The sequence below is a fragment of the Staurois parvus genome, unplaced genomic scaffold, assembly GCF_062004578.1.
Source record: "Staurois parvus isolate SC_StPar_1 unplaced genomic scaffold, SC_StPar_1.0 ptg001352l, whole genome shotgun sequence".
Lineage (NCBI taxonomy): Eukaryota > Metazoa > Chordata > Amphibia > Anura > Ranidae > Staurois > Staurois parvus.
Genome location: NW_028319148.1, coordinates 2127815 through 2237695, shown reverse-complemented (window position 1 = coordinate 2237695; position 109881 = coordinate 2127815). Strand labels below are relative to the sequence as shown.

The 109881-nt window shown below is 44.2% G+C and overlaps 1 protein-coding gene and 1 long non-coding RNA gene across 2 annotated transcripts; both read right to left on the bottom strand.

Annotated features, from left to right (window-relative positions):
• Positions 1–26170: 26170 nt before the first annotated feature.
• On the bottom strand, positions 26171–36396 carry LOC149436685 (uncharacterized). Its single transcript, XR_016308287.1, has 3 exons — positions 36333–36396; positions 35978–36024; positions 26171–28593 (listed from the first exon to the last, which is right to left on the bottom strand). It is a non-coding gene; the product is annotated as an uncharacterized LOC149436685 (long non-coding RNA).
• Positions 36397–37596: 1200 nt separating this feature from the next.
• LOC149436684 (uncharacterized) lies at positions 37597–94899 on the bottom strand. The gene is made up of 8 exons (XM_089661590.1): positions 94822–94899; positions 66624–67019; positions 62570–62914; positions 54995–55375; positions 47589–47672; positions 42068–42142; positions 37743–37767; positions 37597–37642 (listed from the first exon to the last, which is right to left on the bottom strand). The coding sequence occupies exons 1-8, from the start codon at positions 94862–94864 to the stop codon at positions 37597–37599; spliced, it is 1395 nt and encodes a 464-aa protein (XP_089517716.1). The 5' UTR covers positions 94865–94899.
• Between the last annotated feature and the right edge of the window lie 14982 nt (positions 94900–109881).

Genomic DNA, 109881 nt, shown 5'->3' with positions numbered 1-109881 from the left:
ATATCCTTTATCAGTAGTAAGAAAGCAATGAAAAAATAAAAAAAAAACAGTAATGGTAGTTCAACCTAAAGGTGGACACTACTACCTCCAAGCTGCAGTGTCCCCACACAAGGCCATCTGTTTAATATAGTAACTGTCAAATACAGTTGCATTATTTTAAAAAAAAAGACATTAGAAGAGGAATTCCAGGCTATACCTAACTAATTTTAAAAATGCCCCTCCTCTCCCCTTCATAACAGCTATGATGACTAAACTTTGTTAGAAAGATTTGTATACTTACCTATTTTTAAGCCACCCTAGTCCAACCATGTGATCCATCTCCCCTATGTCAGTCAGCAGTGGCTGCAGGGGAGAGGAGAGAGTGCTCCACAATGGCTAGGAATGCCTGGGAGTGGTGACATCACCCATACCCACATGGAAGAAAAATATATTTGAATTATATTTTAAAAATATTCTTCCCAAATATATTGACATATATTTGAAATACTAAAATTTTGGCCGTATTCAATATATTTCAAAATATATTTCAATAAATAAATAAATATATGTTTTTATATATATATATATATATATATATATATATATACACACTGTATGCTGAAATGCATTTTTACTACAAAATATATGTATATATATATATATTTTCAAATATACTGTATGTTATTAAAAATACTTTTAATCTACATTTTTGGAAAGCATTTACAAATATATGTTAAAAAATTGTTAAAATGACTTTTTTATGTTAAAAAAATCTGAAGAATATATTTTAAAAAATATATTTTTAAAAATATTTTTTATATATTTTGTAATATAAAAAAATCACATTTCAACATGCATTTCAACTGGGCCATTAATATTCCTGCTATGTTCTCTTTCGGAGAGACGGGGGAAATAGGAAAGCTGGTGGTGTCTGTCTCTTTGTGAGAAGTGATCTCAGAGTGAGTGTGAAAGAAGACCTAGTTGATGGAGAGTGTGATGAGGCTGAAGTATTATGGGTGGAACAGCACATGGGGGGCGCACTACAAAGGTAATCATTGGAGTTTGTTATAGGCCTCGCAGTGTTAATGAGGAGGTGGAGACTCAGCTCCTTGCACAGATCGAAAGGGCTGCAAGGGCTGGGACAGTGATAATAATGGGGGATTTTAACTACCCGGAAATTGACTGGAGTAATGGCACTGCAGGAACAGTTAAAGGGCAAACATTTATAAACCTACTACAGGACAATTTTATGGTACAGTTCATAGAGGCCCCAACTAGGAATGATGCTCTGCTGGACCTAGTCATCTCAAACCATGCAGAGCTTATTACGAATGTCCATATAAAAGAACATCTGGGTAGCAGTGACCATAACATGATTTCATTTATCGTTAGCTGTAAACAGCGAGCACATACGGGAAAAATAAAAACGCTTAATTTCGAGAGAGCTAATTTCCAAGGCTGAGAGCTGCTCTCCAAGACTTAGACTGGGAGAAAATATTGGCATCGATGAACACAACACAGAAATGGGAGTTCTTCAAAAAGACTGTATGTGACCACACTGCAATATATATTCCCATGGGCAACAAGTATAAAACGCTAAAGATCAAACCTATGTGGCTTACGGACAAAGTTACAAAAGCTATAGATAATAAGAAAAGAGCTTTTATTAAATATAAAAATGAAGGAACGCGATCATTGTTTAAACATTACAAAGAATATAACAGAATATGCAAAAAGGAAATAAAGGCCGCAAAAATTGAAAACAAACGACAGATTGCAAAAGATAGCAGGACCAACCCCCAAAAATTCTTCAAATATATTAATAGTAGAAAGGTTCAGTCCGAGCATGTAGGCCCTTTACAGAATAATCTAGAGGGGGTGACTGGGGACAAAGAGAAGACACATTTATGAAATCCCTTCTTCAGCTCTGTGTATACAAAGGAGCATGGGGGAGCTCTTGTCCATAATGGGCGTGGTACTGACACAGCTCCAGATGATCCACATTGGCTCACAACTGATATGATCCAGAAATATTTAGACAGAATAAAGGTGAATAAAGCACCTGGACCGGATGGCAGACACCCACGGGCCTTAAAGAACTGAGCTCTGTCATTTCAAAGCCATTGTTTCTAATTTTCAGGGACTCTTTAATGACTGGCATAGTACTGCTGGATTGGCTTAAGGCCAATGTGGTGCCAATATTTAAAAAAGGGGTCAAAATCTTTACCAAGTAATTATAGACCTGATAGTGTAACTTCTATAGTTGGGAAGATATTGTTGAAATGTGTCTAAACCCAGAGTGTCAGAGGTATCAGAAGGCTTGCAAAGTCAGGGCAACCACTGGGGACAAGCATTATCAAGCGGCCCCTTTGGGGGTAGCGCTACGTCTGAGCGTTAGCTTTAGATTTAAAGAAGAGCTCCGGGACTAAAGTAGTTTAAAAATATGATCTATTTTGTTTAAAGGTAAGAAGCAAAGGATATAATGTGTTATAGCCACTGCAATGCCATTTACAAAATTGTTAACATCATCTTTCCAGCGTTATAGCATGGATTAAAGTAGAATTCCAGTTTACACCGAATTAAAAACTGACATCAAAACTGTACCCTCCCCCCTCCTAACATATATGCTAACTAACCTGTGTAAGAAAGATGTGTATACTGGACTTACCTATGTTCAGCCCGCTCTGGTCCGGTCACATTCTTTGGCTCCCTTCCCCCATGGAAAAAAATATATTATACCCTCTTCCCTTCCGGCCCATGTAGATAAACGGCCAGACGAGAGCATTGCCAGATCGGGTGGACGTTTCTAAATAACCTCCCGCATCCATTGCCTGTGCGCACTCCCTGGGACCACGCGGCACCACGATCGGTGCCCACTGTGTCCTCTGAGCACAGATAGCTGAATCGCGGAATCTGTGTGAGGTCCCGATTCATGTGATCCCTGATTGGCCGATGTACCACTTGGCCTTTTTCTGCCACCACTCTTCTATGTTTCTTTTCTTAACCACTTCCCGTCCAGCCCATGTATATAAACGGCCGGACTGGAGCAGTGCAGGGGCAGGTTGCCGTTCATAAATGGGGCCAGCTATTTTAGCCTGTGCGCGCTCCCTGGAAACACTGATCGCTGTACGGGACCTCTGTGTGAGGTCCCAATCCTGTGATCACTGATTGGCCAATCAGTGATCAAATGAACAGTAGTAATCAAGATGTCACTTTCTGACATCATTGCTCACTACCAGGGGCGGACTGACCATTTGGAAACTCGGGCACTGCCCGAGGGCCCGGGGTCAGTAGGGGGCACCATGAGATGCCCCTGGTACCTTTTTCATAGGCTTTTTGGGCAAGGACACAGGGGCCCCATGATCCCCTATTGCCCGGGGGCCCCATGAGTTGTCAGTCCACCCCTGCTTACTACGTGTGAAATCTGTGGATGATCACAGAGGTCACATTGTACAGGGCTATTCACAACAGTCTTGTACCATGTGACAAGCTGGGACTAATCACAGCAAACACAGTTTTTCTCAATGGCTGCAAGAATGCAGCCAGAGAAGGAGAAATGATTGCTTTTTCAGTCTTTATGGGTGTAAAAGCAACCAGTGTAAAAAAAGATAAAACAAATCTTCATCACCACCACAAGTAGTACAGTACTGTACTGCTAGGGTGACAGTATGTTAAAAAAAAAAAAAAAAAAAAAACATAAATAATAATCTAAAAAAAAGATAAAAAACTAAAAAACATTTTTTGAAAAATTATAAATTTTGGTTATAAACTAACTTGGGTTATTTTTTTTTTTTTTACTAAAAAGATAGCTGAATACATTTTTGCCAAGATTTATGAAGAAAGATTATTTATTTGCAAAATTTTACTTTTTTTCAAAACACTTTTTTTCAAAATTTTTGAACTTTTTCTTTTTTATAGCAAAAAAAAAAAATCCCAGTGGTGAATAAATACCACCAAAATAAAGTTTTATCCGTTTCAAAAAAATGCTAAAAAATTCATATGGGTACAGTGTTGCATGACCGCGCAATTGTCATTCAAAGTGTTATAGCACTGAAAGCTGAAAATTGGCCTGGACAGGAAGGGGGGGGGGGGAAGTGTCCGGACTGGACGTGGTTAAATATATTTTAAAAATATTCTTCCCAAATATATTGACATATATTTGAAATACTACAATTTTGGTCGTATTATATATATATATACACTGTATTTTGACATGCATTTTTTATATATTACAAAATATATGAAAAATATTTAAAAAAATAAATTTTCAAATGTACTGTACAACTTTAAAAATAAATTTAATCTACATTTTTGTAGACGCCGCCCCCCCCCCCCTTCCAACGGAAGGGACACTAAGTACAGGGGCAGGCAGGGGGCTGCTGTTTCTTACCTGACTCCGGTCCCACGACGATCCAGTCCAGGAAGCGCGGCTGCTCCTTCATTCAATTCGGCCGCTTACTCACTCGATGTTCGTGCGGCCGCTCGGCTCCGCATCCTCACCTGCGAGGAGCGGAGCTGAGCGGCCCCGCGAACATCGAGTGAAGGAGCGGCCGGTAAGTGTGCCGTGTAGATGGTGCTGCTGCAACCACGTATGCTGACTGCAGCAGCAACATGCTGGAACAGGGGCCAGCAGGTGTCATTGGTGTCAGTGGGAGGAATAGTGCCCCATCATTGGTGTCACTAATACTAATGATGGGGCATTATTCCTCCCACTGACACCGACGATGGGGCACTATTCCTCCCACTGACACCAATGATGGGACACTATTCCTCCCACTGACACCAATGATGGGGCACTATTCCTACCACTGATACTAATGATGGGGCACTATTCCTCCCACTGACACCAATGATGGGGCACTATTCCTTCCACTGACACCAATGATGGGGCACTATTCCTCCCACTGATACCAATGATGGGACACTATTCCTCCCACTGATACCAATGATGGGGCACTATTCTTCCCACTGACACCAATGATGGGGTGCTATTCCTCCCACTGACACCAATGATGGGGCACTATTCCTCCCACTGATACCAATGATGGGGCACTATTCCTCCCACTGATACCAATGATGGGGCACTATTCTTCCCACTGACACCAATGATGGGGCACTATTCCCCCCACTGATACCAATGATGGGGCACTATTTCTCCCACTGACACTGATGGAGTACTATTCCTCCCACTGATATCAATGATGGGGCACTATTCCTCCCACTGACACTGATGATGGGACACTATTCCTCACACACTGATAATAATGATGGTGCCCCATCATTGGTGTCAATGGGAGGAATAGTGTCCCATCATTGGTGTCAGTGGGAGGAATAGTGCCCCATCATTGATATCAATGGGAGGAATAGTGCTCCATCATTGGTGTCAGTAGGAGGAATAGTGTCCCATCATTGGTATCAGTGGGAGGAATAGTGTCTCATCATTGGTGTCAGTGGGAGGAATAGTGTCCCATCATTGGTGTCAGTGGGAGGAATAGTGCCCCATCATTGGTATCAGTGGGGGGAATAGTGCCCCGTCATTGGTTTCAATGGGAGGAATAGTGTCCCATCATTGGTGTCAGTGGAAGGAATAGTGTCCCATCATTGGTATCAGTGGGGGGAATAGTGCCCCATCATTGGTGTCAGTGGGAGGAATAGTGCCCCGTCATTGGTTTCAATGGGAGGAATAGTGCCCCATCATTGGTGTCAGTGGGAGGAATAGTGTCCCATCATTGGTATCAGTGGGAGGAATAGTGCCCCATCATTGGAATACCATACTGAAATACCATATTGAAATCAAATCTGAGGTTTTTTGATTTTTATTTGGTGTACGTTGGAAGAGGGGTAGTCTTATACGGCGAGTATAGCCCAAACCCTATATTTTAACAGGAAAAGTAGGGGGTCGTCTTATACGCTGGAAAATAAGGTAAATAAAAGTCGATGTGATGGAAAAAAAAAAAGAAGCAGAAATTTCATCACTTTAGGATTCTGTATGGGGCTGTGTGTATCTGAAATTTACACATGTGGGAAGGAAAGAGGAAGTGTCCCCACAGTGAAAGAATACGAGAAAATAAATATAATCAGCTTAATATTTACCGGTTTAAATTTACGTTGGATTTAAAAAGAGTTTATTTTTAGATTGAGAAGCAGCCAGCTTTGCCCTGCTACATAGTAAGCAATGGTACTTCTTTTATTCTGTTCTCCTTTTTTTTTATTATTATTCAATTTCGACATCTAAAACAAAAAAAAAAAAATACATCCAAAAATATTACAAGTATAATTAAATATATGCCAAATAAATAGTTTCACTTCAAATCAACACCCCAGATCCCAGATACGCCCTCCCCCCCCCCAAAAAAAAAACCCAGGAAAAAAAAAGATAGAAACCCCGCTCCCTTGTGTCTTGCTTCCATCTACACAGTTATTCCTTGTTTTAAAGGAACATAAGTGTAAAACCACCATAAACAACGCTCACTAATGAGATGCAATTAAATCCCCAAATATGTGTAAGATATAAAACAATAAAAAAATTCATACATAAATATAAATCATACATTTAGCAAATGAACAATAAAAATAAATAATAAATAACACTTCCACCAAAATAGTGCAAAAGTGGAAAAAAATTAGTTCATATCATAAAGTAAAGTCCAAATCATTCTTTCAAGGAGTATCCACCAAAAACGTGATCTCTGATGTGCTCCACACCCCATCAAAGTGCAAATACCCACTAATCATGTATACTTGTTCCTGCTTATTATCTTTCATATTATGTCCATCCTGAATACGGCTGCCAGACTCATTCACCTTTCCAACCGCTCCATCTCCGCCACCCCCCTCTGCCAATCCCTCCACTGGCTTCCAATTGCGCAACGGATCAAATTCAAAATCCTAACATTGATGTACAAAGCTGTCCACCATACTGCCCTGAACTACATTACTGACCTAATATCCAAGTACCGCACAGCACGCACACTCCGCTCCTCACAAGACCTCCTTCTCTCTAGTTCCCTGGTCTCCACCTCCCATGCCCGCCTCCAGGACTTCTCCAGGGTGTCACCCATCCTCTGGAACTCCCTGCCCCAACCCATCAGATTATCACCTACTCTCCTCTCCTTTAGGCGCACCCTGAAAACCCACCTCTTCAGGGAAGCCTACCCCCTGCTAACTTGCCGACCTCCTTCACTCTTCCTACCACTCCATCCCCCACAGCTATCTCCTCCTGTGCCACCATCCCCTCCCTCCTAGATTGTAAGTTCGAAAGAGCAGGGCCCTCAATCCCCTCATGTTTTGCATTGTATTGGTATTGTTCTGTCACATGTTCTGCCCCACTTTGTAATGTACAGCGCTGAGCGAACTATTGGCGCTTTATAAATACTGTATAATAATATTATTATCTTTCCTTGGCCTGGGGATCAGACAGGTCCTGTCTGGAGAGCTGAAAGATTGTAATTAGTCCTTTATAAATGAGGACGGTCTCAGCCTTTGCCCCTTTAGCTTGACAAAGGAGCGTGCTTCCACCCTCAGAGGTTAGCGCATGCTCTGAAACGCGTCGCTATGCATGCTGGTCCTTGACGTCATCACGCCGACGTTACACCTCAACATGCGTTCCATACACCATCTTTAGGAGATGCTACGTGCCTGCCGGCTTTTCTTCTCCTGTTACCACAATTCCTAAGCGCAGATGCGGCTGTCATAGCCAGGACACAGCCGTTCCTCTACCTCTATGAGACTGTACCCTATAAGTCTGTTTTATCACAAAGAAATGTGAGTTGTTCTACATTTGACTCCTAATAAATAGTGGTTTATACTACACTTAGAGGCGCTTCTTTTCTTTTCTTCTTCATTCATACAGAGTTCTGCTACTACTATAGGAAGCTTGCCCTAGTGCCCCATGGACCTTTTTGCAGTCCTATTTATTGGACTTTATGGACAATTCTTTAACCAATTTGAATGGTGGCAGTTTTTGCGCTGATTGTTCTTCTTTTATCTTGCTTGTCTGCACAGGTACTTCAGTGCAATGGAACAAAACTCTCCAGGGCTACACGAGTAACTCCCGCCCCATTATGTCCTAGATAACTAAAGCTAGTCTTTCCCAAAAACTTTTATTCTACGGCAGGTCCACCACATGTGTGCAAAGGTTCCAGGAGCATCGCACCCCCTCCAAGAAACAGTCGACGCATCTGCTCCGAATCTCCTCGCTGTCACCGGAGTCACATACCATCTCACCAGAAGCTTCAGAAACATTTTTGTCATTTTCAAGTCAACTGCAGAGGAACGCGGCAATTAGAACCACTTGCTGATCGCGCTATAGTCGAAAGATGGTTACAGCGTGGTTGTCCAGTTCTGGGAGGACGGCTATCAACACCACCTTCCATGTACCCACTGTGGCGCATATTGGATGCTCTGTGACCAGAGGTGGACTGACCATTTGGAAACTTGGTAAGTAGGGGGCCCCATGAGATGCCGCTGGTACCTTTTTCATAGGCTTTTTTGAGTTTGGGCAAGGACACAGGAGCCCCATGATCCCCTATTGCCCGGGGGCCCCATGAGTTGTCAGTCCGCCCCTGTCTGTGACCACTGTGTCTTTTGGACACAGCTGATCAGAGATTGGGGTAAAGGGCCAATTACAGCAGCCCTTTACCATGTGATCAGCTGTGCCCAATAACAGCTGATCGCATGTAAACAGGCTTGCCGGTCATCGGCATTTCCTTTCCTCCCACACTGTGTCTGTGAGCAAAAAAGAGAGACGTTAATGGCAAGCCTTTCAGGACATTGTTTTTATTGATAATCAGTGCACTGATTATCAGTGCTCTGGCTGACAGTGCAAGCCCCATCAGTGCCCGTCAGTGCAGCCTATCCAAGCCCATCAGTGCAGCCTGTTAGTGTCCATCAGTGCTGCCTATCAGTACCACCTATCATTGCTCACCAGTGCCTCATCAGTGCCCATCAGTGCCACTTGGCAGTGCCCATCAGTGCTGCATATCAGTGCCACCTATCAGAGCTCACCAGTGCCTCATCAATGCCCATCAGTGCTGCTTATCAGTACCACCTATCATTGCTCATCAGTGCCACCTTGCAATGCCCATCAATGCTGCCTATCAGTGCTCACCAGTGCCCATCAGTGCCACTTGGCAGTGCCCATTTGTGCTGCCTATTAGTGTCCATCAGTTCCACCTCATCAGTGCCCATCAGTGCTGCCTATCAGTGCTCACCAGTGCTTCATCAGTGTCCATCAGTGCCACTTGGCAGTGCCCATCAGTGCTGCCTATTAGTGTCCATCATAAGAATATATGTAGAGGTAGTAGGTGAGAGCACAGTAATAGTAAAACAAATCTAAAAGCTGCTCACATAAAAGGATAGAACCCCTGAATCCTTCAATCAAAATCATAAAACAATTATGCAGCACTAGTCAGAAATACGGGCTAATGATGCTAGAGATAATGCACCAATAGAGTATTGCACTAATAAAATAGATGAAATGAATGCACCGATGTTGCGTAAATGAAAGTATTGCACCAATAGAATATTGCACTAATAAAATAGATGAAATTATTGCACCAATAGATACAATTCATAAACTACTGAAAATATTGCACCAATAGAATATTGCACTCATATAATAGATAGAATACTAAAAATATTGTACCAATAAATAATTGCACTAATAAAAAAATATATATAGAAAGTGCCTATATAGTGCCAACAATGAAGTGATCCAGTAATGCTGGATAAATAGTGAGCTGTGAACAGGAATGGGTACAATGGATAGCGCACCTAAAGATGTATCCGTATAAATAAGGTGTTCAATAGTCTATAATCAAATGCAATCGTGACTGAATGAAAACGAGTTCAAATTTCAAAAACCCAATAGTGGTAGGAATGGCTCCAGTGCTCGTGACGTCAGGTGGTAAACGGTGAGTATGTGCTTGCTCTTACCAGGAGCGCAAGTAATCTGCGCATGAAGTATTCACTTCCAAGCAATACCCTGGTGGTCATCATGGATCTGGTCAGGACAGGAAGGGGCTCCACTGGTACACTCATAACAGGGGAATCACTCCACCAGGGGCAGACTGACCATTTGGAAACTCGGGCACTGCCCGAGGGCCCGGGGACATTAGGGGGCCCCATGAGATGCCCCTGGTACCTTTTTCATAGGATTTTTTGAGTTTGGGCAAGGACACAGGGGCCCCATGATCCCCTATTGCCCGGGGGCCCCATGAGTTGTCAGTCCGCCCCTGCACTCCACACATGTCCAGCAAACCAATCCAGCACAGCGGATGGGGAAGGAACTGCTCCTTACACCTGATTTCAGCTCAGCCACGGCACTAATGGATGTCACTCAGTGAACAGATCAGCAAACAACGATAATATATTACTGCACTATATTATCCTTGTTTGCTGATCTGTTCACTGAGCCATTTTAAGGAGGAAGAGTGACATCCATTAGTGCCGTGGCTGAGCCGTAAAGAAGGGAACACACAACTGTAGTCATATTACCCTAAGCAATCCCTTGAAAATGTTTTATATATTCCCAACACAATCTCCGGCCATTTTCTTTTAAAAGGACCTGCAGCCAGTGTTGGAAACAAAAATCAGCCTTGGTTGAAGTACTTACCTCCTTTCCAGTACTGTCCCCCATATTGATCACATTCTGTCACTAGAGGTCAGGGTTGAATGACACCAAGTGTGAAGTGAACAAATTAGAGGTCCATTAGACCTGAGAGATAAAGCCTAGCTAGACTGCAGGAGCGTAAAAAGAAACTGAGTTCTGGAACCTATACCAGAAGATAAAGAACTGAATATTACCTATGGTCTCCATGTAACTGAACTTTTCCCATTACCGATTTACCACGACTTGTTCTGCACGGTATCTAAATTGAGGCGACAATCTTGGTAAAGGCAAGGGTTTGCTTCCTCACATCAGAACCTCCAGCAAGGAGAAAAGTGATCAGTACATTAGTGACATCCCCAAATCTGAGAAAAAAAACTATATTTTGGACTTTTTGCTATTAAACATGTCCAGTAAAAAAATTTTAAAAATCTAATTTTTTGATTGACACCCCAGTAACACCAATACAGTGATCTGTGCTTAAAAAAAAGCACTGACACTGTACTAATGGCACTGGGCAGGAAGGGGTTAATGTGAGTGGCAATCAAAGGGTTAACTGTGTGCAGGGAGTGTTTTACTAGGGGGCGGGGGGGTGTGCTTCACTGTAAGCACACTGATCAGGATGACTGTACTGTGCACGGCCATCCAGAGCAGTGTGCCTGAGCTGACAGGGAAGACGATTGTTTGTAAACAAAAACAGTCCTCCTCCCCATCGGAGATGCTCGGTAATCACCGGGTGCCGGTAGGTAATTACTGGCCAGGACCCGGTGATTGACATCCACTGCCACAAATGGCGGCGCGGTTAGGGCGCGTGCGCGCCTAAGGCACGCCCCCTACCCAAAAATGCAAAATCACGTATATATACGTGATTCTGCGTACAGGTGTCGCCGTGTAGTAGGAGGCAAAGAAAAACAAACAGAGGGCACACCAGCCTAGTGCATTATTGTAAAAAATGTATTGGAAGGATAAAAAGTAAGTATTGTACTCACAATAGGCATGCAGGTCAAAGGCACATCTCACTAAACAGTTGTGTTCAATTCACATTGCATATAAATCCAAAAAAATGGAACCCTGGACTTCTAACAGGCTAACGCATTTTGTGGTCTCGATCTCTTCCTAAGAGCCACCCGGGACCCGGTGATTGACATCCACAGCCGCGAATGGCGGCATGGGTAAGGCGCGTCCATGGCTCGCGCACGCCCCCTATCCAGAAATACAAAATCACATATATATACATGATTCTGTGCACAGGTGCTGCCCTGTAGCAGTATATCTGCTATAGGGTGGTCCTTAAGCGGTTAAAGGGTATGTCAAGTCAACCATGATATTTTAGAAAATAAAAAAGCACACTGGATTTTGATGATCACACAATTAGCAGAGAGATTTTCCAGCACATGGGAAAATGATCTAAGTAGCCACCACCCCGTGTTTTAGCTGGGGTGGTGCACCTCCAACAGAATCTGCTGTTGCAATTCCATCTATCAATCTCTGCCACACCAAGAAAGGATTGTTAACAGAAATTTCATCATGGTAGCTTCTTGAAAGAGCAAAGTTCTTAATTTCTAGTTGGAGCATTCGGAGGATCAGGATAACCATTTTTAAATATCATTTTAATAAAAAGCAAAGAAAAATAGCAAATACATTTTTACAGAAATATACATTAAACAGACATATGTCAAATCAAAATGAAAGGATCTTAAATGTGAAAATATTACTTAAGTGGAGTTGGTCTGGTCTTCGGTGTAGAGTTTGGATCACTTTAGGGGTACGTCAAATCTGTTGTTTGCATGAGTCCCCGATCCTCAAAAAGTGACTCCTGGTATTTTTAGTAGTTTCAGTTATAAAACAAGAGCTCCAACTGCCACACACAGCAGCTTTTCTTGTCTGTTGATGAACTATCTCCACCCAAAAAAATCAGTGCAAGAAATATTTAGAGAATATATATAAAAAAAAACAAAATATAAGCAACATCCAAATAAAAGAATTTTAACGGTGAAAATGGTACAGTGAAGGAAATGCGTATTTGATCTCCTGCTGATTTTGAACGTTTGCCCACCCACAAAGAAATGATCAGTCTAAAAATCGACTGGTTAGGTGTATTGTAACACAGAGAAAGACTAGCAACAAAAAAAATCAAAAGAAATGCATGTCTAACAAATGATGCACTGATATGCATGTTCATGAGGGAAATAAGTATTTGATCCCCTATCATTCAGCAGGATTTCTGGCTACTAGGTGTCTTTCATACAGATAACAAGCTGAGATTAGAAGCAGTCTCTTAAAGGGAGTGCTGCAATCTAATTTTGTTACCTGTATAAAAGACACCTGTCCACAGGAGCAACCAAACCATCAGATTCCAAACTCTCCACCATGGCAAAGACCAAAGAGCTGTCCAAGGATGTCAGGGACAAGATTGTAGACCTACACAAGGCTGGCTATCGCCAAGCAGCTTGGTGAGAAGGTGACAACAGTTGGTGCAATCATTCACAAATGGGAGAAACACAAAACAACTGTCAGTCTCCCTAGGTCTGGTGCACCATGCAAGATCTCACCTCGTGGAGTGTCAATGGTCATGAGAACAGTGAGGAATCATCCCAGAACTACACGTGAGGATCTTGTCAATGATCTCCAGGCAGCCGGGACCACAGTCACCAAGAAAACAATTGGTAACACACTACACCGACAAGGACTGAAATCCTGCAGTGCCCGCAAGGTCCCTCTGCTCAAGAAAGCACATGTCCAGGCCCGTCTGAAGTTTGCCACTGAACATCTAAATGATGCAGAGGAGGACTGGTTGAAAGTGTTGTGGTCAGAGGAGACCAAAATCCAGCTCTTTGGCATCAACTCAACTGTTAGGAGGAGGAGGAATGCTGCCTATGACCCCAAGAACACCATCCCAACTGTCAAACATGGTGGTGGAAACATTCTGTTTTGTGGGTGTTTTTCTGCTAAGGGGACAGGACAACTGCACCACATCAAAGGAATGATGGACGGGGTAATTTACCATCATATCTTAAGTGAAAACATTCTTCCGTCAGCCGGGGCATTGAATATGAGTCGTGGATGGGTGTTCTAGCATGACAATGACCCAAAACACATGGCCGAGGCAACAAAGGGGTGGCTCAAGAAGAAGCACATTAAGGTCCTGGAGTGGCCTAGCCAGTCTCCAGACCTACAACCGGTTGAAAATCTGTGGAGGGAGCTGAAAGTTCGAGTTGTCAAATGTCGGCCACCAAACTTTAATGACTTGGAGAGGATCTGCCAAGAGGAGTGGGCCAAAATCCCTCCTGAGATGTGTGCAAACCTGGCGGCCAACTACAGGAAATACTTAATTCCCTCATGAACATGCAAATCAGTCATCATTTGTTAGACATGCATTTCTGCTGAATTTTCTGTTTCTATTCTGTCTCTCAGTGTTACAATACACCGAACATTCGATTTTTAGACCGATCATTTCTTTGTGAGTGGGCAAACATTCAAAATCAACAGGGGAGCAAATACCTATTTTCTTCACTGCATCTAAGTGGAGCCCACCGGGTGTAGAATTATAATCACTTTTAGAGTAAGGCTCCATGTACACGGGACACTTCTGAACGATGGAAAGTGACTGCTGGAAAACGTAGGTTAAAAATGTCTGTTTAGCTGCATTTGCATAACGCGTTTATGTGCGTTTGTGTTTAGAAGCGTTTTTAAAGATAAGCACAGGAGAACCTCCCAAATGCCCAGAATGCACTGAAAAGTGGTAAATTATTAACTGTTTCAGACTGTTTCAGAGAAATACAGAGAGTAGAAGCAGAGACATCAGTATGTGTTGAGATAATTAGGCGTGAGTTGCTCATTAACATATCTTTTGTTTCCAAGGGTGGGAAAGGTGTCTGGTGGGGGGAGCCAATAAGGCCACCTGGCAGGGGGTCTTCATGAGGAATTTGAGGTGTGGTTGGTCTTTAACATATCTTTTGTTTCCAAGGGTGGGAGAGGTCTGAGGAGTGAATTGGTCATTACAATGTGTGACAAGCTTGGTAGGAACATCCTGTGTTCAGTGTTTTCTCCATCTGAGTACCTTGAAAACACTTTGCATGCATTTTTCATGATGAAAAAAGGCTCTAGGCAGCATCGGAAACTGGAAGAGTTAAAAAAAATTCAGACAGCAACGCTTATAAACGCAATTTGCCGCGTTTAGACGCATTTGCAAGCATTTTGCGTTTGAAACGCTGATAAAATCGACTGCTGAATGCAAGTTTTCTGCGTTAAAAAAAACGACTGTAAACTCAAATGCCTGTAAATGCCTGTAAACGACGATGTGTACATGGACACATAGGAAAACATTAGGGAGAGTTCAGGGGCTGCTGAAAAAAAGCAGAACAGCTCCTAAACGTGAGTTTATCAGCTGCAGTGTACATGAGCCCTGAATCCAATCTGATGTTTGTAAGAGTCTCTGGTCCTCACAAAGTGACTAATATTCTTAGCAGCCAAAATCGTAAAACAAGAGCTCCAAATGTCACATTCAATAGATTTTTCTTGTCTTCTGAAAGAGTGGTGCAGAGCTACCTCAACACAACCGAAGGACATTTTATAATCCCCCAGCAAACATGCCCTTACATTCACTGCATGCTTAAAAAAATACCAAAATCCAACTTAGTTTCACCTTCCTTGTTGGTGTCATTGCATGTCCCCAAAAAAAGACAAATTTTGCCAACTCTCCCAAAGTTAAATGAAATTTTGGAGAAAAGAAAACTCTCGGTGTTGCTTTTCTGAAGGCAATATATCTGAAAATGGCATCAAGGGATTTCTCTTGTGAGGACATACAGTTATGACCAAAAATTTTGGCACCCCTGCACAGGGGCATCCCTAGGGTTGGTGTCACCCGGTGCGATAACACTTGGTGACACCCCCTCCGATGATCCCGCAGAATGGATCGGATCTGCGGATTGAGCATAATGGATCAGACTCTGTAACGGAACCGGACCCCGACTGCACTAAGGTATTTCCGTTAGACTCCCGTTTCCATGTCCAAACACCGTCCACAGACCCCACCGCTGGCCATAGAAGACTAGACAAACAGACTTGAAGGAAACCAGGAAATAGACGGTTTTATTTTAACACAGACACAAGATATAGACATTCAAGGGAACAATTCTCCCCTTCCTGCATAAGGACACAGGGCGGGGCAAACCACATCTAGCAACAAGAAACACATCAGCAGACACCCCCCACCAAGCCAATACACAAACATACATCCCATAATAGTTTGCTCCCAAGCAAGACAAACAATAGAACAATGGGATGCAACCACATAACACCAAACAATGACCAACCCCCCACCCCACCTATACATATCTATACAATATGAGAACATCTCACCCTGCACCCCTAACAGGCAAAGTGTGACTTACACATAAGAGGGATATGGGGAGCTGAGACAGGGATTTCCCCACCTCTCCAAAGTGAGCTGTGTTCCATGGGCCCCCCACCCAAAGTCACTCCCGTCACAGACTCCGATCCATTATGCTCCCCAATCCGCAGATCCGATCCATCCTGCGGGAATCATCGGCATGCAACCTATACGGGGTGACACCGCTCCCGCTCCATGAAAAGGTAAGTTGTAAAGAAAGCCGACAATAACCTCAGGATAGATCGGATCGTCAGCTTGCTTTACAACTTACCTTTTCATGGAGCAGGTCCGGTGTCACCCCGTGAGGTAGGTGTCAGACGGTGCGGCGCACACCCCCCGCACCTGCCTCAGGATGCCATTGCACCACTTCTCTCTGAAAATTTTTGCAATTACAAATGTTTCGGCATTCTCACGTTTATTTCTTTTGTTTGTATTGGCATGACAAAAAACGTGGAGAAACAAAAAGCCAAATCTGGCACATTCCACGCAAAACCCCAAATATGAACTGAACAAAATTATGGGCACCTACTCAAAATTGTAAGAAATAATTGCATTCCAAGTTTGTGACACTCCTGTAATTTGTAATTAAACTCACCTGAATCCATTACCAGGTGCTGACAATACAGAAATCACACCAGCAACCAGTTAAAATGGTACGCTACAAGGGGCGGACTGACAACTCATGGGGCCCCCGGGCAATAGGGGATCATAGGGCCCCTGTGTCCTTGCCCAAACTCAAAATAGCCTATGAAAAAGGTACCAGGGGCATCTCATGGGCCCTGGGCCCTCGGGCACTGCCCGAGTTTCCAAATGGTCAGTCCGCCCCTGTACGCTACGCTCAGATGTGAATGGAGCCTAAGTGGACTGATCCTTTAATTTTCAGAATGATCCTTTAATGATCAAGAATATGTGTTATCAGAAGCTTTCTTCTGGAGTAGGATCCTTCACTTAACTACTTGCCGACCGCAGATAGACGAATGATGGCTGCACTGCGGCCGGCCAGTTCTGGGTGGACGTCATATGGCGTCCTCCCAGAACGCGCTCTCCTGCGCGCCCCGGGGGAGCGCACCCAGCGATCTCCGTGATCGCTGTGTCCTACGGACACAGCTGATCATGTGATGTGGTAAAAGGCCGCTGTGATTGGCCTTTTACCACGTCACGTGATCAGCCGCGTCCAATGACACGCTGATCTCCGGGAAATGCAAATGCCGGTTCTCGGCTGCACTTTCCTCACGCTGTCAGATCGTTAGGAAAGTACTGCCGAGAACCAGCAGTTGTCAGAGCGGGGATCGGCACCGATCATCAGGGTCACTGATCATCAGTGCCCTGATGATCGGTGCCCAGCAGTGCCACACACAAGTTCCGCCCACCTGTGCCCAGCAGTGCGCCCACCTGTGCCCAGCAATGCACCCACCTGTGCCCAGCACTGCGCCCACCTGTGCCACCCAGCAGTGTCACCACCTGTGCCCAGAGGTGCCACCTACCTGTGCCCAGAAGTGCCACCCACCTGTGCCCACCCACCTGTGCCCACCAGTGCCCATCAGTGCAGCCCAGCAGTGCTGCCAGTCAGTGCCCAGCGGTTGTGCCAGTCAGTGCCCAGCAGTGCCGCCAGTCAGTGCCCAGCAGTGATGTCAGTCAGTGCCACCTATCAGTGCTGTCTATCAGTACCCATTATCAGTGTCGCCTATCAGTGCCACCAATCAGTGCCGCATATCAGTGCCACCTATCCGTGACACCTCATTAGTGCTGCCTATCAGTGCCGCCTATCCGTGCCGCCTATCAGTGCTCTTCAGTGCTGCCTATTAGTGCCGCCTATCAGTGCCCTTCAGTGCTGCCTATCAGTGCCCATCAGTGCCGCCTATCAGTGCCCATCAGTGCTGCCTCATCAACGCACATCAGTGAAGGAGAAAAGTTACCTGTTTGAAAAATTTTATAATAGAAACAGGAAACTTTTTTTTTTTTTTTGCACTTTTTTTGCTTATAGCACAAAAAGTAAAGTGCCCAGCAGCGATTAAATACCACCAAAAGAAAGCTCTATTTGTGAGAAAAAAATGATAAAAATTTCATATGGGTACAATCTTGCATGACCGCGCAATTGTCAAAGTGCGACAGCACTAAAAGCTGAAAATTGGCCTGGTAAAGAAGGGGGTATAAGTGCCCTGTAGGCAAGGGGTTAATATCTGATGTTCTGCTCATCTTTACGGCCATTTCTGCACTTTGAAGAATACTCCCCAAGTTCTGCATAATTTGAGCTCTTCCATAATAAAGCAATTATATTGACTAAACCGTTTTTCTTGTGTTCCGAAGAACAAACCGATATCAGCCAACTTCCTGTAGAACATTTCTCTACATTTTAAAAATGTCTGATTCCTAATTTTTCGTTTCGTAAAAACCTTGACTTTCTAATTCTGATACTAGAAAGCTTAACCACATAGGATATAGTGAGGTGGACAAAGAGGAACCTAAACTGAAATGATTTACACAAACAAATAGTTTATTCCTCATAATGACAAATAGGAAAGAAAAAGAAGTGCCTCTAAGTGCAACAGAACCACCGTTTAGTGACGTACTGGCAGTCGTGTGAGCAGGGGCGGACTGACAACTCATGGGGCCCCCGGGCAATAGGGGATCATGGGGCCCTTGTGTCCTCACCCACACTCAAACCACACCCAAAAAAGCCTATGAAAAGGTACCAGGGGCATCTCATGGGGCCCCCTACTGACCCCGGGCCCTCGGGCAGTGCCTGAGTTCCCAAATGGTCAATCTGCCCCTGCATGTGAGGGAGGTTTCTCCTTAGTGTGGTTGTCATGGACGCAGAGATCCTTATCACTTCTGATACATGAGCACGTATGAGAACCTGAGAGAAAAGTACTGCGACTTGACAAAAGGAGCGCGCGTCCACCAATAGAGGTTAGCGCATGCTTTGAAATGGATCGTTATGTTCCTGACGTCATCACGCCAATGCCGACTTCATGCCTCAATGCCATCTTAGTGAGGTTACACATGCCGCCTTCTTCCTCCTGTTACCACGCTACTCCTGGGCGCAGACGCGGATGTCCAGTACTGGAACACAGCTGTTCCTCATATTTTCTTTTATACTTACCCAATATATGCCTGTTTTACTACTGCTACATATGAACAGGGGCGGACTGACAACTCATGGGGCCCCCGGGCAATAGGGGATCATGGGGCCCCTGTGTCCTTGCCCAAACTCAAAAAAGCCTATGAAAAAAGTACCAGGGTCATTTCATGGGGCCCCCTACTGACCCCAGGCTCTCGGGCAGTGCCTGAGTTTCCAAATGGTCAGTCCACCCCTGCATGTGAGTGTTCCTACATTTGAGATTTATTAACCACTTGCCGTCCGCCTGCTGTTTATAAACGGCAGGGCGGCGGCACTCCAGGGGCGGGTTGCCGTTCATAAACGGCACCCGCCTTTTCTAGCTGTGCGCGCTCCCTGGGACACAGTGAAACACCAATCGTCGGACGGGACCTCTGTACGAGGTCCCGATCATGTGATCACTGATTGGCCAATCAGTGATCACATGCAAAGTAGTAAGCAAGATGTCACTTCTGACATCATTGCTTACTACGTGTGAAATCTGTGAATGATCACAGAGTTCACATGGTGCAAGGCTATTCACAACAGCCTTGTACCATGTGACAAGCTGTGACCAATCACAGCTCACTCAGTATTTCTCAATGGCTGCAAGAATGCAGCCAGAGAGAAGGAGAAATGATTGCTTTTACATTCTATATGGGTGTAAAAGCAATCACTGTAAAAAAAAAAAAAAAAAATCTTCATCACCCCCCACAAGTAGTACAGTGTCACCATGGTGACACTGTACTACTAGGGTGACAGTATGTAAAAAAAACCAAAAAAACCCCCCATAAATAATAATATAAAAAAATAAAATAAAAATGTAAAAAAAGTTTAAAAATTATAATTTTTGGTTATAAACTAATTTGGCTTATTTTTTTTTTACTAAAAATATAACGGAATACATTTTGGTCAAGATTTATTATGAAAGATTATTTATTTGCAAAATTTTATAAGAAAAACACTTTTTTTCAAAATTTTTGGACTTTTTCATTTACATAGCAAAAAAAATAAAACTCCCAGCGGTGAATAAATACCACCAAAATAAAGCTTTATCTGTGTCAAAAAAATGGTAAAAAATTCATATGAGTGCAGTGTTGCATGACCGCGCAATTGTCATTCAAAGTGTGATAGCGCTGAAAGCTGAAAATTGCCCTGGACAGGAAGGGGGTAAAAGTGTCCGGACTGGAAGGGGTTAAAGTGGTTCTGCTGCACTTAGAGGTGATTCTTTTTCTTTCTTATTGCACAGAGTCCTGATACAGTATTTTATGAAGCTTGCCCAAAGTGCCCCATGGACCTTCCTATTTTAATCTATTTGGACTTTATGGACTTTTATTATCAGTTTGGTCATCTGGTGTTAGTGTTTGCGCTGATTATCTTTTCTCTTTTATTCCTCATGATGACACTTGGGCTATTTGAGTTTAATTTGTGAAAACAGTTTAGGAATTTCCTATTCAATTGATATTCCTTATGGACCAGATCGTTTTTGAAGACAAAAAGACATAAACAGGGATTTTTTTTTTTTGCCAGTGTTAGTTTTGAAAAAAAATTGTTTTACCGTAAATGATGAGTATAGATACATACAGTTGTGCTCAAAAGTTTGCATTTATATTGAAAATATGATTGATTATGACAAAAAAACTCTTTAATTTAAAGATAGTGATCACATTATTATTATACAGTGTTTATATAGTGCCAAAAGGTTTGCTCAGCGCTGTACATTATAGTGGGGGACAGGACATGAGACAATACAGTAACAATACAATACATGAGGGGATCGAGGGCCCTGCTCTTTCAAGCTTACAATCTAGGAGGGAGGGGATAGTGGTACAGGAGGAAGTGGCTGTGGGGGATGGAGTGGTAGGAGGAGTGGAGGAGATCGGCTGTTAGGTGAGGGTGGGGTAGGCTTCCCTGAAGAGATGGGTTTTCAGGGTGCGCCTAAAGGTGAGGAGGGTGACAGTCTGGTGGATTGGGGTAGTGAATTCCAGAGGATGGGGGAAGTCCTGGAGAAGTCCTGCAGTTGGGCGTGGGAGGAGGAGACCAGGGAGCTAGAGAGTAGGAGGTCTTGTGAGGAGCGAAGAGTAAAGGGTTGGGTGGTATTTGGGTATCAGGTCGGTGAGGTAGTTTGGGGCAGCGTTATGAATGGCTTTGTATGTCTGTGTTAGTATTTTTAATTTAATGCGTTGGGCAATCGGGAGCCAGTGGAGGGAATGACAGAGGGGGGTGGCAGAAGAGGAGCGGTTGGTAATATGGATGAGTCTGGCCGCTGAGTTCAGGATAGACTGAAGCGGGGAGAGTCTGTGATGAGGAAGGCCGGTGAGGAGGGAGTTGCAGTAGTCCAGTCGTGATATAATAAGGGATTGAACAAGTTGTTTAGTAGTGTCTGAGTTTAGGAACGGACGTATTTTGGAGATGTTGCAGAGGTGGAGCCTGCATGAGTTTGCCAACAATTGGACATGGGGTTGAAAGGACAGGTTTGAGTCCAGAGTGACACTTAGGACTTTGGCTTGGGGGGTGGGACTGATGGTGGCGTTGTTGGTCGTGATGGAGAGGATGAGGGGGGGGCACGGGCTGGAGGGAAAATTAGGAGCTCGGTTTTGGAAAGGTTCAATATGAGGAAATGGAGCGACATCCAGTCTGATATGTTGTTCAGTAGGTGGGTAATACGGGCAGAGAGTGAAGGGGTGAGGTGGGGGGTGGAGAGGTAAATTTGTGTGTCATCGGCTTAGAGGTGATAGTTGAAGCCGTGGGAGTATATCAGTTTGCCGAGGGAGGAGGTGTAGATGGAGAAGAGAAGGGGCCCGAGGACCGAGCCTTGGGAGACCCCAACAGAGAGGGGGAGAGAGGGGGAGGTGGTAGCATTATGAAGCCATTTATTATCCCATAGTTGCTTGTCTTCTTTTTAAATCAGAAATCACCTAAATGGCCCAGATCAAAAGTTCCCAGCACCTGGAATGTTTGGCCTTGGTACAGACACACAAAGGGACCCACACAGGTAAAAATGGCATTTAAAGGTTAATTTCCTACATCTGTGGCTTTTTAAATTGCAATTAGTGTCAGTGTATAGTCAATGAGTTTGTTAGTTCTAACATCGATGCACTGAGTTAGCTAGATACTGAGCCATGGGGAGCAGAAAAGAACTGAAAAAAAGACCTGTGTAACAATGTAATGGAACTTCATAAAGATAGAAAAGGATATAAAAAGATGTCCAAAGCCTTGAATATGCCAATCAGTACTGTTCAATCACTTATTAAGATTTGGAAAATTTGGGGATCTCTTGATACCAAGCAAAAGACAGGTAGACCAAGAAAGATTGCAGCCACAACTGCCAGAAGAATTGGTTGGGATACAAAGAAAAACCCCACAGGTAACGTCAGGAAAAATACAATCTGCTCTGGAAAAAGATAGCGTGGTTGTTTCAAGGAACACAATATGACAATACTTGAACAAAACTGAGCTTCACCGTTGAGTTGTAAAGAAGTCTTTACTGTTCCAATGCCACAAAAAAGCCCGGTTACAATATGCCAGACAACACCTTGGCATGCCTCACTTCTTGTACTTCTGGCACACTGTAATCTGGAATGATGAGACCAAAATAGAGTTTTATGATCACAACCTTAAGCGCTATGTTTGGATAGGGATCATCAAGGCCTATAGTGACAAAAATACCATCCCCACTGTGAAGCATGATGGTGGCTCACTGATGTTTGGGGGTGTGTGAGTTCTAAAGCCACAGGGAATTTTGTGAAAACTGATGGCAAGATGATGCAGCGTGTTATCAGAAAATACTGGCAGACAATTTGCATTCTTCATGAAAGCCACGCATGGGATCCTGTTGGACGTTCCAGCATGACAATGATCCTAAGCACAAGGCCAAGTTGCCCCTCCAGTGGTTAGAGTAGAAAAATGAAGGTTCTGGAGTGGCCATCACAGTCTCCTGACCTTAATATCATGGAGCCACTCTGGGGAGATCCCAAATGTGCGGTTAATGCAAGACGACCAAAGACTGCTTGGCCTGGAGGCATTTTTACCAAAAGGAATGGCAACTATACCACCTGCAAGAATTCGGGGGCCTCACGGACAACTCTTACCAAAGACTGCATGCTGTGATTGAGCAAGGGGAAGCAAGGGGGCAATACACAGTTTTAAGAACTAAAACTAGACAATATATCGAAAGGTTTTCCAAATCATAGTGTGTCTAAACACTATGCCCTGTGTCATGGGACGAATCCTAATGGCACACTCATCATGGCAATAGATAGGTTTACTCCTAACTGGTGTGGCAGTCATACCAGATGGGAAATTTCTAAATTAGAGACCTGGTGGATTTAGATTTTAAAACCATATGCCCCTTTGGGTTTAACTATTGAATGGGAAGTAAATGCTTTCATTAACAATAGCTGAACATTTTATTTTATTATGGGCTCTCAGTGTTGTTTTATTGTTTAGAATCAAGGACAATGAATGATGTTGTCTTTAGAAGGGATAATACATGGGAGATATACATGTATGACTTGTTAGGATGTGTTATGTATCATTTGGATTAGATGTTATACGTTTTTTAACCACAAGATGGCGCTGAACAAGTTTTTTGTATAAATTGCTTTATCATTATGATTATTATTTTTACTTTATTGATGTTTTTCAACCTTTTTATTTATCCTATTTGTTTTGATGGTCAATGTTAGTTTATTTATTTATATATTTTTGTTTTGCCCGGTTGTCTCTTCAATGTATGTTTTTTCCAGGTTCCAATATATATTGTTTCTGCTCTGTGGTGTTGCTAATGCATCCTGTTTAGTGTTGAGGGTTTGGTTTCCAGTTATTGGCGCACAAGTAGTTGATGCGTGACTGCGCTTCCGCCTGATGGGTATATAAAGCCTGTTGGAAGTCCACGCACCTGATGATGTCTTTGTATGACGAAACGTGTAGGGTTGAGCTACGGCTTATGACATCATGCCACACATCGCGGCCATCTTGTTGGCTGGAAACATCTTTGGATTTTACATGATGAACTTCATTCATTGTTTGTAAGTGAGGTATTCTTATTAAACCTTCGATTTCACTAAATACTACGTAATGAAGAGATTTAGTTTTTTTTCACATATATACATTTGGGAGCTTTTGATCTTCCTCTTAATTTAATATTGTATTTATGCTGTACGGTAAGTTGCAGTGGAAAAGCTTCGGTGAAGAGATCTGTTGGGACCCCTAGCTATCAATACACTTCCCATGCGCTGTTTTGAGTGCTTGATTTGTGGTCATTCCTTTCCGGTAAAGGGCTGTGCGTGTTGACGGTAAAGGGTTTCTTTTTCTTCTGTGGCACTGTTGTCTCTATGGATATGGGGTTTCCACAGGAGCGGATTGACAACTCATGGGGCCCCCGGGCAATAGGGGATCATGGGGCCCCTGTGCCCTTGCCTAAACTCAAAAAAGCCTATGAAAAAGGTACCAGGGGCATCTCTTGGGGCCCCCTACTGACCCCGGGCCCTCGGGCAGTGCCCGAGTTTCCAAATGGTCAGTCCGCCCCTGGGTTTACATGATTTCCCGCTGCACATCACTGACTTACTTTGAGGACCGTACCTTATTATCTGTTTTATTTTATTTTATTTTTATATGTTTATGGTATATATTACAAAGGGTAAATCAGTGCTGCATATTGTTTCTTAATATTAATTGTTTGTTGCCAGCATTTTTGACAGCTGCTGTTTTACCATTTACGTCACACCTAGTGCAGGTTGTTATTGGTTATTTTTTTACATACTGTATACAGTGCCTTGAAAAAGTATTCATACCCCTTGAAATTGTTTACATTTTGTCATGTTACAAACAAAAAATGTCAATGTATTTTATTGGGATTTTATGTAATAGACCAACACAAAGTGGTACATAATCAAATATCTGAAAGGTGTGGCGTGCATTTGTATTCAGCCCCCTTTACCCCTAACTAAAATCTAGTGGAACCAATTGGAGGAGTGGAGAGGTTTAAAGCAGGGTTAGGTTATAAAAAAATATCCCAAGCTTTGAACATCTCATGGAGCACTGTTCAATCCATCATCCGAAAATGGAAAGAGAATAGCACAACTGTAAACCTACCAAGACATGGCCGTCCACCTAAACTGACAGGCTGGGCAAGGAGAGCATTCAACAGAGAAGCAGCCAAGAGGCCCATGGGAACTCTGGAGGAGCTGCAGAGATCCACAGCTCAGGTGGGAGAATCTCTCCACAAGACAATGATTAGTCGTGCGCTCCACAAATCTGACCTTTATGGAAGAGTGGCAAGAAGAAAGCCATTGCAGAAAGAAAGCCATAAGAAGTCCCGTTTGCAGTTTGTGAGAAGCCATGTGGGGGACACAGCTAACATGTGGAAGAAGGGGCTCTGGTCAGAGGAGACCAAAATTTAACTTTTTGGCCTAAAAGCAAAACACTATGTGTGGGGGAAAACTAACGCTGCACATCAACCTGAACACACCATCCCCACTGTGAAACATGGTGGTGGCAGCATCATGTTGTGGGGATGCTTTTCTTCAGCATGGACAAGGATGCTGGTTAGAGTTGATGGGAAGGTGGATGGAGCCAAATACAGGGCAATCTTAGAAGAAAACCTGTTAGAGTCTGCAAAAGACTTGAGACCGGTAAGGAGGTTCACCTTCCAGCAGGACAACAACCCAAAACATCCAGCCAGAACTACAATGGGATGGTTCAGATCAAAGCATCTTCATGTGTTAGAATGGCCCAGTCACAGTCCAGACCTAAATCCAATGGAGAATCTGTGGCAAGATTTGAAAATTGCTGTTCACAGATGCCCTCAATCCAATCTGACAGAGCTTGAGCGATTCTGCAAAGAATAGGCAGAAATGTCCCTCTCTAGATGTGCAAAGCTGGGAAAGACATCCCCAAGAAGACTTGCAGCTGGAATTGCAGCAAAAGGGGGTCCTACAAAGTATTGACTCCGGGGGGCTGAATACAAATTCCGCCACACTTTTCACAGATTTATTTGTAAAACAATTTGAAATCCATTTCTCATATTCCTTCCACTTCACAATTAAGTACCACTTTGTGTTGGTCTATCACATCCAATCCCAATAAAATACATTGTAACATGACAACATGGTGGACATTTCAAGGGGTAGGAAGACTTTTTCAAAGCAATGTATTACCAATTATCCGAGGCTCTGCAAACTTTTTTGCACAAATGTAGGCTGAAAAAAAACCACAAGTCCAGTCAATTAAAAAAAATAATAGATAATATAGAATATAGAAATAATATACACTATTCTACACCCACAGTCGATCCAAAGGAAGGAAAAAAATGCAGTTAGCTTTTTTTTAGGCTTATTGGCCATCATAAATGCAATGTATGTAAACTGCACAGGCATATCTCCCATATTTGTGGAATTTGTGATATAATTGAAACATGTAGATATCTTCTGTTTTAAGAAGGCGCAACTGTAATTCATAAATAATAAAGGAGAAGTTCAGTCAAAGCTTGTTTGGCTGTACTTCTCCTGTGGATGACAGGAGTGCAGTTCATTCTGCACTTCTGTGACCTCTTTTCAGCTGACAGCAGGCTAACATCTGCTGTTGACTGACGTCCCTCAGCTGGTCCAGGTTGGGGAAAAATCATGACCATATGGTTTGGATCCACCTAGGAGCCTAGAACAGCACCCAGCTCAGCCTCTCAGTGATCTGCTGAGAGCCTGAGCTAGGCACTCCTGCTCCCTCCACAGCCCAGCACTCCAGTGAGCACTGGGGGGGGAGGGGGGGTACAGTAGACAGAGCGGCAGGGAGAACTGAGCGATCAATGGTGTCTGATTACTCAGTTCTCACTCATAGAGCCAGCGGGGAACAGATGCAGCATCCGATCAATGCTGCATCCACCTTGGTAAGTATGATTTAAAAAAAAAAAATAATCTTTTAAACAATATTAGACAGAATATAACTGGATATAACATTTATAGGTAAAGTTGATCCAGGGAATATCCGATTGCCTCTCGGGGGATCAGGAAGGAATTTTTTCCCTGCAGGAGCAAATTGCTTCATGCCTTGCTGGGTTTTTTTGTCTTCCTCTGGATCAACTGTGGGTGTAGGATTATAACTTTTTTTTATTTTTTTAATGGTTGAACTGGATGGACTTTTGTCTTTTTGAGCCAGACTAACTATGTAATATAGTTAGATAGGCTGAAAGAGGCCAACGTCTCCCTAAAAAAAAATAAAATTGTATCCCCTGCAGCAACAAATTGGATCATGGTTTGCTGGGTTCTTTGCCTTCCTCTGGATCAACTGTGGGTATAGGATTATAACTTTTTTTTTCTTTTTTTAATGGTTGAACTGGATGGACTTTTGTCTTTTTGAGCCAGACTAACTATGTAATATAGTTAGATAGGTTGAAGGAGGCATATGTTGGTCAACGTCACCCTAAAAAAAAAAAAAAATTGTATCCTTTTGTTTTTCGCGAAGGTGTTAGGGGCTCAATAATTTGGGATGCTTACATACCGTACATAACATAAAAATGACCAAGCCCTTGTACCCTATGACTACGTGCATCGCACGAAACGCGTCAGGGGGGGCTACAGCAACCGGACGTCTGACCACCGTTGGTGGCCACTTTCAACATATGGTCAGTACTTTTTTGATTATCTTGTAACACTCATTTACTGGAATAAAGGTACTATATATAGTATCACACTATGTGGTCTCTTATTGGGCACTCTGTGTGAGTGTCTTCATTCGCAGTGCCCATTTTAAAAGAGATGACCCAAGATGGCGATACGCACCAAAGGATCGTGATACCTCTATGCTGATGTCCAGATGGTTATCTGATGTATGACCTGACCTGGGAACAGATGATCCACTAATTGTCTGGAGGCACAGGATTTCACATTGCGTGTTGTAAACGCACTTCTGGTGAGTGCGTATTTCATTCATTTGAAGCACGCCATCTATCACTCCCGGATCAGGATATCCACACACTTGGCATTGTGATCCCTCAGGATCCGCACGATTTTACCATACCCTATTGAACTATTTAGTCACTGAGAATCACCATTCGGTGACATCATCTGTTTGCACCAGTTGTTATTGCATGAAAGCGTGTATATGATAACAGTTTATTATTACTCAGTGCTGCACCTGTCTATTTTAATTCATAAAAATTACCATTGCATGGGTTAAAAGAGATATATGTCGATCAACTTCACCTTAAAAAGGAAAAAATGTTTGTATCTTGGTGCTTTCCTCGAAGGTGTAAGGAACACATGAATTGGGGATATTTGTATCCAATCTGCAACACTCCGCTGTCGATTCTTCAGTCTTCCTCTTTAATGTAGTTTCTGAAGAATCCCCATGTCTAAGATGTTAGCGAGCAGTTGAATATATCACTTGATCGGACGCAGGCTTGACAGCGGCATAAACAACCTGATCATCGGTATTTGAAGGGTTATCTTTATTTCTTTTCCCATCACCATGTTGGAGTGCTTCCATATTTAAATAAGCGTACACAGTGCCCCCGAATTCCTAGAACAGAAAAACAGTGCTACTTAGAATTTATCACAGCTCAGTAAAATAGAATAAGAAGTCCCTCCCGTTTATTTATTTAGAATCCCAACTTTCAGAAGTTTTATTGCGATTGGTGGCTGCAGTTGCAAATTTCACCTTTAGCTACATCTGCCGTTGCTAATTTAATTACAAAAGCGCGGCAGAGTCCATGGCCCAGGATCAGGTTCATTCCATTCAGAAGTGTAAACCAAGGGGCTGGGGTTCCAATGATACCTGTGAGTGGGTTGAGTTATGCAGCCCACAGAAGATTTGATTTTCTTTCCTTCCACCATGGGTGGAAGGAAAGAAAATAGCTTGATTGAATGTGTTGATGGGGGAACAGGGGCGGACTGACAACTCATGGGTCCCCTGGGCAATAGGAAATCATGGGGCCCCTGTGTCCTTGCCCACACTCAAACCACACCCAAAAAAGCCTATGAAAGGTAATAGGGGCATCTCATCGGGCCCCCGGGCAATAGGAAATCATGGGGCCCCTGTGTCCTCACCCACACTCAAACCACACGCAAAAAAGCCTATGAAAGGTACCTGGGGCATCTCCTGAGCCCCCTACTGACCCCGGGCCCTCGGGCAGTGCCCGAGTGCCTAAATGGTCAGTCCGGACCTGTGGAGGAATCCCTCCTGCAGTGCTAATATGAAAAAATATATGGTTTAGCGCTTCACCATATATTTTTCATATTGTATATACACCTATTAGGTCAGGTTGGGTGAGAGCAGCTTGAGTTGAGGGATCATCCATATAAGCGCAGGAGGATTTATCATTACCTCCAGCAGTGCTATTTATGTTCTTCTAATGGGGGAGGGGGAGCACAGAAAGCCTTCCTGGCTGGCATAACACAATGATTACTGCTAGAGGCTTAAGCTGCCGGCAGTAATCGTAGTAACCCACATGGAAGAAAAATATATTTGAAATATATTTTAAAAATATTCTTCCCAAATATAATGACATAGATTTGAAATGTTACAATTTTGGCCGTATTAAATATATTTAGAAAAAAAAAAATTATATATATATATATATATATACATATACATACACACACACTGTATGTTGAAATGCGTATTTATTTCAAAATAGATGAAAAATATTTTTAAAAATAAATTTTCAAATATGCTGTATGTCTTTAAAAATGCAAATCTACATTTTTGGAATACAAATATATGTAAAATTATATGTTAAAATGACATATATATATACACACATATATATATATATATATATATATATATATATATATATATATATATATACACACACACACACACACTGTATGTTAAAATGCGTTTTTATTATACAATATATGAAAAATATTTTTTTAAATACATTTACATAAAAAACAAATCCAAAGAATATATTTTAAAAACATATATTTTTAAAAAAATATATATATATTTTTTAAATATATTCTTCAGATTTTTTTTAACATATAAAAAAGTCATGTTTACATATATTTTTGGAAATGCATTCCAAAAATGTAGATTTGTATTTTTAAAGACATATAGTGTATTTGAGACGTATTTTCAAAAACATTTTTTCACATATTTTGTAATAAAAACACATTTCAACATACAGTATATATATATATGGAAATATATTGAATATGGCCAAAATTGTGGCATTTCAAATATGTATCAATATATTTGGGAAGAATATTTTTCAAATATATTTCAAATATATTTTTTTCCGTGTGGGAATCAAATGCAAAAAAATCAATGGATTGACCTGGGTATAATCAGCCGGTCCATAGATGGATCGAATCTTGGCTGGTCCCTGCTGAACCCACCAAATTTTTATCCATGTACTTTACAATGCCTACTTGGGTTTACTTTGTGAAAATGATTTGGGATTTCCGATTTAACTGATACCAGAACAATTTTAATTTTTCCACTATGAATCTGTTGATCTGGCAATAACCTTGTCATTACTTAAAGTGTTACCTAACCCAGGACCCTTCATCCCCTATATCTGGTCTCCCACAGTACATGGACATGCAAATATAAGCTGCTTAAATACCTTTTTCTCATCTTGTGATTTCTATCAGTGTCCAGCAGAGCACTGGTTAAAGCTTTTTAGGAGAAGTTTTCTTTCTGCTCTAGGAGGATGCAGGACCCCTGTCCTCTGTCTGGACAGTACTGATTGTCCCTGTGCTGATCACATGCACTCTCCCAAGAAAAAAAAAAACCCTTTCTAGCAATACACACTAAACTGAGCATGAGCATAATGGCTACGGTTCAGTCTGTCTTATCAGGTGATAACATGTGAACATTTGAACAAGAGGAGAAGCAGAGAAGACAGGATCAAACAGCATTTTTAAACAATGCAGAAGATTAACCCCTTAGGTTCCACAGTGAGTATAACAAGCATGCTTTACTGCATATACAGACCGATTTTACTGTTGTGGGTTTAGTAACACTTTAAGATAACAAAGTAATACATTAATTTTTGGGGTTAAACTAGACTTTCTTTTACAGTATATATCATATACCACATCCCTTCAATTACAAACAAGATGGGGTTGTAATTGTAAGAATGGGGTGTTTAAGGTGCAATAGATATATTAAAACCAAAGTAAGCAGTTAAAAGATGTATTTTATTAAAAAATTATATATATATATATATATATATATATATATATATATAAAAGGACATATACATTGACAATTCTGCAAGAATGCGTTGTACACAATATATTGTTGGAGATATCCCCAACATGTTTCGCCTTCATGGCTTCTTCAGTGTATAGATATTTTCCAATACATTTTCTGTGGTCTATATATCTCCTCTGCGGTTTGCTGTGCAAAGTACTGAATTGTTCCCACAATTCCCATTGATCCATCTTGACACGGTTTGTGGTGATGTGAGTCATGGACTGTGGGATCTGGGTGAATTGGTGGGTGGGGGCATCTTTGTCTGTGGTTGTACATGCTCTATCACACCTTCTGCTGTTTTTTTTTTTTTTTTTATTTTACATGAATGTTTTTTGTATCTTCCCTAGTATCCTTCATATGTGAATGCCTCCCGAGGAAGCCAAACATGTTAAGGATCATACATAGAGGATATCTCCAACAATATATTGTTTACAATGCATTCTTGCAGTACTGTCCATATAGTTTTCCTTTGTATTATCTATATATATAGTTTAATTATTTTGTAATAAAATATATCTTTTAATTGCTCGCTTTGATTTGATATATCAATTGAACCTTAAAAATCCCTTTCTTACATTTTCAGCCCTTGTAAATGGATTTGACTTTCCTTGGAAATTATAGAAAAAAAGAGATTTTTTTTCTACCAGTGTTCGTTTTGAAAACGTAATTTCACTGCAAATAAAAACTATGCATTTTAATTCACATATTGTCCTGTTTAAGATTTCGCTAAAATTATTAGGTTTCTTTAACTGATGTCATATGCTGAATAAAAGCCACACCTTTGTTCAACATTTGAATGACAGAGCCTTGGCCAAAAGTTTTGAGAATGACACAAAAATAAAGTCTGCTGCTTTAATGTTTTTAGATCTTTTTGTCAGATGTTACTATGATATACTGAATTATAATTACAAGCATTTCAAAGTGTCTTTTATTCACAACAACATTAGGTTTATGCGAAGAGACAATATTTGCAGTGTTGACCCTTCTTTTATGGTAGCACTCACTTTTTCTTCTCCGGACAAGGTTTTTTCCGGATGCCCTAAACACTCCCCAAAGGAGATTCATCAAAGAAAATGACGTTACCCCAGTCCTGAGCCTTCTTTACTGTTGGCATGACACTGAGCCTTTACTGTTGGCATGACACGGGATTTATGGTAGCACTCACTTTTTCTTCTCCGGACAAGATTTTTTCCTGATGCCCCAAACACTCCCCAAAGGAGATTCATCAAAGAAAATGACTTTAGCCAAGTCCTGAGCTTTCTTTTTCAAGACCTCTACAATTCAGCCTGGCATGCTGTCTATCAAATTCTGCGCCACATTCTGACTGATGGCCACCCATTCTTGCGTGATCAGTGCTTGAAATTTGTCAGAATTTGTTGGGTTATTTTGTTCACCCGCCTCTTGAGGAGTAACCACAAGTTCTCAATGGGATGAAGGTCTGAGGAGTTTCCTGGCCATGGACCCAAGATGTTGATGTTTTATTCCCCAAGCCACTTAGTTATCACATTTGCCTAATGGCAAGGTGCTCCATCATGCTGGAAAAGGCATTATTCATCAACAAACTGTACTTGGATGGTTGGGAGAAGTTGCCCTCAGAAGATGTTTTTGTACCATTTTTTCATGGCTGTGTTCTTAAGCAAAATTGTGAGTCAATTCTTAGCCACTCCCTTGGCTGAGAAGCAACCCCACGCATGAACGGTCTCAGGATGCTTTACTGTTGGCATGACACGGGATTTATGGTAGCACTCACTTTTTCTTCTCCGGACAAGGTTTTTTTTCAGATGCCCCATACACTCCCCAAAGGGGATTCATCAAAGATAATGACTTTACCCCAGTCCTGAGCCTTCTTTTTCAAGACCTCTACAATCCAGCCTGGCATGCTGTCTATCAACTTCTGGGCCACATCCTGACTGATGGCTGCCCATTCTTGCATACTCAGCGCTTGGAATTTTTCAGAATTTGTTGGGTTATTTTGATTGCCCACCTCTTGAAGACTGATCACAAGTTCTTATTGGGATTAAGGTTTGAGGAGTTTCCTGGCCATGGACCCAAGATGTTGATGTTTTATTCCCCAAGCCACTTAGTTATCACATTTGCCTTACGGCAAGGTGCTCCATCATGCTGGAAAAGGCATTATTCGTCACCAAACTGTTCTTGGATGGTTGGGAGAAGTTGCCCTCAGAAGATGTTTTTGTACCATTTTTTCATGTTCTTAAGCAAAATTGTGAGTCAATTCTCAGCCACTCCCTTGGCTGAGATGCAACCCCACGCATGAACGGTCTCAGGATGCTTTACTGTTGGCATGACACGGGATTTATGGTAGCACTCACTTTTTCTTCTCTGGACAAGGTTTTTTCCGGATGCCCTAAACACTCCCCAAAGGAGAATCATCAAAGAAAATGACTTTACCCCATTCCTGAGCCTTCTTTTTCAAGACCTCTACAATTCAGCCTGGCATGCTGTTTATCAATTTCTGGGCCACATCCTGACTGATGGCTGCCCATTCTTGCATAATCAGCGCTTGGAATTTGTCAGAATTTGTTGGGTTATTTTGATTGCCCACCTCTTGAAGACTGATCACAAGTTCTTATTGGGATTAAGGTTCGAGGAGTTTCCTGGCCATGGACCCAAAATGTCGATGTTTTGTTCCCCAAGCCACTTAGTTATCACATTTGCCTTACAGAAAGGTGCTCCATCATGCTGGAAAAGGCATTGTTCATCACCAAACTGTTCTCGTATGGTTGGGAGAAGTTGCCCTCAGACGATGTTTTTGTACCATTTTTTCATGGCTGTGTACTTAAGCAAAATTATGAGTCAATTCTCAGCCACTCCCTTGGCTGAGAAGGAACCCCACACATAAACGGTCTCAGGATGCTTTACTGTTGGCATGACACAGGACTGAGGGTAGCACTCACTTTTTCTTCTCCGGACAAGGTTTTTTCCATATGCCCCAAACACTCCCCAAAGGGGATTCATGAGAGAAAATTACTTTATCCCAGTCCTTAGCAGTCCAATGCCTGTACCTTTTGCAGAATATCAATCTGTCCCTGATGTTTTTCCTGGAAATAAGTGGTTTCTTTGCTGCCCTTCCTGACACTAGGCCATCCTCCAAAGGTTTTTGCCTCATTGTGCATGCAGATACACTCACACCTGCCTACTGCCATTCCTGAGCAAGCTCTGTCCTGGTGGTGCCCTGATCCCGCAGCTGAATTAACTTTAGGAGATGTTCCTGGAGCTTGGTGGACTTCCTTGGGCTGAAGCCTTCTTCACAACAATTGAACCTCTTTTCTATAAGTTCTTGATGATAAATGGTTGACTTAGGTGCAATCTTAGTAGCAGCAATATCCTTGCCTATGAATCCCTTTTTGTGCAAAGCAATGATGACTATACATGTTTCCTTGCAGGTAAATTAATATTTGTGTCATTCTCAAAACTTTTGGCCAAGGCTGTAGTGTAACCATACATTGTTACACTGTATTAAGTGAATGACACTTGCAGACTCGCCACCACTGTTATTCTTCAAAGGAGCAGTAGCATTTTTATATCCACCCCTGATATGCAATGCAATTCCTGGCTATCATTTTGACAACTGGTATTTGCCAGTAATAGCGGTGGAAAGAATGGTGGCATGGAGTAGTTAGCAGTAGGAAAGTTGAAGATACACCCTACAAACTTTGTTGCAGTTTTTTTACGCTATCATAATTCCTAGGCTTAAAATTCTGAAGTGACATATATTAAAATATATGGTGAAACCATGTTTCCTTCTCCAGAAATAGCATTATTTTCTATCCTCTCTGGCTCAGAAGGAGTCCAGAAAAAACAAGTATTAAGACATTTGCTGATGGCATAGGCAGCAGTTATAAAAGATTCCACTGTTTCTATCAACTGGAGAATAAGTATTGAAGCATTGGTGCTGTTCTTTCAAACTGAACTGCAGCCAAACATACATAACCAACATAGGTGTCCTTTTATCATGCATCAGTAAATGACCACTGCTCAGTTCTCCGGCATTCTCAGAGAGAGTTCTCCTCTGAATGTCTTTTTATGAAGCGGTGTAGATTGCTTCTCTGAATGAGGAGAAGCTGCTTAGTTTGCGGTTCCCCCGATTCTCCAGCTCCGGGCTGAAAAATCTGGAGGGAGAACACAGATCGCCAGTGAAGGGCTGACATCGCTCCTTCATATACTGGCCATCTGTGTGCTGAGATGATCAGCGGAGAACATGTTCTCCGCTGATCATCTCTGTTTCCTAAACCACTAATGATCTGAGATCAGCAACGATCCTTAGGATCTCCTTAAGATCTCTGTTTCATAAAAGGACACCATAGATAGAAAATATTTCACCTGTGAAAATACAACATATTTGTAATTCTGTTCGCCACACTCCATAGCCAAGATGGTCACAATGGTTTCTCCTGCACACAGTGTGCTGAATGGACAATGAAGAATTAGCAGCAAACTGATGGGAAGGGGAACTTCTGCATCCAGTGTTAGAAAGGAAGCACTGAGCTATATAATGGAGTCTGACTGCCTGACACTGATAGAACTCCCTCTCCCACTATGATGGGACCCCTGGAAGCTAATAAAAATACAGATTTAGGGTGCTGATACTAGATGGCCAGTAGGTATTTCAACAAAACAGACAGCTGGTAGGTGTTGATGGTGGAGAAGGTGGTCAATGGATGTTTTTGATTCTCACCTCTTGACTAGTAGCTATATTGCTGGATTCGATATTCCACATTTCCACTTAAAGAGAAAGAAAATTAATTACTGACAGAATGACACAAAAGCAAGGTGAAGGAAAATATTAAGGGAAGAAAGTGAGGGAAAGGGAAGTGAATCACAAAAATGGAAAGATAGGAAAAGGGAGGGAACAAAATGGAAAGGGAAGGACAGAGAAGAGCAGGACAGAGAAGAGCAAGAAAGAAGAAGTTAAGAAAGGAGAGAACAGAAAGGAATAGGTAGAAGAAAAAGGAAGAGAAGAGAAAAGAAGATTTTTTAAAAATCAAAGATTAGATTAAAAACAAATGATCAAATCTATACTCTCCCCCTACCGTTGCCATCATTGTTCGGAGCCCTTGAAGCATGGTTCACAGGTGAAGGTGCAGACTTTACTCTGAAAAAAGTAAATGTATGAGATTAAAAGAAAATTCCTGTGTAGCACTAACCCCCTTAAGGGCCACTGAGCTTGACGGGTCCCCCTAAGCTTTGTATGGCCAGGCAAAATACATTTTCCACATTTTCTCTCAGTCAGTAAAACAGTCCTTGAGCTTGTTTTTATTAAGAGATTAACAACTTGGATGAGGTCTAGGGGTATATGGGATGTCCAAGGAACTGTAAAACGTGAGGACAACTTCGTAGAAAAAAAACAAAAAGTAGCAACTGTCTCTTTAATGAGCACTGATGTCCCCTTAGGTGTACCTCCTCAGACCCCAGATGAAGCTTTCCTCTCTCAAGCAGGTGTCCCAAGGGTATCCCTGAGCAAGAGATTCCAAGATTTGCAGTTAAGCAGTTCCAGATGGGAACTAGTTGGGTACTGCACCTGACCATCAACTACCTTTGTCTGGTCCATAGTTTGTAGAAGTACTCACACTGTCCTGTCCTGTCAGCATGGTGAGTTGCAGCTGCTTTCAAGCCTTAAGCTTGGCTGGCTCCTTCCCGGCTGGCAGGTTGTCCTCCCTAGGAGACTTGTGGCACAGTAGAGCTCCTTCCATCCAGCAATCAGCCTGTAGGTAGGCTCCCCTCCCTGACTCCACACTCCAGAACCTTCCTTCAGTCAATCTTCCACTCAAGTCCAACACTACACCTTCTGCTTAGACTCTGCCACAATTAAGGGTTGCCCTTAGCTACTATGCCTGGCCTCCTGCCTAGGGATTGGCCAAGTTCTCTTAAGCATTCAAACCTAGGTCTCTTGCCCTTCTCCACTCCTCTTCCAGAAAGTTCCAGCAGTTTCCAGAAGGGTGGGAGGACTCCAGAAGCCCTGACCTGTAGAACCTCCCAGCCTGTGCTGAGGTGACCTCTCTACCTCGCTCCCAGGTTGACTCAACCCAGGCACAAGCCTTTGACTCACAAAAATCATATCTAGCTAACCTAGAGGGCGCTACTCCTGCATAAGCTGTCATTGTTGACTTTCCTTGAGAAATACTATTTGCTTGGCTGATTCTATAGCTTCAACACATTGTAAGACTTTGCCCCTGAGCTAACTCAATACATCAGTCAGAACTGAGGTAGGCACTCTGATCTGCAACTTCAGAGTTAATTCAGAAGTCACAATCTATATATTTGTTCTGAGTCAATACTCCAGAATATACCGATGGCTCAACTGTCAGGCAACTGGCATTTCCAGTAGGTCAGAAATGTCATCCTACAGTAAAAGGGACAATTGCATAATTAACAGGGTATCAGAATCGGAAGATCTGTATTGATATGCAAAAACAAGATGTCATTAACACAGAAACACCCACCTCTCTTTCTCTTTACAAATCACACCTGAAAATATCATAAAAAAGAAAATTATTACCCCGGTGACAATTTCACTGTTAGAAAAGTACAGTACAGTACATAAGTCCTTATATACATTCTTACTAAATTAAACTTTAAGTTGTCTATGATGCCGAAGTTAAAGTTCTAAAAAAAAAAAAGTTCCCCGAAAATAGTTGATACTTCTCCAGCAACATTGATCTCCACTGTGAGGGAAACAACTGCACAGAGAATGTAGAAAATCCAGTACTTCCTTGGTGTTGAATCGCTGATCCTGCTGCTGCCCTAGTGGTTTGATCCACCAGCCCCTATGTTACTGCTGTGACCTGTAGTGATGTAGAGGTTGGCAGGAGAAATCAAAGAGGATAGCAGGGGATCATCGATCAAGCTGTAGGCTTCTATTATCTACAGGGCTTGGTGGACTTTACAACATCATTATAAATAGCATTGTTCCTTCAGAGCAATGGTTTGATCCATCAGCCCCTATGTTACTGCTGTGCCCTGTAGTGATGTAGAGGTTGGCAGGACAAACCAAAGAGGACGGCAGGGGATCAAGGATCAAGATGTAGGCTTCTATTATCTACAGGGCTTGGTGGACTTTACAGCATCATTATAAATGGCATTGTTCCTGTAGAGCAGTGGTTTGATCCATCAGCCCCTATGTTACTGCTGTGCCCTGTAGTGATGTAGAGGTTGGCAGGAGAAACCACAGAGGATAGTAGGGGATCAACGATCAAGCTGTAGGCTTCTATTATCTACAGGGCTTGGTGGACTTTATAGCATCGCTATAAATGGCATTGTTCCTGCAGAGCAGTGGTTTGATCCATCAGCCCCTATGTTACTACTATGCCCTATAGTGATCTAACGATCAACCAGGAGGAACCACAGAGGACAGCAGAAATCAGGAATCCCACACTTTAAGTCATTTTGGATTTTGAACATTCTTTATGTGGTTGTTTATTCTACAGCAAAGATCAGCAGTGAAAGATAGGTAAGCATTTGCAAGGGATCTTTTTTTGGAACTTTTATTTAATGTCTAAATTGAGTTTACTGATTTTCAAGTTTTAACAAGGAAAAACACAGTGGCTGAGCATCTAACATACAATCCAATGAAGAATACATATCTAATATAGTAGCTGTATACAGGGCTTTTTTTCAGCGGGAACGCAGGGGACTGCAGTTCCGACATCCCCAGCACCGAATATATGTAATGGTAAGGGGTGCTGGGGTGTGCTGGAGGGTCTATTAATACTGGCTGCTGGGTGGTATATTGTTGCTGGAGGGGATCTAGTTTTGCATGGTAGTCTATTGTTGCAGGGGGAATTATGTTGCTAGGCAGTCAATTGTGGCTGGAAGGGATCTACTGTTAAAAGGGGGTCTACTGCTGCTGGCTAATGGGGGTCTATTGTTGCTAGAAGGCATCGATTTTGTGTGGCTGGCTATTGTTGCTGGGGAGATCTATTGTTGCTGATGGTGATTTAGTTGAGTTAGGGGTCTATTGTTGCAGGCTGATGGAGAGTCTATTGATGCTGGCAGCTGGGAAATCTATTCTTGCTGCCGGGAATCTATTTTTTCTGGGGGTGGAATCTATTGTTCCTGGGAGAATCTATTCTATGTTGCTGAGGAGGGTCTATTGCTGCTGGCTGTGGGGATCTATTTTACTGCTTTTCTAGTTATCATTGCAAATTACATGCAAATTACTTAGCACCACAAAATGATGCTTGGCTTTGTATTCTCTAAAAGGAGCTGTAGTGGAACGTGGGTAGGAGTGGAACCAAGGGATGGTGCTCGGAGGTGGGTAGGGGGTGGAAACAAGAAGTGATTCAGAAGGGAGGAGTTCCTGCACCTATTCTCTGAGAAAAAACCCCCAGGTTGTATATGTTCAGTGGACATATTGAAACCTATATCTCTGCTAACATTACTGTACTACTACCTATGTGCGTTTGCATTGTCAATAAAGTCACACAATCCATCTGGATCACATTTTTGGGTCACTTTCTACAGTTTTCCAGTTAAAGAAGATCTAAAACAGTAGCAGATCTCTGACATGGAGGGCTGACCATTTCCAGGAAAGGAAAGGAGCCCACTCAGGGTATGTTTGGGAATCGATCTCCTGCATCACAATCAGGGATCTGTCCATGCAAGTTCCTCCTCAAACCATGTCTTTATGTGGGACAGTCATGGTGGACCAGAGAAGGACATTCCCCAAACTGTTACCGCAAGACTAAAAAAGAACAACTGTCTAACATGTCTGTGTATATTCACAGTAGTCTTCAGTGTACAATCCTAAACTCAAATAAATAAATAAATAAATAAATTATATATATATATATATATATATATATACATATACATATATACACACACGTTTTGGACACGTCACCAGTTTTCCTGGTAAATATAATTCTAACGGTGCTATTGACATGAAATTTCCACTACATGCCGGTAACAACCCATGATATCCATACATACAAAGAAACCAAAACAAATAAGTTCAGAAATTAAGTTATTTATAATAAAATGGAATGACACAGGGAAAAAGTATTGAACACACTAACTGAAATGTATTTAGTCCTTCGTACAAAATCCTTTGTTGGTAATGACAGCTTCAAAACGCCTCCTGTATGGAGAAACTAATCACTTGCATTGCTCAGGTGTGATTTTGGTTGATTCTTCCACACAAATAGTCTTCAAATTTTGAAGGTTCTGTGGGCCTCTTTTATGAACTCTGATCTTTAATTATTTCCATAGGTTTTCTATTTTATTATACTGTACATACAAAGAAACCAAAACAAATAAGTTCAGAAATTAAGTTATGTGTAAGAAAATGGAATGACGCAGGGAAAAAGTATTGAACACATGAAGAAAGGGAGGTGCAAAAAGGCATGGAAAGCCAAGACACAATCGGAACTTTATCAGTAATTAGAAAGCAATCCTGCCCCTTGTCAGTGCAAATTAATATCAGCTGGTTCAGTCTCAACTGATGGCCTATAAAAAGGTGTTTCATTACCAAGGTGTCACACAAGAAACATCTCATGATGGGTAAAACCAAAGAGCTCTCTAAAGACCTTTGCAATCTTATTGTTGCAAAACATACTGATGGCATTGGTTACAGAAGAATTTCAAAACTCTTGAATGTCTCAGTGAGCACTGTTGTGGCCATAATCCAGAAGTGGAAAGAACATCATTTCACCATAAACCAGCCACGACCAGGTGATCCTCACAAGATTTCTGAAAGAGGACTGAAAAGAATTATCAGAAGAGTTGGCAAAGAGCCAATGACCACTTGTGGAGAGCTGCAGAAAGACCTGGAATTAGCAGGTGCAATTGTTTCAAAGAAAACAATAAGTAATGCACCGCCATGGCCTGTATGCACGTCACCACGCAAGACTCCATTGCTGAAGAAAAAGCATGTTGAAGCTCGTTTAAAGTTTTCTGCACAATATTTAGACAAGCCTGTGAAATACTGGGAGAATATAGTCTGGTCAGATGAGAGCAAAATTGAACTCTTTGGATGCCATAATACACACCATGTTTGGAGGTCAAATGGCACTGCACACCACCCCAAAATCACCATCCCAACAGTGAAGCATGGAGGTGGGAACATCGTGGTGTGGGGCTGTTTTTCAGCATACGGTACTGGCAAATTTCATTTCGTTGAAGGAAGGATGAATGGAAATATTTACCAAGATGTTCTTGATAAAAATCTGCTGCCATCTACCAGGATAATGAAGATGAAACGAGGGCGGACATTTCAGCAAGACAATGATCCCAAACACAAAGCCAAGGTTTCAAAAAAAGACAATAAAGCTGCTAGAATGGCCCAGCCAATCACCTGACTTGAATCCAATAGAAAATCTATGGAAAGAACTAAAGATCAGAGTTCATAGAAGAGGCCCATGGAACCTTCAATATTTGAAGACTGTTTCTGTGGAAGAATGGGACAAAATCACACCTGAGCAATGCATGTCACTAGTTTCTCCATACAGGAGGCATCTTGAAGCTGTCATTAATTACAGAGGATTTTGTACGAAGTATTAAATAAATTCCAGTTAGCGTGTTCAATACTTTTTCCCCGTGTCATTCCATTTTATTACACATACCCTAATTACTGAATCTATTTGTTTTGGTTTCTTTGTATGTATGGATTGCATGGGTTGTTACCGACATGTGGTGAAAATTTCATGCCAATAGCATCTTTAGCAATATATTTACCTATAAAATGGTGTTCAAAAGTTATTTTACCTACTGTATATATATTTTATATATTTATTGATATGTTTTTGTTTTAATCTCCAGATTTGCCTACCTCTCTTTTTCAGGACGATCAATATGACACACAGAATAATCAAGACGAGCAGGACCCCTACTACTGCTAGAATCACTGTAAGGAAATGGGAGAAAAAAAACAGGTTAACTATATTTAATTAAGCATACTTTGTTGTGTTACACTATTTTATTTATTATTATTTCTCTGTGACCATCACTTGTTTATTATTGCTCTGTTCCTTTAAGCTGTCTCCTGTCTAAGCTGAGCTCTTTCTCTCACGGTACTTGAGTATATCCACTCCCCCTGCCTCTCTATGGTAATCATTCCATTGTATCCTGTCTTCCTGAATGCATCTTTCCGTGAGGCTTACAACATTAACGCTTTTCTACCTATGATTATTCTCCATTAAACGGAACATTCAAATGGGTTTCTTCATAAGACATCCTCAACATGTGAGTTTACTCATTGAGTTAAACTGTCTGACCCGATGCAAGAGATAAATTCAACACCATATCGTATAGATCACTGTAGATAAAGTTTATGGCCTCATAGATGAGTCAGAACCAGCAACGGACTGACAACTCATGGGGCCCTGGGCAATAGGAAATCATGTGACCCCTGTGTCCTTGCCCACACTGCTGAAAGGTACCAGGGGCATCTCATGGGGCCCCCTACTGACCCGGAGCCCTCGGGCAGTGCCCAAGTGCCTAAATGGTTAGTCCGCCCCTGGTCAGAACAAATTTCCTTTCTGTGGTCATCATGTGTCATCTCACAACCTTTTTCATTTTATAAAGTGCCTTGTAAACTAAAGAGGAGTAGATGGTCCCTCCACTGACTCATTCATGTTTGTGAGCAGACTGAAGAATAACTGATCCAATTCCCCTCTCTTTGCAACACAGAAGTAAATAACTGCAGAAAACCAGCATTCAGACTCTAGAGCGCCACCTGCTGATTGCATATGGTATATATGAATTATTTGTAAGCTTTTTACCACCAGCCCAAATTGGCTCTATTGTGCAGTAGAAACATTTGATTATAAGCTCTTCTGGATAAGGGGACTGGTGTGATTGGTTTAGCGATCTTTTTAAAGGCAACCTATACTAAAAAAAATTGAGTTTGACATTGTTGATCTATTTCTTTTAAATTCTGGTTTCCCTTCGGTTGTGATGATGCAGTGGCTTTACTGAAACCAAGCCTAAGGCTGTATTTATCATAGAACCATTGCCTATAGTGGCAGGATTAGAGAGGGCAGCACTGATATTTGCACATTTAGTTTTTTTTTCATGATTTTATTTCTCTCTTGAGACATGGGACATACAGAATGCGGTTAAAGTCTATGTAAAGTCAAATAATAAAGTTGTGTAAATGAATCCATTGTTTGCTTTGTACATTTAATTGTGCAAGGTTTTTGTTTTTATATTGATGTATGGAAATATGTTATATTCCCGTTGATCCTGCCAGTTTCTGCTCTCCCTCTCTCTGATGTCCTTCTTTAATTGGGTGACTACCAGCTCCCAAAATCGGTAGGGTGGTGGTCACCCTGTGCTTTTATCAAATCTGCTGCCCCCTACTGGTTGATTGACAGCTTTTTGACAGCAGAGACTGCAACTTCCTATACCTGGAAATGGCAATTTTGCAGTATAGCTTGGCCTGAAATAGGAAATGGAATAATAAAAGATCTACTGGCAGGATCAACATGCGGTTTAATTTTGTTACAGGCTGAATTCGGAAAAAAATATTCTGCTGTGGTAATGCTACTGGCAGACTATATCATGCATGTCATTTTTATATTGCTCATAGTTCCACTTTAACTCCTTCATGTTGAGCGCACACAAATATATGGCCCTGCTGAACTGGGCTGGGCTTTTTTCCATGGGGCAGCTAATTTGTGTAACTGTCTTTGTGCTGGGAACGCGCCGCACAGCGTACGCACACTTCTCACTGAAAGCCATGGGTCCCGTTCTAACGATCAAGACCCAGAAGTCCTGATCCCGGGTCACCTGATTGCTGTGATAGCCTCTGATTGGCTACCACAGTGATCAGTCACTGTGAAGCCCAACCCCGTGTTTTCTGTCTGTGAATGGAGGAGAGAGATACATTGTATCTCTCTCCCTCCTTGGAGAGAGAAAAAAAAACAAGTGTAAAAATAAATACATACAAATAATAATAATAATAAAAAAAAAAAATAATAATTAAAAAAATAACTAGATCAAGGTTTGATCTAGGTTAGTGCCAGGGATTAGTGTTTGGGTCAAGGTCAAGGTCAAAAGTCAAAAGTTAGGGTCAGTATTTTTTTTTTTGGTCAGAATTTTTTTTTTAAATTTTTAAATTAGTATCAGTGTCAGTTAGTGGCAGGATTAAAAAAAAAATTAAAAAATTAAAATGCGCACTATTGTTTCTGGGCCGTACTATGGGTACAAACAACAAATAACATACACATATGTGGTATTACTCTGATCGTCAGGAGCTGGAGAAATTATTTTGAATTGTTCTGTGGTGGTAGGTTATGGTAGTAGCAAGAAATATACAGCTAAATGAAAAAAATGATTTATTTTTTACTATTTTGGTCCAGTTTTCCCTTGATAATAAAAAAAACAAACTGGAGATATCATTACCATTTACCACCAAATGAAAGTTCAATTTGTCCTGAAAAAAACAAGTTATAATCCACCTGGATGTACAAAAGTAGCTGTGATTATATAAATGGTTTTGCTAACACATGTCAACGTTGCAAAATTGTGCTTAGGCTTTAAGATTCGTTTTACCCCTAGGCACATGGAGTAAAAAACAGAACTGTGACCCCACTCATGCTCCAGGGGGGCCCCGTGCTGTCTCCCAATCGCTATGATAGGCAAATGGAATCCAGAGCAAAGCAGAAGCTCTGAGCTCTGAGCTTTTGACTCCATTTTCAAGTCCTGAGCCTGAGAGTAGCGGGGTGAGGTCAGCCCTGCTGGACAGGTACTCTGTCATTACCTGGTGGGAGAGGGGGTATCTGTCATTAACTAGTGGGGGAGGGGGGGCACCTGTCATTACCTGGGGGGGGGTCATCTGTCATTACCTGGTGGGGGAGGAGGTAATCTGTCATTACCTGGTGGAGGAGGGGGTATCTGTCATTACCTGGTGGGGAAAGGGGGGGGGTCATCTGTCATTACCTGATGGGTGGGGGAAGGGTCATCTGTCATTACCTGGTGGGGGGGGTGGTCATCTGTCATTACCTGGTGGGGAGGGTATCTGTCATTACCTGGTGGGGAAAGGGGGGGGGGGTCATCTGTCATTACCTGGTGTGTGTGTGGGGGGGAGGTCATCTGTCATTATCTAGTGGGGGGGAGGGTCATCTGTCATTACCTGGTGGGGGGGAGGGTCATCTGTCATTACCTGGTGGGGGGAGGAGGTAATCTGTCATTACCTGGTGGGGGAGGGGGTATCTGTCATTACCTGGTGGGGAAAGGGGGGTTCATCTGTCATTACCTGATCGGTGGGGGAAGGGTCATCTGTCATTACCTGGTGGGGGGGAGGAGGTCATCTGTCATTACCTGATGGGTGGTGGAAGGGTCATCTGTCATTACCTGGTGTGTGTGTGTGTGTGTGTGTGTGGGGGGGGGTCATCTGTCATTACCTGCTGAGGAAAGGGGGGTCATCTGTCATTACCTTATGGGGGAGGGTCATCTGTCATTACCTGGTGTGGTAAGGGTGTCATCTGTGATTACGAAGTGGGGGTACATGTGCCATTACCAGGAGGGGGGGGTCATCTGTCTTCAAAGGAGGAGGGGGTCATCTATGATTAGCTGAAGTGGGGGGGGGGCTCTTGAAGGAGGGGTCATCTGTCAATACCAAGACGAGGCAGGAGGGCATGTGTCATTACCAGGAAGGGGGGTGTTACTTTTCCCTTATACCCTGCACCTCCATATCACTTCAGCCTGGCCATGAGAGAGCTAACTGGGTTCTATTTAATAATGTTTAAAAAAAAGATATCTGCAGTGGCACACTCTCTGATCAGACCCCCACCCAACCCAGTATAGTACCCCCCTCTCTCTCGCTCAACCCTGCACGTGCACACAAGGTAGGGGCTTCGCTGTAAATGTACGTGATTTTGCATTACCAGGTAGGGGGCATGCGCGTGCCGCCCAACCTGTGCTGCTGTTGGCTCCTGAGAATGTCAATCACCAGATCCCGACTGGCAATTCCCCACCAGGACTTGGTGATCGGAGGATGACTGCTGGATGACACACTAACCAAGTCTACAGTAATGACTGCTGGATGACACACTAACCAAGTCTACAGTAATGACTGCTGGATGACGCACTAACCCAAGACTACAGTAATGACCGATGGATGACGCACTAACCCAAGTCTACAGTAATGACTGCTGGATGACACACTAACCAAGTCTACAGTAATGACTGCTGGATGGCGCAGTAACTCAAGTCTACAGTAATGACTGCTGGATGGCGCACTAACCCAAGTCTACAGTAATGACTGCTGGATGACACACTAACCCAAGTCTACAGTAATGGCGGCTGGATGACACACTAACCCAAGTCTACAGTAATGACTGCTGGATGGCGCACTAACCCAAGTCTACAGTAATGGCGGCTGGATGACACACTAACCCAAGTCTACAGTAATGACTGCTGGATGACACACTAACCCAAGTCTACAGTAATGACTGCTGGATGACATACTAACCCAAGTCTACAGTAATGGCTGCTGGATGACACACTAACCCAAGTCTATAGTAATGACTGCTGGATGACGCACTAACCCAAGTCTACAGTAATGACTGCTGGATGGCGCACTAACCCAAGACTACAGTAATGACTGCTGGATGACACACTAACCCAAGTCTATAGTAATGGCTGCTGGATGACACACTAACCCAAGTCTACAGTAATGGCTGCTGGATGACACACTAACCCAAATCTACAGTAATGGCTGCTGGATGACATACTAACCCAAGTCTACAGTAAAGACTGCTGGATGACACATTAACCCAAGTCTACAGTAATGGCGGCTGGATGGTGAACTAACCCAAGTCTACAGTAATGGCTGCTGAATGACACACTAACCCAAATCTACAGTAATGGCTGCTGGATGGTGAACTAACCCAAGTCTATAGTAATGGCTGCTGGATGACACACTAACCCAAGTCTACAGTAATGACTGCTGGATGAAGCACTAACCCAAGACTACAGTAATGACCGATGGATGACGCACTAACCCAAGACTACAGTAATGACTAATGGATGACACACTAACCCAAGTCTACAGTAATGGTGGCTGGATGGTGAACTAACCCAAGTCTACAGTAATGACTGCTGGATGACACACTAACCCAAGTCTACAGTAATGACTGCTGGATGGGGAACTAACCCAAGTCTACAGTAATGACTGCTGAATGACACACTAACCCAAGTCTACAGTAAAGACTGCTGGATGACACATTAACCCAAGTCTACAGTAATGGCGGCTGGATGGTGAACTAACCCAAGTCTACAGTAATGGCGGCTGGATGACACACTAACCCAAGTCTACAGTAATGACTGCTGGATGGCACACTAACCTGATAGCTGCTGCTGTCCATGGGTAGTGCTGCTCACAATCTGGGTGCTGGCGTGCGTTTCTGTGGTGTGTGTTGTAGAGAAACCTGAAAAGGTTTTCTTATGTTAAGTCCAACTCATTTCACACCAGAATCAAAGAGAGTCAGAGACAGTAACATAGTTTACAAATAATGTATCCACATCGATTATAAGAGAACACAGGAACCTTTTTTTCTTGCGATGATAAATCATCAACTCCCATTTCAGCTGTGGACTTAAAAGAGAAGTAGGACCCCCCCCCCCCCCCAGTATACTTACCTAGGTGGATGCAGCATTGGTCCGAAGCTGCATCGGTCCCCCGCCGGCTCTAAGTGTGAGAACTCAGTGGTCACTGAGATCTCACCGCTGCTCTGAGCAGAGATCACTGAGATCTCACCGCTGTCTGCTCCCCCCACGCCCCCAACACTCAACGGAGTGCTGGGCTTGAACCCCTTCACGCTCGCGCCTCCTGGCCCTTTCAGAGTTTCAGAAGCCAGGAGGCAGGGCGGGGTTTAGTGTCATGTGACCGCTATGACGCATTGTCACGGCGGTCACATGATCGGGAAATGTCCTGATCGAAAGAAGAGATTGGGACCTTTCCGTGAGTACTGGAAATATGTGCTGGGAGCGTGCAGGGTGCGCGCTCTCGGCACATATGTCGTTTTTTAACAGAACGCAAATGTGCGGCCGCTCCACGTCTAGACCCAGATGCCGGGAGGCTGCACATTTGCGTTCAGCCGGCGTGAAGAGGTTAAAGGAGGAGGGAGCGGCTGGCTCAGGCTCTAATCGCTGAAAGGCTGTGCCAGGTACCGCACCAGACTCGGAGGTGGATCCCGACTTTGAAATTGGGATCTTTCCCCAGCCTGGCCAGGCTGAAGCTGAGTGACTTCAGCCAACTATCAGCTGAAAATGGGTCACAGGAGTGCAGAACAAACTGCACTCCTGTGATCCACAGGAGAAGTACAGCCAAAAGAGCTTTGCCTGTACTTCTCCTTTAATCATTTATATTAAAAATATAAAAAAAGAATAAAAATTTAAATAAAAAATCTTCCAATTGGGACATTTTTTCTGGTAATATCTGTCTAAGATTTCCTTTTTGCGTGTCTAGAACAGTAAGTGAAGTGAATATATAAGGATCCAACTCTATCCAAAACAATAAAAGCAATGGCTTTATATATAATTGGACATAAAAATACTGTATATAACTCCTTTGCTGGATAACCCCCCCCCCATCAACCAGAGAACCCTAAGAATGCACAATTTCAGCACCATAGTCAGGGCCACTGCATTTGTTTCCTTGAATAAGTCAGGATTTCTGATTTCACTTAGGTTTCTCTTCCTACAAATGTGGTCTGGTTCAAAACATTACTTTTTATTAGGACATATAAAACAGGACATGGTGGTAGGTCTCTGTTATGTTGTCTATCGGTCTTTGTGTTGAAGAACTCCTCCCCTTAAGCACTACAGTACAAAATAACAAGATATAGTGAAAATGAATAGCCTCTTAAATATAAAAAAACAAAACTAGCTTTTAGCTGCAATATTGGCCTTCATTTCATAGATTTCCACCACAGTACTTATATTGCCACTAGATGCCCTCAGTCTGATGGCCAGCATCATTCAAACCACTTTCTGTGAGCCCAAGTCATTCTGGACCGCTCTTTTACTCTGCTCTATTACTCTGCTCTCTCCTCCTATCAGTAAGCTTCTTGTCAGAATATGAACTTATTGGCTACTTGTGCTGCTTCTTCCTCTCACACTCCAGCCAGGGCCGTGGATAAGGGGGTACCACCAATCCTCCAGTACAGGACCCAGGCCAGCAGGGGGGCCAAGGCATCTAGGTGAATCAGAGGTGGGCAGGGAGGGAGTTCGGCATGGCGAGGGGGGGGGGGCAGTTACTGGAATTGATCTCCTGTATGGCTCTCTCTGCAGCAGCTGAAAGTTGGCTTCTTCTCTTCCTCTTGCTGGCTTTTAGCTGCTGCAGAGAGCCATACAGGAGATAATTTCCAGTAATTGCACCCCCCTCCCCCGCACCCATCACCTCCCTGTGCACCTTATGTTTCCCTCTGCTGCCCAGGTCCCCCTGTGTGACTCCACCCCTGCAGAACTGTCGGCTTCCCTCCACTCCTTCCCACCGGCAGCACACAGTAGGATCCTTTAGGATAAAGAGTGGGGGAAGGGTCTGGTGAACAAGTCACATTTACCAGGCCCTTCCTTTCCTAAATGAACACAATGAGTGATCCCTGGTCTCTTCCTCCCACGCACGACTGCAAGACTTCTCTAGGTCCTCCCCATCCTCTGGAACTCACTACCCCAATCCATCAGATTGTCGCTTTCCCTCCTCACCTGCAGGCGCTCCGTGAAAACCCACCTCTTCAGGGAAGCTTACCCCACCCTTACCTAACAGCCGTCCTCCTTCATTCCTCCTACCACTCCATTCCCCACAGCCACTTCCTCCTGTACCACTACCCCCTCCCTCCTAGATTGTAAGCTCGAAAGAGTAGGGCCCTCTAACCCCTCGTGTGCTGTTTGTTGTTACTGTGCTGTTTCATGTATTGTGTCCCCCCCCCCCTCTATTGTACAGCGCTGAGCAAACCCTTTGGCGCTATATAAACTCAATGTAATAATAATAATCATTACTGATCACTCATTGTGTTCATTCATACATGAAGCATAGTAAACTGTGTTTTTTGTGGGGTGAAGCTCTGTCAGGTTGGCTGTATGGGGCCCTGTGGTTTCTAACAGCAGCCCTGACTTCACCCCTGTTGTACAGGCACTGCAAGAGACTGATACCAAGTCACATTCAGGTACTTACATTTAAATAATACATTTAACGGAAAAGTTTATAATTATAACAAAAATAAACATACATACTCACCTCCTTGTTGCAGAATCCACGTGACTCTGCAGCAATTACATGATTGCTGATTGCTCAGTTCTTGGTCTGTTCCAAGTGGAGAACACTGAATGTCAGTCACTGCTCTTCACTCTGCTCCTCCAGCACTCACTGGAGTGCCGGGCTGGGGAGGGGGTGGGCATGGCTGGCTCCAGCTCTCAGTAGTGGGTTGAAAGATGGTTGCCACCCCATCCCTTTAAAACCAAACACATATTAATTACACAGGATCTGAGGCTAATTTAAGGCAGAGAAGGCACTAAGTGACTTTAATTACCACCTTAATCAGCCACAGAATCTGTGTAATTAATATGTCTTCGGTTTTAAAGGGATGAGGTGGCAACCCTAAGTTGGGTAGATCCTGAAAATATTCTCAGGGTGTGACTCCACGATGACCGTTGTGTGGAAATGCCTTGGGTGAAGCTTGTGGCCAGTGATCGCGCACGCTGGCAAAAATTCCTATGGCGCCATCTTTGTTTCTGTCAATGTGAGTTACTGATATCTACATGTAAGTGCATTGGGAAATACATTTTCTCTTGCTCTTATTGGTTACACTATGAGGTCTTGTTCTTCCTCATTTATATAAATATTTACCATTTGTGGTTCTGACGTGGAGTAAAAAAAGGAATCAGTTCGGAGGAGCCATAGAACAAATGTGTTGACAGCATAGAAGCCCCAGAGATTGAAGGGATATCTCATGGTGCATGGCTGTGTGTCAGCTGAGCTCATTTAATCTCATGAGCAGGAGATCCAATCTTTCTGATAAGAAGTCTGTGTATCCTGGTGGTGTGTTGTTTCACAATACTGGCTCCTCTTGGGATGTGTATAGAATTATGATTATTTACAATTTATTTGAACATCACTTTTCAAGATTATACACTGCTCAAAAAAAATTAAAGGAAGACTTTTTAATCAGAGTATATCATCAAGTCAATTAAACTCCTGGGATATTGATCTGGTCAGTTGAGTAGCTAAGGTACAGTATTTTTTATTCAGCTGCTTTGGTGTTAATTAAATTAACAACAGGTGCACTAGATGGGCAACAATGAGAGGACCCCCAAAACAGGGATGGTTTTACAGAGGAGGCCACTGATATTTTTTTCCCTACTCTCCTTTTCTGACTGTTTTTCACTAGTTTTGCATTTGGCTAGGGTCAGTGTTACTACTGGTAGCATGAGGCCATACCTGGACCCTACAGAGGTAGCACAGGCAGTCCAACTCCTCCAGGATGGCACATCAATACGTGCCATTGCCAGAAGGTTTGCTGTGTCTAACAGCACAGTCTCAAGAGCATGGAGGAGATTCCAGGAGACAGTTACTCTAGGAGAGCTGGAAAGGGCCGTAGAAGGCCCTTAACTCATCAGCAGGACCGGTATCTGCTCCTTTGCGCAAGGAGGAATAGGATGAGCCCTGCCAGAGCCAACTGGTGTGAATTTCTCTGACCAATCAGAAACAGACTTCATGAGGGTGGACTGAGGGCCCGACGTACTCTAGTGGGCCCTGTACTCACTGCCTGGCACCATAGAGCTCAATTGGCATTTGCCATTGAACACCAGAATTGGCAGGTCCACCACTGGCGCCCTGTGCTTTTCACAGATGAGAGCACGTTCCCCCTGAGCACATGTGACAGACGTGAAAGGGTCTGAAAAGCCGTGGAGAATGTTCTGCTGCCTGTAACATTGTTCAGCATGACCGTTTCGGTGGTGGGTCAGTGATGGTCTGGGGAGGCATATCCATGGAGGGACGCACAGACCTCTATAGGCTAGAAAATGGCACCCCGACTGCCATTAGATATCGGGATGAAATCCTTGGACCCATAGTCAGACCCGACGCAGAGTGTCCTGGGTTCCTAGTGCATGACAATGCTTGGCCTCATGTGGTGAGAGTATGCAGACAGTTCCTAAAGGATGAAGGAATTGATACCATTGAATGGCCCCCATGCTCGCCTGACCTAAGTGCAATAGAAAACCTGTAGGGGATATCATGTTTCAAACCATCCGATGTCGCCAGGTTGCACCTCAGACTGTCCAGGAGCTCAGTGATGCCCTGGCCCAGATCTAGGAGGAAATCCCCCAGGACACCATCCGTGGTCTCATTAGGAGCCTCCACCGATGTTGTCAGGCATGCATACAAGCACATGGGGGCCATACAAACTACTGAGCACCATTTTGAACTAAAAATGGACTAGCCTGATGCATCGTTTTTTTCACTTTGATTTTTGGGGTGTCTGAATTTGGTCCTCTGTAGGTCGATCATTTTCATTTCCATCAAACGATGGGACATCCTTACGTTCCTAACACATCACCCCGTCCATATCAGTATAGAGATCCAGCAGGAGATTTTTCCCCATTGAGATCCGATGGGTTTTCAAAGTATTCCTTTAATTCTTTTGAGCCGTGTATTTCACTATGCTATGCTTGCTATGAGGAGCCAGGAGCGCCGGTGGGGATTAGAAAAGAGGAAAATCAGGGCAGCTCTGTGCAAAACCATTACACGCAGCAGGTAAGTATGAGATGTTTGTTATTTTTTTTTTTTTTAATTTTAACCTTTAATAAAACTTTAAATGACCTTCGCTCTCTTAGTTAAAGTGGAACTATGGGCAAAGTAAAACATGACATATATGATACAGGCTGTTGCTAGCATCCCAAAAGAAACATATTAAAAAATTAAAAGCTGGCGTCCAGCTTTAATTAGTACAAAAGCTTGTAAAATAAATAAATAAATAAAAAAAAGAAAACTAAAGTAGCCACCATGTCTAAGGATTAGTAAGCTGCAATATATTACATTTTGAAAGATGGGTAAATATGGGGGGTAGATATGCTTTAAGGATAGGTGGTAAAATATTTACCGTCAGCTTTACTCTTGAGATCCTCATTCTGCAGCCCTGCCCAAAGCCAGAGCAGTAAATATTTCTGCAGCAAGTGGCTTGCATGCGCAGCAGGGTTACCTTCCTAAACTTCACTGACGGGGGTGGGATAAAACATTAACCACTTCCCTTCCAGCCGTTGTATATAGACGGTGGCAGTGCAGGGGTGGGTTGCAGTTCATAAACTGCGCCCACCATTTTGGATTGTGCGCGCTCCTCCGGACACAGTGGAACACCGATCGTCCCTGGGAGCATGCAGCACTGCGAACCGGTGCCCACTGTGTCCGGAGGACACAGCGGAACACCGATCGCTCTACGGGGCCTCTGTGTGAGGTCCCGATCATGTGATCACTGATTGGCCAATCAGTGATCACATGAATAGGTGTAAGCAAGATGTTACTTCTGACATCATTGCTTACTACGTGTGAAATCTGTGAATGATCACAGAGATCACATGGTACAGGGCTATTCACAACAGCCTTGTACCATGTGACAAGCTGTGACCAATCACAGCTCTCACAGTATTTCTCAATAGCTGCAAGAATGCAGCCAGAGAGAAGGAGAAATGATTGCTTTTACAGCCTTTATGGGTGTAAAAGCAATCAGTGTAAAAAATAAAAAAAAAATCTTCATCACCCCCCACAAGTAGTACAGTGTCACCATGGTAACACTGTACTGCTAGGGTGACGGTATGTAAAAAAAACCCATAAAAAATAATATAAAAAAATAAAATAAAAATGTAAAAACATTTTTTTGAAAAATTATAACTTTTGGTTATAAACTAATCTGAGTTATTTTTTTTTTTACTAAAAAGATAACTGAATACATTTTGGCCAAGATTTAGGAAGAAAGATTATTTATTTGCAAAATTTTATAAGAAAAGCACTTTTTTTCTACATTTTTGGACCTTTTCATTTATATAGCAAAAAATATAAAAATCCCAGTGGTGAATAAATACCACCAAAATAACGTTTTATCTGTCTCAAAAAATGCTAAAAATTCATATGGGTACAGTGTTGCATGACCGCGCAATTGTCATTCAAAGAGCGACAGCGCTGAAAGCTGAAAATTGGCCTGGGCAGGAAGGGGGTAAAAGTGTCCGGACTGGAAGGGGGTGAAAGTGTCCGGACTGGAAGGGGGTGAAAGTGTCTGGACTGGAAAGGGGTGAAAGTGTCCGGACTGGAAGGGGGTGAAACTGTCCGGACTGGAAGGGGGTGAAAGTGTCTGGACTGGAAGGAGGTGAAAGTGTCCAGACTGGAAGGGGGTGAAAGTGTCTGGACTGGAAGGAGGTGAAAGTGTCCGGACTGGAAGGGGGTGAAAGTGTCTGGACTGGAAGGAGGTGAAAGTGTCCATACTTGAAGTAGTTAAAGGTCAACTTCATGTTCAGCCAAATTTTTGCTGCGTCCGTTATGCACATTATCCCTCTCTTCCAATCTGGAGAAAAGGTAAATCTCCCTCATGAAACTCCAGATAGCAATAAAAACCCAAAAAGGGTTCTAGTTCTTCTCCACTCCACCCTCAACTAGAAAAAAAGTGTGCATGGTTTTTAGTCCTACAATGCAGAAAAATGCCAAATTATTTCTCCTCCTTGTACATACAGTATATTGAAAATGGAAGAAATAAAAGAATACCTGGGCCGGTCTCATCTTTATCTTTTATATTTAGTTGTGTTCCATATCTGAGCTTTGAGTTGGCCTTGTTTGTCCCACTGCAGAATTTCAGCATCACAAAGCAGTAATAGGTGGTGTTATCTTTATCTTGGAACCTGTTTATCTGGAGATCAGCCAATCCGTTCAGGTGAGTTCTTCCTCTGTAATTGGGATCAATCATCAGATCAGAGGGGTGATAGGCGTAGGGTCCTGTTGGGCTGCCCACTCTCCAGAAAACACCACTCCACAGAAAGTTGTCATCTGGTGGGATGGTGTATGAGCAGTTGATGGTGACAGAATTTCCTTCAGACAATATTATTCCAGACTGAGTGACAGTGAACTCGGGATCGTTCTGAGTCAGATCTGAAAAAGAAAGGAAATATGTAATGAGCTGCATTGCAGAAAAATATTTATATAATTATCTTTTGGCATTCACATTATAGGAAAATTTGAGCTTCTAATCTAGTAGTCTTCTAGTTTCTTGTCTTCCCCCCAGCCCGGACCCCACCCCCCATTGACTTCTCCATCATGTCCAACAACGCCACCATCAAACCCGCCCCGCAGGCCAGAGTACTTGGTGTCATTCTGGACTCCAACCTATCCTTCCAGCCCCAAGTCCAATCTTTAACAAACTCATGCAGACTCCACCTCTGCAACATCACCAAAATCCGCACGTTCCTAACCCCAGAAACCACTAAACAGCTCATCCACTCCCTCATCATATCACGACTCGATTACTGCAACTCCCTCCTCACTGGCCTGCCTCGCCGCTGGCTATCCCCGCTTCAGTCCATCCTGAATACGGCTGCCAGACTCATTCACCTTTCCAACCGCTCCATCTCCTCCACCCCCCTCTGCCAATCCCTCCACTGGCTTCTGATTGCGCAACGGATCAAATTCAAAATCCTAACACTGACGTACAAAGCTGTCCACCATACTGCCCCGAACTACATCACTGACCTAATATCCAAGTACCACCCAACATGCACACTCCGCTCCTCACAAGACCTCCTTCTCTCTAGTTCCCTGGTCTCCTCCTCCCATGCCCACCTCCAGGACTTCTCCAGGGTGTCACCCATCCTCTGGAACTCCCTGCCCCAACCCATCAGATTATCACCTACTCTCCTCTCCATCAGGCGCACCCTGAAAACCCACCTCTTCAGGGAAGCCTACCCCACCCCCTGCTAACTTGCCGACCTCCTCCACTCTTCCTACCACTCCATCCCCCACAGCTTTCTCCTCCTGTGCCACCATCCCCTCCCTCCTAGATTGTAAGCTCGAAAGAGCAGGGCCCTTGAACCCCTCATGTTTTGCATTGTATTGTTATTGTTCTGTCCCCCTTTGTAATGTACAGCGCTGAGCGAACTATTGGCGCTTTATAAATACTGTATAATAATATTAATAATAATAATAGTGGTCAAACCACACAAAAGTAGAAAAACTGCCATGCTGTACATGACTAGTGCACAAGAGATAGGCTAGCCAAGACCCCCTACACCACCGTCTCACTGTCTCACATACCCTTTAACATATCATTAAAGAAAAACATAACACCGATTGGAGTAAAATGGCCAACACGGCGTGTTATTAACACTTCAACTTCAATACACAAAACATTCCTTAAAACAGAAACATACAGGAGAAGTTGTTGGTCTTCGAAGGCACCAAACCAGAACCTATATACTCCTGAGGAACATATATTATAACTAGGCCTCCAGCCTCAACACACCGGCTCCGAGCCAAAATATACCATCTGCAGTGCAGAACCACCACCTTCCAGTTAGCCCTTTGAGGACCATAAGATTTTGAAACGCCAAAAGAATCAATTTTTTTGTTTTTAAAGTTCGTACACTTCAGTTCCTGTAACTAAGCCATTTCATGTTCTTGATAAGAACTAATATTTTGACTGAAACCAAAAAAAAAAAAAAAAAGAGTTTTAAGTTCTTAATCAGATGATACACGCAATTAAAAACATGGGACAAATACGTCCCTTGGTCCTCAAAGGGTTAAACCTCGGTTAACCGGAATGCACCCGGGCACACCATACCTCCGATGGGTCCCAACTAGAGATGAGCGAATTATTCAAAAATTTGATTCGGCTGATTCGCCGAATTTGCGGGAGAAATTCGATTCGATGCAAATTTATTCGCCACAAATTTAACCTATTTAAAGGGTTTCTAGGCTTCAGAGAGCCTTTATATTAGTGCAGAACACTGTACCTTTAATTTAAATGCCCTTGGAGTCTGCTGGGGAAGAGAAATAATACTGTCAGTCAGTATGACATGCAGATGAGTGCCGTCGATCTTAGAATCACCGCACACTTCACTCATTTGGGCAGTCACGGGGCACGACGAAGAAGAAGAAGAAGAATGAAAAGAAGAATGAAAAGAAGAAGAAGAAGAATGAAAAGAAGAAGAAGAAGAATGAAAAGAAGAAGAAGAAGAATGAAAAGAAGAATGAAAAGAAGAAGAAGAAGAATGAAAAGAAGAAGAAGAAGAATGAAACGAAGAAGAAGAAGAATGAAAAGAAGAAGAAGAAGAATGAAAAGAAGAATGAGAAGAAGAATGAAAAGAAGAATGAAAAGAAGAATGAGAAGAATGAAAAGAAGAATGAAAAGAAGAAGAAGAAGAATGAAAAGAAGAAGAATGAAAAGAAGAATGAGAAGAAGAATGAAAAGAAGAATGAGAAGAATGAAAAGAAGAAGAAGAAGAATGAAAAGAAGAAGAAGAAGAATGAAAAGAAGAAGAAGAAGAATGAAAAGAAGAATGAAAAGAAGAAGAAGAAGAATGAAAAGAAGAAGAAGAATGAAAAGAAGAATGAAAAGAAGAAGAAGAAGAATTAAAAGAAGAATGAAAAGAAGAAGAAGAATGAAAAGAAGAATAAAAAGAAGAAGAAGAATGAAAAGAAGAAGAAGAATGAAAAGAAGAAGAAGAATGAAAAGAAGAAGAAGAAGAATGAAAAGAAGAATGAAAAGAAGAAGAAGAAGAATGAAAAGAAGAAGAAGAAGAATGAAAAGAAGAATGAAAAGAAGAAGAAGAAGAAGAAGAAGAAGAAGAATGAAAAGAAGAAGAAGAATGAAAAGAAGAAGAATTCCAGTACAGCAAAAAGTGTATCTGCAGAGAGCTCCGCTATTTCTGACAGTTCTCTGACAGTTCTGACAGTTCATTTACAGCAGTTGAAACATTGTATCTATTTATTTCCGAATAAAAACATCTGTATCCTAAATGGAAACAAATAGATACAATGTTTCAACCGCTGTAAATGAACTGTCAGAACTGTCAGAGAACTGTCAGAAATAGCGGAGCTCTCTGCAGTGACACTTTTGCCGGCTGATCGGGGAAAATTCGATTCGTGCATCCGAAGTTGGCTAAAATTCGGATTCGATGCGAATCGAATTTTTCCTGATATTCGAAACGAATTCCACTTCGCCAAGTTCGATTCGCTCATCTCTAGTCCCAACCATTAGCTTTAGCTTCAAAATGAGTGCCGCCTCCAAAGACCAACAGCCGCCCCCGGAACCTGAACAAAAAACCCCAGGGGAGTGACAAAACACCCACACAACCCCAAGGGAGAGCGGGAGGGAAGCTCGCTCACCGCTGTCTCCTCCTGCACTGAACTGGGCGACCCTCCCCATCCACACCCAAAGGTGTCGAAGACCCCACCCTGCACCCCCCATCACAAATCAGGTAACTTGCCCATATCCTAACTCCCACCTTTTCCTTTTTTAACCCTTTCCAGTCTTTACTAACCCCCCTCTTAACCTAGTCATGTCTGCCCTGCGCTATTTTCTTTTCCTTCCTTTCGCTACGGGCATCTCTTTTTGTTTGGCAAATTAAAGTAGAAGTCTATCCAAAATGTTTTAGTTTTGTACTGAGCATGGAATAATAAGGAGCAGGGCATTTTTCAGTGGGAAATCATTGGGAATGCACTTCCACCACTGAATGGGGTGCTGAAGGGTCCATTAATGCTGGCTACTAGGGGATCTATTGTAACTGGGGGGACATTTGTTGCTGGAGAGGTCTATTGTTGCTGGTGGGGTATGATATAATTTTGTTGGCGGAATCTTATGTTGCTAGGGGGTCAATAGTTGATGGGAGAGATCTACTGTTGAGGGAGCAATCTATTGTAGCTGACTGCTGGAGTGTCTATCGATGCTGGCTGCTGGGAGATCCACTGTATTGTTACATAGGTGTCTAGTGTTGCTGGGGAGTATTTTTTTTTGGGGGGGGGGCAATTGCTGCGTTGACGATCTATTGTCGATGGGTAGAATTTATTGTTGTTGGATGAGATCTTTTGTTGCTGGGGGTTCTATTGTTGCTGGGGTCTATTGGTGCTAGGGTGGTCTACTGTTGCTGGAGGGGATCTATTGTTACTGTGGGATCCATTGTTGCTGGTAGAGACCTATTGTTGCTGGATGGGGGTCTAGTGTTGCTGAAGAGATCTTTTGTTACTGAGGAATCTATTGTTGCTGGGGTCTGTTGTTGCTGTTGGAGATCTATTGTTGCTGGGGGGATCTGTAGTTGCTGGGGGATCTATTATTGCTGGCTGCAAAGAATCTTGCTTGAAGGTGGGTAGGGAATGGAAACAAGAGGATACTTGGAAGATGGGAGTACTTGCACCTATTGCCTGAGAAAAAAAGCCCTGATAAGGAGTAAGGTTGAGTGAACATGCCTGGTGCTACTGATGGCAGGATATTAAATCTTGTGCAAAGTCTGCAGATCCTGACTTAAAGCCGAACCCTATTTATTTTTTGGGGGTTGACCCTTGATATGCTACATTTTGGCCATCTTCAGACAAGGGTCTGAAAATGGCCAGGAGTGCACAAAGGTCAAAGAGGTCAGTGGGGGTACAGGTGTCACAGAAGTCACTAGAGACAATGGGATCACAGGAGTGCACAGGAGCACTTTGTAGGTATAGGCAGACGGACACTGGGGACACAGGAGGGTAAAAGGAGTATTCAGGGGGTCACGGTGTCTCTGGAGGCACAGGAGACCAGGGGTCTGGAAGGGGGTTGGAAGCAGAGGAGTGCAGATGATGCAGGGGTGCACATAGGTCACAGTCACTAGTATGGGGAAAACTAGAGCAGACACTGGAGAAGCAGCTTAGGCATAGCAATGAATTGCATTTCAATGCACATTTTAGCAATGCATTGCCCAGTTCTTTAGCATGTTGCTCAAAAGCTGATTGACTGTGGTGCCAGCAGTCCAAATGGAACATAGCCGCACTGGCAGCCATTTGTGAGATGGGGAAACAGCTCTCATTGTTTGAACACTGTGTGGAAGTAAATTAATGTTTTGACTGACATTCTGCGGTTTAGCCACAAGATGTCACTGTTTTTCTAACACAGCCTTAGACTGCATAGATATTTGTATATTCATGAAGAGGTGGGGTTTTGCACGCAGAGTTGTAGAGACCTGAAGGAGAGAGAGAAGCCATGTTTTGGAGCATGGTGAATAGGGGGCCATGTGAGCTGAGAATCTTATGACATCCAGATGTGAAAGCGTCCCTCAGTAAGCAGAGAATGCTGCCAGGAATACTGATGAGATTGCTGCCAGGAAGCTGATGCGATTGCTGCCAGGAGTGCTGATGAGATTGCTGCCAGGAATGCTGATGAGATTGCTGCCAGGAAGGCTGATGAGAGCAGAGCAACTAAGCAACATATACGGCAAGACCGCATGCTTGTTGGAGAGACATTTGTTCAATTCAGAGTCACCAGCGGATGAAAAGCAGATCCGGGTCGGTAAGATCGTGCACGCACCTCATTTCAGTGTTGGCGCCTTGAGACTGAGTCCAGGCCTATAGTTAGTTAGGGTGTCTGTTTGTGTCAGGCCACAAGTGTTGTTACTGATTATTGGAAGGACTACACAACGTAAAGTGACATTTCACATTGGAGAACTGATAAAATCCCACAAACTCAAGCCAGACTGGAGTTTTGCTCAGAAGGAATACTCAGGCACGTGCTACAAGACCAGTTATGGGAGGGGGAATACTGTAGATTTGTGTAAGATTGTAAGCTGTTGTGCTGCACCGCAGGCTAGCCCATACCATACACCCATACACTGATTCCTGCTCTTTTAGGGTAATAACAGGTAAGGTGTGGCAGCTTAGTTGTGCCCCCCAGTAGGTAAATTACTTCACTTTCTACCTTCATCCATCAGAAGGCGCCGTGCTGTGCAGCACAAGGGTCTCAGCCTTTGGGCTGGGTGTATGTAAATTTATTGTATGTTCCCAGCATTTGTGGTTGTGTTTATTTGCCACATCTAAGTAAAATTCTGTTGTGGCAAAAGCTGGTGTTGGGGTTGCTTTCCTCGTTCGTGACTTCACTGTATCCTGGGGAGCCCACCCCGGTACACAGCTTACACATACACTAGAGAAAAGACCTGGGAATGATGTGACGGTGATATTAGCTCTCCATATTGGATGCCTCCCCACTCCTAGTCCTGGTTTCTATTGAAAGTGGAAATGGAATCTTTTTACTAAAGTAGGGATCAACGGAGAGATGACAGGTCCCCGTCTGTTCCGCTGCTGCAGAGCGGACACAGACACAGCCCGCTGTCCTCTATGGGCGGTTGGATGGAAACGGACCTCCTGTCCATTTCCATCTGACTGCCATCCCATCCGACAGATGGAAGGGGAATGGATCGCCATCCGTCTCTTTAAGGTGGATCGGATTGGATGTTGGCAGGTTTAAATGGACACGTCTGTTTACACCCGCCACTCCATAGAGGAGAGGAGAGGTCTGCCTGATCAGGTCTGACGGACATGTAGACCCAGGGGCAGACTGACAACTCATGGGGCCCCCCGGGCAATAGAGGATCATGGGGCCCCTGTGTCCTCGCCCACACTCAAAAAATCCTATGAAAAAGCCAATGAAAGGTACCAGGGGCATCTCATGGGGCCCCCTACTGACCACGGGCCCTCGGGCAGTGCCCAAGTCCTCAAATGGTCAGTCCGCCCCTGGGTGGAATGTCCCTGTGAAAGGGGCCATAAGTACTGTGTTGTCCTGAGCAGGGGTGGACTGACAACTCATGGGGCCCCCGGGCAATAGAGGATCATGGGGCCCCTGTGTCCTTACCCACACTCAAAAAAGCCTATGAAAAAGGTACCAGGGGCATCTCATGGGGCCCCCTACTGACCACGGGCCCTCGGGCAGTGCCCAAGTGCTCGAATGGTCAGTCCGCCCCTGGGTGGACCCGATTGGAATGTCCATGTGAAAGGAGCCATAAGTACTGTGTTGTCCTGAGCAGGGGCGTACTGACAACTCATGGGGCCCCTGGGTAATAGGGGATCATGGGGCCCCTGTGTCCTTGCCCAAACTCAAAAAAGCCTATGAAAAAGGTACCAGGGGCATCTCATGGGGCCTCCTACTGACCCCGGGCCTAGTTTCCAAATGGTCAGTCTGCACATGGTCCTGAGTTGTCCAATCTCTAAGCAAATAAGATAAAGGAAATCAGGTCACTAAATAATAGCTGAAGATCATTTAAAATCACCCAGAACATGTTTTGGGATTTCTAGAATTGATGTGTATTTCAAAGCTCAAACCTAAAATGATCTTACCTGCTACCACTACCTGGGTGCCGTGTGCAGATGATTCTCTGCTTTCCCTTGTTCTCATCTTCACCTCACAGCAGTATTGCCGGCTGTCATCACCTGTAACTTTCTTGATGTGTAAGAAGAAGCCGTCCTCAGATTTCTGCACCGTCCATCGTCCATTCTTATGTCTCGTATTTTCTATTTTCCATTTTAAAAATTCAGGATTGTCAGAACACAGGTCGCTTGTTCCTCGCTTCCAGATGATCTCATCAACAAAATCAGGTGATTTATAATGAACAACACACGGTATAGAGATATCTTCTCCCATCACAGCAGGGACCACATCCGGCTGTTCTACGAAGTACTGGCCTTTAAATAAAAGGAAAAAATAAACAACAAAATCATCCATTACAGCGAAATGCCAGGAAAACATAAAAGATGTAAATGAATTGTAGCTCTCTATATATTAATGCATGGTAAGAAGTATTTATTTTTTTAGATGCAACAATGTAAGGGTGCACTTAAAGTGTTACCAAACCCACAACAGTACAATCAGTCTGTATATGACGTAAAGCATGCTTGTTATACTCACTGTGGGACCTGAGGGGTTAATCCTCTGCATTGTGTAAAAATGCTGTTTGATCCTGTCTTCTCTGATCCTCCCCTTCTTCCAGTGTCCTCCCCTTATCTCCTGATAAGACATATCATGTGGAGTCATTCTGCACATGCTCAGTTTGGAGGCTAGAGAGGTTTTTTTTTTGTCTTGGGAGAGTGCATGTGATCAACACAGAGCCAATCAGCACTGTCCAGACAGAGGTCAGGGGTTCTGCATCCTCCTAGAGCAGAATGAAAACTCCTCCTACAAGCTTTAACCAGTACTCAGCTGGACACTGATAGAAGTCACAAGACTGCTATATACTGCTGATGAGAAAAGATATTTAGCAGTTTATAGTTACTAAAATAATTGCATTTCCATGTTGTGTGTACTGTGGGAGACTGGATATAGTGAATGCAGGATCCGGGGAGACCAGATATAGTGAATGCAGGATCCGGGGAGAGCAGATATAGTGAATGCAGGGTCCGGAGAGACTGGATATAATGAATGCAGGATCCGGGGAGAGCAGATATAGTGAATGCAGGGTCCGGGGAGAGCGGATATAGTGAATGCAGGGTCCGGGGAGAGCGGATATAGTGAATGCAGGGTCCGGGGAGACTGGATATAGTGAATGCAGGGTCCGGGGAGAGCGGATATAGTGAATGCAGGGTCCGGGGAGACTGGATATAGTGAATGCAGGGTCCGGGGAGACCGGATATAGTGAATGCAGGGTCCGGGGAGACTGGATATAGTGAATGCAGGGTCCGGGGAGAGCGGATATAGTGAATGCAGGGTCCGGGGAGACCAGATATAGTGAATGCGGGGTCCGGGGAGAGCGGATATAGTGAATGCAGGGTCCGGGGAGAGCGGATATAGTGAATGCAGGGTCCGGGGAGACCGGGTATAGTGAATGCAGGGTCTGGGGAGAGCGGATACAGTGAATGCAGGGTCCGGGGAGAGTGGATATAGTGAATGCAGGGTCCGAGGAGAGTGGATATAGTGAATGCAGGGTACGGGGAGAGCAGATATAGTGGATGCAGGGTCCAGGGAGAGTGAATATAGTGAATGCAGGGTCCAGGGAGAGCGGATATAGTGAATGCAGGGTCCAGGGAGAGCGGATATAGTGAATGCAGGGTCCAGGGAGAGCGGATATAGTGAATGCAGGGTCCAGGGAGAGCGGATATAGTGAATGCAGGGTCCGGGGAGAGCGGATATAGTGAATGCAGGGTCCAGGGAGAGCGGATATAGTGAATGCAGGGTCCGGGGAGAGCGGATATAGTGAATGCAGGGTCCAGGGAGAGCGGATATAGTGAATGCAGGGTCCAGGAGAGCGGATATAGTGAATGAAGGGTCCAGGGAGAGCGGATATAGTGAATGCAGGGTCCGGGGAGACCGGATATAGTGAATGCAGGGTTCGGGGTTTAGAAACACTTTAGACTGGCAGCTTTAACTGAGCCCAGGTACATTTGTATAGTGTGAATATTCAGAGAGTGGTTAGGCATGCCGTGTCTGGAACCACTTGGAAGAGGTGGTCCCAAGCACGGTTCACTTGTGGTCCTGTTTCCCATCTCTGAACCATACCAAGAGGAGGAGTCAATCTCTTCTGGTGAGTGTCAAAGCAAGTTGGGATTGGCTGGCTCAGGCTCTCAGCACAACACTGAGAGGCTGAGCCAGGTGCGAGTCCAGACTCTAGGTGGATCCCAACTTTGCAGTCAGGGTCTTTCCCCAATTTGGACAGGTTGAATGACGTCAGCCAATAGCGGACTCCAGCCTGCTGTCAGCTATAAACGGGTCACAGGAGTGCAGAACGAACTTTAGCTGTACTTCCCCTTTAATTATAGGGTAAATAGCGCTGCAACTCCTGGGGGGGGGGGGGTGTTCATTCAGTTTTTCAAGGTGTGGAGGACACCATGTGGGAGCAGCTGGGTACACTTGGTAAGTGTTGTATGTTTTCTAGTTTTACACGTGCCTTTAACATCGGGAGAGTACAGTGCTGGGGAGGACACAAAGCCTTCCCACCATTGGACACCTAATCTCCAAGGTAAATGTGGACGTGGCCCAGTGGATATGGGAGTCTTCAATGGAATTATCAGAAACTGAGAGCCTACTTTAAAGGTGATACAAGATATCTGGCCTTCCTCCTACATGAATGAGCAAGGGATATTTGATACACCTTATTACGTATGAAAAACAGATTGAATAGTAAAAATAAAAACACCCACATTGTGAAAAAAATGCCCTTATAAAAAAAATAAAAAATAAAAGTCCAAATCCAATGACACCCATGTTATCAACCTGCAGACAGGATGACCTGCACCATAATGTCCAGAACAGACATCATGCTGGAATGTAGCCATAGTACCAGGGAACCTGGGGGACAACAAAGACCAAATATGGGAATGAGCTTGGTTTCGGGCTAGGGTTCACTCTGAACCCAAGTTTGTCTGAACCCCAAAATTAGCTGTCTTTGCTAGACCAACGAGTCTGTCCTCCTCCTGCAGGGTGATACTTACATAAGGGGGCTATGAGTCTGTCCTCCTCCTGCAGGACGATACAGACAGAAGAGGGCTATGTCCTCCTCCTACAGGGTGATACAGACAGAAGGGGGCTATGGGTCTGTCCTCCTCCTGCAGGGTGATACAGACAAGAGATCTATGAGTCTGTCCTCCTCCTGCAGGGTGATACAGACAAGAGATCTATGAGTCTGTCCTCCTCCTGCAGGGTGATACAGACAAGAGATCTATGAGTCTGTCCTCCTCCTGCAGGGTGATACAGACAAGAGATCTATGAGTCTGTCCTCCTCCTGCAGGGTGATACAGACAAGAGATCTATGAGTCTGTCCTCCTCCTGCAGGGTGATACAGACAAGAGATCTATGAGTCTGTCCTCCTCCTGCAGGGTGATACAGACAGAAAGGGGCTATGAGTCTGTCCTCCTCCTGCAGGGCGATACAGACAGAAGGGGGCTATGAGTCTGTCCTCCTCCTGCAGGGTGATACAGACAGAAGGGGCTATGAGTCTGTCCTCCTCCTGCAGGGTGATACAGACAGAAGGGGCTATGAGTCTGTCCTCCTCCTGCAGGGTGATACAGACAGAAGGGGGGCTATGAGTCTGTCCTCCTCCTGCAGGGTGATACAGACAGAAGGGGGCTATGAGTCTGTCCTCCTCCTGCAGAGTGATACAGACAGAAGGGGGCTATGAGTCTGTCCTCCTCCTGCAGGGTGATACAGACAGAAGGGGGCTATGAGTCTGTCCTCCTCCTGCAGGGTGATACAGACAGAAGGGGGCTATGAGTCTGTCCTCCTCCTGCAGGGTGATACAGACAGAAGGGGGCTATGAGTCTGTCCTCCTCCTGCAGGGCGATACAGACAGAAGGGAGTTATGAGTCTGTCCTCCTCCTGCAGGGTGATACAGACAGAAGGGGGCTTTGAGTCTGTCCTCCTGCAGGATGACGTATATAAAATATACTTAATTTAACATTTTACCTTTGAATCTTATGTAGGTTCCATGTGTGTTCTGCCATGATTCATTTAGTTTCCCGTCATAGAGAAGTGAGATCCTACAGCAGAACATGGGTCCATCCTCTTCCTTCAGATTCTGGATTCTGATTGTCACTGTTCTCTCCAGCTGAGGGTTTCCCTCCATGCTGATCCGTCCTGTATAGTCTCTATGTGTCCATTTCTCCGTGTGATTGTAAATAAATGCATTACTTCCACATTTACCTCCTTTTCCTTGTCTCCAGTACACTCTCACCTCAGCTGGTTTATCATCCTTCGGATAAGAGAAGTGACAGGGGATGGTCACCGATCCCCCCTTATCTACCATTATGGAGTCAAGCTGCTCTGTACAGTACGGATCATCTGGTTTCCCATAGACATCTCCTAAGGAGGAATCAATCATATTCATATGTCACTTTTATATCATAGTTAGTCTGGCTGAAAAAAGACAAAAGTCCATCCATATCGCCATTTGACAACATTTTTCATATATTTTCCTTTATGATGTTCTGAATTATCCACTTCACACTTAAAGTTTTCTAGTCACTCTTTGGCCACCTTTCATTTTTTTGTCATTTCCTTATGCTACTTTTTATCGCCATTGGCAGTGTTTTTGGTTCTCTTATATATTATTTTTATGTTACTTATCCACTGATATTTGATGTTTTTGCATTCACTTTTTGACCACTTTTTTTTTCTCCTTATTGCCACTTGTTACACATATTGTGGATTCACTGCTGCGAATATTATTGTGCACACTAGTTACATGGTTTATGTGATTGTTCACTCATGTTCTGTTTTATGTGATTGTTCACTCGTGTTCTGTTTTGTGTGATTGTTCACTCGTGTTCTGTTTTATGTGGATTGTTCACTCGTGTTCTGTTTTATGTGGATTGTTCACTCGTGTTCTGTTTTATGTGGATTGTTCACTCGTGTTCTGTTTTGTGTGATTGTTCACTCGTGTTCTGTTTTGTGTGATTGTTCACTCGTGTTCTGTTTTGTGTGATTGTTCACTCGTGTTCTGTTTTGTGCGATTGTTCACTCGTGTTCTGTTTTGTGCGATTGTTCACTCGTGTTCTGTTTTATGCGATTGTTCACTCGTGTTCTGGTTTATGCGATTGTTCACTCGTGTTCTGTTTTATGCGATTGTTCACTCGTGTTCTGTTTTATGCGATTGTTCACTCGTGTTCTGTTTTATGCGATTGTTCACTCCTGTTCTGTTTTATGTGGATTGTTCACTCATGTTCTGTTTTATGTGGATTGTTCACTCATGTTCTGTTTTGTGTGATTGTTCACTCATGTTCTGTTTTATGTGGTTGTTCACTCATGTTCTGTTTTGTGTGATTGTTCACTCATGTTCTGTTTTGTGTGATTGTTCACTCATGTTCTGTTTTATGTGGTTGTTCACTCATGTTCTGGTTTATGTGATTGTTCACTCATGTTCTGTTTTATGTGGATTGTTCACTCATGTTCTGTTTTATGTGGATTGTTCACTCATGTTCTGTTTTGTGTGATTGTTCACTCATGTTCTGTTTTGTGTGATTGTTCACTCATGTTCTGTTTTGTGTGATTGTTCACTCATGTTCTGTTTTATGTGGATTGTTCACTCATGTTCTGTTTTATGTGATTGTTCACTCATGTTCTGTTTTGTGTGATTGTTCACTCATGTTCTGTTTTATGTGATTGTTCACTCATTCGTTCATCAGTAGTTTTATGTGTCATTGGTTATTGAGGTTCATTCATTCTTAGGGCACGTAGCGCAGCGCCATTTTTTCACCCACAATCATATTTTTTTCTCTGTAGTGTATTACTGTAACAATACTACAGGAAAACCTTTCATTTTTGTATTTATTTTTTTGTTTTCATAGTATAAATAATGTGAATTATTTTAATATAAAGTAAATAAAACAATAGAAACACACATCCAGTATACCAAACCTCATGAACCAAAACCAGTGAATCTGAGTGAAGGTGATAACAGCGAAAAAACTACCTAAGTCAATGAATAACTATTGACAGGCAGGAGGATATGGCTGAGAAGCACGGACAATTTCAAAGACAGGGTCGTGCACAAGAGATCAGGCAGACGAAGCAAGGTGCAATCCAGGACAGGGAGAGGGTACACAGGAACAGGAACAAGCAAGCAGGCGGAGGATCAGGAACAAGCAAGCAGGCGGAGGATCAGGAACAGGAACAAGCAAGCAGGCGGAGGAACAGGAACAAGCAAGCAGGTGGAGGATCAGGAACAGGAACAAGCAAGCAGGTGGAGGATCAGGAACAGGAGCATGCAAGTGGGTGGAGGTTCAGGAACAGGATCAAGCAAGCAGGTGGAGGATCAGGAACAGGAACAAGCATGCAGGCGGAGGATCAGGAACAAGCAAGCAGGTGGAGGAACAGGAACAAGCAAGCAGGCGGAGGATCAGGAACAGGAACAAGCAAGCAGGCGGAGGATCAGGAACAGGAACAAGCAAGCAGGTGGAGGAACAGGATCAAGCAAGCAGGCGGAGGAACAGGAACAGGATCAAACAAGCAGGCGGAGGAACAGGAACAAGCAAGCAGGCAGGAAGATCAGGAACAGGAACAAGCATGCAGGCGGAGGATCAGAAACAGGAACAAGCAAGCAGGCGGAGGATCAGGAACAAGCAAGCAGGCGGAGGATCAGGAACAGGAACAAGCAAGCAGGTGGAGGATCAGGAACAGGAACATGCAAGTGGGCGGAGGTTCAGGTACAGGATCAAGCAAGCAGGCGGAGGATCAGGAACAGGAACAAGCATGCAGGCAGAGGATCAGGAACAGGAACAAGCAAGCAGGCGGAGGAACAGGAACAAGCAAGCAGGGGAGGATCGGGAACAGGAACAAGCAAGCAGGTGGAGGTTCAGGAACAGGATCAAGCAAGCACGTGGAGGATCAGGAACAGGAACAAGCATGCAGGCTGACGATCAGGAACAAGCAAGCAGGCGAGGGAACAGGAACAAGCAAGCAGGCGGAGGATCAGGAACAGGAACAAGCAAGCAGGTGGAGGTTCAGGAACAGGATCAAGCAAGCAGGTGGAGGATCAGGAACAGGAACAAGCATGCAGGCGGAGGATCAGGAACAGGAACAAGCAAGCAGGCAGAGGAACAGGAACAAGCAAGCAGGCGGAGGATCAGGAACAGGAACAAGCAAGCAGGCGGAGGATCAGGAACAGGAACAAGCATGCAGGCAGAGGATCAGGAACAAGGAAGCAGGCGGAGGATCAGGAACAGGATCAAGCAAGCAGGCGGAGGAACAAGAACAGGATCAAACAAGCAGGCGGAGGAACAGGAACAAGAAAGCAGGCGGAGGATCAGGAACAGGAACAAGAAAGCAGGCAGAGGATCAGGAACAGGAACAAGAAAGCAGGCGGAGGATCGGGAACAGGAACAAGCAAGCAGGCGGAGGATCGGGAACAGGAACAAGCAAGCAGGGGGAGGATCAGAAACAGGAACAAGCAAGCAGGTGGAGGATCGGGGACAGAAACAAGCAAGCAGGGGGAGGATTGGGAACAGGAACAAGCAAGCCGGTGGAGGATCAGGAACAGGAACAAGCAAGTAAGCGTAGGATCAGGAACAAGAACAAGCAAGCGGAGGATCAGGAACAGGAACAAGCAAGCAGGCGGAGGATCAGGAACAAGCAAGCAGGCGGAGGATCAGGAACAAGCAAGCAGGTAGAGGAACAGGAACAAGCAAGCAGGTGGAGGATCAGGAACAGGAACAAGCAAGCAGGCGGAGGATCAGGAACAGGAACAAGCAAGCAGGCGGAGGATCAGGAACAAGAACAAGCAAGCAGGAGGAGGATCAGGAACAAGCAAGCAGGTGGAGGATCAGGAACAGGAACAAGCAAGCAGGAGGAGCATCAGGAACAGGAGCAGAGTACAGGAACAGAGTACAGGTACAAGGATTAGGGGCACATGGGAAAAACAGCAAGGCAAGGGAGAGTAGCACAGGATTAGCTAAATATCCTCCCAGCAATCCACGTCAGGTGATGACTAATTAGTAAGAGCTGCTGGCTACTGAAAGACACCTGCTGGTGGACACCGGAACTACAACCTAAGTTCTGGGAGCCACAGTGCCACCGGCAGCTGAACCCATTCCTACCAACTTTTTTTTTTGTAATTAATTTTTTATTGATTTTCAAACATTTACAACAGACAGGGCTGCATCGAAATATGGTGTGTCCAACACAAAACAATGGGAGAGAAAAAAACAAAAGAGCAAGCTGATGGATGAGAGGCACATCGATACTTACAATGTCAATACATAACAGTGAACCTTTCATTGTTAGAAACATTATTCCTTAATTCATTTAAATCATTTGTAAATGGCTTAGAGCTTGGCAAAAATATCTATTTTTCAGATTCATGTATTTAAAACATAAACAGGGGCGGACTGACAACTCATGGGGCCCCTGGGCAATAGGCGATCATGGGGCCCCTGTGTCCTTGCCCAAACTAATTAATATTAGATTTGATCAAACATAGTCATCATGGTTTCTTCTCAGCCCCCCCAATATTTTAATCTGTGTGACCAGAGGTGCCCCATGTCTAATAGGCTCCTAGAAATGCTCCTGGTGGCAACACAGTGGATAAGTGGTTAGCACTCCCGCCTAGCAGTACTAGCGTCGTTGGCAGGGCAGACTGACAACTCATGGGGCCCCCGGGCAATAGGGGATCATGGGGCCCCTGTGTCCTTGCCCAAACTCAAAAAAGCCTATGAAAAAGGTACCAGGGGCATCTCATGGGGCCCCTACTGACCCCGGGCCCTCGTGCAGTGCCCCGAGTTTCCAAATGGTCAGTCTGCCCTTGGTCGTCTGTTCAAATCCCAACCATGGCACCACCTGCCTGGAGTTTGCATGTTCTCCCTGTGCCTGCATGGGTTTCCTCTGGGTACTCCGGTTTCTTCCCACACTCCAAAGACATGCTGGTAGGTGAATTGGCTCCTGTCTAAATTGGCCCTAGTATGTGTATGTATGAATGTGAGTTAGGGAACTTAGATTGTACGCCCCTTGAGGGTTAGGGACCTTAGATTGTACCCCCCTTGAGGGTTAGGGACCTTAGATTGTACGCCCCTTGAGGGTTAGGGACCTTAGATTGTACACCCCTTGAGGGTTAGGGACCTTAGATTGTACGCCCCTTGAGGGTTAGGGACCTTAGATTGTACACCCATTGAGGGCTAGGGACCTTAGATTGTACGCCCCTTGAGAGTTAGGGACCTTAGATTGTACACCCCTTGAGGGTTAGGGACCTTAGATTGTACGCCCATTGAGGGTTAGGGACCTTAGATTGTACGCCCCTTGAGAGTTAGGGACCTTAGATTGTACGCCCCTTGAGGGTTAGGGACCTTAGATTGTACGCCCCTTGAGGGTTAGGGACCTTAGATTGTACGTCCCTTGAGGGTTAGGGACCTTAGATTGTACGCCCCTTGAGGGTTAGGGACCTTAGATTGTACGCCCCTTGAGGGTTAGGGACCTTAGATTGTACTCCCCTTGAGGGTTAGGGACCTTAGATTGTACGCCCCTTGAGGGTTAGGGACCTTAGATTGTACGTCCCTTGAGGGTTAGGGACCTTAGATTGTATGCCCCTTGAGGGTTAGGGACCTTAGATTGTACACCCCTTGAGGGTCAGGGACCTTAGATTGTACACCCCCTGAGGGTCAGGGACCTTAGATTGTACGCCCCTTGAGGGTCAGGGACCTTAGATTGTACACCCCTTGAGGGTCAGGGACCTTAGATTGTACACCCCTTGAGGGTTAGGGACCTTAGATTGTACGCCCCTTGACGGTTAGGGACCTTAGATTGTACGCCCCTTGAGGGTTAGGGACCTTAGATTGTACACCCCTTGAGGGTTAGGGACCTTAGATTGTACACCCCTTGAGGGTTAGGGACCTTAGATTGTACGCCCCTTGAGGGTTAGGGACCTTAGATTGTACACCCCTTGAAGGTTAGGGACCTTAGATTGTACACCCCTTGAAGGTTAGGGACCTTAGATTGTATGCCCCTTGAGGGTTAGGGACTGAAGTGAATGTACAATATATATGTAAAGTGCTGTGTAAATTGATGGCGCTATATAAGTACCTGAAATAAATAAATAAATAATGTGTGGTCTGCTAACCCCGTGCAGTGCTAATAATATAACATGGTGCATGTTGACCAATTCCATCTAGAAATCCTTCTTCCTGTTTTTGACTGACCTTTTAAAAAACCTCAGACCTCAGAAACCTTTCTCACAGGAAGACCAGAAAGTACAGTGTCAGAAGATCTATCAGAGAAATGATATTTTATCTTCTCTGCAGCTCAACCTATATTGGTTTTAAACCTAAGAGGCAAAAGAAAAAAAAAATCCAGAGAAACTGTCAGGTCTCCGTTCGAGCAAGATACAATCTCATTCCCAACTGAGATAGTTTGTTTTTTGCAGACAAAGCTATTTTACAGAGCTCTTCTTGTTGAACTATGGATCTGTCCCCACATGAAGTCTAGGAGAGATTCCTCTGATTGTCATGCATATCGAACAGGTGCGGACTGACCATTTGGAAACTCGGGCACTGCCCGAGGGCCCGGGGTCAGTAGGGGGCCCCATGAGATGCCCCTGGTACCTTTTTCATAGGCTTTTTGAGTTTGGGCGAGGACACAGGGGCCCCATGATCCCCTATTGCCCCGGGGGCCCCATGAGTTGTCAGTCCGCCCCTGATATCGAATCTATTTGACAAGTACAGAATTAAGAAAAGCAAGGATACCTGGCAACTATGGGTTTCTGTCCTTTTCACTGCACCTGGAGCAAATGAACAATATTTACCAGCCTTTCCAGCAGCGGTGTATTTAGCTTTTGTGCTGCCCTAGGCAACACAAAAATCGGTGACCCCCCCTTCCTGCAGAGAGAGCCTGATATTGACCAACACCCCTGCCCCCCACCCAAGAGAGCCTTCCACTACCACTGTCCCTTCCATACACCAGCCACCATTGCCCATGGCGAGAGAGAGAAAGACACTCACCTTCACTGCTCCGGACATCTCCAGGAACGAAAGTCGGGCTGTGCATACACCGTCATGAAACCTGCAGCCTCTCTCGGAAACCAACAGGTCCCCATGCTGTGTGTGTCCCTTTTTTTGTCCCTTCTTCCGAGGGGCACTGCTGCCCCCCCCCCCCTGAAAAATGTCGCCCTAGGCAAATGCCTTGTTTGCCTTGTGGTAAATACACCCCTGCTTTCCAGGCCCCATAAATGTAAACTGTGAAGACATCTTGCATATAGACTCAACATCTTACAATAGACTCCTATTGGATTCAACAAACTAGCATTCTGGCCATTCAGTAAGTACCATTGTTCAGCTCTGGGAGGGTAAACAGACATCTCTCATGAAAAAGAGCTCTGGGAGGTAAACCGATGAATCGTTGAACTACATATACAGTGGGGCAAAAAAGTATTTAGTCAGCCACCAATTGTGCAAGTTCTCCCACTTAAAAAGATGAGAGAGGTCTGTAATTGGCACCATAGGTAGACCTCAACTATGAGAGACAAAATGAGAAAACAAATCCAGACAATCACATTGGCTGATTTGGAAAGAATTTATTTGCAAATTATGGTGGAAAATAAGTATTTGGTCACCTACAAACAAGTAAGATTTCTGGCTCTCACAGACCTGTACCTTCTTCTTTAAGAGGCTCCTCTGTCCTGCACTCATTACCTGTATCAATGGCACCTGTTTGAACTTGTTATCAGTATAAAAGACACCTGTCCACAACCTCAAACAGTCACACTCCAAACTCCACTATGGTGAAGACCAAAGAGCTGTCGAAGGTCACCAGAAACAAAATTGTAGACCTGCACCAGACTGGGAAGACTGAATCTGCAATAGGCAAGCAGCTTGGTGTGAACAAATCAACTGTGGGAGCAATAATTAGAAAAATGGAAGACATACAAGACCACTGATAATCTCCCTCGATCTGGGGCTCCATGCAAGATCTCACCCTGTGGGGTCAAAATGATCACAAGAACGGTGAGCAAAAATCCCAGGACCACACAGGGGGACCTAGTGAATGACCTGCAGAGAGCTGGGACCAACGTAACAAAGGCTACCATCAGTAACACACTACGCCGCCAGGGAATCAGATCCTGCAGTGACAGACGTGTCCCCCTGCTTAAGCCAGTACATGTCCGGGCCCGTCTGAAGTTTGCTAGAGAGCATTTGGATGATCCAGAAGAGGATTGGGAGAATGTCATATGGTCAGATGAAACCAAAATAGAACTGTTTGGTAGAAACACAACTCGTCGTGTTTGGAGGAGATAAAATGCTGAGCTGCATCCAAAGAACACCATCCCTACTGTGCAGCATGGGGGTAGCAACATCATGTTTTGGGGCTGTTTCTCCGCAAAGCGACCAGGACAACTGATCCATGTACAGGACAGAATGAATGGGGCCATGTATCGTGAGATTTTTTGAGTGCAAACCTCCTTCCATCAGCAAGGGCATTGAAGATGAAACATGGCTGGGTCTTCCAACATGACAATGATCCCAAACATACCGCCCAGGCAACGAAGGAGTGGCTTCGTAAGAAGCATTTCAAGGTCCTGGAGTGGCCTAGCCAGTCTCCAGATCTCAGTCCCATAGAAAACCTTTGGAGGGAGTTGAAAGTCTGTGTTGCCCAGCGACAGCCCCAAAACATCACTTCTCTAGAGGAGATCTGCATGGAGGATGGGCCAACATACCAGCAACAGTGTGTGCCAACCTTGTGAAGACTTACAGGAAACGTTTGACCTCTGTCATTGCCAACAAAGGATATATAACAAAGTATTGACATGAACTTTTGATATTGACCAAATACTTATTTTCCACCATAATTTGCAAATACATTCTTTCCAAATCAGCCAATGTGATTGTCTGGATTTTTTTTCTCATTTTGTCTCTCATAGTTGAGGTCTACCTATGATGCCAATTACAGGCCTCTCTCATCTTTGTAAGTGGGAGAACTTGCACAATTGGTGGCTGACTAAATACTTTTTTGCCCCACTGTATGTTTAAAACTAGAGATGAGCGAATTATTCAAAAATTCGATTCGGCTGATTTGCCGAATTCGCGGAATAAATTCGATTCGAGGCGAATATATTCGCTGCAAATTTAACGTGTAAAAAGGGTGTTTCTAGGCTTCAGAGAGCCTTTATATTAGTGCAGAACACTGTACCTTTAAATTAAATGCCCTTGGAGTCTGCTGGGGAAGAGAAATAATACTGTCAGTCAGTATGACATGCAGATGAGTGCCGTCGATCTTAGAATCACCGCACACTTCACTCATTTGGGCAGTCACGGGGCCAAAACCAGAGTGTGGAGCCACAGTGTGGCGGTGGAGGCAGCAGCAATGGGAGGCCATACAGCACCCTATGACAAAATGGAACCCACCAGCAGTGTGAGGAGACCTGAAAGTGGCACATGGCAGAGTGTGGCGATGGAGACAGCAGCAATGGGTGGCCGTACAGGGACCCATGACACACTCTGGACCTGGCAGCAGCATGAGGAGGCGGTACAGGGGCCCATGACAGATTACGGGCCTGGCAGCAGCATGAGGAGTCGGTACGGGGGCCCATGGCAGATTACGGGCCTGGCAGCAGCAATGGGAGGCCATACAGCACCCTATGACAAAATGAAACCCACCAGCAGTGTGAGGAGACCTGAAAGTGGCACATGGCAGAGTGTGGCGATGGAAACAGCAGCAATGGGAGGCCGTACAGGGACCCATGACACACTCTGGACCTGGCAGCAGCATGAGGAGGTGGTACAGGGGCCCATGACAGATTACGGGCCTGGCAGCAGCATGAGGAGTCGGTACGGGGGCCCATGGCAGATTACGGGCCTGGCAGCAGCAATGGAAGGCCATACAGCACCCTATGACAAAATGGAACCCACCAGCAGTGTGAGGAGACCTGAAAGTGGCACATGGCAGAGTGTGGCGATGGAGACAGCAGCAATGGGTGGCCGTACAGGGACCCATGACACACTCTGGACCTGGCAGCAGCATGAGGAGGCGGTACAGGGGCCCATGACAGATTACGGGCCTGGCAGCAGCATGAGGAGTCGGTACGGGGGCCCATGGCAGATTACGGGCCTGGCAGCAGCAATGGGAGGCCATACAGCACCCTATGACAAAATGGAACCCACCAGCAGTGTGAGGAGACCTGAAAGTGGCACATGGCAGAGTGTGGCGATGGAAACAGCAGCAATGGGAGGCCGTACAGGGACCCATGACACACTCTGGACCTGGCAGCAGCATGAGGAGGCGGTACAGTCGTCGACTATCAAGAGTCCAATGGCAGAGTGGCGGAGCAGAAGCAGCTTCAATTGAAGGCCATACACAGGCCTAGGTTTAAAAGTCCCTCACAGTTAATTCCAATAACGAACTCTACTCCTCCGTGCAATCTACTTACGAGACCCTGGGCAGGTCTGGGTCCAATTTGTGGTAGAGACTGGTTTTGTTCAGCCATGCTTGAGCGAGTAATAACAGGTCTGTGCTGCCCTTTGGTGTCTGGCTTAATGCGCACAACACTGAACGTCCCAGCGTTTGTCAACGATTTGCCGTTAAGTGATGCAAACCCGCTGAACCACGTTCATGAGGAGTCGGTACAGGGGGCCATGAATCAGTATGGACCTGGCAGCAGCGTGAGCAGACGACAGAGGCACATGGCGCAGGGTGGCGGTGTAGGCAGCATTATTCTGAAGCCATACACAGGCCTAGGTTAAAAAGCAGAAGCCGTCAGCAGCGTGAGCAGACCACAGAGACACATGGCGCAGGGTGGCGGTGGATGCAGCAGTATTCGGAAGCCAAACACAGGCCTCGGTTAAAAAGCGGAAGCCGTCAGCAGCGTGAGCAGACGACAGAGGCACATGGCGCAGGGTGGCGGTGGAGGCAGCAGCAATGGAAGGCCATACAGCACCCTATCACAAAATGGAACCCACCAACAGTGTAAGGAGACCTGAAAGTGGCACATGGCAGAGTCTTGCAATGAAGTCAGCAGCAATGGGAGGCCGTACAGGGATTCATGACACACTCTGGACCTGGCAGCAGCAAGAGGAGGTGGTACAGGGGCCCATGGCAGAGTGGCGAAGTGTAAGCAGCTTAAATTGAAGGCCATACAGAGGCCTATGTTAAAAATAATAACATGTTTGGGGCATGATTCATGGCGGATTTAGCCAGTTGTGTCAGGAACTGGTGGTTTGAAATCCAGACTAATCCACGCCTGATTCATTTTCACAAACGTGAGTCTCTCCACACTTTGGGTGGACAGTCGTGTCCTCCGCGGAGTTACAATACCTCCTGCCGCACTAAACACGCGCTCCGATGCCACGCTACTGGCCGGGCATGACAGCCTTTCAAGGGCAAATTCAGCTAGTTGGGGCCAAAGGTCAAGTTTCGTTGCCCAGTAGTCAAGGGGATTGTCTACCTCGGTTGGCAGGGTGCTGTCCAAGTAGGCCCAAGCCTGTTGTTTGAGGTCCTGCTCCAGGTCCACCTGATGCTGCTGCTGCTGCGGCTGGTTAGTAGTTTCCTCACTGCGCTGGTGAAGAAAGCTACTCATCATCGACTGCAGACTGAGGCAGCCGCTGCTGGTGGAGCTGCCACTGCTCCTACCACCCCACCCCTCCCCTGCTGCCATGGCAGCGGAATGCGAGCGCACAGGGCCCACAGTGTCTGAGGATGGACGTTGGCGCAGAAAGGCAGAGACCAACTGACTACATAGGTGGTTTTTATAGTACTTTATTTTGGCCTCCCTCTCAGCAGGTGTGAAAAAGGCCACCATTTTTGAACGGTAGCGAGGGTCCAACAAGGTGGACAGCCAAAAGTCATCCCTCTGTCTGATGGTTATTATTCAGCTGTCGCTACGCAAGCAACCGAGCATGCTATGGGCCATTTGTGCCAAGGAATGCGAGGGACTCCCTGCCTCCATCTCCACAGCATACTGCCACGGTGCGTCTGGGTCCTCTGTCTCCTCCTCCTTCTCCTCTACCAGATGCTCCTGCTCCTCCACTCCTGTCCGCTGAGTGGAAAAACCACCCATTTCACTCAATAATTCCTGAGCACCAATGTCCTCCTCTACCTCCTCCTCTTCTTCCTGTCCTGCCCCCACAGGGGTCATGTGGCATTGAGATCTGTGCGCCACGTCTACTGCACCCTGACCAGCCATTGTTAACAGCATTTGTTCCAGGACGTGCAACAGAGGAATGACGTCGTTCATCCCATAGTCCTGCCGACTCACGAATAGCGTGGCCTCCTCAAAGGGCCTCAGCAAGCGGCAGGTGTCACGCATGAGCTGCCAATGGCTGACATCTAAGTTACACAGGAGAGTACCTTTATCCGCTTGTAACATCAGGAAATCGGTGATGGCCTGTCGCTGTTCGTAAAGGCGGTCTAACATATGTAGGGTTGAATTCCACCTTGTTGCAACGTCGCAGATCAGGCGATGCTGTGGAATTCCATTCTGCCGCTGCAGCTCAAGGAGGGTGTGCTTTGCGGTGTAGGAATGGCTGAAATGCATGCAAAGTTTACGTAACATTTTAAGGATGTCTTGCAGTGGGATGGTGGATTTTAGGAACCGCTTGACAACCAGATTGAACACGTGAGCCATGCATGGCGCATGGCACAACCTTCCTTGACGCAGAGCAGACACCATGTTCTTTCCGTTGTCGGTCAACATGGTTCCGATTTTCAGTTTGCGCAGAGACAGCCATCTGTCAATTTCTCTGTTCATTACACTCAGAAGTTCCTCCCCTGTGTGACTACGTTCGCCAAGGCATACCAGGTGCAGCACAGCGTGACACCGTTGCGCCCTGCACATGTGATATGCCGGTCGGGTAATGGGACTTGGCACGGGGGTGGCGGCTGAGGACACGGCGGAAGAAGAGGTGGTAGAGGCGGACATCTTTGCTGGACCAAGGACGTGCAAACGTGGAGGCAAAAGCGGCGTGACCTGTCCAAGTTGCTGGTGCGGCTGTGCCGGCACCACGTTCACCCAGTGGGCCGTAAATGACATGTACTGTCCCTGACCGTAGTTACAGCTCCACACGTCGGCGCTGCCGTGCACTTTGGCAGAGACCGACATGCTCAAAGACTGGCCCACCATCTCTTCTACATGTGAATGCAGGGCTGGCACTGCCTTTTTGGCGAAGAAATGCCGGCTTGGCACTCTCCACCGCGGCTCGGCACAAGCCATCATTTCTCGGAAAGGTGCTGAGTCCACCACTTGGAAAGGGAGGGACTGCAGCACCAGCAACTTGGACAGGAGGACGTTCAGCTTCTGCACCGTCGGGTGCGTGCTCGCAAACTGTTGTCTCTTGGAAACGGATTCCAAGAAAGACTGCTGACGGAATCCGTGAAGAGGAGTAGCAGGAAAAGGAGCATCTGAACGAGCGGAAGATGCCAACGAGCGACAACTCCCCTCAGCAGAGGTGTTGGAGCCTTGACTGGCTGATAGAGGGCGATTGACGTCGGGTGACGGAGCAAGTAACGGAGCGGGTGATGGAGCGGGGGCTGGGGCAGGCAGAACCGCCGTATCTTTATCACGGTTTTCCCAGGCCACCGAATGGTGACGCTGCATATGCTGACGCAACGCTGTAGTCCCAACATGGGCCCCCTGGCCACGCTTGACTTTCTGGCCACATAGTCGACATACGGCTACGTTTACTTCCTCGGGCGGCTTGACGAAAAATTGCCACACCGCCGAGTAGGAAACTTTGCCCCCGCTACTCCTCACTGGCTGACTGCTACTTCCTCCGTGCACACCGGCACCACTACTGGCCGTGGTGGTAGGCTGCAGTGGAGCTGGTGCTCTACTCCGTGGCCGTTTGCCTCCACTGACATTGCTGCGACCCTGCTGCCTCCTGGGCAACCCACCGACTGTTTTGCTCGCTGGCAAGCTGGCACCCTCTTCTCCTGATGATGCGGAAGCAATAGCCTGATGACGACGAGGCTGCCAAGTGCGATCAGCCTCATCATCATCAATTAGGGTCTCCGCGTCACTACTAGCCCCCTCGGCTGCGTGTGGGTCAGGAGACAGACCTGTCTCTAGACCGGCTACCGAGCCACTCTCCTCGCCAGTACTTCTTCGCCTGGCTGCTGAAGAGGCGGATGTCTCCCCCCGTTCCTGACCACCCTCTGTTAGCTCTTCCTCACTGTACAGTGGGGCTGAGCCCACAGCATGCGATACTTCGCTTGGTGAGGGAACACCAAAGGACAGGGGCAGGTCGAGGACACGTGATTTCAGTGGGCTTGCTCCCGGGCCATGCCAACTAACGGTTGTGTCTGACGTACCCACCAACCGTTGGCTGTAGGTGTCAGAGGTGACCTGGGAAGAGGAAGACGACCGAGTCAACCAATCGATGACGGCAGGGTTGTCAGTGGAGACACGACCGCTGGATGACACCGGGAGCACTGGCCTCTGGCTGCGACTAGTGCTGCCTCGACCCCTTCCTCTGCTGCCACGTCTGCTCGCTCCTGAAACATTGCCTCCTCTGCCACTCCTCTGCGTGTTGTCTGACATACTCTTTAATTCAATAGTGGTTGTGAAGCAGAAAGTAACGATTCTGTGTCCCTGAGTAACAATTCTGTATCCCCGAGTAACGATTCTGTGTCCCTGAGTAACAATTCTGTGTCCCTGAGCAACGATTCTGTGTCCCTCAATAACAATTCTGTGTCCCTGAGTAACAATTCTGTGTCCCTGAGTAACGATTCTGTGTCCCTCAGTAACGATTCTGTGTCCCTGAGTAACAATTCTGTGTCCCTGAGTAACGATTCTGTGTCCCTGAGTAACGATTCTGTGTCCCTGAGTAACGATTCTGTGTCCCTGAGTAACAATTCTGTGTCCCTGAGTAACGATTCTGTGTCCCTGAGTAACAATTCTGTGTCCCTGAGTAACGATTCTGTGTCCCTGAGTAACGATTCTGTGTCCCTCAGTAACAATTCTGTGTCCCTGAGTAACAATTCTGTGTCCCTGAGTAACGATTCTGTGTCCCTGAGTAACGATTCTGTGTCCCTGAGTAACGATTCTGTGTCCCTCAGTAACAATTCTGTGTCCCTGAGTAACAATTCTGTGTCACTGAGTAACAATTCTGTGTCCCTGAGTAACAATTCTGTGTCCCTGAGTAACGATTCTGTGTCCCTGAGTAACGATTCTGTGTCCCTCAGTAACAATTCTGTGTCCCTGAGTAACAATTCTGTGTCCCTGAGTAACGATTCTGTGTCCCTGAGTAACGATTCTGTGTCCCTGAGTAACGATTCTGTGTCCCTCAGTAACAATTCTGTGTCCCTGAGTAACAATTCTGTGTCACTGAGTAACAATTCTGTGTCCCTGAGTAACAATTCTGTGTCCCTGAGTAACGATTCTGTGTCCCTGAGTAATGATTCTGTGTCCCTCAGTAACGATTCTGTGTCCCTGAGTAACGATTCTGTGTCCCTGAGTAACAATTCTGTGTCCCTGAGTAACGATTCTGTGTCCCTGAGTAACGATTCTGTGTCCCTCAGTAACAATTCTGTGTCCCTGAGTAACGATTCTGTGTCCCTGAGTAACAATTCTGTGTCCCTGAGTAACGATTCTGTGTCCCTGAGTAACGATTCTGTGTCCCTGAGTAACGATTCTGTGTCCCTCAGTAACAATTCTGTGTCCCTGAGTAACAAGTCTGTGTCACTGAGTAACAATTCTGTGTCCCTGAGTAACAATTCTGTGTCCCTGAGTAACGATTCTGTGTCCCTCAGTAACAATTCTGTGTCCCTGAGTAACAATTCTGAGTCCCTGAGTAACAATTCAGTGTCCCTGAGTAACGATTCTTTGTCCCTGAGTAAAAATTCTGTGTCCCTGAGTAACAATTCTGTGTCTGTCCCTGAGTAACGATTCTGTGTCCCTGAGTAACGATTCTGTGTCCCTGAGTAACGATTCTGTGTCCCTCAGTAACGATTCTGTGTCCCTGAGTAACGATTCTGTGTCCCTGAGTAACGATTCTGTGTCCCTCAGTAACGATTCTGTGTCCCTCAGTAACTATTCTGTGTCCCTGAGTAACGATTCTGTGTCCCTGAGTAACAATTCTGTGTCCCTGAGTAACGATTCTGTGTCCCTGAGTAACGATTCTGTGTCCCTGAGTAATGATTCTGTGTCCCAGAGTAACAATTCTGTGTCCCTGAGTAACAATTCTGTGTCTGTCCCTGAGTAACGATTCTGTGTCCCTGAGTAACGATCCTGTGTCCCTGAGTAACGATTCTGTGGCCCTAAAGTCTCTGTGGCCCTAACTCTGTCCCTAATACAGACAGGTCTGTCTCTCTTGAATGACCGGAGGCTAATGGAGAATTCTAAGATGGCCGCAATTTATAGCTCCACCATTACACAGTGCTGGCTGGCTGGCTGCTGATTGGCTAATGCGATCACATGTCATGAATGAATGCATTATGGGTCAGCGCGCCTTGTCTGCGCGCCTTCCCAGAGATCCCCGCTCCGTCGCCACACATGTCGCAGCCATTTTTGGGAAAATTCGATTCGTGCATCCGAAGTTTGCTAATTTTCGGATTCGGCGCGAATCGAATTTTTCCTGATCTTCGAAACGAATTCCACTTCGCCATGTTCGATTCGCTCATCTCTATTTAAAACCATCCATATAACTAAATTTTTTTTTGGACAAAACCATTATAAATATTACAGACATATTTAGAAATATATGATTTTAAAATTAAAACACAATGTCGCAAGGTAGCTATAAGAGTTTATCCTGACACAAGATCCCACTGTAAGAAAGGAATACTGAATAATAACATCAGTCGTTATGTGTAATCCGATTATATTTAGTGTGTTTAAAGTTATCTGATTGCAGAAATTGTGTATGTGTGATGCCACATCTCTAACCAATCAGTAGTGAAGTACGTGAATTATTAGGTTTATATGGAGATATGGATAAATGTATATCTATATATTGTGTATTTTTCTGTCCTAAATGTGCATAAGAATATATATATATACACTGCTCAAAAGAATGAAAGGAACACTTTGAATACACATCAGATCTCAATGGGGAGAAATCTCCTGCTGGATCTCTATACTGACATGGATGGGTAATGTGTTAGGAATGTAAGGACGCCCCATCGTTTGATGAAAAGTATTAATATACAGAGGACTGAATTCAAAGGTACCCTGAAAATCAAAGTGAAAAAATGATGCAGCAGGCGAGTCCATTTGGCTGACATTTCATTGCAGCAACTCAGAATGGTCCTCAGTAGTTTGTATGGCCCCCCACATGCTTGTATGCATGCCTGACAATGTCGGGGGAGGCTCCTAATGAGACAATGGATGGTGTCCTGGGGCATTTCCTCCCAGATCTGGACCAGGGCATCACTGAGCTCCTGGACAGTCTGAGGTGCAACCTGGCTGCGTCGGATGGACTGAAACATGATATCCCAGAGGTGTTCTATTGGATTTAGGTCAGGTGAGCTTGGGGACCATTTAATGGTATCAATTCCTTCATCCTCCAGGAAATCCCTGCATACTCTTGCCACATGAGGCCGGGCATTGTGGTGCACCAGGAGGAAACCAGGACACACTGCACCAGCGTAGGGTCTGACAATGGGTCCAAGGATTTCATCCCCATAACTAATTGGAGTCAGGGTGCCAATGTCTAGTCTGTAGAGGTCTGTGCGTCCCTCCATGGATATGCCTCCCCAGACCATCACTGACCCACCATCAAAACGATCATGCTGAACAATGTTACAGGCAGCATAATGTTCTCCATCTCTTCTCTAGACCCTTTCATGTCTGTCACATGTGCTCTCATCTGTAAAAACCACAGGGCGCCAGTGGCAGACCAGCCAATTCTGGTGTTCAATGGCAAATGCCAATCAAGCTCTATGGTGCCAGACAGTGAGCACAGGGCCCACTAGAGGACGTCAGGCCCTCAGTCCACCCTCGTGAAGTCTGTTTCTGATTGTTTGGTCAGAGACATTCACACCAGTAGGCTCTGGCAGTGCTCATCCTATTCCTTCTTCCACAAAGGAGCAGATACCTATCCTGCTGATGGTGTAAAGACCTTCTATGGCCCTGTCTAGCTCTCCTAGAGAAACTGCCTGTCTCCTGGAATCTCCTCCATGCTCTTGAGACTGTGGTGGGAGACACAGCAAACCTTCTGGCAATGGCATGAATTAATGTGCCATCCTGGAGGAGTTGGACTGCCTGTGCAACCTCTGTAGGGTCCAGGTATCGCCTTATGCTACCAGTAGTGACACTGACCCTGGCCAAATGCAAAACTAGTGAAAAACAGTAAACAAATATGAGTAGGGAAAAAAATGTCAGTGGCCTCCACCTGTAAAACCATTCCTGTCTTGGGGGTCATCTCATTGTTGCCCATCTAGTGCACCTGTTGTTAATTTCATTAACACCAAAGCAGCTGAAACTGATTAACAACCCCCTCTGCTACTTACCTGACCAGATCAATATCCCAGGAGTTTCATTGGCTTGAAGCTATACTCTAACTAAAAAGTTTTCCTTTAAGTTTTTTGAGCAGGGTATGTCTATACGTAAACTAGTGCTACGAAAACATTTGTAAAGTTTATGCAAATTATCTTGGTGTCAATGTGCATCACAGTCGAGCTATTACATTATGATGTGTTTGTATGTGACTTATTGTAAATAAATTATAATTTATTTCATAATCTGTAGTCCATATTTCCACTGATCTAATTTGTGTTTGTTAAAAAGGATTTTGGTTGGCTCTAAATTACTCAGAATTATTAAATCAGTTAAATTATTTTATAAATCATTGCTATACTTGCAAGCACCTTTAGCTGACTGAATTAATTGTCCAGGCATTACCTGCCAGAACATGTTATTTGTGGAGGTACTGCTGGAGTAATAATTAATAATTCATCAAAAGAACAACAGCAGCCTTCATGGGGATCTGAGGAGGTGAAACTCAGCTAGATAGACAGATTGTGCAATGTCTGTCTGTAAACATTCATTCTATATAGAACTCTTAACTACCAGAGAGAGACTAATATTGTCGTTGGAGCAGCATTGCTTTTACATCCATCCTAATTTGGAGGTAATCCCTGAGCAGAAAATGTTTTCAGGGTCAGGGCTCTGTTACTATTAGGAGACTGTATATCATAGACGAAGATGGTCAAAGTGAAAACCCACACATTGCTAAAATATTCCATTGTGTGTTCAACTAAAAGTGACTAAGAGAAAATTTCACAAGATATTTGAGGAAGGATGAAAAGAGGGGAAGTGATTTCACTGTACACAGCTAGTCTAAGATATGTTTAATATGTCACTAAATTCCAGATGGTCGTAAAATCTGCCTCATGCAAAGAAGGTAGTAAACAATCGCTTCTCCAACCTTCCTTCCTTTGACCATGGCTGTATTGCAGAGGAATCATCTGAATTCAATACCTGGTCTACCATTGTACATTGTCATTCCTTCTTGGGTCCTAATAATTGATTCCCCCAGAGGTTTCTCTTCCTAATATAACAAGCACTAAATTTGAAATGGTTAAAATGTGCCCCATGCAAAGTAGGCAGTCAATAATCTCCTCTCCAGCCCTACTTTCTTTGACCATCACTGTATTGCAGAGGTCTGGAGAATAGTCTGAACCCAAAACCTGGTCCTCCACTGTGTGCTTTGATTCTTCTTGCTGAACCCTACGTCACGTATTGCCTTGCAGGTCCCTCTCTCCTATATAACAAACATTAAATTCAAAATGGTCCAAAGTCTGCTCCAAACAAAGCAGAGAGTAAATAATCACCTCTATAGCTCTACCTCCTTTGACCACTGTTGTATTGCAGAGGTCTGGGAATCATTTGAATCGAATGGTCTACCACTGTGCACTGTGATTTTTTTCCACTTTTCCCTAAGTCACTAATTCCCTCAAAGGTTACTCTTTCCCATATAACAAACACTAAATTCAAAATTGACAAAAATGTGTCCTATACAAAGAAGATAGTAAACAATCACTTCTCCCAATCCTTTCACCACTGCTGTATTGCAGAGGTCTGGGGAAGCATCTGAATCCAACACCTGGCCCCCCACCACATGCTATGATTCTTCCCACCAGCCCAAAAGTCACTGATTCCCTCAAAGATCACTATCTCATATTCTTATTCTTGTCATTGTTATTATCATACAGGATTTAAATAGCAGCAACTACACAATATAAAGGGAGACAATACAATTCAATAAAAGAGGATTAGGAAGGCCCTGCTCCTGGGAGCTTACAATCTAATAGGGAGGGGCTAGTGGAACAAAAGGTAGTAACTGTGAGGGAGGAACTGATCAGTGGAATAATACATTCAGTTGTTAGCTGAAAGCAGGATAGGCTTCTCTGAAGAGGTTTGTTTTCAGGAATTGCCTAAAGATGGACAGAGTAGGAGATAACCAGACAAATTGGTGTAGAGAGTTCCAGAGGATGGAAGAGGCTCTGGAGAATTCCTAGAGATGAGCATGGGAGGAGGAGACAAGGAAGACAGCGGGCAGGAGGTCTTGAGAGGAGCAGAGAAGACAGTTTGGATGTTATCTGGAGGAAAGATTGGTGATGTAGCTTGTAAATGAGTTGTAAATGGCTTTGTATGTTGTTGTAAAAATGTTACATTTTATTCATTGGGAAATGAGAAGCTAGTGAATGGATTGGCAGAGCGGTGGCAGACAATGAAAGTTTGGTAGGGTCATTGAGTTGGGCAGCAGCATTCATGATAGACTGAAGTGGGGATAGACTACAAAGAGGTAGGCCTAAGAGGAGGCAGTTCCAATAGTCAAGGTGAGAGATAACAAGGGAGTGAATAAGTTGCTTAGTTGTTTTAACGGCTACAAAAGAGACTTATTTTGGAGATGTTACGGAGGTGAAGTCTGCAAGATTTGTTTCAATTACAGTCCAGATACAAGGCAGGCAAGGTTCAGAATAGTCAGGGTCAAATCAGTAGTCAAAAGGCAGGCAGAGTTCAGAGTGTAATCCAAGTTTCAATTCAAAGTCATACACAGGTAAATCCAAGAAACAGGGCAGACAAACAAGGAGCTTGAATCACGTGTTAAATATAATATCAGAAACATGAGACTGCAGGCTTGGCAGGATAAAATCAGGGGTTGTCTCCACCCAGAGACTGGTCACATAAATTAACTTGCAGGTGGACAGACAGACTTGGAGAATGTATCACAACCAGGGCTTTTTTTCTCAAAGAATAGGTACAGGAGCTCCCCACATTTTGAGTCACCCCTTGTTTCTGCCCCTTACCCACCTTCAAGCACTGTCCCTTGGTTCGACCTCCTACCCTCCTCCCAGTACTGCCCCTTTTAGAGAATACAGAAACAAGTATCATTTTGTTGTGCTAAGTAATTTGTATGCAATGTGTTAATGATAACTAGAAAAGCAGTAAAATACAGTAAATCTCCTGCAGCCAGCAACAATGGACCCCCACAACAAAATACCAACCCAGTAATTATAGAGCCCCAGCAACAACAGATTTCCCAGCAGCCAGCATCAATAGGCCCTCCAGCGGCAAACAACAATAGACTACTCCCTCAATAGGAGATCCCTACCAGCAACAATTTGACCCCGCAACAAGAACAGCAACAATAGACCCCCATGCAAAATAGATTCCCATCAGTGACAACAGATCCCCCAGCAGCTAGCATCAGTAGACTCTCCAGCACACTCCAGCATCCCAGTGCTGGAGGTGCCGGAACTGCGTTCCCCTGTGTTCATGCTGAAAAAAAGCCCTGATCACAACCAAAACCAGAATGCTGGAGTGAGACCAGCAGCTGTGATAGAGCCAGGGGCGGACTGACCATTTGGAAACTCAGGCACTGCCCGAGGGCCCGGGGTCAGTAAGGGGCCCCATGAGATACCACTGGTACCTTTTTCATAGGCTTTTTTGAGTTTGGGCAAAGACACAGGGGCCCCATGATCCCCTATTGCCTGGGGGCCCGATAAGTTGTCAGTCCGCCCCTGGATAGAGCAGGAGCATTGCAGGCTCCTGACATATGCAGATAGCAGAGGGAAGAGGGAGGAGGCAGAAATCACACTCAGTGCTTTGGATTGAAGCAAACAAACAATATAGATGGATATGCTCAGTTCAGTTCATTTTTCATTTCAGAGGTTTGCAACCACTTTAAATAGACCATGTCACCATATTAAAAAATGCAGGTAAAATCACAGAAAATTAAGTATTTTAAATGTTTACTTGCAACATACTGTATTTCATTTCCATAAATATGTTTTTTAATTGATTTGTAATGTGCCCCTGAACTTGCACGCAAATGTAACTAGTTCAGAAGAGTCCTTGCCTAAGCACAGCCCATCCAGAGTGGCCAACTGTCAGTAAATTTATCAGTGATTTTTACAAATGTCTGTAAATGTCAGAGGCTGATAATTTGTCGTACTGTGTTGAATTTTGTAAGTGTACACCAGGCCAATTACTGGTATGGATATTGTCAGAGTTTCCAGAATGTGTTTATACTGTTTAAATATTGATTGTCTTAGTTTTTAATGTCATTTTTTAGGTTGTCAGTAAAAAAATGGATCCGTCAGTAAATTGTCCATGTTTTGCTAGTAAAAAAAATGCTGTGAGTAACGCTGGCCCCATCCCTCCTTGCACACCAGAGCCCCCTACTCTACTGGGAGTATCTAATTACTGTCTATGCTGACCCATCTAAACTGCCCCCCCCCATCACCTCTCTACATAACCTGGTATGTAGCAGCCAGGGAAACAGTGAAGGGGAATATTATAGCATTCACTTGACTGAAAGCTCTGAGTGTCCTGGGGCTGCTGACAATACATTCAAACCATGAACATTCTTTTGTATGCTGCACCAAAAAAAAAATGTGACATCAATGTGTATTAGTAATCTGAGTATCATCCTTAGAAATGTTACTACAAGGCCTAAATTTGAAGTGTTGGAAGTTATGATGGAACCTGAATCGTGTTTTCATTTTGCAACAAATCAAATGAAGGAAAAAATTTTGTAAGAAGTCTAAACTTAATGTAACTGGGAAGGTACCTGAGGATGGCAACTTTGTACAAGTAAATGACACTAAGACTAGATGAAAAAAAATACATATAAACCACACAACAAAAGGTGGTTTTTTGAATGTTGAATCTGAATATTGTATGAGGAAACAGGTGCTCATGAATAAAAGGATGGCTGGAACCCATTTAAAGGGTTGGGAAGTTTTGGAGATTTTTTTTGGATGGTTTAAGAAAGTAGGTATGTTGATTTTGTTATGTTTTTTACTAACATTTATATTATATGCTGTTGCTAAATTTTTTTATTTTTAACAAGTTTTTAAAGAACCCGGATGCATATTGGCAACGACAACTGTGAAACTTGATGTGTTCCACTCACTCTGTAAAAAAATAAAAGTCAGGAGCTAGAAAAACTGTAGCTGCTGACTTTTAAAAAAACAGCCACTTATCTGTCCCTCGATCCCGCGTTGCCCCCGCTGCAGCCTATTTCACCTGACGTTCTGTATTACAGGCACCGGCATCTTCAGTGTGGGCACCTGACTGTGACAGTTTTACAGCCGGGTGCCCACTGCGCATGCGAGAGTAGCTTCCTGAATGGCCCTGTTGTCTTCTGGGACCTGTCACGTGTCCCACAAGACTTTGGGGAGGGAGGATAGGAGGACAACTTCCGTTTCTGATCGCCTAGGAGATCGCAGCGGAAGTGGGAGCGGGTACCTGTCAAATTCAGGTACCCATTCTCTTGAGTAGAGGAGATTAAGGGGGGATATGATGTTGATCATATCCTCCCTTAATCTCCTCTTCTCAAGAGAGAATAAATTCAGTTCCTCTAATATTTCCTCATAGCTGAGCTCCTTCATGCCTCTTATGAGTGTATGCCTCATCACCAGCTCCAGCTTGTGCCTCTGCAGTGTGTTCTTCAACACCAGCTCCAGCCTCAAAGTCCAGCTTGTGCCTCTGCAGTGTGTTCTTCAACACCAGCTCCAGCCTCAAAGCCCAGCTTGTGCCTCTGCAGTGTGTTCTTCAACACCAGCTCCAGCCTCAAAGTCCAGTTTGTGCCTCTGCAGTGTGTTCTTCAACACCAGCTCCAGCCTCAAAGTCCAGCTTGTGTCTCTGCAGTGTGTTCTTCAACACCAGCTCCAGCCTCAAAGTCCAGCTTGTGCCTCTGCAGTGTGTTCTTCAACACCAGCTCCAGCCTCAAAGTCCAGTTTGTGCCTCTGCAGTGTGTTCTTCAACACCAGCTCCAGCCTCAAAGTCCAGCTTGTGCCTCTGCAGTGTGTTCTTCAACACCAGCTCCAGCCTCAAAGTCCAGTTTGTGCCTCTGCAGTGTGTTCTTCAACACCAGCTCCAGCCTCAAAGTCCAGCTTGTGCCTCTGCAGTGTGTTCTTCAACACCAGCTCCAGTCCCAAAGTCCAGCTTGTGCCTCTGCAGTGTGTTCTTCAACACCAGCTCCATCCTCAAAGTCCAGCTTGTGCCTCTGCAGTGTGTTCTTCAACACCAGCTCCAGCCTCAAAGTCCAGCTTGTGCCTCTGCAGTGTGTTCTTCAACACCAGCTCCATCCTCAAAGTCCAGCTTGTGCCTCTGCAGTGTGTTCTTCAACACCAGCTCCAGCCTCAAAGTCCAGTTTGTGCTTCTGCAGAAGGGTAGTAGGGAGGCCATAAACCACCACCGGGAGATGGGCGGGGAGAGGTGTGGGGTGTGCCGGGCCAATTCCCAGAGCCGGAGCCCCTGCATGCTATCAGGTAGTTACTGTGCATATGCCACCTTCTGGACTGGAGACCGGAAATTCATAGTACTGCCAGGGCTGCTGCAACGAGACAACATCAGCACAGAACAGGCTTTGCTTTAGGGACTCGGAGATGCGCCCTGACCTTTGTGGCCTTCTCACACTCAATGAATGGATTTGTATTGCTTTGAAATAGCCGAGGAGTGTTTCAGTCAGGTGTCAGTTTGGAGTATTTATCTTCCAAAGAGACCTATAACCAGGGGCGGACTGACCATTTGGAAACTCGGGCACTGCACGAGGGCCCGGGGTCAGTAGGGGGCCCCATGAGATGCCCCTGGTACCTTTTTTCATAGGCTTTTTTGCGTGTGGGCAAGGACACAGGGGCCCCATGATCCCCTATTGCCCGGGGGCCCCATGAGTTGTCAGTCCGCCCCTGCCTATAACTGTCATTAGGCTTACCAGAACCAAGTCTACCAATCAGGTCATCTCCTGCCTTGCCCTAGTGCTTCCATAGGCAAGCCCCTGGCTTCAGCATATCCTTTCTTTTCTTCTAAATTTGGGCCTGAACAGATCACAGCTTTCACATTGAAGCTGAGTCAACTTACCACTATACTGATCTTGAACTATTTTGTCATCCACCATATTGACCCTGAACCAGCTCCTCATCATCCAGAGCCCTGGTTGGGGGAATCTGGATGAGCCAGTAGGAGACTACCCGGAGCAGTATAAAGAACCTGAGTGCTACGTAGCCAGTTGTGCTGAAGGTCAGAGAGGGGTTCACCCACCCGGCAGCCTAGAGAGGAAGATGGCAGGCCATGTCTAGGAAGTTTCAGCCTGCCAGTCTAGGGAAGAAGCAATTTCAACTACAATATATATATATATTTTTTATTTTTTTTGGCACAATCACTAGTCAGTGTCCCTGATCACTGCCACACCAGTTATATGATGACGCTGTGCTACACTGGTGACAGTATGTGGAAAAAACAAATTGTGACTTTTTTTAAATTTCTTCAGTTTCCAAAAATGTACAACTTCAAATAACTCACCTATTAAATACCGCAGACTGTCCAATACCAAAAAGTTGTCATTTGGGAAATATCTGTACTGTCCTGGCATTTTTGGGCCTCAAGAAATGAATTCAGAGCTGTCAGTACATCAGGATTGATCAATTTTCAGATATATCATAGTTTGTGGACTCTATAATTTTCTTACAGACTAAATAATATATACTTATTTGGGTTATTTTCACCAAGGAAATATATAGGAATACATTTTGGGCTAAATTTACAAAGAACAATTATTTGTTTGCAAAATTTGATAACAGAAATGAATTAAAAAAAAAAATTTTTTTCACACTTTTTTTTTTTGTTTATTTAGCAAAAAATGAAAAACCCAGTGATGTATAAATACCACCAAAAGAAAGATCGATTTGTGTGAATGAAAATGATAAAAAAATTTAGTTTAGGTACAGTGTTGCTTGACTGTGCAATTGTCATTCAAACTGTGAGAGCGACCGAAAGCTGAAAATTGGTCTGGGCTGGAAGGGGTAGAAGTGTCCGGTATTGAAGTGGTTAAAGTGGCTGTAAAGGCTGAACATTTTTTACCTTGATGAATTCTATGCATGAAGGTAAAAAACCTTCTTTGTTCAGCTCCTCCCCACAGCCCCCCAATACTTACCTGAGCCCCTTCACGAGTCAGCGATGTGCACAAGAGGTTCGGCTGACTCAGGTCTCTGCCTCCTCATTGGCTGAGACAGCAGTGGGAGCCATTGGCTCTTTCCCATGTCTTCAGTTTGACAATCATTTGCCTAGAAAATGGCCACAACTGTTTTTTAATAGGCAGCCCCATCGACTTCAGTGGGGTTCATATTCGACACCAGAACTTTTGTTCAGTTCCTGGACTTGCCCTAAATCCAAACCCTGGGTGTTTGAATCATCCACAGCTATAAATATATTTGATGGATTCTTAGTGAGAGATAGAGAAAACCCTCTGGGTTAGTTAGAGGTTAAAGCGCATCTAATCCCAAAAACAAAAAAAAAATGTATTTTAGTTTACCAATCCTTAGACGTGATGGCTACATTAGTTTTCACTTTTAAGGCTAAGAAACATTTCCAGCAAGTACAGAAAATTCATTGTTGATCAAATCTTAGATTTCTTTGGTAAATTATTAGTTCCATCATTCCACCATGTAAAAGAGAACTAAGGTAGAAATGTTTGAAGACCAGTCTGGGTGACAACCATACAAAGGAGACATAAGTGTTGACACAAAGGGAAGTGTGCCACTGGCAGACTGGTGTGTGTGTATAAAATGTTGTAAATGCAGAATTCTTTCAAAAATAGAAGCGATAATTCATTTTTAATAATTAACAAAGTGGAAATCAAATGACTACAAAGAAGAGAAATCAAATCAATATTTGGTGTGACCACCCTTTGCATTCAAAACATCATCAGCCAATATGCTTTGCAGTTTGTAAACTCATAAAAATAAACAATTAAAACATATATTTTTTGAATTTTCTGGATGCATTTGAAGTGTACTCAGTATTTCAATTGCAATTTGGAAATGCCTTTTTGTTGGCTTTTCTAATTTGTTTTCACTTTTGCATTTTGCATATCTGACATATTTAATGCAGCAGATGTAGTACTTTTCGCTATTTTTTTTATGGATTGTGTTGGATGTATCTGCTGCATTCTGGAATTTATACCTGTTCTACTTTTCTACTCAATAATAAAAGGAAATAAATAAATATATATATATATATATATATATATATATATATATATATATATATATATATATTTTATTTTATTTTTAAAAAATTTTTTTTTTGGGGGGGAAGCATTCTTACTTTAGCCCTGGTTCACACTGAATACACTTGAAGTAGTGCAACTTCAAAGCTCCAGATCAGTGCGAATTCAGGTACAACTTGCCTACAACTTGCCTTCACAGATGTCTATGTAAGTCACACCTGAAATCGCCACAAATTTGAACCGATAATACGGTGTGACTTGTCATGCGATTTGAAACCAAATCGCATGACAAATCGCACTGGTGTGAACCAGGGCTTACAGTTTTTCAGCACACCTCATATATATAAAATTATGTATGCAAAAGAAACATTATCATAATAAATATTAGCAAAAAATGATAGCAATTCAATTTACATGTTATCTTAGATGAGCACACACCACTGACCTATTACTAAGAACATAAACTTAATTCTAGTGATAAATAATAAACTAAAATCATTTGCAGGGTGGACTAAATGTTAAAAATTATCAGCATTTTAAATAGGACCTCCGTTTAACAAATTGGGAAAGAAAGAAGGTCCAGATGATTTGGGCAGCGTTTTCCATTTGCCTTCCTTTTCATAAACTTTTTGATTTTTCAGATAGAAGAGTAAAATAATTTTGCTTGATTCCTTTTTAACCCAAGAACAACCCAACCATACGTATTCTGTATGTAGGCACAGGTCACTAACACTCACCTTGGATGAAGAATAATATCAGGAGGACCCGGATGGCTTTCATGTTGGAAGGCAGATATTGTGGAACGGTTTTATTTATTTTTGTCTTAGACAGATTGAAGAAGGAGAAAAAGAAGAAGAAAAGCTCATTTCCTGAACATCACACATTGTGGTTGGTAGTTCTGCCACACAGTTCTTCTTTTTTATAACTGGAAATGTGAGTATGCTGACATAAAGGGGTTAATTTATTAAAGGAAAATAGGCTGTTCAGCTTGCATGTGAAAATTTACTATTCAGGGTAAATTTCTCTAGCACAAAACAAAAGATTTTTGATTGCACATGATTGGATGAAGAAAGTCACCTCATTTACTAAATTGTGGGGAAAATTCCCTTACAAGGTACAGCTTCCCAGCAAAGTCAAAAGTCAATTTGGCTCTAGTAAATCCTCCTCAAATTGTTATTGAGGTTAATACTTGTTTATCTTTGGTTGCAAAAATAGGAAAACACATTTTTATGTGAGTATATACTATATTTCCAAAAGTATTGGCCGGCCTTTCCACGCACAGGAACTTTAATGGCCCCCCAGTCTTAGTCCGTAGGGTTCAGTATTGAGTTGGCCCCGCCCTTTGCAGCTATAACAGCTTCACCTCTTCTGAGAAGGCCATCCACAAGGTTTAGGAGGGTGTCTATGGGAAGGTTGGACCATTCTTCCAGAAGCACATTTGTCAGGTCAGGCACTGATGTCGGGGGAGGAGGCCTGGCTCACAGTCTCCGCTCTAATTCATCCTAAAGGTGTTCTATGGGGTTGAGGTCAGAACTCTGTGCAGGCCAGTCAAGGTCCTCCACCCCAAACTGGCTCCAACATGTCTTTATGGGCCTTGCTTTGTGCACTGGTGTGTAGTCATGTTGGAACAGGAAGGGGCTATCCCCAAACTCTTCCCACAAAGTTGGGAGCATGAAATTGTCCAAAATGTCTTGGTATGCTGACACCTTAAGAGTTCCCTTCACTGGAACTAGGGGGCCAAGTCCAACCCTTGAAAAGCAACCGCACACCATAATCCCCCCTCCGTCAAACTTTACACTTGGCACATTGCAGTCAGGCAAGTACCATTCTCCTGACAACTGCCAAACCCAGACATGTCAATTGGATTGCCAGACAGAGAAGCGTGATTGGTCTCTCCAGAGAACATGTCTTCACTGCTCTAGAGTCCAGTGGCGGTGTGCTTTACACCAGGGCAATCAACACTTTGCATTGCATTTGGTGATGGAAGGATTGGATGCAGCTGCTCAGCCATGGAAACCCATTCCATGAAGCTCTCTACGCACTGTTGTTGTGCTAATCTGAAGGCCACATGAAGTTTGGAGGTCTTTAGCTATTGACTCTGCAGACAGTTGGTGACTTCTACGCACTGTGCGCTTCAGCATGCGCTGACCCCGCTCTGTCATTTTACGTGGCTTACCACTTGGTGGCTGAGTTGCTGTTGTTCCCAGTTGCTTCCACTTTGTTATAATCCCACTAACAGTTGAGCGTGGAATATTTAGTAGCCAGGAAATGTCACGGATGGACTTATTGCACAGGTGGCAACCTATCACGGGACCACGCTTGGAGTCACTGAGCTCCTGAGAGCGACCCATTCTTTCACCAATGTTTGTAGAAGCAGTCTGCATGCCTAGGGGCTTGATTGTATACACCTGTGTCCATGGAGGGGATTGGAGCACCTAAACCCAATGATTTGGAGGGCTGGCCCAATACTTATGGCAATATGGTGTATATTTTATTGTCTTACCGACCATGTCATCTTCAGCCTCACTTGTCTCATAGAAACCTCAGACACGGCTGTCATTTTAAGTATATGTACACTTTTGCAGGTGTGTACTTACCTATTTGTATTCGCTTCTGGTCTAGCGTTCCAGTAGCTGCTGCAGGGGAGAGGAGGGAGCGTCAAAACCGACTGGGCTGTAGGAGCCTATGGGTGATGCCACGATTCCCGGAATTCACAGTCACTGTTGAGTGCTCCCTCAGAGCTGCAGCACGTGACCAGACCGGAGCAGACTGAAAAAGGGAGCACAAATCTTTTTCATGCAAGTGTAGGGATCTGCTGCTCTCGGCTGTCTGCATTTCTAAATAGATGTTTCCCCAGAGGAAGAAAGGGGGGGGAGAGAGAGAGGAGAGAGAGGGAGAGAGAGAAAGAGAGAGAGAAAGAGAGAGAGAAAGGGAGGAGAGGGGGGGGGAGAGAGAGAGGGAGAGAGAGAGGAGAGAAAGGGGAGAGAGATAAGGGGAAGAGAGAGGGGGGGAGAGGGGAGGGAGAGGGAGAGAGAGAGGAGAGAGAGAGAAATAGAGAGAAAGATAGGGGGGGGGAGAGGAAAGGGGGGAGAGAGAGAGAGAGGGAGAGAGAGAGAGGGGAGGGAGATAGGGGAAAGAGAGAGAGAGGAGAGAGGAGAGAAAGATACCCCCTACCCCCCGATGGAGAGAGAGGGAGGAGAGAGAGAGAGAGAGAGAGAGATGGGAAGGAGAGAGAGAGAGAGATAGAGATGGGGGGTGGGGGGTGGGGAGGAGAGAGAGAGGGGGAAAGAGGGGAGAGAGGAGAGAGAGAGGGGGGGGGGGGGGAGACCACATGTCTCCATGAATGAGCTGTTGCTAATCCAGACCAGGAGGAATTACAAGGCAAGCATTCCTATGTTAATAGTTTACTGTTGTTGCCCATAGCTTCTGGATGTACAAATATGTGACAGAAAATGATTTATCCTCTTGCTCTTGTCTCACATACACTATATCAGACAACTAGGTTGATAATATGATGTGCGTGTGGTCACCTTGCTGTATATTAGTAGGTGAACCTGTTTACTACAATACCGTTTCTATGCAGCTCCTGTTATTTTAGTTAATCCTGTCCCTTCTAGTGTGGGATTCTATAGCTAGTTTTAGCTCAGGTCTTAATAACCAGCACAGCCTAAAGCCAGGTAAGGCATCTGATGGCCAATTCTGGTAGCTAGCGGCCCAGATGCAAGACAGATTAGAAGCTACTAGGGAATAAGATACAGAGTAGGCTGACTCTGAGTTCCAGTATCACACCACAGTTTCTGCTGGTGGGAAGCTACATTCCAGGCTGGTCGGACAATGGCTGGAGGATCTCCTCCCATCATCACTGCTTTTATCTTCAGATCTCCAACACCAAGACGGATGCTGCATCGTGATCATCCTCAGGGGCCACAGCAACAGAAGCTTGCTGCAACATTCATCTGGAGGTATGGTACATTTATTAATAGCTATATATACCCAGGTATATGTGCACAATTTCGCCAGGACTCTGAATAGACTTTTATTTGACTTTTATGTGCATAGTTACTGTATATTGTATCATCAATGCCTATCATTAGATTGTAAATCACTGCTTATCTGTGTGAGATTGCATCTCATGGCTGCGCATTTGTGTTCCTTATATTGCAGGGCTTGTCTTGCAGAAAATGACATAGAAAATCTGATTGCAGGGAGCACCAGCATATGGAAGATATTGTATCTGCCATTGACAAGGACAAATCGCATGTCAGACAGGGATCTGTGTGTGTGACAGAGGTGACTGAGTAGTTTCCAGCTGACAAAGTAGCGTGCGGAGTCATGAGAAAATCAGTTAGGTTGCCACACAACCATTAGAGTGCACCAGACCGCATGCAAGGTTTGAGTCTAGCTACATGTGACCAGCCAACTAGAGCTGGGTGAGTCCCCCCCCCCCCAGTGGTGGTCAGTGGTATTGCAGGCTGAGATTATGAGCCTGTGTTTTCATACTAACACTATAAGGGGTATTGCCTGATTTAGCTAATCCGTAACTGTTACTGAGAGCCGTGTGTGTGCGGCCAGTGAAGATTGTGTGTGGTGATGTCAAAGGGTTTTTTTTTTAAGTAAAAAAAAGGTTATACTTACAGTGCTCAGTATAAATGAGAACACCTCTTTTGAAAAGTAAGATTTTAATCAATAACTTAGATGACAAAATCTTCAGTTTTACTCAAATTAGTTGATGCAAAAATGAATCCACCCCACAACAAAAACTCCTCCATCTAGTATTTTGTATGACCTCCATGATTTGCAAGGACAACACCAAGTCTTCTAGGCATGGAATGAACAAGTTGGTGACATATTGCAACATCGATCTTTTTCCATTCTTCAAGAACGACCTCTTTTAGAGCCTGGATGCTGGATGGAGAGTGATGCTCAACTTGTCTCTTCAGAATTCCCCATAGGTGTTGGATTGGGTTCAGATCAGGAGACATACTTGGCCACTGTATCACTTTCACCCGGTTCTTCTGCAGAAATGCAACAGTGGCCTTAGATGTGTGTTTTGAATTATTGTCATGTTGGAAAAGTGCACAACGACCAAGGGCACGGAGTGATGGGAGCATCTTCTCTTTCAAATACTGTATAGAGCAGTACATCTGTGAATTCATGACACCATCAATGAACTGCAGTTCCCCAACACCAGCAGCACTCATGTAGCCCCTCAGAAGGACACTGCCACCACCATGTTTCACTGTAGGCACCATGCATTTGTCTTTGTACTCCTCACCTTTGCAATGCCATACAGTTTTGAAGCCATCAGTTCCAAAAACATGTATCTTGGTCTCATCACTCCAGAGTAGAGTCCCAGTAGTCTTCTTCTTTTTCAGAATGAGCCCTGGCAAATTTTAGGAGGGCATTTTTGTGCATAGACTGTAGGAAAGGCTTGCTTCGCGGATGACACTCACACATGCCATTCCTCTGCAGTGCACGCTGTATTGTGTCACGGGAAACAATCACCACAGTTTGGTTTTCTACTTCTTTTGCTAACTGCAGTGAACTTGCATGGCGATTTTATTCCACCCTTCTCATCAGAAGATTCTCCTATCGAGGTGTTAACTTCTGTGGATGGCCTGGACATCTCTGTGAGATGGTCGCAGTTCCTTCTTTGTTAACCTCCTTAGCGGTAATCCCGAGTGTAGCTCGGGGTAAAATTTCTATACCAAGAGCTGTAACCCCGGGCTACACTCGGGCTTACCATGCGGCGTTGCTCTGGGGGTCCCTGCAGCACTTGCCTTTTCCTGCGTTCCCGCGATGTGTCCCCTGCAGCATCCCTGGCCATCTCCTCCGGCCGATGCCGGCATCCGGCTTCTGTGTTCCGGTCCCTGTGACGTCGGGACGTACGGGCGCCGCCGCCGGCGGGAAATTTGAAATTTTTAAAAAATGTCATTTTTGCTGTCATTGCTGTTTCAACCCATTTCACATACATTTTGTCCCGAGTGCTTTGTCCTGCGCCCTGCCTGCATTTTTACTGTTCTTTCTGCCTGGAAACTGAGAAACGTCCATGGCGTCCAAAAAGCGTCCCTTTAGGTCAAAAGCGGTTTTAGACCGGCTAGAGAACAGTGATAGTAAATCAGAACCACTTGCAGAATTGAGTGATAATGATTCGTGGGGAAATTCCTCATCAGACACTGAAAACGATTCTGCGACTGAGCTCAGTGATGTGCGAATTTGCCTCTGTATTTCAAATTTCAGTGTTTTTGGTTTGATTATATTATTGAATTAAATTTATTATTATCATATTATTATTTTTTATGATTATTTATTAAATTATAATTTATGATTTTGTGTTTCAAATTTTATCCTACCCGGGATGTTTACTAGACTCTTGTTCGGACAGATTTCAGTGAGTTATTCCTAAAAATTACAGGCCTACAATAAAAAAACTACATATTTCCATGCAAAAAAATGTACCGCTGTCAGCACAAAAAATCGGAAAGAATCATACCGCCGAGGAGGTTAAATTTTTGTATTCATTTTGCTCCAGTATCCTGACTGATAAGTAAAGCTTTGCTGATCTTCTTGTAGCCTTCACCTTTCTTGTGTACAGAAATTATTTTCTTTCTCAGGCCTTGTGACATTTTTCTTCCATGTAGTGCCATTGCTGACAGCATGAAATGGGAGGGGTTTTCTTTAAGTAACGCCCTTTTATAATCACCTGTCTGCTGGACACCTGTTTAATGAATAATTAGCCTCACCTGGAGTTGAATTCTTGTTAATTAGGATTTTGTTGTCTAAATTTTAGCTTTGCTCCTAAGACTTGTATTCATTTTTGCAGCATGGTCTTGAATGAATTTTTTAGGAAAATAATTTTTTGTGTGTGTTTAAATTAACAAATCTTGTTTGCATTCAATGGCCGGCATTTGTGGGAGGATTTTGTAGCATAGTGTCCCATAGAAAATGTTGGTTCTGAAAGGAAAGTAAAGGTTTTCTGACCAGTCTGTTGGGGTGTACTCATTTATGCTGAGCACTGTACCTGAGAACCGGACCAACAATATTGCACAGAGAGGTCCCTTACCTTTGACTGACAGCAGCAGGACATCACAGGCTTAGTCATAGAGGCCTTTATGGAGAAATATCAGAGAGCGCTTTGCGAACAAGAAAGCAGCTATGCACTTAAAAGAGACCGTAAAACCTTGAAAGTAACAAGTGTAAGATAGTGTAAAAATCTATAGTAGTATAATGGTATGGGTAGATGAAATAAAAAATGAACAATATAATAGCACAAATAAAATATTCAATAAAATGTATGGGTCAGTAAAAGTACCATAAACGATAATCATAAATATTACTCGTGAAATATTGGAATATTAGAATAAAAGTCCATAAATAAAATCAAAGATCATATGAAGCCCCCAAGGTGACACGATTATTCCCGGTGGTGTATCAGTCATCAAACAGATTATGTGGGTGGCAACATATAGATAAAATGCGCACTCACCAGATGCGCAAGGATAATGCGCAATGTATTAATCAACAGAGGTCTGCCCGGAATCCCTCTTAAAGGTGGTACAGCTTAGGGTAAGTAGATATCATCAGGGTGGTTTTACATCCGGAGGTCCCCTTTAAGGACATATATGCAACCTCTTCAGAATACAGGGATGGTCACCAGGGGGAGCTCTGGGGGATTAAAAAGCTCACCAAAGAGCCATAAAGGGAAATGCCCATGGTGTAGTATTTTAATTGAAGTTTATTAATAATGATAAAGGGTTCAAAATAGCAAACAATATCCTTCCAGTGCAAAAAAATGCAGAGTAGTGTAGCAGCAAAAACTCCGCTATGAGCACTGACCAGCTGGTATGGTGTGGGAAAGTAAAGGTATTCTGACCAGTCTGTTGAGGTGGACTCATTTATGCTGAGCACTGTACCTGAGCACCGGACCAACAATATTGCACAGAGAGGTCCCTTACCTTTGACTGACAGCAGCAGGACAACACAGGCTTATACAGGCCATAGACGTGGGGAAAATCGGCCATTTTTTTTAAAAAATCGTAAATCGGTCGTTCAGACGGCTGACGTTGCCACTAATTAAAAAAAAAAAGTCGGTGGGTTTTAGTCCCGTCTACAGCCGTCAATTAATATAATAGCGGTGTCCCTGCATAGAGACCCGCTATTATATTTGACAGAAGAAATAGATTATGCAGAAGAAGAGAAACAACATTGTATCTATTTGTACTTGAATAGAAACATCTGTATCTGAAATGCATACAAATAGATACAATGTTGCAACTTTTTTTCTTCTCCGTCTTCTTCTGCAAAATCTATTTCATCTTCTCCTCTTTTCTTCTATTCTTCTTCTTGATATTCTATTTCTTCTTCTCCTGCAAAATCTATTCCTTCTATTTTCTTCATAGTCAATTTATTGTCAAATCGGCCAGAAAAACGGCCGATTTGACCATAAATGACCACGAAAATCAGCCGATCTAACAAATCGTCCCAGGATTTTCCAGCATGGCCGATTTTCAAAATCTCTTACAATTAAGAAACACGGCCGACATTTTTTCCCACTAACGGTACGAATATCGGCCGATAATTCGGCAAAGAAATCAGAAATCTATGGCCTGCATTAGTCATAGAGGCCTTTATGACTAAGCCTGTGGGAGGGTGTACATACATACACATACAAGTTTACGATCCATTACATGAATTTACTCAGTCTTTGTCAGAGATGCAGGTGTGACCAGAAGTGTGTGGGCTGACACAGGGAAACACAAGCTTCAGATATGGTATAAATAAGACGCTTTATTAAAGACTAACAGTACAAACATAAACGCAGTGCACCAAACCCCAAGCTAACACAAATACATACAACAAGGTGAAACAAACCCAAACCTAAACTGATATAGATACACAGGTACATACACATATAGAGCACAACGTAGTCAGGCAGGCCGGGTCGATAACTATCGGGCAGGTAGGTACAGGAGGAGCAGGCGGAGAGAATGGTCAGGGTCACAAGCCAGGGATCAAAACAGGAGAAGTCAGCAGAGGTCAGGATCAGGCAGGGTCGGCAACAAGTCAGGCAGAAACAGGAACAGGAACAGGAACAGGAATGCAGGTTACAAGATACAGGGGCCCATGGAAAAACACACACCAAGGCACAGACTGCAGGTCTGGCCATCCCTTAAATACACCTGCAATCAGCCCCAGGTGATGGCTAATTGCCGAAGTGAACCTCTGGTTGTTGAGAGCACCCGCTGGCCAGCCCTGGTACTGCAGCCCACAAGGCAGGCGAGTCCCACCACTATTGGCAAGTCCATTCCTGACAGTCTTTATAAAACATTTTAATCATCATCTTTCTGTCAGTCAGTAGATGCAATAAATGAGTTTATTAATCCAGGTGTGGTACATAATAATACAGATTTTACGCGTTTCAGCGTGTAGCCTTAGTCACAACAATGGCCGAAACGCATAAGCCCCGTATTATTTTGTAACACACGTAGACTAATAAATTCATTTATTGCAGAAGATTGAGCTGCCGGCTTTCTTTCATCTACATGTGTGCTCGGGTGTTAGGAGGACACTACAAGCCAGTGTACCGACTACTCACTATCTAAATTACAACAGGTGTTTTCTGCTTTATTTATGTCTCTAAGGTCCTGAGTATAAATATCAGTAGATTATGTCCTTATGCTGCTGGCCTTAAGAAACAAATACCTTTTTATTTTACTAATGTTTATACTCAGGACTCGGAATTCTTGTTGACTCTCGTTGACAGAAAGATCCGGAGTAAAATGTTCCAAAAAGCCTTGCATAAAGGCATGTAAATGTGCATATGTGTATGCATGATCCCTCGAGACAAAGTCGGAAGTGACGAAACGCGTCGGGGTCGTGACGTCAGGCGCAAAACCGGAAGGAGCAGCGCGGCCATCTTTGTTGTTGGTTTTAGCTATGTCTATGCTGGAACAGGATGGACGTTCGTGTCTTTGAATGATCGGGGAACAATGGATTGAGTTATCCGCAAGGGGAAAGCTGATGTACTCCGGAGTATTTGGAATGCCTATCTGAGCTGAAAGAGGGTAATAGTATTTAACCCTACCAGAGTGGTGGCACTTATGTGGATTGTGGATCAGTATATACTCACAAGTTGAGCATTTGCCGTGTATCTGTTTGCTAGAGTGTTGGTACTTTTTGCACATATATCACAAGCTTAGTCATTTGCTGTGGATTTCACCCCACGAGTGGGCTGTGTAGGTGTATTCACCTTATTTACTTATTTATTTTTAGTAATTTTTACACGTGAGATTCACCAAAAGTAGTGATTTATTTATTCAAATTAATTATTTTTTTTCTCTCTTTTCCTCAGGAGTGTTTTCTTGCATAGTATCACAATATTTGATTGTTGTTAAAAGTTAATGCACTATATTTAGTTTATTTCTTTTGAGGTTTCTTGGATTTGAAGTGATGAATGGGACAATTTTCAACGCTTGAAGACCTAATAATAGTGTGGACTTGTGGTGGACTATTTTGAATTGATTTAGGTTATTTTGTATTTAACCCCTTCACACCTGAGGGTAAAACAAATCTAAATGCCTAAGCACAATTCTGCAACGTTGACGTGTTAGTAAAACCGTACATTTCGTCACAACTACTTTGTACATCCAGGTGGATTGTACCGCGTTTTTTTCAGGACAAATTGGGCTTTCATTTGGTGGTAAATGGTCATGGATAGTTCCTAATTTTTTTTTTATTATTAAAGGAAAACTGGGCCAAAATAGTAAAAAAAAATCATTTTTTTTATTTAACTGTGTGTTTCTTGTTACGACCATAACCTACCACCAAAGAACAACCCAAAATACATTCTCCAGTTCTTGACGATCGCAGCAATACCATATATGTGTATGTTATTTGTTGTTTGTACCCGTAGTACAGTCCAGAAACAACAGTGCGTATTTTGTTTTTGTCTTTTTTTTAATTTTTTTTTTTAATAAAACACACTGTCACTGACATTGACATTAACACTAACTGACACCAATTTTTTTTTTAAATCCTGACCTTTGACCCTGACCTTTTGCCCTTGACCCTGACCTTTGACCCTGACCTTGACCCAAACACTAACCCTGGTACTGAACTAGATCAAACCTTGATCTATGTATTTTTCTTTATTTTTTCTTTTCTTTTTTAATATTTATTTATCTTTTTTTTTTTTTTTACAAACTTTTTTTTTATCTCTCTATGTCAGGAGTTCGAGAGATACAATGTATCTCTCTTCTCTATTCATAGAGAGAGAGAAAACAAGGGGGCCGGGCTGCACAGTGATTGATCACTGTGATAGCCAATCAGAGGCTATCACAGCGATCACGTGACCCGGAATCGGGAGTCCCGGGTCCCGATCGTTAGAACGGGACCCGGGGCTCTCAGTGACACCGCGGTCTTGGTGCTGGGAGCGCGCCGAGCGGCGCGCTCCCAGCATAAAGACAGGTACGCAAATATGCGGCCCCACGGAAAAAAGCCCAGGTCCGTGAGGCCGCATATTTGTGTTACGTCGGCGTCAAGGGGTTAAGGAAGGGGATTAAGTAGTTTGAAGAAAAGGTTTTCTATATATTTGTACTTTCAAGGGTGAAAGGTTTACTTTTCTTTGGGGATATTTAGAGAATTTGTTTTATGTATGCATGAGTACAGTTCTTCTTCATCCCCTTCTAGTTGCAATATACGCATGCATACATGAATATTATTATTATTATTATTATACAGTATTTATAAAGCGCCAATAGTTCGCTCAGCGCTGTACATTACAAAGGGGGACAGAACATGTGACAGAACAATACCAATACAATGCAAAACATGAGGGGATTGAGGGCCCTGCTCTTTCGAGCTTACAATCTAGGAGGGAGGGGATGGTGGCACAGGAGGAGATAGCTGTGGGGGATGGGGTGGTAGGAAGAGTGGAGGAGGTCGGCAAGTTAGCAGGGGGTGGGGTAGGCTTCCCTGAAGAGATGGGTTTTCAGGGTGCGCCTAAAGGAGAGGAGAGTAGGTGATAATCTGATGGATTGGGACAGGGAGTTCCAGAGGATGGGGGACACCCTGGAGAAGTCCTGGAGGCGGGCATGGGAGGAGGAGACCAGGGAACTAGAGAGAAGGAGGTCTTGTGAGGAGCGGAGTGTGCGTGCTGGGCGGTACTTGGATATTAGGTCAGTGATGTAGTTCGGGGCAGTATGGTGGACAGCTTTGTACGTCAGTGTTAGGATTTTGAATTTGATCCGTTGCGCAATCGGAAGCCAGTGGAGGGATTGGCAGAGGGGGGTGGCAGAGATGGAGCGGTTGGAAAGGTGAATGAGTCTAGCAGCCGTATTCAGGATCGACTGAAGCGGGGATAGCCAGCAGCGAGGCAGGCCGGTGCATGCGTATACACGCGTCTGCACGTAAAGACATAAAATTTTCTTTTTCTTATTTTACAGCTGTGTACTCATCCCTCTACTACTGATCTTTACACAGTTGTGTGCAGGGGCGGACTGACAACACATGGGGCCCCCGGGCAATAGTGGATCATGGGGCCCCTTTGTCCTTGCCCAAACTCAAAAAAGCCTATGAAAAAGGTACCAGGGGCATCTCATGGGGCCCCCTACTGACCCCGGGCCCTCGGGCAGTGCCCGAGTTTCCAAATGGTCAGTCCGCTCCTGGTTGTGTGCATTATTCCATAGATAACAATGCACCTGTGTTCAGATCAGTAAAATACATGGCATTTTATACTCCTGTATACAAGAGGCCTTAGAGCCAAGTATTCCGGCTGGATGTCTCAGGACAGCTTGTAAGTGGTGGCAGCTTAGATATTTTAAATACCACAAGTCAAGAATATACACGGCTCAAAAAAATGAAAGGAACACTTTGAAAACCCAGCAGATCTCAATAGGGACAAATCTCCTGCTGGATCTCTATACTGACATGGACGGGGTAATGTGTTAGGAACACAAGGATGCCCCATCGTTTGATGGAAATAAAAATGATCGACCTACAGAGGACGGAATTCAAAGACACCCCGAAAATCAAAGTGAAAAAATAATGCAGCAGGCGAGTCCATTTGTTGAAATTTCATTGCAGCAATTCAGTAGTCTGTATGGTCTCCACGTGCTTATATACATGCCTGACAATGTTGGGGCATGCTCCTAATGAGTCGACGGATGGTGTCGTGTGGTATTTCCTCCCAGATCTGGACCGGGGCATCACTGAGATCCTGGACAGTCTGAGCTGCAGTCTGGCGGTGTCAGATGGACTGAAACATGATATTCCAGAGAGGTTCTATTGGATATATGTCAGGCGAGTGTGGGGGCCATTCAATGGTATCAATTCCTGCATCCTCCAGGAACTGCCTGCATACTCAGCCACATGAGGCCGGGCATTGTCGTGCACCAGGAGGAACCCAGGACCCACTGCACCAGGAGGAGCCCAGGACCCACTGCACCAGCATAGGGTCTGACAGTGGGTTCAAGGATTTCATCCCGATACCTAATGGCAGTCAGGGTGCCATTGTCTAGCCTGTAGAGGTCTGTGCGTCCCTCCATGGATATGCCTCCCCAGACCATCACTGACCCACCACCAAAACAGTCATGCTGAACCATGTTACAGGCAGCAGAACGTTCTCCACGACTTCTCCAGACCCTTTCACGTCTGTCACATGTGCTCAGGGTGAACCTGCTCTCATCTGAGAAAAGCACATAGTGCCAGTGGTGGACCTGCCAATTCTGGTGTTCAATGGCAAATGCCAATCAAGCTCTATGGTGCCGGGCAGTGAGCACAGGGCCCACTAGAGGACGTCGGGCCCTTAGGCCACCCTAATTAAGTCTGTTTCTGATTGTTTGGTCGGAGACATTCACACCAGTAGCCTGCTAGAGGTCATTTTGTAGGTCTCTGGCAGTTCTCATCCTGTTCCTCCTTGCACAAAGGAGCAGATACCGGTCTTGCTGATGGGTTAAGGACCTTCTACAGCCCTGTCCAGCTCTCTACTGCCTGTCTCCTGGAATCTCCTCCATGCTCTTGAGACTCTGCTGGGAGACACAGCAAATCTTCTATCAAAGGCACGTATTGATGTGACGTCCTGGAGGGTCACATCAATATGTGCAACCTCTGTAGGGTCCAGGTATGGCCTCATACTACCAGTAGTGACACTGCCCCTAGCCAAATGCCTAACTAGTGAAAAACAGAAAAGATGAGCAGGGAAGAAAATTTCAGTGTCCTCCACCTGTAAATCCATTCGTGTTTTGAGGGTCATCTCATTGTTCCCAATCTAGTGCACCTGTTGTTAATTTCATCCATACCAAAGCAGCTGTAACTGATTAACAACCCCCTCTGCTACTTACCTGACCAGATAAATATCCCAGGAGTGTCATTGACTTGATGCTATACTCTGATTAAAAAGTGTTCCTCTAATTTTTTTGAGCAGTGTATATAGGGCTGCTGCTAAGGTAAGGTATATCCCTCTAATATTGCTAATTCAAAATAAACAATTCAAAGCACTGCCCTATGCAGTGATGTATAACAAAGGATGAATTGGGTGTACAAGGCGGACCCACCTTGGATGTAATGGGAGGAACATTATGGCCATGGGAGGAAGAGGACGCAACGGACTAATTGGGTGTACAAGGCGGACTTTCTCTGGGTGTAATGGGAGGAGCATTGCATATTACGCTATGTGGCCCGGTTTTGCCATTCCTTTTCCATGTAAGAGGATGCCAGCCTTCTGATCCCAGGAAATACAGTGGAGGAGAAACTGACAGAGGGGAATACAAGTCCCAGCCATCACAAATGTCTGACACCAAGCACGTGAGACTCTTTACAATACAAGAGACCACAACTGTCGGTGAGTGTGGGAGCCAAGGAGAGGAGCACCGCACAGGAATTTTGGCACTAATTATTTTGGAGGAAGACTGCACAACGGCACTATAGACTGCACAATTATGTGACTTTAATTTGATTGATGTTTGGACAGACATTGGTTATACATCGCTGCAGAGGGGAGCGCTTTGAGTTGTTTATTTTGAATTTGTAAGCTTAGATACTAGTGTGTCAGTAAACCTAAAGAGGTACTCAACTCCCCCTATGTTTAATTTCCCAATAGTATATGGCAGGTCACCTGAGGAATGGGCGTTCCCCTGAGGACGTGCATGAGCACGAAACGCGTTGGTGGGAGCCTACGTGCTGACGTCACGCCACCGTTTCCCTGATCAAGAGCAGCGGCCATTTTGGTATGGTTATTTACACATTGTGCTTCATGTTTCCATGTGGATAGTTTTATCTTCTATTTTATTAAATACTACACTATATATGCTATTTGGGCTCCGTGTGGTGAGCATTTTCTCTAGGTGGATCTCCAGTCCAGGACTGTGAATAGTGACCATCGATTGTTGCTACTATATCAGTAGCATTCTGGTGAGTGCATAGTGGTGGTTGTAGCAATCTTGCGCATCAGAGATGGACGCAGATTCCCCCTTTAGTAAAAGTATTAATTTATCCCTTATTCTCCTTCCCCCTCCCTTTCTGAGAGGCACAGTAACAGATGTGTGTGTGTGTTAAAAGTGTAACAGGCCAGATCCCAGCAGGGAGCCATGTGGTGCCACACTGCCTGGAGAACCTGTGTAATTTCACACCTCAGGAAAAGATAACAGAATCTTCCCAAGAGTTAAAGGCATTCCCAAGAAGCACAAACCAGATGACATTTTTAAACGATCCAGTTTTCCCCTATGTTTCATATCTTGAAATATGGAAGACTTACATAAAAACCGGGCACCTCGTCAGATGGCGAATGCGCTGACGAACGT

Bases quoted from the DNA above. Each gene is read 5' to 3' on its own strand.
- LOC149436684 (XM_089661590.1), bottom strand. From the start codon at position 94,864: ATGAAAGCCATCCGGGTCCTCCTGATATTATTCTTCATCCAAG. The intron at 67,020-94,821 runs GTGAGTGTTAGT...ATTCCTCCTTAG, and splicing joins GATATTATTCTTCATCCAAG to GAGATGTCTATGGGAAACCA. The intron at 62,915-66,623 runs GTAAAATGTTAA...TTTTATTTAAAG, and splicing joins AACCTACATAAGATTCAAAG to GCCAGTACTTCGTAGAACAG.